This window comes from Chelonia mydas, chromosome 1 (genome assembly GCF_015237465.2).
Source record: "Chelonia mydas isolate rCheMyd1 chromosome 1, rCheMyd1.pri.v2, whole genome shotgun sequence".
In the NCBI taxonomy this organism is placed as follows: domain Eukaryota; kingdom Metazoa; phylum Chordata; order Testudines; family Cheloniidae; genus Chelonia; species Chelonia mydas.
In genome coordinates, this window is record NC_057849.1 from 226,764,207 (window position 1) to 226,908,385 (window position 144,179).

The 144,179-nt window shown below is 40.9% G+C and overlaps 1 protein-coding gene across 3 annotated transcripts; it reads right to left on the minus strand.

The window, feature by feature from the left end:
• Positions 1-2,632: 2,632 nt before the first annotated feature.
• On the minus strand, positions 2,633-76,030 carry MPPED1 (metallophosphoesterase domain containing 1). Of its 3 annotated transcripts, none has more exons than XM_027824215.3 (8): positions 75,553-76,030; positions 64,383-64,501; positions 61,570-61,834; positions 55,917-56,098; positions 41,404-41,629; positions 13,449-13,564; positions 7,451-7,564; positions 2,633-4,105 (listed from the first exon to the last, which is right to left on the minus strand). In XM_027824215.3, exons 3-8 carry the CDS (start codon positions 61,719-61,721, stop codon positions 3,987-3,989), a joined length of 909 nt encoding a protein of 302 aa, XP_027680016.1. In that variant the 5' UTR covers positions 61,722-61,834; positions 64,383-64,501; positions 75,553-76,030; the 3' UTR covers positions 2,633-3,986. The 3 variants fall into 3 exon arrangements, with proteins under 3 accessions (XP_027680016.1, XP_043393970.1, XP_037770773.1); XM_043538035.1 differs by lacking the exon at positions 75,553-76,030 and adding an exon at positions 69,615-69,710; XM_037914845.2 differs by lacking the exon at positions 75,553-76,030 and adding an exon at positions 64,814-64,924.
• Positions 76,031-144,179: the final 68,149 nt, after the last annotated feature.

A 144,179-nucleotide genomic window follows, 5' to 3' on the forward strand; every position in this document is an offset into this window, starting at 1 on the left:
CATCAAGGATAAGTGGGTGACAGAAGGAAGGTGTATTCCTAGGGAGGCTGGGGATGGGGGTAAGCAGGTCAGACTGGGCCTGGTCGCAGAGTCTCAACTAACTTTCTTTCCTGGCAGCCAAACCCTTCCTGTTCTCCCAAGTCATTAGTTGTTAAAACACTCACTCATCCCCAGGATTATGAGAGTCTTTACATCGCTTTTGTCCTTATCCATTAGCCCATAGTGATATTTTCCCCCATACCCTTTCCATGTTTGGAAAGGAACTGAAATTAACCACAGTATTTAACAACTCTGCCGACTTATGGTAAAGCATGCATTCCTTCACAAAGTACGAAGAGACATCAGCACAGCTCTGGGAGTGATGTTAGCTGATTAACTACCAGTGTAAGTTAACAAAGGGAGCACAAACCATTGCCTTGACAGAGGTGCTAAACATTCTTAACTTCTTTTTTAAAAAAAACCCTCACGCATTCTCAAAACTGGAGCTATGTAGAATCTTTCCTAAGTAACTAATACTTTGGAATGGAGTTAAAAAAAAGAGGAGCGCACCTTTCTTAATCTCCTCTTTGAGGGCTATACTGACGATACACTCAAATATCTCCAACACTCATACATTCCTCAAAAGATTTTACCCACATCCTCGTTATGGGCCCCACAATCAAAAGTTTCCAAAGCTATTTTTGCTAAATTAGCCACATTAGCTTTTCCTAAAACACCATATTGGGTCATAGAAGTATTTTATATATTCCATCCATGGGGATCTTTAATTACATGGAACAGTTATTTTTCTCTTGTTGCAACCATTGGTTCCAACTCATTCTTTATTTTTTGCCCTAAGGCAAGGAAGTCTCTATTAAACTGGAGGCAGTAAAGAGTGCATCTTTTGCTAAGCCAGCATGCACAGACATCCTTGCAATGGCAGCTTGCAAGATTGTTTGGTAGACAATTATGCACAAGGCTTAACATCTTCAAGTCCAGCTGATATCCCACCAGTAGCTTTTAGGTTTGTATGGTAACTGATCCACAGTACGGAGCGCTTTGGCACCTAAAATAAAGGGCAGATGTGTTGTATTTTACAGTAAATATTTTACTACCATGCCAAATGGAATGTCTGATAGATGTAAACAGAACTTGTTTTTTTTAAGATTTTATTTGTCTAACATGCTTGACAAAAAAATTACAACATCAAGTTATGCCAAAATGATTAAATAACCTTTAAGCTTTCATACCGCAAGTCTTTTAATGATAACTTTTAAAGTAACAGCTGCTTTCAAATAATTTTTTCACATAAAATACACAGTATTTTGAAGATACCTTAGGAAAAATTTGTTTTTAAGAGCATATTTTCTGGTTGACATAGAAATGTTGTTGCAGCTAATAAACGCTCCCCCCCCTCCCCTTAACATTCTAGTAACAAGTGCTGAGAGTGAATGTAAACATTTCAGACTTCTTTAACATACAGCCAGTTTCCTGCCACCGTTGTTTCATAAAACACTTGAATTGTGACTGGTTAAGACACTTGTAGTCTAACGACACAATATCATTTTTCTTCCCAATGATGGTGGAAATCAGTAATAGGTTATTAACTTCCAGCCTCGCTGATGTGGCCTGATCCTACAACCCTTCCACAAATAGTTCTTGCAAAAATAGTCCCATGTAAATCTACTGCAGCCCGCTCATGTGCACATAAACCATTCACATAAGACAGGGTTACAGGATGGGGCCCACTGTTTGCTTTTTAGTTTCAGCAAAGAGCAGCAAACCATTTTAGGTCCTAATTCACCAAACAGCTTACAAGAAATGAGAGATTTGTGGCATGTCATGTGTTTGGGTATACCAGTTTGGATGAAGTTACTAGGCTCAAACTTAATGCTTCCCAGCACCAGGTGGGGGAAGAGTTTTGGCACATGTGAAGCATTGGAAATGAACCTAGTGTCCCTCCCAGATTTGATTTTGAGGCGCAAGCTTTCAGAAATAGTGGCCCTAGTTGTGCATGCAAATATAGCACATACAGCTGCTACATCCAAAGCTCACATTTATGTCTTCATACTGAGCAAGTGTGTGTGCACAAGGGCACTAACATGCACAATTACATAATCTGTGTGTGAAAATGTGGGCTCTGCAAATGCACTGGGTACATGCATGGTTTTTTTTTCTCTAGCATCAGTGTCTGAATGTCTCACCCATGAGCTTTGCCTAATGTGTGTGAAGGTTATTTAACACATAGATCCTGTTAGTACCACAATTCTGAAAATCCATATCCAAAGTATCATACCTAGATAATGGCAGTTAAGGCAAGAGGTCTCCTTTTGCTTTCTTGGAAGTTGGAGAAATTGGGTTAGGGCAGGACAGAGGCACCTTTTCCTTTAGGGCATATTTTGGGGGTTAAAATACTTCATGGTTTGCTTTTTAAAGTGAATTTTCAGGCTAGTGTAAAGTGCTGGAATGAAAACTCTGCCGACTCAACTCCTCTGTGAATCCATGGATGTGGAGCATGAGCAGTGCTAGTTCTCACATCTGGATAGGCTGTATATAGGGGGTTAGAAAAGATTTCAGTCTCCTGGGCTCATTTAGTCCTTGGTCTCTACTACCACTGTCCACAAGGGGGCAAATAGCCATGATGGGGCTTGTGATGTGGACACCTGTGCTAGACGAACTGCAGTGAGCTGGCCACTCATTTCACCTATGCTGCTGAACAACTATTAGAAGGTAAAGGGCCAAGAAGTAATGGTCTCAAGTTGCAGTGGGAGAGGTTGGATATTAGGAAAAACTTTTTCACTAGAAGGGCGGTGAAGCACTGGAATGGGTTACCTAGGGAGGTGGTGGAATCTCCTCTTTCAGAGGTTTTTAAGGTCAGGCTTGACAAAGCCCTGGCTGGGATGATTTAGTTGGGGATCGGTCCTGCTTTGAGCAGGGGGTTGGACTAGATGACCTCCTGAGGTCCCTTCCAACCCTGATATTCTATAAAACTCATCCTTGGGGTAACTCCATCAAAGTCAGGGGCATTAACCCAGGGATGAATTAGCTCAGACTGTTAATCATTCCCAATCTGGGCCAGATTCAAAGCAGTGGCCTTATGATACGCTGCCCATCCCTTTATCAGTTCTTTAAACCGAACAGTCCCACTAGGCTACCTTTTAAAACCACGTCTGAACATCACAGGTTTCCTATTTTACTTTAAATCCAATCACAGATCAGCTCTCATGTTAAACCACATGGAACTTTTTAAAGAAAAAATGGGAAATGACATTTTTCAGAGCTTACAAATGCCTGAGTTTGTACTGCATTTAACACCATCTCCTTTCTAGAATGTTCAGCTGTTTCCCACACCCTGGCAGTATGCACCATTTCCCCTTCCATCTGTAATGCCAGATGTGTTGCGATTGCATTACAGAACAGTGATTAGGACCTTCTCCTGCATTGCCTTTGAAAGCATGCAAGGGCACAGACTTCAGAAGGATTTGCAACAACAACTGGCTTCTTTTAACTGGTTCAACACAGTACTTGTGTAGACTCTTTTCATATTTGCCATATTATTCAGCAAAAATATCATCATTTGATTTTTACCAAATACTCATTGGAAAATATTTTAAATGGTTAAATCCTAGTCTAAACATTCACGTTTAAACTGTAAACATTCTTCAAGAAACACGCCTTTGAAAAGACTTTATACTTTTAATAAGTTCAATATATGGTTGATAAAAAAAACAAAACCCCAACTCCCTACTCGATATATATGTGGAATGCATTCACAAGTATTTTAATGTTGAAATTTTAAATTTAATGCTTAATCAGCTTCCGGCAGATATTGGCACTAAAATGTCTTTCTTCCCATTCATTTTCATCACTCAAATTTGGTTGTGAAGAATTAAAAGAAAAAAAATAAAGGGTCTTCGCTTCTTCATTGAACAGTTCTTTATCATGTTTCTTAGTCAGCAATAGAAAACTGCTTGTGTGATGGGTACATCATTAAATTCCTATAACAATCATGTGTTCCTTGGAGTAGGTAAGTCAATAACTATAGGTGGATTGAGAGGCTGGTAATTCACAGTGCACACTGATGCATTCACATAGGTAGTAGTTCCATCAGCCATTACCCCATAGCCTACAAAGAAAACAAGTTCTAGTTACTACTATTATTCACTTATATAGTGCCACAAATGGAAGTGGTACTGAACAGTGCTACATCCATACTCTCAAGGATTTAACAGGGCCATATTCTGCTCTCTGTCATACTAGTGAAGCTTCCATGAGAGTAGTAATAATACTTGTGTAACAGAAGAATTTGAGCACCCTTTTAGATTGTAAAAGAAAGCCAAAGAGGACTCTCCAGAGTGTACACGTAGCGTGAGATTATAGCCACTGAAATGTGAGGTCTTCACAAAGAAGTTTAGTAACTTCAATATTTCTCTCTGAAAATCACTTTTAAAAAATATTCTCTCTCCAGTTTTTGAAGAGGGTGGGAGCTAGACTGTATTTCAGGCTTTTACCACACTCAGATCCCTGATTTGTTGGAAATCTCACATTCAGAACTTGTCGAAACCGTCACCTTTTGAGGCTGATATTTCCCAGGCTTGGTTTCTGCTCAAAGATTTTTTTTTTTTTTTTAAGAAATGTTGAGTGAAATCCCTTCAAACATTTTTGGACGTATGGAAAAGTGAACATAATTTTTCCATTACAAAAGAATTCTAATCACTTATGAAAAGAAAAAAAAAATCAAGTGGGCTTCAGCAAACCCAGCAGAAGCATGAAATCTGCAACTTGGCATGGATATAGGTATACCATGGCTTAGCACGAAAAAACTGGGTTTGATTTAAAGGTTTGAATATCTGAAAACTCTGTGCTCACTAGAAACTGTCTTTATGGGCGCTATCCTACTGCCAGCAAAGTTAATGGTAACATTCCAAATCGCTTCAGTGGGAACTTGATAGGATCCAATGTGTGCCGGTGTACACTTAAATCTACCAGAGAAGTTCTAGGCATGTTTATGCAGTTACTTACGTGCCTGACTGAGCTCCCATTGAAGTCAATGACAACACTCCCATGGCATGTCTAGACAGCAGCGGGGAGCGAGCCAGGTAAACAGTTGCACTAGTGGGGCTCATGTTAGTGCACTAAACAAAGCAGTGTCGCTGTTGCAGCTCAGGCAGCGGTGAGTCTGAGCTCGCTTGACGGGTTGAATGTCCACTGCAGCCACCTCATCCACGCTGCTGTTTTTAGTGTGCTAGCTCAAGCCAGGCTAGTGGGAGTCTGTCTAGTTGGGCGGGGAGGCTTGGAGGCGGGGAGGCTTCATAGACTTCAGTGGGGATTGAGTCAGACCTATGTACACTCCCTTGGTTCAGGAACGCCATGAAAGAACTGCAGATTCTTTTATTTTCTTTTAAAAGCCCACACACTTAATGCTACGAACTGTGGGTCCAACAAACCGCTCATGGGAAACCTTACAAGAAGAGGACTTTAGCAAGGATGAAAACCGTCAGCTTCCTGTCACAGAGATTTCTCCCAATCATTTGTGGTTTGCCACAGAACAGTCGTCTGTTGTGAAACATGAACCACAGAACATAAATGTGAATTGCACAGTTAACATTGCGAGGGGAAGTTTCAGAATGTTCTCTCTCCCTCTCCATGGTTTTAAAACACCCGATCACCATGGTACCCGGTTGCTAAAATGTTAATGTTTGTGCAAGATTTATAATATTGCACTTTTCATTCCTTCCCACCCTAACATGGAGACTCCTGTATGACCACCCCACCTGAGCCTTGGCAGGAGCATGGGAAGTAGGATTTTAGATGACGTTACTGTAGGGCTGCCTGTCACTGTGACTGGTGGAGCAGCAGCAAGTATGGTGACAGGTGAGGCATTTTTGGCAGTAGCAGCAGTTCAGAGGAGGAAGTGGGGAGGAACAGTCAGTTCTTTATTCCTCCTGGATATTTAGTAGATGACTGCTGTAGATGTAGCTGTGTTTAGTCAGGGGAGATATCATCTGTTCATACCATGCACTCACTTTGCAAAGAGCACATTCGTTTGCAGAGGCTGTCTGTGAGAACTTACTTGGGAATTCTTCTCTGAGGAGTTTTACCATCCCACAGCAAAACAGGCTTTGCAGTTTCCCACTTGTTTTCTCTGAATTATGATAGTTTACAAGAATTCCCTGTCTCTTAACTCTGCTACTTACTGCGACTGCAGTGGTAACTGAAATAATTTATCATTCTGTGAGTCAACGTTTTTTCTTTAATGAGCCAAATGCAGACATGGGGTAAGCAGATGCAACTCTATTTACCTCATAGGAGCTAACAACAGGTCACTTACACCAAGTTTAAACTTACTTGGCCTATAATAAACTAAAGGGATAATGTCAATTTTAGAACAGGTTTTGTCTGAAAATTGTTCACACACAGTCTTATAAGTAACCTCTAAGACTGCTGTACCTGAAAGAGGTCTAGAGAGGAGTCATTCAATTTGTTTACTCTGTGCATTTGACAGCACTTTAGAAATCACCTAGTGAGAGCCTTATCGTTGCAAGGAATAGGCGGCAGTGATTGTACCTCCAGGCCATACACCTTGCAAGATATGAGTAAACACCATAAGACGTATTCTTTCCCCTTTTCTTTGATTGTAAATATGATCCCACTACCATTGACTTGAGTGGGAGCAAGGCTGATCCCATTTAATGATTTATAAGAAGGGAATTCATTTTCCCAATTGAAAGCCAAATAGTTGACAGAACACCCTAGGTGGGTCTGTGCACTGAACATTTAACCTGGTTAAAAAAAAAAAAAATCTTACCCCCACAGAGCCAGTGAGAGGGCTCCCTAGTGCTCTGAGACACACACTCAGACAAACGCTCTGAAGAAACTACAGTGTCTCAGATTGCTGGGGAATCTTGACCTAGCTGATGAGGAGATAATTTGTGCATGTACCATGTATTAGGATGAAGAGTAGGAGGAACCTCTAGAGTTTTATGGAGCCTCATTTTAGCTTTGTATTTATTTAGACCCTTCTAACCCAGGATCTCAGTAATTAAGCCTTAGAAATCCCTACGGATTTTACAGAGAGAGAAAGGGAGATGCCAAGAGGGTTACAAGATTTCCCCAAAGTCACACAGTAATTCAGTAAGGAGCCACAAATAGAACCCAGTAATCCTAACTTGTAGTCACCTAGTAGACCTCTACCCTTGTTTTGAACCAACTGGATCAGTAGCTCATATGGAGCAGTAGTATAATCCTCATTTCACAGATATGGAAACAGATGCTGAGGCCCAAATATTCAAACTTGGATGTTAGACACTTATATGCATTTTATTCACCTAAACAAGTGGCCTGACTTTCAGAAGTGTCCATTAATTTCGGTGCCTATCTTTAGCAACTCAAATTTGAAAATGTTGGCCATACTGTGTAGTGACTTGGGTGCAGTTGGTTTTAAAAATCAGAGAGAGACAAGCTTGCTGACCTTCATGGATATGTCCGAAAACATGAAGCCTTGGCTGTATCCGTCTCTGGACTGTGTTCAGCAGCTCAACACATCCTACCCTCTGCATTTTCTTAGGAACCCAGTCTAGAAAACCTTGGAAGAAGAAGAAGAAAGATTTATAAACATAGATTTAAAAGGAGAGAGAAAGGACTCACATTATCTGTGAAACTTTATACCTGGAGTACGCAAAATCATTCCTGGATTTTAATGTGTCTTAGTTTCTTAGATTTTAATATGCCACAGAATAATCTATTAAAATGAACATCTTCATTGCTCAGTGGAGGGGGAATGAAAAATATTTGAGGAATGAAAAAATAGTTGATCCAAAGGGATGGGATTAGAGTTATTCTTGCCAATATTTCTTTTTTAAAGAAAAGATCCTTGCAAGAGATTTAAATTAAAACTAATTAAACCATATTTGTTCTATTTAAGGCAAACACTCCATCCCTGCTACAGTTTAAGAAGCTTAGAGAAGAATGTTCAAAACTAAGTGCCTAAAGCTAGGCCTCTAAACCCACATTTAGGCTTTTAAATCGAGATTCAGGTTCTAACTTTACGCACTGAATATTTTGATCTTAACTTATGTAATGACTTTGGTGTTGCTAATTATTAATCCAAAACATACTGGCGTTGAGGATTAGATATTTCCATGTTCATACATTAAAATGATTGCCTACTACAGCTGCTTGTACAAATATTTTTCTTTCCCCCTAGAAAATGTTGACTTTTTTAATAAAAAGAAAAAACAAAAATGGTATTGTTTTCAATTTTTTGGTTTTGGTTTTGCCTGTATGAAAAAAATCAAAAAATTTCAAGGAAAGCAGGCACTTTGTTAAGGTTACATTTAGTTGAAAACCCAACTTTACATGAAAAAAAAAAAAAAAAGATTTTTTTTTTTTTTTACCAGTCCTATCAGCTACTTCAGAAAGCAGAAATAACAGCAAATCCGAACAGAGCATTGAAAATACTCTTTTATTAATGGCACCAAAGTGTTAAAATGATACTAAAAACTGTACCCACATCTGCACCACCAGGAGATTGATCTAACGCCCAGTTAAGTCATTGGGACTTTCCATTGACCTGATGGGACAAGGATCTGGCTCCAGATGATGGTCTTAGTTGGGCTGGAGGCTGGAAATTTGATTAAAATTATCTTCTTTTTAAATATCCAGGACTATGGCAGCTTTGAACATGGGCCCATGTTAGGCGGGGGAACGAGCAGAGACCACACTGCAGCAGGAACCCCTGGAGGCATTGTGGCAGACCCAGTCTGAATTCCTGAAGAGCCTGTGGGAGCACATGCTAGGACAGAAACTCCAGCATTCAGCAGCTGATCTCTACTGGCCAACACAAAAGGATAGTGGGGCCATAATCCAGCCCTCGCCTTGTTGCTTTTGGAAAGTCTCATGCAACTGCCAGGATCACTGTACCTCCTCCCAAAGTCTCTGCAGGCCCCTTTGCAGAGGCAAGCATGTGTGACTGTTGCATGGGATGCAGGGTTTTTGTTAAAGTTTTTTTACAATGAAAACCTAAATGCCCAGTCTGGACATCAAACTGTATTTATAAACGAACATAATTTCAGAAGGGATGCTAATTGTTCACTAAATCATGGCATTTCCCTTCAAAGCGACTAGTGTAACCTAACCAGGATGTGACACTTGAAGTGTGACTGTTTGCAAGTGAAAACATCATCTCCCATATATCTGTGTGAAAGATGGAAGAGCAAAGAGTCCAGAGCTGTGCAGGAAAACACTGTTCTGCAGTGCAAATTGGAATAATTTAGTTAATTTCTGTTGGTTTGGAATGATCTAATTGTTTTGTGCTGCCACATCTCTGCCACTATCATAAGATGTTGCCACTCCAATTTGGGAGACCTAAAACATATACAATTTTGTACTATTCTTTAGATTTATTTATCCTTCTGTTTGCACGTACATTTGAAGGGTGTTGTGATATATTACATATATACAGGGCTGAGAGGATAGGGATTTACACGCACTGGACTCAGTTTTCAAATTATGGTACAGAGGGCCTGATCCAACATGGCTAACAAGGAGTTAAGCCATTTACTTCAGTGAGACCAGAAATGGAGCACTTGGTTGGAAGAGTGCACTGCATGCAAAATGGATATATACCAACCTAAGGGCAGACTTGGACAACCCACATGTTTGCATTTCGGTGCCTATTTTTAAAAATTGGTCTCAGTATATTTTAGGGTTTTGTGACTAAGGGTAACATTTTCTAAAATGCGTAAATGACTTAGGTTTAAAAGTCCTATTTTTAGAGTGACTAAGGCACTAAGAAGTCTGTCTCCTTGAAAGTCAATGGAATCTAGGCTTTTAAGTGCCTAAGTCCTGTTTGAGAGAGGGTACTTTTGAAAATGTTATCCCAGGTCTTTGGTGTATAGATCTTTACAGAAAATCCAGTTGCATGCAGCTTAATTACAGACACAGATGATCCTCATTAAACTCTGATATTTGACTCTGCTAGTCACTTTTGTCCTCTATGGCTGTTTAAAATTTATTCCAGGAAACAGCAGCAGTTCCTTAACACGTCAAAGTGAGTTCAGAAATTGTATCTTTCAGAATCCAGTTCAATCTCTTTTTCATACCAAACAGATTATATAACCCAGGCTTTTGTTATTTCAATGATTTGAAACAGTTAATTGTCAAAACGTCTGTGGTGAATATGAAGGCAAAGGTATTTCCACTTCAAAAACTTTACAAAACAAAAATTCATGAAATTAACTTCTCCATTAAATTAAGCATTATTTATGTTGAACATGTTTTTGTTTACATGCATTATCGCCCTTCTGAATCCTTCCCATATGTTTGCTGCTTATTATATACACCTGACTACACAAACTAAGAATAATTGATTACACCTAGCTAACAATTAGAGTTCATCTTAGGGATTTTTTTATGTTTGGTTATTTGAAACAGGTTTCTGCAACTGTCAGGAAAGTATAAATCTTTGTCACAGACAATCACGCAGACAGCTACAGATAAAGACTTAACAAAATCCACTTAAAAAAAAAAAGAAAAAGAAAGAAACGAAGAAAAGGAAAGAATTCTTGATAAGAAGCCAAAGAATCCTGAACTTAGTTCTTTACATGCTTGGAAACTGTCTTTTTAAAAAATGAAATTAATACCTATTCAAAAGAAACTTATTTTTGCTATAGTATATTTACTGTATTTCCAATATGACCTAATCAAAGGTAAGAGTCTCTCACACTGCTATATATTGTGACACAGGAATATTTGGTATATCCTCATTAACATGGCTGAGTACGACTGCAGATAAATGTAAACTCTTGGGGAATTGTCTTCTCATTATTTGCGTACGGTGCCTGGCACAAGAGGGAGCACAATTCCTGATTGTGGCATCTAGGCACTACCACGCTACAAATAATGAAGAATAGTGACTCTGAGTAGGATTTTCAGAAGTGCCTAAGTGACATAGAAGCACCAATTCTGTTCAAAGTCAATGGGACTTGTGCTCCTGAATCACTTTGGCACGTTTAAAATCCCACCAATTTATCTCTGTAATTCTGTAACGTAAGTTGATCAGGAGGGTATTTGTTCTGCTGCAGGGAGGGGATGAATAGGGAGAAGAGAAAAGTAGATGGTGGGCAGAATTAAGACCTACAGGTAAGAGAAAAAGAAGAGGGGAGAAGAAAGGAGGACATGATTTCATGAGGCACCAGCTCAAAAGAGGGATATAATCAGTAACAAGACTCAACCTGAGGGGCCTCATGGCAGCACACTCTCCTGGACCACATACAGAAGAGGGTAGTTGTCCTCTGAGTCATTAAACAGACAGACACCACCTATTACGGGAGTCTCTAAACCTAACATAACATGAGAATCACTGCTGGCACTGCAGACATGGCAATAGCAGCTCTTGCTGGGTCACTTGTCGATACCCCATGCAAACCTGACAGTGACCTAACAGAAGCTGTAAATTAAAGGGAAATACATTTAAAACCAGTAAAAGGAAATGCTCCTTTTTGCAGCATTCTAGTCATAGTGTCATAGGAAGTCATCTAAATTGTGTGGCTGAATTTGCAAGAGCATTGGATGCTTTTATGATCATGAATAACATTTGTAGTTATGCAGTCTAAGACCAGAATAACAGTAATCAACTTCCAGGTTAAAATAATTGCCTGTGAAGGTCAGAAAGAAATTCTGTTTCTAACCCATCCATGCACAGCCTAATAAAAAGCTAGGTGCAATACGCTGAGAAGGTTGTTGCTTTCCTTTGGAGTGCCACAGAGAGGCTGCTGCAGAAAAGTAAATAACATGTTAGGCGGAGCAATATTTTGATCCGATTCACAAAAGGGTTGCAGACCATTCAGCGCGGAACATGAGCTGTCCATAGATACATTAATATAGACAAGACACCAGGAAAATAAAGCAAAGTAATATGCAACATTTCTAAGAAAAGCCATGGAGGATGGTTGAAGATAAAAAACAAAATAGGATAAATACTCAGACTAGTTGATAAGTGAATTACAAACACTGGATATGTGGACATTCTTTGGAATTGACAAAGGACAGGTTTTCTTCATGACTAATCAGATGGAAGTTTGGGGGTTTAAGAATAAAAGTCAAAGTATTTCAAATGTTTTCAATTGTTTTATCTGGACTTATAAACGGGTCCACCAAAAATCCAACACTAACCATTAGGCCACCAATCCATTTGGGATTTTGGATTATCTCCTCTGCTAAATGTTTAGGACTAACAGCTCCAGCCCTGCAAGCACTGAGGGATGAATGGCTGTTACCAATTTTTAAGATCCAAGTCCATATACAGAATAAATCTGATGGCCAGAAGAGGGTTATGCAATTGATTAAACACACATTCTTATAGGGAGAACAAAGATTTACACAGAAGAAACCCCTTTTCCCAAAGCTTCAGTGAAACACTTAAAGCAAAATCATTTTGTTCCTGTGAAAACCAAAACACTTTACATACTCTAAATGAAAATTTTGAAAGAGAAGGGGAAAGAGTGGTAGGAGGGAGGATTTTAGCACTTAGTGAAATTGTGGACTGAAAGGAGTTCTAAGTAAGTTTAAAAGTCCAATTCAGCAGAGCACTTAAGCATGAATTATACTTTATCATGATTAAATGATTAAATTAATAAGTTTTGAGCATGTGTTTACAGTTAAGCATGTGTTTAAATGCTTTTCTGAATCAGGGCCAAAAAGATTTCTGTTAATACTTTATTTCCATAATCAAGGTCAGATAACTATTACCAGGAAACATAATAAGCCCTCTACTTCTATAAAGATATATTTTATCTCACATTAATATTTGTAAGATGAAAATGTAAAAATGGTTCTTGTTGGCCTACACATGTCTGCAGGTCCTCTCTAAAGAATGGGCAACATAAGTTATTTGGGTTCATGAGAAGAAAGCAGAGGTGGCAACTCATGATGAAAGAAGGGAGAAATCAATGCTGGATATTGGATGGAGGGGAATGCTACCCTAAAAAGGTGGTGGGGAAACAATATGTAAAAACTTAGGGCCTGATCCTCCATTCCTTGTCCAATCAACTCTCCTCAGTTATTTCAATGGAAGCTTTGAGTGGGCAAGGAACACAGGATCAGACCTCCAAATTGTGTAAGTATATTAGGCCTGATTCATCACTGTGTCACTCCAGTTTTGACACTGGTGTAGCTCTATTGATTTCAGTGGAGTTACATTGGCATGAAACTGGAATGCTAGATGCCTCAGTGAATCAGGGCCATTGTTTCTTTATAGTGTATATTAAGGCAAAATATTTCACATCCCTCGCTGAGTTTAGGTAATAGCGATTAGAAACCCTGTGATGAAATCTTGGCTCCAATTCAATCCAGAGGAGCTTTGCTTTTGAGTTCCCTGGGGCCAGGATTTCACCCCATGTCTGAAAACAGCACACAGTTACTATATCATTATTTGAAATATGTAACTCAAAGTGTTAATGTTTTCTTACCAAGAGGTGGTCCATGTGTTATAAGAATATCTATTCCATCTGGAATAAGGTTCCATTTCTCTAATAGTGCTTGGCCTCGTGGAAGATTAAAGCCCCAGCCATAAAACCAAGGTTGCCTGCCAAAAGAGGAGGAGAATGTCTTCAATGCTACTCATATGCACTAGTCATCTAATTAAAAAATGGAGACGGATTCTCTTCTGTTAAGGAATTTGGGGACACAAATAGCATTACTTTCCTTCCCCCTGTGTACAATGACACCATATCTGTATACAACCATCATTATTTAATATGTGTGGGAAATCAACAAGCTTATCAGTTTAAATAGACAATATCTTGTAAAATATTTATTGCATTCTTCTAATCAGATTGAGAGGCAACTGTAGAAGCTGAAGTACCCTACATAGTACTATACCTGGAGTTCCATTCTATCTATTGGACCACCACTCTGGGGTGTGTGTGTATTATATTACAGCATGGCCTTCTTCCCACTTTGGTCCTGATCTTACAATTGAATAGGCATAGGAAGAACCCTTCATACATACAGTTCCAATTACAGGGTTGTGGCTATAATCTGTATTATGTTTGGTTAACTTTGGAAGCCTCACACCAGAACAAACATGTTTATTAAATTCTTATATACTGCACATTTTTCCTCGTCATCCACCACATTAATGGTTTATAAAATTTTACATATTCAAGATTTAGTAGCCGATGAGAATTTATTTTAGGGTTGTTTTTTTTTAAAACACATTATTTATGGAACAGCTCATTAGTAAGTGGTGGGATTATAACAGAGGCAGCCAGAATATAATTCATTTGTGTATGCAATCCCATTGATTAAAAAGCTATACTTCATAGTAATATCACCGTGGCAAATTATGACTTGCTGGTGATGCTACAAGTCATGAAATGTGGGGCTAGTTTTGGGTTGGTTTTTATTTATTTATTTTTAATTGACTGACTGGTCTTCTGGCCATATCCGGACAACAACAAATGGGCTGTGATTGAATAAGGTTTATGATTATTGCAGCCTTAGTGTTTATAAATATGTACACATCAACCAGAGTTTTCCTTCAGATCTTACTTTGTTGAAGAAAGCTTTCCACTCCCTCACTGCATCAAAATGAAAAAGCGAGATTTCATTTAAACAAATTCTCTGAACTACTCTTTGCATCATGTATGGCAAAGACAAAAGAGAATGCTCATGAAGCTATTATTCTTCCTCTTCCGTTACTGATGCTTGACAACCACTTCAGAAATTAACACGTTGTCTGCAATCTTCATGATCATATATTTTTCACATCTTCTTTCGGAATGCTGTTAGACGTGTATGCTGAAAACAACTGAAAAACACTGCATGCTAAGAGAAATAAAGGGACACAGGCTATCCTAGAAGAGGAAGCAAACTGTAGTAGAAGAGTCCTCTAACAAGCAGAGCTTCCGCGGGAAGTTCCCCCTCCTTCCCACGGGTCAGAAGCCCAATTTCTCTAGAGCCAAAGTGTTGGGGCTCTGCAGTATTGATTGAGGGAGGTGTCAAGCTAAGAGTCCATATCCTGGATCTGCACGGCCTATTCTCCTGGCTAACTGTTAGGCTTCTGTGTGAAAACCTAACTGGAAGTAACTACAGTTGCAGCTGTGACCACCACTATCTCTCTCTTGGATCACTCCAGTCCCTGTGGTGGGAGACAGAGGGTGAGTGCAAGAAAGAAAACTAATGGCAGCAAGGCAGCAGGAGACACGCTGACAAGGGTAAGGGTTGGCTGGGCAGCTCTACCTACCGAAGGGAGAATCAGGCATAGAACAGTGAGTTTCGGATCAGAGTTTTCTGATGAGTTTTACCTTTCAGCGGCTTTTTCCTTATGGGGTGCTGTCCCCCCAGGAAGAGTAGCATGTGACTCTAAGGTACATGGCTCCTCACCCCCCATTTCTGGGATGGTAACTCTGCATCTATTCAGTGGCCTATTGCAGAATAAGCTAGCAGTGATCTCTGCAGCCTTATTTACAGGTAAAGATCAATTTGGCTGTCTTATGTTAAGTCACTCTCTCCCTTGCCTTGCAGACAGCCTGCATAGTTCCCCCAACTGCGAGCAGACTGGAGTCAACTGCCTCTATAAATGAAGGCTGTCTCATTTATCCAGTGAGAAAAAGGATGCTCCAGTGGTTAGGGTACTTACTGGAAGGCCAGGTTCAATTCCCTGCTCTGGCACAGAGTTCCTGTGTGAACTTGGTGAAGATGACGACGATAAGTTTCCTTACCTTACAGAAGTGTTGTGAGGATAAATATAATAAGGATTGTGAGCTGCTCATCTATTACAGTAATGGAGATGATGTAAGTACCATAGAGAGCTTACAGAGTTTTGGCTTATTTCTTTGGGGGGGGGGGGGGGAAAAAAAAAAAAAAAGGCTGCAACCCAAATCACAAATGCCAGTAGTCTTCCTTCCCTAGCGCCACAAAGGAAATCCTAAAATGGAGGCTATTCTGGTCTCACACTCCACACATTTTATTTAGTCAACAAATAACATTTAGCTGCAGGCCCAAAACTAGTTTTCCACACACATTCATATGAACAAAACTTCTCTTGCAAAAAGCGAATACGGAAAAAGGGGAAAATGTGGCAATTCACACTTCAGTTTCCAACTGACCTGAAATGTTCCTGAGACATTTTTCTCTCACCCCTCCTCACGCAGGCCCTAACCAATACCCTTTGGAGTTAGTGGGAGTTTTTCCACTGACTTCAGTGGGCACTGGATCAGGCCTCCTAGTCCCATGCTCTACAGAGATCATCAATGAGTGTGGTGCACAAACAGGAAGCAAAATGTAACACAGCTGCTGTGCTCCCTGAGAAATGAATGGAGAGGAAAAAACCACCAATATTTGCCAAAGAAAAAAGGTAAGAAATCAGTATAGAAAAAATTTTAAAGCTAAACTGGAGCATTCATAAAAACAAACAAACAAAAAAACACCTCAACTTTCAAAGAACTTGACAGCGTCTAGTTGATCCCACTGAAATCTGCAGGCTTATGGATCACATATATAAGGGTAAAATCCCAGTGGTTTGCCTGCCTCTACTAGGCCCATTATATACATACTCACTTTTTTTTAAGTGTGTTTTTCATTCTGAATAGGCACGATCTACAGTTTATTTAGACAAGGAATACTGTCCCCCTTTCCTCTCTCGCTTTGTCGCTGCAGTGCATATTTGCTTGACTTAAGGTTTGGTGAGTTATGCATGCTGGAGCTGTTCTTCTGTGACTAGGAAATGTTAGAACTTGTGTGATTTGCCATTATGCTATCTTTTATGACAATCCCAGGAATGACAGAAATGTCTGGAATATTTCTGGATAAAATATGAAAGGATTCAGTGCATAATGTTAGTATTCTTTACATTAAATAAATTCATAAACTTCAATGCTGAAACCACACAAGAGTAAAATCATTTTTATGTGCAGACGGATTTTATAAATCCTCACGTCCCTTCTTGTGAAATGTTATTACAAAACAGCCATCAAAGTTTCTGTGCAGGAAAAAAACCAAACACTACCCATATACACACCAACAACTTTCTGACCTGGAAATCATGTAAAGACAACTTTGTTTAATATTTCCATCCATCATAGAATGTGGAAGCAAAGTTATAGAGTTAAGATCTGATGCTTTTTTGGATCGCTTTTCTTAGTGTTTACTCAGTGAAAGTATAACTTCTTTATAAAACAGTTCACATGACTATCTATTTTACATTAATATACTTAAGGAGGAAAATCTGCTGGTTCTAGAAAAGAAAGGTGCAAAAAATGTATCTGGCAATTAAACACCTATACCATTAATGTACTTCATGTTAGGAACCAAGTACCCATGATTAACAGTGTACTTTGATTTAGGTTTTGCCTTCCTATAGCAAACAGCATATGTCTCTCAATATCTTATTGAAATTCAGTGCTTTTATTATTATGACAGAAAAATGACTGACTACATATAAGGCTGTAGGGAGAAAAGTATATTGCAAGTGAATATGTTTACTGCACAATTAAGCTTATGTTAAAAACACATGAACAAGTTTTACAGGTCAACTCATCTTACGTACAAAAATGTCTGGATTCTCAAAATTTGTGCTAGCAATCGGATGTTGCTTTCTATACTGAATTTCTGTGTCTGTTCTAAAGAAACCATTGGAATAATTTTCTTACAGAATGATGGTTGCTATGACAACCATAGCAAATTTTCCTTTTCTGAAACAGATGTCTCATTTAGTTGAAAATTAGAATGTGAAAAACCCATGGGAAAAATTAATTCAAACTTTAACAGAACACTGACTACAGTGTAATCTCTTATAGGTTAACCCCTTAACATCTTTCTGCACTCCTGTAGTAACCTTCAAATAAACTCTATTTAAATCATTTTAGCCTCCTATAAATGATCTTTTTAGCTATCATTGGCACTTTAGTTTTCTTTGAAGTGTGCATTTCTGTTACCATAATAGCAGAGAAAAGTGGCATTAAAAAAGTGGTCAAACACATTACTCCCTTAACTATTTATCACTGTTTGTTCTTTTACTCAACCACCATTGGAAAGAGGAACAGTGCAGTTTGAGTGTTCTATTCTGTTCTTTTGTCACTTAAATGGGGCATAACTTAGTTTTACATGTAATTTACTGTACAGGGCTGTGATGCATTACATAGATCTGACTTGTAATTTATGTGACAATTGAGGGTTTGTGTTCTTATACTGGTATACATCTCAAATTGCTTAGCAGATGTATTAATGGGTAGGGGATACACAAAGAGGGTACTGGAGTGGGCAAACCAAGCAATATATATGTATTCTCCCACCAGAAGAACTGAGAGACTGAAATGTGTTTCTTTGTGGCTTTCATTTAACTGCTTAACTAGACGGACCCATTACTACCTTCATCTACACTTACTAGCTAAACATAAAAACCACGATCACTGCAGGTCAGTTACACGTGAACATCTCCAGAATTCGTAGGCAATTAAAAAAACATTCCAATTTATCGCATGACCCCATAACTCCTGACGGGCTGGTACATTTTAAGAACTTGGGGACTGCAAATTTTACTGCAGTAGCTTAATCAAGAATGTGCAGTCAATTAAGCCCAAATCTGTGGCTGTTAGTTACACCACTGGTCTCAATGACTTCAATGGGACTACTCACACGAGTAAGGGTTTTAGGATCAGACCCAGTGTCTACAAAGATGTATGGGTGACTGTAGTGGGGTAGCTACCCCACTCCTAAAATAGAAGGGGTTAAAAGCAGCCCTGGAGAGGGCTGTGGCTGGGGATGGCTGATTGGGGAAGCAGCCGCAGCTGGGCCATGCCCCAATCAGGCCCCAGCTGCCCTGTATAAAAAGGCTGTGAGCCAGAGGCCCAAGTAGTCTCTCTCCAGGCTAGGAGAGAGCAGGGCCTGGCTGCCTGCCTGACAGGGTACTGAGGGTGGTGCAGTGCTGGGGAAGGAGCAGGCTGGCAGCTCCCCAGGCTGTAGGGCCTGGTCCAAGGCCCATAGAGGTACTGGGAGACAGAGGAAGGCAGCAGGTCTGAACCCCCTTGCCTATGATGAGTGGCCTTTACACTGGCGTCTGCCCCAGGGAGTGGGGGCTTGGTGATGACTGGCAGTAGCCCAGACTGAGGCAAGGTGGGGATAGTGGGTTGGAGATTCCCCAGGAAGAGGAGACCCAGAGGCAGAGTGTGGGGTTACTGCCAGGGGGCAGAACCCCAGAGAAAGGGGCACCGGGGTCTGTGAGGGACATGGGGGCCAGAGCTGTCTGGATCATTGGCCTGCAGAGGGCACTCCAGGCTGGAAAAGAGCTAATTCCCAATGACCAGCAGGAGGTGCCGCAGGGGTGAGTCCTGCACCCTCACAATGACACTTGTGCTTTCTACCATTGCAGAATACTATTCATCAATGAGTAGTGTCTTGAGTACACCGCACAAGCAACAACAAAATGTGCTAAAATTTCTGCTATGATGATCTCTCTTCTTGACTGACAGGCATTTCTGCGTCCCATTCAAGCAAGAGATTGTTCTAGTTTTCTCTTTGCTTATGATATATATTTAAAAGGATCACAGTGAAGTGTTACTCAGATTGATCCCCTGCGCAGAATTGGTATTTCTCTGTTGTAAATGAACAAGGAGGTATTAGCCATCTTCATACAGAAACTCATTAGGAAAACTAATTGCTCAAAGTCAGTCCACTCAGCTCCACTCCTATATATAATTATACAACTGAATATCTTGAACACTAAAAAATTGGCCCATACATGCCTCAAGCCATACTGGCAAAAAGTACAAGTCAAGGAATATGGGTGTACGATGTACAATTAACATCCTTGTTGCCAAAATTGCAGCCAACAGGCCAAGAACTGAAGATAGAGCTGGAAAAGACAGCTTCAGGCCATCAAGTCCATCCCCCGGGAACCCATGCAGGATTTTCGCAGCAGGACATTTTTTAGTATTTTGTCTAGTCTCATTGTAAATGTGCCAAGCAATGGGGCTTCCATTACTTCCCCAGGAAGCTATTCCATTTAGTTAGAAAGTATTTCCTAATGTCTAACCTAAATCTCCCTTGCTGCAGATTAAGCCCATTACTTCTTGTCCTACCTTCAGTGGACATGGAGACAACTGATCACAGTCCTCTTTATAACAGCCCTTAATGTATTTCAAGAAGTTACCAGGTCCCTCCTCAGTTGTATTTTCTCAATACTAAACATGCCTTGTTTTTTTAACCTTTCCTCTAGGTCAGGTTTTCTAAATCTTTAATCGTTTTGTTACTCTCCTCTGGACTCCGTCCACTTTGTTCATAACTTTCCTATATTGTAGTGCCCAGAACTGGACACACTACTCCAGCTGAGGACTAACCAGTGCCAAGTAAAGTAGAGCAATCACTTCCCATATGATATTCCTTTTAACATACCCCAGAATAATAATACCCCAGAATAATATTAGCCTATTTAGGAATTGCATCACAATGTTGATTCATTCAATATTTGATTCACTATCTTTTTCAGCAGTACTACCGCCTAGTCAGTTATGCCCTAGTTTGTAGTCGTGCATTTGATTTTTCCTTCCTAGATGTAGTAGATTGCACTTGTCCTTATTTAATTTTATCTTGTTGGTTTCAGATCAATTCTCTGATTTGTCAAGGTCATTTTGAATTCTAAACCTGTCCTCCAAAGTGCTTCCAACCCCTCCCAGCTTGGTTTCATGCATAAATTTTATAAGCATTCTCTCTACTACATTTCCCCAGTCATTAATGAAAATGCTGAACACCACAAGACCCAGGGCAGGCCCCTCTGGGACCCCACGAGATACACACATCTAGTCTGACAGTGAGCCATTCATAACTGCTCTCTGAATATCGTTTTCAACCAGTTGTGCACCCACCTTATAGTAATTTCATCTAGACTGCATTTCCCTACTTTGCTTATGAGAATGGCATGTAGGACTATGTCAAAAGCCCTACTAAAATCAAGATATATGACATATACTGCTTCCCCTATCCACTAGGCCAGTAACCCTGCCAAAGTAGTAAATTAGGTTAGTTTGGCACAGTTTGTTCTTGATAAATCCATGCTGTCTATTCCTTAAAACCCTATTATCCTCTACGTGCTTACAAACTGATTGTTTAATACTAGAATAAGTTATCTTTCCAGGTATTGAAGTTAAGCTGACTGGTCTATAATTCCCTGAGTCCTCTCTGTTCCCCCGTTTAAAGACAGGCACTATGTTTGCCCTTCTCTGGTCCTCTGGGACCACACCCATCATCCATGGATTCTAAAAGATAATTGCTAACAGTTCCGAGATTGCTTCAGATAGTTCCTTAATATTCCCAGGACATCAGCCCTGCCTACTTGAATACATCTAACTTATCTAAATATTCTTCAACCTGTTCTTTCCCCTATTTTGGCTTGCGTTCCTTCTCCCTTTTTGTTAATACTGTGCTGAGTAGCTGGTCATCATTGACCTTTTTAGTGAAGACTGAAACAAAATGGGTGTTAAGTACCTCAGCCTTCTTGATGTCATCAGTTATTAGCTTTTCCTTCCCTGTTAAGTAGAGGACCAACAAGTTCCTTAATCTTTCTCTTGCTCCAAAGGTATTTAAAGAGCCTCTTCTTATTGCCTTTTATGTCCCTTATTAGGTGTAACTCATTTTGTGCCTTAGCCTTCCTGATTTTGTCCCTTCACGCTTGTGTAATTATTTTTGTACTCCTCCTTAGCAATTACTCCATATTTCACTTTTACTAGGATTCCCTTTTGATTTTCAGGTCATTAAAGATCACGTAACGGAACCAAATTGGCCTCTTTTTCCTATCTTTCCTTTGCACTGGGATAGTTTGCAGTTATGCCTGTAATATTGTCTCCCTCCAAAACTGCCAGCTCTACTGAACTCTTTTTTTTCCCCTTAGATTTTCTTCCTATGAGACCTTAGGTACCAGTTCTTTGAGTTTGTTAAAGTCTGCTTTTTTAAAAATTCATTATTATTCTGCTGCTCTCACTCCTTCCTTTCCTTCTTGAACAGGGTTTAGCAAACAGAAATAAATGGGGTTCAGAGATGGGAGACGAGAATGATTGGAAACATAGAAAAATGTGCACATGAGACCAGTTGAAAAGACTGGGATTGTTTACATTTAAAAGGAGATCTATAAAAGGGGAGATGATAGGGGTATACAAAAGAGTTCATTGTATTGAGAAAGTAGATCAGTCACTTATATTCACTATCACAATTCACTACAAATTCAAGAACAGACCATTAAATGAAACTGAAAGGCAGCACATTTAAAACTAATAAGGAAATACTTTTTCTACACAATGCATGATTGGCCTGTGGAACTCACTGCCACAAGATGTCAGAGGCCCAGAGGTCAGCAATATTCAAAAAGATTGGGCATTTATATGTGTACCAAGAACATCTAGAATTACAACAGAAAGGATTAAAGCAACAAGATCATTGAAAGAGATTAAACCTTCATGCTTCAGGGCATAAACCAATCTTTAACTGGTATACTTTAGAAAGGGAATTTCTTGGGGGTAGGTTATTCCATAACTACCTCCTGCAGGGTTTCCTGTACCTTCCTCTGAAGCAGCTGGCTCTGGCCACTGTTGGATTCAAGATACTGGAACTGATGTCAATTGATGTCATCTGGTATGGCAACTCCTATACTTCTGTGTTTGCAATATATCCTCAGTGAGTAACACCCCTATGAAGTAAGAAAACACTATCATCCCCATTTTAAAAAGGGGGATCTGAAATGGAGAAAAAGTGACTTGCCCAATGCCACAAGGAAATCTGTGGTGAAGCAAAGAATTCAGGTTAGATTTCCTGAGTACCAGTCTAGTGCCTTAGCCATAGCAGTATCTTTTTCCCATTGTGGAGAAGCTTGCGATACCTCTGTTTTTGCTATACATGCTCAATGGATAAAAATCTACAGTATCCAGGGCTGTTATTTCTGCAACTTTCACTACAACTAATTTAAAAAAAAGAAAAGGAAAGCAAAGCAGTCCAAAAATTGGAATAGGGCCCTTTGTCAGTAATTATTTTTTCCATTTCTAGTTACACATGAAATCATTTATCTTTTGTTTAGTGAAGGACTTCAGACATCTCTGACTGGAAAGAAGAAAGACTGAATAGTGACTATTATGAATTGATCATTTCTAAACATGAATCTGTTATAAAACAATGAAAAATAAAATGAAAGCTATTTTATCTCCATGCCAAGAAAAAGCAGGATAACAGGCAAGGAGAAAAATTCCTGAAATGCTGATTTTCAAAACAAGCCAATACCAATGGAAGTAGATTCTTTCATTCTGCTGGAAGCCAAATGGAAATCTCCCAGCTGATGTTAAAAAAACAAAACAAAAAAACCCACTCAAACTTTAATGATGAACTGGACTAAGAAGCAAAGAAATTCAACACTAAAGATAAAATCCTATCACTACTTAATATCGGGATGTCTGCTCACACTACTAAGGGGACCGTCCTGATATTAGGGGCTTTGTCTTAGATACGCAATTATACCCCTCCGGGAAAAAAAAGCGTCCTGATTTTTCACACTTGCTATCTGGTCACCCTACTACTTAGTGACAAAACACTGTGTATTGGACTGAGCATAGGACTAAGAAGCTTATTTCCTGAAATTTTAGGAATTGTTTCCTCAGTTTCTCATCTCCAGAGGGTTAATCCCAATATAAGAGTGCAGCCAGGTCCTTGGGGCTATACACAGCGAAAGGGCAGTTTCCTATGGGATCATTTCCATAGCGGCATAGTAGCAAAGTGAAACAAAAGCATGAAAAGTGGAGCAGCACTATTTTTTGAGGTCCTATGGTCCACTGGGGAGTTATCATCTTGTTTTAAGTGTAGAGCTCCTCAGGAATGAGCCAATCAGCAAGGGAAGACCAAATCAAAGTTCATCCACGCATGGACCCTTTCAAAGATTTTTTTTCTTCACTGCTAGAAGAAATGCCCTCCTTCCCCATGTGGAGGTCTCATGGAGTAGGGTTGTGGTCTCTTTAAAGAAGTCTACTGTAGACCTCCCTGACCTTATTCTCAAGGGCTTCTCTTGTCCTTTGTGTGGCAATCGAGCTGAAGAAGAGACTCTGTTCTGGTGAAGGGCAGGCGGGGGAGACACTTAATGAGGCATCTATCACAAGGTGAAACTCAACCCTGTGCAGAGGGCCATAAAATGACGACTTAAGTCCCATTTATTTAAGTAATGCCTAGGCCTTGTGCTGGCCCGTGTCACAAGGGTGAATTTTATCCACAGAGAGGAAATGTCACCTCAAATAAAGATTAGCCTCTGTGGCTATAAAGCTCAAAGTACTTGTGAAACTTTCATGGACTTTGGAATAAGACAAAACAAGTTTAAGTGCATTCAAAATCCACAAAAAAGGCCTGAATAGGAGCCACTTTTCAGTTTAGAAAAATGTAAATCTCACCAGATTTACATTTCTTTCAAAATTCCAGGAGTAATTAGCCCATATGGACCTGCTCCCTGCCAATTTTGGTTTTTTTAGAAAAGTCAAACCCATTTTGAGTTAAATGAGCACAAAAATGCTTCCAAACCAATAAATACCTAGTCCGTCTATATATGTATAATGTATATTATTTTTAACACGTATAATTTAACAGCTGAACTTATTTCTTGATAAAAAGAAAAAGGCTCCTATGCTGACACCTTGTGTGCCAAGTTGCCACCTGAACTGAACTAAAAACAGCGCTGTTAGCAATTTCCTGGAATCTTAAATTCACCCTTAACTATGGCAGTGCAAACTCATTGCTACAGTAACTTTCTATACCTGCATCTTATGGCTTGAGATAAGATTATTATAAAGTACACAAGGATGTTCAGCTCAGCTGGCTGGGAATTCTGACATATCCTTTTGAAAAAGAAACATATGTGCAAGTCCTTCACCTGGTGTAAATCAGACAGTTCCATTCACTTTGGCGGAGCTTTGTGATACCAACCAGGTGAGGATCTGGCCCATAATGCTTTGCAACAGAACTTCAGATATTCTAGTGTCATGGCCAGGGAAGAGGCTGCTAACAATAACGGATTTAAATGTTATCAAAAATTGATTTTAAAAGCCCCACAGGATGCTGTATGATATTGTTGTCTCGTTCCTGGCCATTAGCACAAGCAGGCAGTCCCCAGAATGATGACACAGGCATGAGCTCAGTAACAGAAGAACATGTAATCGTTACTGTTCCCCTCCAGGGGCTGATGCTACTGACTCCAAAAACCTTCATCTTCTCCCCCACCCCCAGCAGAAAACACTTCTCCCCCGCCCTTCCTCTCAGGGTTACTTGCAGGGTCAGGAACCCTTCTCGGGAGGAGCCACACCTTTCAGGGACTGTCTGTGGATGTGCCCCACATAGGCAGACCCAGCCAGCACAGTCACTCTGTTACAATATAGAACTGTTGCTCTGCTTATTGGCTCCACAGGAAGGGGTGGACTAACGTTCCCCTCATGCAGAGCAAGGGGGGGCAGGGAAAGAATTGGTATATGGTGCATCAGAATTTGTTCCTTGGTGGGCTTATGCGGTGGTGCAGCTAAGTGCTGCCTTCTACTTAGGGCAGATTGTAAAATTACCATCTAGTCACCAAGTGTGTGCATCTATTGTGCCTGAATCTAAGGAGATGTATACAAGCTGTTGGGAACAAGGCAGTGGTGGTGGTGAATTAGAAGCAATCCTCAGCAAGGGTAAATCTTTATAGCTCCATCAAAGTCAATGGAGCTAAGACAATTTACACCAGCTGAGGATCTGCTCCCAGGAGTGGTGTGTCTGCAAACCAGTTCTCTGTTTGTGTTTTCCTTACTTGGAATATTGCCAGAGGGCTCCACTGTTCCCAACTAAAGACAAAGCACAGTAGATTAAGGCTGGCATTATGTGGGGGGTTTACATCTTCCTCTGAAACATCCTGCAGTAGCTGCTGTCAGAGACTGGAGACCTGACTGCAGATGGGCCATTGGTAGATGGAAGTTCTTTTGTTAATGCAAAAATAAAAACACTTAATCAGCTCTTGCTCACAAAATTAAACTTTTAAGTAAATGTGAAAAAGAAAAGAGAAAACTGCTCTTGGGTATTGCTGTTTCACTCTTGTGGTTTATGAACTGCGTGAAAGTGAAGCATTCCCTGTAGTGAAATTACAGGTCTCTTATTCTGTCGGTCTTAAATTAAAAACTAGCTGAATCCAAAGTGGACTAGTTTACTAGATCTGAAGAGTCAATTATTTCTTTTGAGGAACTGAAATTGAACTACTTTGCCCAAATACACTATACAAATAACAATTATTATCCAAGAAAGGATATTTCCCCCCTAAACTAATTAAATCAGGGTACGATATTTTCTACTATCCTCAAATTTAATTAAAACTGAAGATATTTGTACTGTAGTAACGAAATGCAAATTTCATTCATAGAAAAATCTTACAGAATATTAAAGTTACCCAATGTGGACAAAGATATTACAATAAACAAAATAATTTTAGCACCCACAAAACATGCTCTGAAAATAACTATAAATGATGTAACTATATAGAGATATACAGTATGTACACACACACACACACAATTCTCCACTGACTTGCACTTTGTGCAGTCATTTGTAGCTGTAAAGTGGGTATAAAATGCTACCATTCAGATTTGTAACAATTTCAACTCACTTTGCACATATGTAAATGACTCCACAATGTGCAGCACAGTGAAGCATCAATCCCTATCTATAATACAGATACATGTGGGTATGTAATCTGCAAGGTGGTTTAACTCACTCTTTTCACTGTTCCTGTACTGAGAATTACCCATCCTGGGCCTTGGACTAATGTAATTTTGGAGAGAAATCTTATTTGGGAGGAAATATTTTGTGGCAGGTATTCCCACATAATAAATATTTATTAAAAATAAACAGCAGGTATTCCCACAGGCTTGAACTGTTATAATAAATTCTGCGGGAAATATAATAGTAGGCAGAGTGCAGCTAAAGTGCTCAAGAGTGCATGATAAAAGTGATTTATCATATGGTTCTACAATTTATCTCCATTACATATGTGAGCTATGGTATGTACAGTATTACACATATACAATCACAGTGTATAACAAAACTATATGCCAATACCCGACTTATGTTCATTTAACATGTAATGGAAGACTAATCTTGAGTAATGGGAGTTCAGATTTTTGTTTTACTTCCTTTTTCCAGCACTATAAAAGCAATTTTTCCTACTGTACATCAGTCACTTGACTGAATACTACAGTACAAATTAAGGATCCTATCCTGAGTTCAGTGGAGCTACTCACATCAGTTAAGGAACTCATGTGCATAGTTTTTGTAGGATAGGTCCTGTATTTCCTACATTTCCAAGTTATATCATGAAAATGTTTTCCAAAAAGTTTTGCTACTCAAAATGAATTCATTTTAAGCAATATTCTGTTAGCCAAAGAAACAGATTCAAGCAAAAACTTGTTTGTTAGTTTACACAGTTATAAATACAAGCTACAAGCACTTCTCAAGTCTTGCTTTCTGCCATTTGAGAATCTTTTACATTTCAAGTGTTATTCAATATGAAAAAACCTGAACATCTGAATTTAATAGCTCATCAAAATCATTTTTGCAGGAAGTACCATTCGTATGATCTTCCAGATGTTGCAAATTAAACTATAGTGTTATGGTTTTAAGCATTTTTAGAAACAGCACTTTCCAAAAATGGAATATAGTTTCTGATAAGTACAGAATAGGGAAAAAAAAATCACTCCAGCATTCCATTAAAACAGCAGTTCTCAAACTTTAGCAACCTGAGGACCCCAATTTTGATTTAAAATTTTTCATGAACCTCCAAGCCAGCTTCTAATTTTTCCTGGGGGTGCTCAGCCCCCACTCCACCGCTTCCCCCAAGGCCCTCCCCTCCCCACCTCTTTCCACCCCACCCCTGCTCCTCCTCTTCCCCACCTATTTCCGCCCCCTCTCCCGAGCACACCCTGTCCCTGCTCCTTACACTCCCTCCCACCACTTCCCGCACACCGCTAAACAGCTGTTCAACGGTGTGCAGGAGGCACTGGGAGGGAGGGGGAGGAGTTGGCAGCCCCGGACATGACTTGTGGACCCCCTGGAGTACCCTTGCAAACCCCCAGGGGTCTGCAGAACCCAGTCTGAGAACAGCTGCAATTAAACCTGGTTTTACTTGCCCCAGACTATAATTAATATCTTTTACCAGGATGATCAATTTTGTTTTCTCTTTTCTAAAAATGTTCCTATTCTTTATGCATCTGTCACATGTTCCATTTACTGAACACCTGAAATAAAACATCTCCAGCATTCTCACCATAATGCTACAGCCGTATCAGGCTTAAGATGTCAAACCTTTCCTCAAAACACCAGTATATATGATATGCCTCAATTTTCAATAACTAGGGGAGTCTATTATTCACACTCATGATTTTCATTTTCCTGGAGAAGCATGTCAGTCTGCCTAAATTACTCATTATATTGCATACCTCCAATGGATTGGTTAAGAAACTGCTCCAATCCCATGGCTTTTAACAACACAGAACATTCATCTTTTAAAAAAAAATATTTGAGCTATCAAAACCCAGCATCCTGTAACAGGCACTGCCAGAGCTACACATTAAAACATGCAACTAGCTTAAAAACCTAATTAAACTGAGATCTGCAGGAATTTTAAATTGCAATTTTCTTTTTGCTTAAGGTAACAGTACAGAGGTAATTCTGCTCTGATTACCCCTGTTCTAAACTGCTGAAGAACTGAAGGTGGGGAAGGGAGATGTAACATAAGATGAAAATCTCCTTTTTTTGTATAGCAGCTTCTGTGCCATTCTGCCCCAGTCCACAGGATGGAGAGCCCATTTATGCATGGGTGTGGGTGGCAGAGACAGAACATAAAGAAATACAGGAAAGAGGTTTTCTCAGATCACTTTGTGTGTGTCTGTGCCTCAGCTGGGACCGTGCCTCCCAGCCAGGTAGACAGATACACCCCAGCTTCGCTCAAGCTAAATATAGCCATGTGGATAGGTGGTGGTGTGGGCTAGTCCCCCCACCCCCAAAGCTTGGACCCACGTGGTCAAGTGGGCTTGTACTCAGGTGGCTACCCCAAGCTGCAACATCCACACGGGTATTTTTAGCCCATTAGCTCAAGCAGGCTCGCATGTGTCTGTCTACCCAGGCTGGCAGGCATGCTCCAGGTGCAATGTAGACTGACCCTTTGAGGCAGAACAGCAATTTGAGTATTTTGTTTGAATTTTAGAAATAGGAGTCTGACATTTACCGTCTAATATTGCTGGTGCTGTACCTGTGAGCCATACTCCCAACAGAGGGAGGAGGAAACGACTAATATTTAACATGGTATGTTAAATGGAGTAAATCTTGGATTTTAATACAATTTCATTTTAATTGATGTGCACCTCAGTGACTGTAAAGATTTGTACAAGGCCTGGCAAAACAAACATTAGATGATTCATCACTGGCAAAATGAAAGTGCGTCCCTCTCATGAAATGAACCTATAAATCTTTGTTACACTATTTTACCGCTGGAGACCGAGCCCAGTGAGGAATGAAAAACTTTGACAACTGTGTTTGGTAAGGTGGAGAGGAAAGACAGAAGGCACCGAAATGGAGACTCAGGTTGCAGAAGGGTGTGAAGCAAAAGCAAGCTGGACTAATTTGACACTTTGCCATTTTTACCTAAACGATTACTAACTGTATAACCAAAGTTACCATTCCCCTCCCTGAATGAATGTAGCAGAATCCCACACAACAATCAGAGCTACAAACTCAGGACTACAATGGAATAAATAGTTAGCCTGAATAAGCCAAGCAGGACTTGGCTCTCAATATTACATCATAGGTAAATTGAATCAAGAGGAACAGTAACAGCTAGGACAAGAATTGCAAATTCAACATTACAAATACTGAAGTGGAGTTGCGATTTTGATCATTAGTGGCCAGATTTTCCCCTGTGTTAAGGTGTTTTTTGTGCCAGTCTGACAGCTGACATAAAGTAAGGCAGCCTGAAGACTGCTCTGTTTTATGGCAGGGATCAGTCACACCACACTCCTGGGCTTTACTAAGCACAGCAGAGGAACTTGACCTACAGGTTATTAACTTATGTGCCACTGAATGCCCATTACTAGAACAAAAACCCTTTCCCATGAACTGGTGGGAGACTGTACAAGAGCTGTGTTGCTTCCTGAAAATTGGTGCGGCCTTATCCAGGCAACGTGCATTAGAGGCTTGGGGGAGAGAGAATAAAAAATTGAAGTCCAAAATGGATAGGCATCTCTCATTGCAGATCAAATGCTTGTGAAGGACTTCCTAGGGGAAAGTAACCTTCGCCTCCCACCCTCCCCACAGGGGTAATGAAAGCTTCTGAAGTTACAGATGGCCTGGAACAAAAGGATACAGGAGGGAATGGGAACAATACACACTCGAAAAATGTAAATGCCACCAAAAGGAAAATGAGGAATCATTTCACAAGGATAGCCCCCTGCAAACAATTCCTACGCAAGCAAAAATCCAGCCTTCAGGTCACCAGTGCTGCGGAGAATCCCATGCTGAGGGCTGCTTCAGACTATCCAGAGCAATATCTCATTCCGACTAATGAAACTCTCACATTTAATAATAATAATTTCCCCCCCATTTTCCACAGGGGAATGTGTCCTGACCCAGCCATACAGAACTCTTTTCTGCCACGCTGCATGTCTGGGTTGAGGACAAAAATGTTCCTTTATGACCCATCTACAGCATTGCACAATTGATCTGGGACATTCTGAGGTTTTAGTGCTTGTGGTATTGTTGGCTGTTAGTTTATGGGTTGGTGTTGTTGTTTTTTGACATTTCTCCTCTTCTGATGGATCAAGCATTGCCAAAGGTGGGACCTCAGTGATGAATGGTCTGATAGGTGAGTCAAATCCTATGTTTTCCAAAGGAGGGAAACACGCACTTAGGCTGCACACAGTATTGTTTTAATCTAGGGGGAAGCTTTATACCACAGCGTTGTGGCAATGGCAGCGTAGTGGAAATAGTGAGGGCATGGGCATAACACTTCTCATCTATAAACGGCTTCTGATTTGAGAAAGAGCAAGAGAGACAGAGAGGGCTGGAAGAGGTCCTTTAGGATACTTAATCCTGCCTCAGCACAGAGAGGAAGGACTAGAGAACCTCCTGAGTCCCTTCCAGCCCTACATTTCTGTGAGTCTTTGATTCTATTATTACTGATTCAGGCAATCTCCAGCCTGATGCTACTCACCCACTAATTATACAATACATGAACAGAGAACGGTGTGCTCATCCATTGTGTTCTCAAGGAAAAACCACCATATAATCCACAAAAGCACCTTTAACTAAATTACAAGTATTCTGCAAGGGATAGGCACATTTTTAAGGGAAGGGATGGCACTGAAGAGAGAGGAAATCTCTTATAAAAACAAGAAACTCTGTTTATAGTTAGGGCTCTGTATCTGTCACGGAAGTCACGGATTCCATGACTTTCTGTGACCTCCGTGACTTCTGCAAGGGCCAGGGTAGCTGACCACACAGCTGCCCCAGCAGCTGGCTCTGGGGCCAGCTGCTCAGGTGGCCCCCAGGACAGCCACACCAGCCGCTGCACCAGCAGCCCACAGCAGCGGTCCAAGGGTGGCTGGAGCAGCTGCAGTCCGCAGCCCCAGGCAGTGGTCCCCAGCCAGCTGGCCGGAGCAGACCCGGGCAGTAGTCCCCAGGCCAGCCACAGCAGCTGCTGTCTATGACCCTGGTCTGCCGTCCCCGGGCACCCTGCCCCCAGCAGTGGCCCCCTCGGACCACCCCCTCTCAGCAGCAGCTCCCTGCCCCCCCATGGTCCTCCAGCGCTCCTTCGCTCCCCAAGATTTAATCAGGTATTTTTGGTATAAGTCATGGACAGGTCACGGCCGTGAATTTTTGTTTATTGCCCATGACTTGTCTATGACTTTTACTAAAAATACCCGTGACTAAATCATAGCCTTATTTATGGTCTATGTAGCTCAAGACACATGACACTCTCACACCATTGCAATCCTGTACAGTAGAGAAGCAGCTACAACAACATACAAGATCACACACGCCAGGGTAGATCAAGATTTGTTCATGTTGATATGAAAACCTGCAGTCACCAGTGGAGCTGTTTATTTTCACATGGTGCTTCTGTAGCGGAGACAAGGCAATTCATCCAAGTAAACACAGTAAGGGCAACGTTTTCCTGATATGAGACCCAGTGGAAGGCCTCCTCACCACTTAAGAATCATATCGGGTAAGAGGATGATACTGACAAAGTGGCCATGCAGGTGGAGGCCTCTGCTCCCCCTTATACCAGCCCAGCACAAACCAGTTTCCCCTTCCTGTTAAAAGGACATAGTACATACACACCAACCTCTCAAGGGTATTCTGAGGATTAATTAATGTCTGTAAAACAGCTTTGTTCATATATATATTATATATAAAAAAGGTATTCTTAACAATCAGACCCTAAGTGTCTCAAGTTGGATGCCTGATCACTGAGGCACCAGAAATTAGTGGACATTTTTGAAAAATTTGGCCTTAATTTCTCTCAAAAAATGGGGTATATATAAGGCATTGTGAAGAGAAATTAATCAACGATTCTGAAACACTCAGATGCTACAGCGACAAATGCCATAGGAACACCCAGTAAATTCTGTTTTCAATGTTGAGTTTGTTTGGTGTGTGGTAAATAAGGCAGGGGCCACAAATCTCAGGAATGATGAGGATATAAAGAAATACCAAACAGCTACTTCACTCAGTGATCATCAGCTATCCTGTGCACTGAATGAAGCTGGGGCTCTCTAGAAAAAAAAATAGTATGCGATCATCTAATTAAAGATGGCATCATAATTACTCCTGGGGGAATTCTTTGCCAAATAAAAATCACAAATTCTGCACCAAAAAATTATAAATTGTGCACACAGTATTTTTAAATTCTCCAAAATTCTGCATATTTGTCAAAATAACACAGTATAATCACGCCTGTTTCAATTATTTCGGTAATTTATTTCAAAATACCTGTCAGTAAGTATGTCTGTAACAATACAGACAACAAAAAAGAGTCAGGAACTGTTTTTTGACAAATAGCTTCCTTACTTGGCATATTAATACAGAGCTTTGAGTAATAATTCATTTAAACTACAATACCAGAAACTAGGGCTGTCGATTAATTGCAGTTAACTCACGTGATTAACTCAAAAGAATTAATTGTGATTAATCGCTCTGTTAAAGAATAGAATACCAACTGAAATTTATTAAATATTTTTGGATGTTTCTCTACATTTTCAAATATACTGATTTTTATTACAATACACAATACAAAGTGTACAGTGCTCACTTTATATTATTATTTTTGATTACAAATATTTGCACTATAAAAATAAGATAGTGTTTTTCAATTCATCTCATACAAGTACTGTAGTGCACTCTTTATCATGAAAGTGTAATTTACAAATGTAGATTTTTTGTTGTTGCATAACTGCACTCAAAACCAAAACAATGTAAAACTTCAGAGCCTACAAGTCCACTCAGTCCTACTTCTTGTTCAGCCAATTTCTAAGACAGACAAGTTTGTTTACTTTTACGGGAGATAATGCTGCCTGCTTCTTATTTACAATGTCACCTGAAAATGAGAACAGGACTTTGCCCGGCACTTTTGTAGCCGGCATTGCAAGGTATTTACATGCCAAATATGCTAAACATTCATATGGCCCTTCATACTTCAGCCACCATTCCTGAGGACATGCTTCCATGCTGATGATGCTCGTTAAAAAAAATGTGTTAATTAAATTTGTGACTGAACTCCTTGTGGGGAGAATTGTATGTCTCCTGCTCTGTTTTACCCACACTCTGCCATATATTTCATGTTATAGCAGTCTTGGATGATGACCCAGCATATGTTGTTCATTTTAAGAACACTTTCACAGCAGATATGACAAAATGCAAAGAAGGTACCAATGTGAGATTTCTAAAAATAGCTACAGCACTCAACCCAAGGTTTAAGAATCTGAAGTGCCTTCCAAAATCTGAGAGGGACGAGGTGTGGAGCATGCTTTCAGAAGTCTTAAAAGAGCAACAGTCCGATGGGGAAATGACAGAACCTGAACCACCAAAAAAACCCAACAACCTTCTGCTGGTGGCATCTGACTCCGATAATGAAAATGAACATGCATCGGTCCGCTCTGCTTTGGATTGTTATCCAGTAGAACCCATCATCAGCATGGACACATGTCCCCTGGAATGGTGGTTGAAGCATGAAGGGACATACGAATCTTTAGCACAACTGGCACGTAAATATCTTGTGACGCCAGCTACAACAGTGCCACGTGAACACCTGTTCTCACTTTCAGGTGAGCTTGTAAACAAGAAGCGGTCAGTATTATCTCCTGCAAATAGTAATTAAATTTGTTTCTCTGACCAATTGGCTGAAGTAGGACGGAGTGGACTTGTAGGTTCTAAATTTTTACATTGTTTTATTTTTGAATGCAGTTATTTTTTGTACATAATTCTACATTTGTAAGTTCAACTTTCATGATAGAGATTGCACTACATTACTTGTGTTAGGAGAATTGAAAAATACTATTTCTTTTGTTTTTTACAGTGCAAATTCTTGTTATCAAAAATAAATATAAAGTGAGCACTGTACATTTTGTATTCTGTGTTGTATTTGAAATCAATATATTTAAAAATGTAGAAAACATCCAAAAATATTTAACTAAATGGTATTCTATTATTGTTTAACAGTGCAATTAATTTTTTTAACCACTTGATAGCCCTAACAGAAACTTATTTCCCACATCCCTCAGAAGCAATGCAAAGGCTTGGGGGAGTCAGGGGTAATGGAGGAGCTGAGGGAGAGGGAAATAATTTCTGGGAAGGAGCCTGGGAGTGAACCTGGAGGGTTGTTGGGAGAAGTATGGAACACATTTTTTTGGGGGGAGGAGGGATTGTTCAGGAGTTGGGGAGCCTCCCCCGTGCAGATCCTGGATGACCCCTAGCCTCTCCCATTCAGTCAGGCACATCTGCCCCGTCCCCATGTGTCCCTGCACCCCCCACTCACCACCCCCCTACCTTCAGGCAGCCCTGCACCACCTCAATCCCCATGTATCCCTGCACCCCATTCAGCTACCTCCTGCCCCCCTATGGCCTTGCACCCTTGTTCCCATTCAGCCCCTGCACCAGTCTGTCCCCCCGACTAGCCCTTCTGAACCCCAGTCTGTGAGACCCCCAGCAGTTCCATGTGACCTGCTCTGTCTGTCCTTCCCCATCCCGTGCCTCCTAACTTGGCCCCATAGGCAGGGTGCTGTGAGTAACAGAGCTGACCGCTGGTTACTACTGCCAGTGAGCTGGCAGCCCCTGTTGGGCAAAAGGTATATAACTGCAGCATCTCTTGGGAAGAATGTATTTTCTGCAGAAAAAAAAGAATTGTGGGGGACTTGAATTCTGCGCATTTGCAGTGGGCGCAGAATTCCCCCAGGAGTACACAATGCATATACACAATGGGTTGAATACAGGTTGCTCAGGCCACCTTAATTTTGGAATTTCCTAATACTTGAGCACTTGCCTTTGCACAATTAATATTCTTTTAGTGTAAGTGTCACAGGGTGGCACCAGCCCTTTAAGAGGGAAGTGGCCAGTGCATCTAGGACTGGTCAGCTGACCCCCACATATAAGAGAAGGCACCTGGGCAGAGCATGGGTGAGTCAGGCCTGAGATGCAGTCAGGAAAGGGGCAGAGATACATGACCTGGAGCTCTTGTTGTCTGTTCCTTGACACTGTGGAGACAGGCTAGAAGCCAGGAGGCCAGGTAGTGGGAGCAGGAACAGCAGGAAATTCCCTGAGAGTGGCTGGCAGAGTGCCCTGGGAGAAGAGGCAGTAGGAACCTGCTGGGGGAAAGGGGATCCAGGGACAGAGCCCTGGGAGGGTAGGCTCATTTAACCCTGTCATGGGCCCTGAAACATGAGAAATTGAGAGAGGTAAAGGGAAAAAATCATCAGGGAGCCACAGCCCACAGTGGGCTGAGGAACTACGTTCCACAGGTTTTTGTGTATGTTTGAGAAATAAAACTGCCTGCAAAAGAGCCTCCGGCTGTGGCAGACGGTCCTTTGTGTGCTGGGGACAAGCCAGCATCTTACAGTACATTTTTTATATGTAATCTATGATCTGACACACACACACACTTTTCTAAGATAGCTCTTAATAGGATTCATTGTTTCAATGTACCCATTCAGCGATTGGGTCTGTTATATGTTTCAGTGGGCAATGCCCTCCTAGGAGTAACACTCAGGAGAACTCCAGTTTGATGATGCAAGGAAGACCTTCTGCTTTTATGCTAAACTATTTTATTGTTATCTCATCCCAGTTTCTCCAACCCATTTATCTGTGTTGTTCACCTGCTGTATCCTATCTGACACAAAAATCACAAGGTCTCTGGGGCAGGGATTTTTTCGTTAAAGATTGTATAGGGCCTTGCACAATGAGGTCTAGACCCATAATTGGGGTCCTTAAATAAAAACATAAAAATAAAACATTGAAAAAACTGCTTCATCCTTTGAAAGTTTCAGAAATCATAACTATCACCACATAGGTTTTATACTTAAACAATTTGGGTTAATTTAGCAATTAGTTTATTTCTGGCTATTTTGAGAAAGTTTAAACTATGGAACGTATACTATCTTATAACTCTGAAATTTACTGATTTGCAATACTTTCTAACTAAAGTTAGAAGCAAAATCTTTTTTCACATCTCTGATGCTAGCCTTTTAAAAGTCAACAATATCCAGCCGCATCTGACACACACTTATTACCTATTCTGAGATTATCAGTGTGTGGTAAATGTTGACTTTTTAATGGTAACTATTGTACTTTACATCATGATCTGTTTCAAGATGTTGTTTCCTGTTAAATATAATTCACAATAATCGAATATCAAAGGGTGTTAAAATTTTGGGTTAGTGATTAAGAACCCAATCTTGCACCTTGAAGTCAATGGGAGTTTTGTCACTAATTTTGAGGAGAGCAGGATAGTGTTTTACTTTCTTTGTAATTAGACAAAGTGATCGTCTTTTAGATTATATTGGAGGTCAGATGATGATAGTACACAAGTGCAACTAAAAATATTAACCACCCACAAGCGGTACCGGCTGAAAGGCTTTGGGAGACAAGCAAGATAAACAAACCAATCCACCTTTCTTGCTTTACTTTGTAACTAAAACAACTTCAACTTGTACACTGGAGGATATGTATAATGTAAACAACAACAACAAAAACTGCATTTCTCTAGCACCTTACATCTGAGGTTCTCCAAGTACTTTGCAAACATGAATTAGCCTCACCTACCTCAGAGATGTATGGTCGCTGTGATTTATACTCATTTTTAGATTAGTTCTAATGGAGGCACAGGGTCAGTGATAGAGCCAGGAACAGAAACCCAGGAGAGTACTGACACTCAGTCCCACTTCTAACCACTAGGCAATGCCTCCTTCAATTAGATTAAGTAGAATGAAAAACGAGTAATTTAGTCCATCTATATTCAGAATAACAACTGATAAAGATTTCTTGTGAGGGTTTTTCAGAATTAGACAACATATATCCCTAACCAGCACATGGGAACATTAATTGGGAGAGAGATAACCAAACCATTTTAAAAGCTAATTTATATACATAATCTCAAGAGCTGGCATTATTGAAAGAAAGTGTATTAGGAGACTCAGCAAGAAACTGCTCAGCTTTCTTGTTGAGCTCTGCGGGAAAGTTTTAGGAACTATTTTAAGGTAACAATGAGGTCTTTGGGGACTATCAGGAACATGGAGTATTGTGGTGCAAGGCAAGAAAAAAATCCACGGAAAGCTTTCACTAGCCTCCTATCATTCTTTTGAGATCATAATTCCTATTTTGTATAAAGGGATTGAGATTAATTTCCCAGAAAGTCTGTGACAAAGGTTCCAGGTCAGAATGCATAAAGTTTAAAAATAGGAATAAAATAGTTAAAAGTTAACTAACATTCATAATTATTACTCATTAAATAATTCATCACTTTTGAAATCCAGACACATGGTTCAAGTTTAACTCACACTGCTTCTCTGCTTATTGTGGGGTTGGTTTGGTTTAGTTTCTACCGAATGTGCCATTCTGGTTGCGTAATCAAGAGTGAGTTTTAACTGACTGGAATATCAGCATGGAAACTGTAATTAGCATTCCATAAAACAAACAAACAAATAAACAATGTTCAGCTGAAACAACATAAGCAAGACATTGGGTCTAATTCAGCAGTTAGTGCAGTGAGGCTTATATTACAACAGAAGAAGCACCTTGCCAGCAAAGCTCCTTGCTCCCAGGGGAGAGTCACTCCTATGGGAACGAGGCAGTGCGGGGTGTGGGAGGGCAGCTTTAATTCCCATCACAATTCCATGGACACTCTTACAGTGGGAGAGTCTCCAGCAGTGCTGCAAGTAAGCTGGTACAGTCAAGTACGCCATACCATTAAGACACATTTTCAAGACTGAATTGTATAGCCCTGTGCGGATACAAATTTATCCGTGGATGCGGATATCCATGGATAGAAATTGGTATCCGCTGAACTGTAGGGCTTTTCCAAGAACTGTAGCGGTGAAAGGAGCAGAATGTGGGGCTGCCACTCCCAGGAGTCAGCACCTCAGGCCAGCAGCTCCTCTGGCGCAGCTGTACCACCCCCAGCCCTTCTACGCAGCTGTGTCTCCTGTCTGTACAGCCCCGCCAGAGGACAGGGCTGGGGATGGTACAGCTGCGCCGGAGGAGCTGCCGGTGCAGGGCACTGGCTCCTTGCCTCAGTGGCTACTGCCAGTCATCAGCTAGCCCGCTTTCCCTGGGGCAAACTGCAGTCTGTGATGGCCACTCATCACTGGCAAGGGGGTTGGACCAGCTGCCTCTGCAGCCCCAGTGCCTCCTTAGGCCTTTAACAAGGCCTCAGCCTGGGGAGTTGCCAGGCTGGAGCTCCCCAGTTCTTCTTTCCCTTCTCCAGCACTGCTCTGCTTCAGGCAACCTGTGCTCCTAGGCAGCTAGGTCCTTCCCACTCCACGACTGGAGTGAGACTCCCTTCTCGTGGCTCACCGCCCTTTTATCAGGGCCAGCTGTGCCCTGATGGAGCTGGCCACACATGGGGACAACTAGCCAGCCAGCCTCCCTCAGCTGCTCTTAATCCCTTTTCTAATTGGGTCCCAGCCACAGCCCTCTCCAAGGGCTGCTTTTAACCCCTGCTCTCCTGGAGTGGAGCAGCCGCTACGGGGGGGTCAGGGTCGGGGGGTCGGTACTGTACCGGTAAGAGTTAAAATCTACTTGCACCACTAGTCTCCAGACAGGTATTGAATCAGAGGACTCCTAGGCACATGGACTATGCCCCATTTTGGGCAGCAACACCAATTGCTGATGCTCTGTTGCTCTGAATTTTTGTCATGTCCCCAAAAATGAGGTTGTGGTCACTTTGCCCCACTGTAACCCAGCCTCCTGGCTGAAATTCCACCACCAGGAAACTCTGACCTTTTGTATAAGGCAGCACAGATCTTCAGTTAAATTTTGCCAGCTTATCCTTTAGCTGAACCAACTCCTTGAATCTCAACACTGTCAAACAATGAGGAAGTTTTGATCCAGTTCTAACACTACAATTCAGAACTATCTTTAGAATAAATTAGTACATAAGTACTTAGAAGAGAGTAACAGAATGAATGGGAAGCACCACAGATTCGTAAAGAACAAGTCAAGCCAGACAAACCTGATAGCACACAGAAATTGAGCAAAATTACAGGTTTAGTGGACAAATGAAAACAATAGATTTAATTTAACTGTAACATTTCATGTTTGTGGGTAGGCAAAGATGTCCCTAGGAAACTTTCACAGATTTGCATAGGTACAGGAAGTTCAAATGGTTTCCTTGAGCCTCTACTTAGTTATTTCATAAATAAATTAAATTTAAATATATATGTCTTTTAATGAGACTTTTAGTACATTATTGCTGAAAAATTAATACTCACTTTGGAAATATGTGACTGATTAGGATTATTGTAGTGAAAATACTAAATTGCCAGCCACACTGAAAACAGAGCGTAGTTACTGTACTTAAACTTAAATATCAAACTGGGAAGAGGTGGCAAGTGGCATACTCCAAAATTTTACATTGTGACTGAATAATTTTATATCTTTCTGAATAATTTAGAAAACAAAGTAAATTGTACATTGATTGAATGTACAGCAGACACAGGATTAAATTAAGCTTCAACACAGCAGGTAGGTAGGTTGAAAATAAAGAAATATCTGGAAAGCTGAGAGAGATGGGCGTATTTAAGTGGGATGAGATTTTAATATAGATAAATGTAGAATAATAAGCTTGGGAAAAATTAACACCCAGCTCAAGCAACCAAATGGGAAAATGCCAATTTTCATTAAAAAAAAGTTTCCAATAGATTTCACAGTTTATTCACACTGTGAGAATCCACACTGGGTATATGCATCAGGTCTGACAACTTGTTTGCTACATTCCAGCCTGATGTGGTTTCAAAAGGAAGAAAATATATTCCCTGAAAACCTACCTTTTAAAATAGAATATTAATTTCCTTTAAATATGCATACAGTGTTCATGAAATGTACCAGATTTACAACTTCAGTAACAGAAGAGCAAACTTCATTTTACTTATCCACCAATGAGACACAGAGGGACCCCCTGTAGAGTTCAGCCTGCAACCCAATGGAGAATTTCTTCTTTAGATGAAGTGGTAAGGTCCAGTCCTTTGGAAGCCACTGGACCAGAGTTTTCTCCTTTTTATCACAAAAAAGTTCCAAGTGGCCTCAGAGGGTACAGCAGAGGGAAAACTGAAGTACTGGTTAGCCACTGATGGGTTACTATAAAAGCCAACATTATTCCAGAAACTAAACTGCATCTTGATGAAGGGTATTAATATATAAAAGAAAATAACATTCTGAGGGATAGCAACTCATAGTAAACTAAGAGAGAGAGAAAGAGAAATAATATATTTTCTCTTCACTGAATGACAATATATCTAAAATAGTGAGCTTTCAATATCAAAGGAAAAACTCAAAAGACATATTTGCAATGCACTCAAATTAAACTGTAATAATGTAAACTTGTTAAATTGTATATTCTTTCCACATACCAAGTTAAAGCTATATGGAATATTTAAATGGCTCGCTCTCGAATGAGTGTCTAAAGGATACATTATCTTATCTTTGTCTCATTGATTTAATGATCCACATACTCTTATAGTCAGATATTTTGCCAAAGGAAAGATGAGCTACAAAAAAATAAAAAAGTTTATAAAACTGAATATTACTCTTTTATTCACACACTAATCCAAATATGACTGAAGGGCATGAAATGGCTGGTGTGGTAGTAATCAATGCTATAATTTTATTTATTTATGTTAAAGAGCTGCTTACCAAGGAGAGCCATATATTCTGAACCCCCTCACCGTCACTTCAGAGTCTTGAAGATAGATGCAATTTGTTAGAAGAGACTGCACATTTTCATAGCTCTCTGGTTTCAGCTTAGACACAGAGGGAAAATAGTAAAAGTCCTGCTTGATTAAGTCTGCCATGAACTCTTGGTCAAAGGTCAATTCATGATTTCCTGCTATCACAATCTTGTATTCATATGGCAGGCTACCTAAAATAGTGAAAAACAACAACAAACCTCAGTTATATTTCAGTTTCTGAAAACTGAATAAAAGAAACAAACACACACAAAACAGTACCACACAACATTCTTACACATCTGAAACAACCAAATTCTGCCCTGAGATGTGTGAACATAGCTACCATTGACTTCAATGGTAGTGACATGCACCTTTCCAATAGCAGAATTTGACTCTTAATATACATGGAAGTAGTGTGATGACTCTGCCTTAACTATTTAATATTTTTTAAAAATTATGCACACCTATGCACGGTATTTACTTACCATTGGTTACAGCTTCCACTTGTCATGATGACAATAAAACTCTCAGACAAGTGTTTGGGTATAAAAGCCACTGATCATAATCCTTATTAAAAAAACACCACCTCTAAATTTCCTGCAACCTGCTAGTGCTTAAATATCATTTCATGGTAAACAGGCCTTACATGTCCAAAGCTTCTGCCAGACTAATAGACCACCTTTGCCACAATCCAGAAGCCAAACCTTCAACCAAGATAGGGCTCAGGCTTACCTATTGGGATCCTTTGTATCTGTGCCTGATTTGCCTTCCCCCATAGCTTTTAGCCCTACCCATTTTCAAACCTCTGTCCAAGTTTTGGGAAAGGGGTTGAAACAAACACAAGGGGGACACTTGCCCTCAAAGCTGCAACAATAAAATTGCAAAAAGCTAAGATCAATGTAACGTAGAAAACTTCTGCCTACTAGGAAAATTTTGTGAGTGCTTGCAAATGAAGAATGCTAACAAGGTATCAGTCAAAGCAATGAACTCCTCATACACAGTGAAGAGTGTTCAATATTATCCTCTGCAACTAGCTCTGAGTGTTGATCCTTACAGCATATACCACAGGACAGCAAGAACCCCTAATTCCTGTGCCCACAAACTCTCTCTCACACAAACACTCCTGAGCAGCCGCACTACAACAGAAAAATTCCTACCTGACTCCAAGTGATTATCAGCTGGACCCTGTACTTGAAAGCAAGGATCACCTCAGGGACCCTAACACAAACCTTTGGAACGTGTCTACAGAGGACAGAGAGGAGACTAAAAGATACATAAGGAAGAGGAAAACACTGAATAAGGCTGCTTCCAGCCAGAATATGGGCAGGACCTAACATTGCTTTTCTACTAGTGAAGGTAGTTTGGGGTTGGGGGGGGGGAGAATGACTTCACTGCAAATGCATGGTAGTTAACTAAATCCACAGAAACCTAGTGGTTTTTAATCCCCAAAAAAATCTGACAAGGTAACATTATATAAAACTTCACTGATAACTCTGAGCCCAGTTCAGACCAAGAGTAACGGGTGATACAAATCACCACGTCTAAATAAAGTGGCATAAAAGTTGGCTTGGGTAGGACTGAGAATAAAATGCATCCACATGGAATTTATTTCAGAGTAGCAGCCGTGTTAGTCTGTATTCGCAAAAAGAAAAGGAGTACTTGTGGCACCTTAGAGACTAACAAATTTATTTGAGCGTAAGCTTTCGTGAGCTACATGCTCAAATAAATTTGTTAGTCTCTAAGGTGCCACAAGTACTCCTTTTCTTTATGGGACTTATTATTGTCTATGTCTCTTTGAAGGTTGTGATAAGCTGTATCCGAACTGTTTAATGGATAAATTATCCTGCGCTAATTGCCATGATGTTTGGAAGAAGGAAAGTCAAGCCTACTGTATTCTAAGGCCAAAAGGCTGCTGGAAATGTATAAAAACCTTGGGACACGATCCTTCTTCATCTCAAATCTGCTTTGGGTTTCAAGAGGGGGAAACCTTAAGCCATAAGGATTGAGATCCCCAGTCACTGACTGGAGTCACCCTGAATATGGACATTAAACTGTCACCTATGGACTATTTCTAAAAGGACTTTTGGCAACTACAAGCTCATCTCTGCTATGTCTCTGAACCTCAAGAATTGAACTCAAGTCTGTATGTACATTGATCTTTTAACCAACACACACCCTCTCTTTTCTTTTTTCATAAATTTTAGTTTAGTCAATAAGAATTGACTATAAGCGTGTATTTGGGGTAAGATCTAAGTTATTATTTGACCTGGGTCTGGGGCTTGGTCCTTTGGGGTCAGGAGAATCTTTTCTTTTATATAATGAAATAAGATTTTCAGAATTTATCATCATATGTTTGACATGTGTGTCTGGATGGAGGCTTGAGGCTGGGTACTTTAAGGGAACTGTATTATTTGGACTTCTGAGTAACCAGGGAGGTGCTATAGAAGCTGTTTTGTTCTGGCTTGGTAAATCTAAGTATTGGAATTTCCACCAGCGTTTGGGATTTGTTTGCCCTGTTCTGTTTGCAATTCACCCTGACTGAGTAACCTCAGCTGGCTCCCACAGGCAGCACCATCACACCAGCAATATAAGGATGCTGGCAAAACACAGAAGAGGCGCTAGAAAATAACGCGACACTGAGTGCTCTGTAAGCACAAATGCACACGAGTACCCTGCAGAACATATCCCATATGCTTGCCCTATCTACACAGGCACTGAAGTGGGGTGGATGCACTGGGTGAAATCAAGCACTTAGCCACAAGTCCACTCCTGAACACAAAGCGTCACCTCAGAGATTAGGGATAGAAAGATTCTTCCCCTCCAGGTCATGGACTGACAGCGAAGCTGCTCCATAGCTGCAATACCAGCCTCTGAGCTATGTCAGCAGGGAGGGAGAGGGAGATGACCAGAAACAGTGCACTACCTGATGACCAATGGCAGATCCATCATCCCCTCACCTATGAGATGATACATTCTTACTTCATAGTGATATGCTGGGTGTCCCACAGAGCTATGGCATGTGCACCTTATGTGCCGACTCTTCAAGCCTGAACAGCAGAGCTGTACCAGTTCTGCAGCATAGCCTTCCATAACCACAGTACTGGGAGCAGGATTTGCTCCTTAGTGCAGGAAATAGCAGTGAAAACATACGGAGGAGGCTCACCATGTTCAAACACCCATAGCCAACACAGCTACACATCATACTGATGGCATGGTCCTATTGAACTTCTGCTCTGAGTCAATAGCCCATTACCAATAGGATTTTTATTTTATTTTTTTAAGAAAAATCAGCATTTACACTTAGTATCACCTGTTTCTTTGGGCAAATTTAAAAATAGGATACCAGGATGTTGAGTTTTGGTATATTTTGGAATGCTGAGCTAACATTAAGAATAAGTTTTGTACTCTGTTTTTATGTTAATATTATACCAATATTCAATTCTTTCCTGTGGACCATAAATGCAATTCCCCAATGGCAGATTCCTTAGCAGAAACAGTTTTCTGATTTATGATTTTCTGGTACATTTAGTTGATGAATGCTGGAGAGTCAATTAGTTATTTTAAGCATTTTTTTAAATTAAAATATTTTTATTTCCAAATCTGAAGCGCTTAACATTCTGCAGAATGTCTAACACATGTCCATATATCACATTCACACACAGGCTGATAATGTAACATAAGTATTACAGTATGTCTAGGCATTCACAAGTATGATACAGCAATACCATTGCCTTTGACAAATATTGAAGAAAATTGCATGCCATAGTTTTGTTAACAATTCCATTTCTATTCTATTTTCTAACTCTTTTCCAACTCATCTGATCCATCCATCTACTAGCCAAGAATCTGTATGAGCTGGTTATAGTTGTTGCTTCCGCTAATGTATTTATGTCATGTTGCTGTCTGTGGGTGTTACTTAGGCAAATTAGCAAATTACTCTAAACGTACAGTTACATTTATTATAGTGGCGGCCAGAATCTCTGCTGTAGTTACAGGTCTGTCAGCTTTTCAATTAACAGCTCTGTTTTTGATGAGTTTGCAGCTCAGCTTTCTTTCTTTCTTTCATTTCATACCAAGCTGGAACTTGCTAAATCTATTTCCCCTGCTTATCTCCACCCCACTGCCCCGGCACCCTTCAAACCCTCTTTTCACTTAAATTAAGAGGGCCATTGTTTAGAAAACAGCAAAAATAGCTGATTTTTGGCAGTTTTTTTCCCCACATTTTTGTTACCTTCTAACAAAATCTTTAAATCCTGATCCTGCAAAGACTTATGAACATGCTTAACTTGTCATACTGACTACTCACAGGGTGTAAATTTAAGTGCATGCATAAGTCTTTGAAAAAATCAGGGTCTTAATTTGTATCTGATCGATTAGGGTTGAATCCATAGGAACGTGGATATAATCTGCGACAAACAGAAGCACTGGACCATTCTCAGGGCTGCAGAATATGGTACTCTATTACTGTGGTTCCTTTCTGCCTTGATCTTATCATGCTCACTACACAACAGTGCTCAGTTTACTGCAGATACAGATTTCAGAGTAGCAGCCGTGTTAGTCTGTATTCGCAAAAAGAAAAGGAGTACTTGTGGCACCTTAGAGACTAACCAATTTATTTGAGCATGAGCTTTCGTGAGCTACAGCTCACTTCATCGGATGCCACAGTATGCATCCGATGAAGTGAGCTGTAGCTCACGAAAGCTCATGCTCAAATAAATTGGTTAGTCTCTAAGGTGCCACAAGTACTCCTTTTCTTTTTGCAGATACAGAGATTTTCTCACAGCCCTATGCTATTTTCGGAGCACTGTACGAATTTCTCTGCCCTGTGGGCCTGATGCTCCTACCTTCGAAGTCAATGGCAAAATGCCCATTGATTTTAGTAGGAACAGAATCAGGCAACATGAGCTCAACCCTGTGAGGTACTGAGTGCCTCTTGCAGGTCTGAGCTCTTGGCAAACATCAAAGATCACTCATGTGCAATATATTTACACATTAACCGTTACATTAAATCGGCAACTTTCTTGCCTACATATGTTTAGTACTTAGATTATCCTGAAGCAAGCCCCTAAAATCTTTGGATGGATTTTTTGTTACACGGTTATTTTCCTGGACTGTTGTTATTTTTATGTAGTTTTATATTATATATGAGGGTTATCTGAAAAACAACAAAGAAAGAATTTTTAAAAACCTGAAATGCTGATAATCAGAATAATTCTCACTTAAAGTTATGAGTACTATTTCTCATTTGATCAACAGATCATTTGGAAATTAATCTTTATCTTAAATATATTGACAATTCTGCATGGAATTTTCTGAAATTTTAAAAGCTTTGATGAATCATAGCAACGTAGGGGTGGAAGGGATTTCAAGAGGTCCTCCAGTCTATCCCCCCACGATGCGGCAGAACCTGATTCATTATGTCATTACACAGCCTTTTTACTATTTTCACCAATAACTGATGTAAATGAGTTTATATTAATGTCATAATCAGAGATGCAACATTTGAGGAAAACACGTTGAAAAGTTATTGTCATTGAATGTATTCTCTAACAGAATAACTCCACTGCAGAGAAGTAATTTAATAGGAAGAAATTATACATTCTACTTAGTGCAGTAAAAGTTTCTCGTATACCTAGCTGCTTTTAAAAACATTGGTATTAGTGTTTGGCTCTGCTAACAGGGAAGCAGCAGACCTGGGATGGAAAGGGAGCTAGCTGTGTGTGTGCAAACAAATTTGAGACCATATACTGCTCTCATGGGAATTCTGCATATGGATCCAGTACAAACTATAGCTCCCATTGAGAGTATAAGGCATATGAGAGCACATAAGAAACAGATATGCCATTCAGGAATGCCATAACGTAACATACACATGTCTGGTGTGGCTTACAGATGTATTTAATGCTAAAGGAAAAAAAGGAAGTCTGGAATTTTGGGAAATTATATATTCTTATGACTGCTTATTCTGGTCTGCAAAACTCTCAGACTCCCCCTGAAGATGCACATGTGTAGCTGCTCCCTGCTGGAAAACACAATATACTGTGCAGGGAAAATTCTAGCTAGAGCTGGTAGCAAAATTTTAGGCTATGTCTACAGTACAGCCTATGTTGGCATAATTTATGTCATTCAGGGATCTGAATAAACTACCCTCCCCCCCTCCCCGAGCAACATAAGTTACACCGGCATAAGTGCTCATGCACACAGCGCAATGCCAGCGGAAGAGCTCCTGCTGACTTAGCTTCTGCCTCTCGCGGAGGTGGTTTTTTTATGCCAGTGGGAGAGCGCTCTTCTGTCAGCACAGAGCGTCTTCACCACACGTGCTGCAGCAGCGCAGCTATATTGATTCAGCTGCCCCGCAGCAGTGCTGTATGTATAAACATGGCCTTTATCAAAACGGTTTTCCATCTGAAAATACTGTTTCAATTAAACCAACTTGTGTGTGTGAAATTATATTAATTTCTGACAAATTTCCCACGGGAAAAAAAAATGTAAGAAAAAATTCAAAATTTTGTTTTGAAATTAAATTTTTAATTTTTTCTTAAATGAAATTTTCAAAACAATATTTTTCAGAATTTTCTGTTCACTAAATATCCACAATATTTGGTTTTAATCAAATTTGGAATTAAAAGAAATTCTGAAATGTTGAAATTTTGTGTAAAATGGAAATTTTGAATTTCAAACCGTTCTAATTTCAGCTACTGGGCTCTGGAGCACCTTCTCCCCAGGCCTCTTCCAGGGCCTCCCACCCTGGAAGGTGGGGCTCAATTCTTCCTTTTCCCCCAGCCACTTGCAATGCCACTAGTTGATGGTGGGGATAAGAACTCAACAGTTCCCTATTCCCCTCCTCCCCTCTCTTTCCCTCCCTGTTTTTCTCATTTCTTCCTTCCCCCCCTACACACAAAAATATGTTGGAGGAACACTGGCCTGGACCTAAGCCAAGCAGTTTCTATAAGAGAAGAACTTTTTATAAATAGATATTAGCACAAACTTTCCTATTAGACTATGGGGACTTGGTACTTAAAAATCTGGGTGATCATATTGGATTCATGTGTAGCTGAAAAAAACTGTCGTTCCCCCCCCGCCCCCACCCCAGACCCCTCAAATGACCTTTACACATTGTCTCAAGTAAATACACTTGTTTTCCAGTTCTGACAAATGTTCATCAAAAAGTATCTTATTCTTTGTTCACTTAGTGCAAAAAATGTATCATAGCCTTGGTAATAGAATAGAACCTCAGAGTTACAAACACCTCAGGAATGGAGGTTGTTTGTAACTCTGAAATGTTCATAATTCTGAACAAAACATTGTGATTGTTCTTTCAAAAGTTTACAACTGAACATTGACTTAATACAGCTTTGAAACTTTACTATGCAGAAGAAAAATGCTGCTTTTAACCATTTCAATTTAAGTGAAACAAGCAAAGAAACAGTTTCCTTTCCTTGTCAAATCTTTTTCAAACTTTCCCTTTTTTAATAGTTTACATTTAATGCAGTACTATACTGTATTTGCTGCTTTTTTTTTTTTTGGTCTCTGCTGCTGCCTGATTATGTACTTCCAGTTCCAAATGAGGTATATGGTTGACCAGTCAGTTCATAATTTTGGTGTTCATAACTCTGAGGTTCTACTGTATGTGTGTATATATATTTGATTAACTAATAATATTTTTGTTTCTTTCTTTCATTACAGTAGATTAAGGAAATTAATTAAGGAAATCAACTGAACTTCAAATTTTTTATGTGCCAATACAAAATTATTATAGCTATTCCCAATTTTCAAACCACAGTGGGCCCCTTTTATAGGGAAGATAATTTTTAAAGAATTACCTGACGTGCTGGTTCACTGTCACTTGAAATACAGACTGCATATCAGAAAATACTAAAAAACCCTGGGACTTTCATTTTCTATTTCACTGTCTCAGAGTTATCTGTAAATGGACTTTGTATAAGTATTTAAAGGTGAATCATCCTTTGGCAATGCTTTTTGCTTCTTAAATTAGATAAAATACTGCAAATAATCCAAAAGCAAATGCATACCTTTTACACTCCAGACTTCTCTTGTACTAAAAAGTAAGGAGTCTTTACCATTTACCCACTTTATTTAACAAAACACACAGACTTACAATTGCATCCCCATGCAACTTCAACAAGATATATGCAAACTCCTAACAGCAGCTGTGCTTTGCTTGTCTCTGGGTATTGTGCTAAGCAGCATTTTTAGTATTCTCTAAAAGCAGTGACAATCATATAAATGCCCACTTAATGTTTCCCCCCTCTCATTTCAACCTTTTAGAATATAGCAGTGAGTGATATAGTAAAAAGACTGTATAACAGTCTCAGATTGCTTTTTTAGCATCTCTTTGACAGTTCTGTGTTTAAACACTTGGCTGATGTCTGGGAAATTTACATTAACATACTTTTTTGTATGGTGTATAATCTTGAATAACATTGTAAATCAACACTCCTCCTTAAGTCATTTGTAAACTGTTAGATCTAGCCATTTCTGCAACATAAAAGTCAGCAATTAAATCAAACACTAAAATAACAAATAAATACACTATTTTTCACCACTACATTTGCAAAATGGGAATTCTTTAAATACATAGATATAGATAAATAAAACTAGGAACATATGTTAGAAAAAAAATCTGCTAATATTCAAGCATATATTCCAGGATACTCTGTTACATGTTCAGTAACTGAACAAATTTATTTCTAAAGGAAAATGGACCGCCTTCCAGTCTAGGACCTTCATTTGCAGATCCTTCGTTCCTGCTTTAAACCACCTCTGGCTATGCAGAACCAATGTACTGCCCTCCTGCGTACAGGAGTCATTGTGCAGCATAGTTCAGCCCCTAAGCCTCTGGATGAATTTTAGTCTGTAAGAGTGTTCTCTTTATATTTAAGCTACAGTATGAAATTCTATTCCTGATTCTACCATTAAAAACAACCTTAAAAATTCTTAATGGGGATGCAAAAATTCTACAGGAACTTTTTTTTACCTTTTAAAATAACGTATATATCTGAGGGACAATGAAAGGACAGGACACAGAGAACTGTATAAAAAAGTAACAGTGAAAAAATCACTTCACACTTACTACAGGGATTTCATCACAACTTGATACTGACTCCAATTCAGATCCTGCAAAATAATCCTCAGTGTCCCCAACAGCTCATCTTCTCAATGGGAAGACTACAAAGGGGTTGGTACTATGTCAGTATATGCACACCATGAATAATAATGTTTTACATTTATGTATAATGCGTTATGGTATATGTTCCAAGCACTGTATAAACAGTCACTAATTAACATCTCTGTGAGGCATATGGCTAGGTATTATTGTCCCTATTTTACAGATGGGGAACAAGACAGAGCCTGTGATTTTCAAAGGTGTCTAACGGAGTTAGGTGCCCAGTTCCTATGGGATGGGATTTGGGTGCCTACCTCCCTTAGTGAAAATACTAGCCAAAGGTCACAGCCATGTCAGAATTAGATTCTGGACCTCTTGCCTCCCAATCCTGCCTTTATGTCTCCAGACCCCACTGCCTTCAAGAAAAACTCCACTAAAGCCAACAGTTAAACACTCGGGTAAAACTTATGAGGCCAGAATCAGACCCAGTTTGTAATGATAGAACTAATTTTTAGACAAAAAGGGGTGGGGGGAAGCCATGCCATTGGGGTATTATGGAAATAGGAGTCATTCTGCAGTTCCTACAACAGGAGGAATCATAATTTTAACTTTAGCAATACCACGGCTGTGGAATGGACACTGACCCACATTTCAAACTGCAGTGGTACAAATGGCCCTAAGTCGGTGCAGCCAGCCTTGGGAGGAGGACTGGTATAGCGGGGGAGATCCTCTAATATAGCAGCACCCACATCAGATGCTCCCTGCTGCCAGCACAGGAGGTGTGGGTGGAAGAAAGTGATCTAGCTCAGCTTCCTTACACTCTGGTGATCCCCAACTGCCTTGTTGGCCCTTGAGGCTACTGGCAGCTCGTGTAATTTACAGAAGTCCTCAGGCTGCCCTAAGTTAGGCCAGAGGACTGGCCCAGCACAGGCAGCCCAGACCTGTGAGAGACTATAAATTCATCTTTGCACCCTTCTCTCCTGACCTATGCTGTGTGCTCCTCAGCTGTAGCCAAGAATCTGGGACACTGTATGTTAAAGAAGTGCAATGAAAACCAACTTTTTTTTTTGGTATGCCTAGTCTTTTTAAAATGACATCTGTTCTAAATCCCTATACAGCTCAGTGTTTCTCACTGCATTTCCAAAGCCATTCTTTTGTAAATAGATAATTAGTACTTAAGCACCCCTTTCAAGGGGTTTCTACATTAACATAAAAATAGTATAATTACTGATGGTCAAAATGGCAAGAGTACACTTTGTAAATTCTAATTTCTTTTGCTGCTCAAGACGGATGAATTTCTTTCTTCTTTGCCACCATTTAAAGCTGTCTTAAATATGAATATTACTGCACCCTAAAATATACCTGTTAAAACAAGAAGGAAAATATCTACCATCACTGCAGAAGTTTCCATTTTAGAAAGGACCTGACATTAAGATTGTTTTCTTTGATGAAGATTTGTATCTTAAAACAACAGGGATACTGACTAGTGATCAAAATTAGCTGATTTTTATATAAACAGCAATGCTGTAACAATCATCAACAGTGTATAATTATAGCAATGTAGAATATTGGTATAATTCTGTTCAAATGGGCATTTTCATTCCAAAACTATTTTCAGGTAATGTCAATTTTCAGTGGGAAAAATTTGACCCTTTGTGGTGAAATTTCTTATGGGAAATCACAGCCCTGAAGTGAATTTGTGTTGAGAAGTTGGATAAAATTCTGCTTCTCCATTTTTGCGATTTGAAACTAAGAATAAAATGGTGGTTGTCACCAATTAAATGTTCCAGGTGTGTTTCATTTTTGCACTGTAACTCTAAGCTTTATTTCAAATTTGGCATGAACTTATTCCTCAAAGAAGAAGAAAGCCTTTGACATATTTAAGGTAATTTCATTCAGAAATAATGAAGCTAGGAACATTAGAAAATGTGCAGCATAATTAAGTAATCTTCTGCGTCTACACACAAGAGCACAACGCTCCACATACACACTCACACAAGTGGGTCTAGAACTGGAGCGTCAGATTGAAAATTTAGCTCAAATGTCATAAGTGTAACTCAGAGCCATGTTGTGCTCTAGAGCCTTGGAGTATATAACATTTGGAAATATTCATACAGGCTGGAGCAAACCACACAGATCTTTTCCAATACCATCATTAAAGAATGTATGGCGGGGGGGGAGAGTTGCACGTCTAATTTGATGGCTGCACTAGGACAGAGATGATGTTTTTGTGTTTGTTCTATAAAGCGCCTCATGCATTTTTGGGTGCCAGATAAAAATAAATTAATAAAATAAAAATAGTGAGAGGACTGAGTGCAGGGGATAACCACAGCACAGCGTGTCCCCAGTATTCAAGGATAAGATCCAACTTAACCATCCTGCATTATATATTGATGAATAATATCTAGGCAGAAGGGCTCTGGATTATTTTCAAATGCTAAAAGTGACATCAGTGTGTGGGGCACATTGAAAATATAGCATAATCTCAAGTTTTCTTCCAACCCATTCCTTATGATGGCATCTGAAAGCTCAATGGTCTTGTGTCCCCACGACACCATCTACGGTATTTCAAATTCGGAACCTTCTGAAATCCAAATGCACTTTGGGCTCAGAGTGTTTCAAGAAAAATGAGCTCACGGAAGAGACTGGGCAAAGAGAGGAAAATAACAGAGGTAACAGTATCAGAAAAAGAAAAAAAAACAAGCTTGAAGAGAGAGAGAAATGGCTTTAGGTCTGCCCTATTTTGCATAGCGCCTAAGCACATGTTCAACTTTAAGCATTAGCTTAAGTTCTATTAAAGTCAGCGTTTTTAAAGTAAAATATACTTGACATCAAAGACAGGGAGCCTGAATTTGATGTGGAGAAAAAGGAAAATGGAGAAGCAGCCACAGAATTTGGTCAGGTGACCTCGGAAAGATTGAGAGGAGGATATAGGCAGAAACCGAAATGCCGGGGATCCAAAAGAGTATTAGAGAAGAAGAAATGGAAGAGTGGCAGCCAGCATCGCACACAAGAAATGTGGACATGAAGAGAAGGTGGGACACGGGGCTGTAGTTTGAAAAGCAGGTGAGCAAGGGAAGGCCTTCTAAGGATAGAGGAAACTGTCATATATTTGAAGGCTGAGGGGATAGAGCCAAAATAGAGAGAATGAAGGGAAAGGGAGAGGAAAGGGAGAGCTGAGACTAGGATGAAGGAGAGAATGCAGTCTGGGAGTGAGCAGGAAAGGATGTCAGAGAGGGTAAACGCTCTTGCCAGATGGTGTCAATAATTTTTTTATATTTTTTGGGGGGAAGAAATTAGCAAGATCCCAGGCAAAGAGGGAAGAGGAGGAGAAGGAGGTGGTTGGGGAATGAAAGAAGCTCTAATGGTTCTAGATGCATTAGTCAATAAGGAAGGTAAAGTACAGCAGGTTTTCAAAGAAAACGGATGTGTTTTTACTTTATTTATTTATTTATTTAAATTAAACACATAAAAACACCCACCTATTCAAATGCTCTAGACAGCTTGACAGAGATTTAAAATATAAATCCAGAAAAAACAACACCAGTCCCTTCAACAACAAACAACTATTATAAGCATAACAAGCAAAACATTCTCATACCAGACTACACAAAAGGGCACCACTCCTTAGGAATCCAACAACCAACCCCCCCACCCTCCAAAAAAAACCTATAGCTTGAAATCCCATGCCCCACACACCTCAATCCTCTCCAAGTGACCATTCAGAGAGATCAGCCTGGCAGCAAGCCTTAAGGATCAGCAAATTCTCAGACTATTTTGGAGCAAGGAGAAAAACAATTCCATTCACGAGGCCATCATGAAGAAGGCCCCGCCAACAACTCCCTCACCTATAACCTATAAACTTAGGGGATTTCAGCTTGAGGACTTCTGCTGTTCACAGCTGGGGCAGTATCATGTAGGAGGCCAGGCAGCCTGCCAGGTAGACAGGAGCTCAGCAGCAACTCAGACATGCAGTCCCTTTCTCTGCTGACTAACAATGCTCTAATATCGCTTCCCTTCCACACTACTGGGTAAATATTGATTTTGTGTACAACAGATAACCATGGGGTTTGGAACAGTTTTTGTGCACTAATGTTTGTACATTATTGCAATATAGTGTGAAGACTCAGAGTGGAATTGAACATTGCTTAGTGTTGTAAAAGTGTCCTATTGTCCTGTAATGCCTGGGCACAGAAAGAGTGAGTGGAAGGTACTGTTACAGATTTCACTGCAAATGACAATGCTTTTGTGTATATGTTTCCACCTTACTGCATTGTTAACTTTTTTTTCTTAATTATTTTGTTAGACATATTATTGGGCTTCCAGAGTCAAATCAATATTTATTAGCATGAGCCTGCGAAAATTAGGGTACAGGTTTGCTTGTAAATATTTTGTTGAACTAGAAAGGCCTGACATTTTTCTTATTGCATCTCAGTTTCCGTGCTTCTGTCAGCTTTGTGCCTGATTCCTAGCCAATCCCACAGTGGGAAATGCCATAGTAAGTAGTTACGAAGACAGGAAAACACAGGAAAATATAAATTAAAGAAAAAAGCCCAGCCCCTTAAAATGTGTACTTCATGTACTTTTTTTAAAGCCACTCACCCGACCCAAAAATTTTTGATAAACAAATATCAGAAACAAAAATCCGTGTTTATGCTAAATCAGAGCACCAGCACAAGAGGAACACAGACCATGATTTTCTCTGGAAGCAGCGAACTCTTTCCAATTTCCACTGTAATTTTTTTTTTTTTTAAGCACATACATAACATTGTAGAAGTGCATGTAAATCACCACTTGCCTGCCCAGTGGAACAGAATTTCAGTGATCAATGCCAACAGTTGCCTACAGAAGGCATCTACATCTGGTCTGCCACATCCAAGACAGCAACCACAGACATGCGTTTTGCTTTGTTTAGAATTCATCGCTGTGGTGCAGCTGAGCCTCAGACAGAAAAACTATCAGCCTCCAGGGTTAAACAGACAAATGCTTTTCTCACCACAACTTTTTATGGGGAGGGAAAGCCATAACAATGCACGTAAGAGTTCCTATGCAAATCATAAAAGGCCCAGTGACTTAAATTGCAGCTAATGCCAAAAGTTGTTTATTGTACATTTTCCCCCGCTGAAGAGTAGAAAGGCAGAATGGATGAATGATAACATGAATCTCATTTGCTCAGCTGGAAAGAGCACAATATTTTTAAAAATCCAAATTCTAAATATTACCATTCAAACACAAAGCTAAATTAATATTCATCATTCCTGAGTGCACGATGTTTTACTAGGAGGCAGAGAGGGTTAATACATTCATTAAATCACGTTTACTTCCGAAATGGCAGCTAATCTGATACTTACCTAACCATTCATTGAATTTTTTAACTTCGCTAGGAAGTCCCAGTTCAGTGAAGTCACCAGCATGTATTAAAACATCTCCATAGGGCATTTGGATTGGATCAGTTCTTGAGTGAGTGTCAGAAATACAGACAAATCGGGTATATCCTGGAGGTTTGGGGGCATCATGGGGCACAGGATCCACCCTATGGGAAATGCATCATGAGAAGGTTATGAAATACAGTTGACTACATAACCTTTTTAGTATTTACTTTGCAATTCCAATACAGTTTTCAGTGTTACTAAAGATGACGTATTCTGGATCTGTGTGGTGAAAGTCACTTATTAGAAGAAACTCACAGAATTAATAGGAGGTGTAAGAATTTTGGAGTTCACATCATAGTGCTTTAAATATTGTCTGGGTACAGCTATTAGTTGAAAGAGATTATGGAAAAGGGATTGTTTCAATGTTATTGTCATATTTCAGACACTTACAAATAAAACAAAGGCATTTCCAATTTCAAAATAAGAATACCATCCTGTGTTCATCATTTAGATAAGATTGCACACTATATTGAGAGAAGCATTTTATCACATATATAAATACATTTAAATGCATTTTCCAAATCGTATTTTTTCTGCAGGTTATAAAATTCCAACAAATTTAATTAAAGCGTTTTTGGAGATATGGTTCAGTGTGTTAATGCACCAGCAGATAAGAACTCTACTGACAGCTGCTGCAAATGCACATTCTAACCTTACTATTGTCAGGACAATTGTGGTAACTTTCTGGGCTTAATTATACTAAGTAAATCAGATGCAGTAAGGGGTGGTGCTGCATTGTATAGTGCCCAATTTCAAGACTCAAAACTGAGGAAAAGAAATGATTTGACCCACTTTTATGAAGCTTCCTCATGATTTAGGTAAGGAAAGCAGAGAACACAAATCTGCTGCATGAAATATACTTATTTGCAACTCATTAAATTCCTTCACCCTCAACACATTTCATTACAATATATAGAAGTATGTATGTGTAACTGTACCATAGCTGCAATTTCAGTGGGGGTAATTTTGGTGGGAAAAAAACAGAAAAACAGAAATCCAAGAGCTTTATTAATATCAGTAAAATCTCAGAGAGAATTATAGTTTTATATGAACAATTTAGTTTTGTAAACATTTGTCTTAAATGACTAAGAACATTAATTTAGTTCATTGTTATGTATAATTTGGATCTTTCCCCATCTGATCTGCTTCCCTCTTGGCTCAATTTAAAAAATGTAATTAGGAAAAATTAAAGTTATAGATCTTTATTATTATAAGAACATAAGAATGGCCATACTGGGTCAGACCAAAGGTCCATCCAGCCCAGTATCCTGTCTACCGACAGTGGCCAATACCAGGTGCCCCAGGGGGAGTGAACCTAACAGGTAATGATCTAGTGATATCTCTCCTGCCATCCATCTCCACCCTCTGACAAACAGAGGCTAGGGACACCGTTCCCTACCCATCCTGGCTAATAGCCATTAATGGACTTAACCTCCATGAATTTATCCAGCTCTCTTTTAAACCCTGTTATAGTCCTAGCCTTCACAACCTCCTCAGGCAAGGAGTTCCACAGGTTGACTGTGCACTGAGTGAAGAACTTCCTTTTATTTGTTTTAAATCTGCTACCCATTAATTTCATTTGGTGGCCCCTAGTTCTTATATTATGGGAGCAAGTAAATAACTTTTCCTTATTCACTTTCACCACACCACTCATGATTTTATATACCTCTACCATACCCCCCCTAATAATGTTAGCATTATTAATGCTAACACTTTGGTGTTTATGGGAAAAGCTTTCAGAGGATCTCAAATTGTTTTACAAACATAAGTTAATCTTCACAACATGGGACAGATAAGAATTATATCCATTTTACAGATGAGCAAACTGAGGCATGGATGTTATGTGACCTGATAGGTTCATGTAGTCAGTAGTAGACATTAGTGAGACAACCAGGAATAGAGAGAGTCCTGTTCAAATTATTAAACAATACTTACAAAAATTCTCACTTTACCATTTATAAAACACATTAAAACGCTAATGTATGAGCAAATTCTCTCTGTTATACTATTTTTCTATACTTTTTTGGGGGCGGGTATGTCTTTTTAAAAATCATTAAATCTATGGGCAGGTTCTAGCAAAAGTCATAACTTTTCAAAAGTTTTTTTTTTCCACTTTACTAAATCCAGGGAGTAATAACTATTTAATTCGAGTGCTGTACAGCAGGAAGTATTAAGCCCAAGCTTCCTAAAGTTTCACACCTCTTGTCAATTTTTCAACAAAAAGTGACCGGAAGCGAGGCCAAAAGTTGGAGCATGAAACATGCACAAAAGCAGAAACTTGAGGTCTTACATCCCTGACTTCCAAACTTTTGCTCTCCCCATCCCTAACTCCCCAATAAGGGCACCTCTCCGTTATGCAGTTTTAAATTATGGATACTTCTCAACTGCAGAAGAAGGTAGCCAGAAAAATAATGTACCTTTCCCAGGGTTCTCATGCATTTGTACAAAATAAATAAAACGTGCTGATATGAATTTACATTGCTGGGTTTTCAGTGTAGGTCATAAAGTGCATCCCTTAAATATGCCTCTTCCCTCTTGCCTATCACTGGAACAAAGCCAAGGGGAACAGCAGTAACTTGTGCATCAAATCGTAACCTAAATTTCACATGGTCCTCCTCTGAAGTTGAATCAAAACACAACAGACTTAAAATGGCAAGGTATGCAGCACGCAATACGTACGCTTTTCCTTATGCACAATTTAGAACTTTATTTTGTGGGAAGCATTTTCCTGATTCACACTGGTCAGCCAAGGTATGTATTGCTTTAAAACCTTGTACAAAGGGCCAAAAAATGTATTGGATATAAATAAATATGATAAATAAATGAAATACAGATCACAGTGTCACAAAAATATGCACACATTAAGGATGTGTGAATTGCTTTTGCAGTACAACAGTGCAAAAGTATGTCAGGTTTCACATAAACACATTTAATTGTATTGTAGGACACAATTTCTTAAGGCCTGAGACTGATGTCCTTGAGCAACACCTGGCGCCCTGAGTAGCCCCACTGATGTCCAATGAACTGTTTGCACTGTGAGTAAGGGAAAGAGAAGAATGAGGCCCTTATGATCTATGTGTTTTTTTTTAAATAGCATATAAATTGAAAAGCAAAGCTAAAATTTCAGGACAACAGTTGTTGCTGGAGGTTGGTATATACACAGGGCTTCAATGGGGTTTCATACAGAAGCAGAGGTTTGCCTGCATACAGCCAGGATCAAGACCTTAAATCTTCAGGGGACGACTGTCATGATCTATGTCTTCTACAGCTCTGATTGCATTATCAGTGCTTAACAAACAGTAGATGACAATTATCATAATAATAAAATACATTTGCCAACTGTGGCAATTCAAAGCACCTCGCAACAGAGGAACAGGAAAGACAAAGATGGAGCCAGGAAAATGCTGTGAGAGGTTGGGAATACTCCTGGATGGTGTAGTTAAGGTAAGACAGGGAGTGTAAGACAGCACTGAGCACCAGAAAAACCGTGTACTAGCTGTAAGGCTGAAGTCAGAAGAGCCTTTGGAGGAGAGCCAAAAGCACTGAGGAGAAAAGCATTTATGGAAAGTATGGGGGTGAGTAAGTTTATATGGGGTTTATTCGTTATTACTTGCAACATCACTAAACTAGGGATTTTGAAGCATGTAAGTCACTAATAAGGTGAAATCCTGACCCTGCTGAAATCAATGGAACAGCTACTATTGATTTCAATGGGGCCAGGATTTCACTCATAATATTTATGGGCATAAAGGAGATGCAAGTTTACATTTCTCACCATTCTGTTAATTTGTAAAAGCCAAGAACAATATAAATACTGTAGGTATTCACAAAAATTCTTCAAGATTTCTACTGTCTAGACAAATAGAGTTGGTCAAACTACTGTTATATTTGTTACAACTTAGCACATCTTCTGGTTTGCATGAACGTTTTTCAAATGCATTAATTATTCATGAGTGTTGAACACTTTTGGGGAACAATTTTCAGAGACTGGCTTGTTTGTGAACTGCTCCCTTTAGAGTATTCACTGTGTTGTGTGGTGGATCACCAAAGTCACATGCTATTGTATTCACTCACTGGCTGGGTGACCGCAACATTAAACAAGAGAATAATGAGTAACAAATGGCTAATAATGAATAACTAATTTCCAACCCAAATTTTGTGACGAAAACTCATATATGCAATTTTTGGGATTGGCAAACGTATTCATGAATGCCCAGCGGCTGTCTGAATACACACAAATAATGAATAATATGCCCCACAAATCTCAGAGATCTGAACTTGGCACTTCTGTTTGCCAAAATATTTGTGAATCAATTTTTTTGTTTTTGTTTTCTGTTACCATTTGCCAGCTCTGCAAACAAAAGATGTTCCCTGATGCAGATATTATATTTGTTTTATTCGTTATTTGTATTGGGACACTACCTAAAAGCCCCAGCTAGGGGTCAGGACCCTATTGTAATTGGCATATATAACAAAAACCTGCTCCAGAGAGTTACATATTCTAACTCCGCCCACATGCAGGCATGTGTCCACATTAGCCTTTAGGTTTCCTTTCTATGGTGTACAATTTGTACCACAATTTGCATGTAAAATATCAATGAAAAGATACATACCATCCACTCACGTTTTTTTTTAAAATGAATCATTCCCTATGTTTAGAAATTACCAAAATGTATTAAATGTAGTGGATGAAACTAAGCCAATTTATTCAGTCCTGCTAAAGTAAAAAGTTTTTTTTAAATGAAAATCAGTTCTCTGATCAAAATATAAGATTGATTCTCTTTTTAAAGAATAGAATAAAATATGTTACATTTTTATTTCCTATAAAATATTTTGCAATGGTTATAATGCAATACTTAATTTACTTGTAATGGCTTAACAGTTTTGCTCTTCCTTCTGGCTCTAAACTTTATGGCAGGTTTCATTTTGTAATTATGATCCTACACTTGACATTAAAAGTAAATCACCATTTAGAACAGTTAACTTTACTGATGTCATCATTATATATAAAAAGTCAAAAACAAACACATTATTTTAATTACTCTTTAAGCACTCCATATCTTTCACATGCTGGTATTAAAGTAGGCTGTTGGATGGGTACCCACACTATTTTATTTGTTTCTGTTTTTTTTTTTTTTTCTTTTTGGTAGTACAAAGCGGTAATACAGCTAACCAAGCAACAGGAGAATGTTTATTCTGAATACAGTCTTGGTATTTCAACAGCTATTTACATGTGATGCAAGTTGAGAATACGAGTTCAAAAAGCTGATGAATGCTTCTAAAACTGTGGAAAATATTATCTATATGAAAACTCTTAAATTAATTACATTGCTTGTTGTTTTTTTTCTTTTTATAAAGGCCAAATTGTGCTAGCATAGTGATTCCTCTTCTATCCTTTAAAAAAGTACCTATGCTTCCCCAATGGACTGAACTGTACCAGTAATTATTATTAGAAAGACAGCAAAACATTGTTCTCTGAATTCTTTCTGACTGGTCCATCAAATACGACATTGACAAGGCAATAACAATTCTGAAGGCTGTGTTAGAGCAATAACAAAACTATAATACTTACATTTGCACATGTGGGGGCTGAAAACGTCCCTGGTTAATGTTGTAGAACGTGAACGCCTGTGTGGGGTTTGAGCTGTACTCATCCACTTCAATTATGAGTCTACTATGTTGATGCCTTCTAGCAGCCATAATGTGCGACTGGGCGAAAGCCATGCTTGCACTGTGCAGTACAGCTTTTTCAGACAATCATCTGTGCTATCTTTCTACATCGACGGAAGAAGACCATGTTGTCTCCTTACCTCATCAACGTGCTCCCCTTCTGAAACCTAAAAGCAGATTGAAGAGATGGAGCATAACCGTTTGACAGTTAATCTGTTTTGTATTTGCTTTATTTAATGTCAGATGAAGATTTAAAGGGGGTGGGGGAACATTTACAGCTCAAAGAACTCACTACAAATCTTTCCAACTCAGTAACTAGATGAATATATTTTAGTCTGAGTTTGCAGGGGAGGGACACTTGCAAAAGAACACATGGTGCAACATGTTCAAATAGTTAAGACTTTTAAACACAAATCTAGCACCATGCAGTATTGGTATGTCAATTTTAAGGTTGTGTCAACACAATTATTTACTCCCCCCGTCATTGTATTAGTGAATATTTATATCATAGCCCCCTTCAAAAATGTTCAATTGACTTTCTCTGAATGACTAAAATGCAACACATTTTTAAGTTAATTAAAAGTCACCAGTTTAAGGCCTCTTTTTCAGTGGTGCTGTGGCATTCATGAAAGGTATGTGTGGTCAAGCTCCCTTGAGATAAGAAATGGGTATCAAAATGGGTTTCCCATTCACATTTCATTATATTATGCCTGGCTTTGTAATAATTTCTAAAGGGTCTCCTAGTGCAGATATGAAAGCTTAAAGTGCTACTGCTCCACTATCACACCTCATATCCTACTGTGAGGTAGTTTAGGTCCCAAATAGAGGATTCATTGGAAAATGGGGTGTTTCACAGCCTTATACCTATAAAAATGTTTTCATTAAGTTTTAAAAAGAAAATCAATTGAAACCATTTTGGATACTCCTCACAATGTATCCAACCCTAGAACAACAGCAATGATTGTTTGGGAAGTGAAACTGACTGAAATGCTAAAAGTAACCACTGAAAATAGCAGAAAGTAAATTAAATTAGCTTTTTATCTATCCCGTCCCCTTCCCCCCCTACTCCCAGTTTTAATAAACTATTTCATGACTGGCAATAAAAGTAAGGCTCTTTTATGAGATTGTTAGTTTTTGTTTACTTATTGAAAAAATACTTTGCTTCAAAGGAACTAATTTTACAAATATTCACATTATAAAATAGTTATCATTGAATATATACAGTCTCTGGGCAGTGGTTCTACAAGTATCTCACAGACATGGTCAATGTATCTCAGTTCCACTCTAATGGAACCACCTCCAAACATGACAGGAAGGCAGTTCATGGTCGGTAATCACTCAGTCCTTTGCCTAGCTATTAAGACTGCCTACCTGGGTGCCAAATCTGGAATTAGTTTTTGTAAGGTGGAAGTTTGTCTTCTGTGAAACTGGGATGAGACCTCTAGTTCATTTCATTACATGGCTGTAAAATGATGATAACTTGCTGTCATTACCAACCTACAGGGACATAGCCTGAGAATTTAAGAAAAAGAGCATATTTCTTCTTGACTCCATTAGAAATGAGTGGTAAGGAAATAGTAGAAAAACAGCCAAGGAAATTTTGGATTTTAAACACTCTCAGATGCTGTGTGCATGTTATGGAGCAGGCAGCAGAATGGAAGTGCTTGAAAGCAGGAGGAGGGAAGAGAAGAATGATCCTTGTAAGAATAATAGAGTACACATTTTTGGACTTAAGAAATAAGGCCTGACCTACACTTAAAATTTAGGTTGACTTAGCTACGTTGCCCAAGAAAGGGAAAAATCCACACGCCTGAGCGCCATAGCTATGCTGACCTAACTCCTAGCGTAGATGCAACTAGATCAATGGAAGAATGCTACCTGTCACTGTAGGCTGTGTCTACACTATGGGGTTATGGCAGCATAGCTTGCCAGTAGAGTCCCAGTAGTATAAAGCCCTAAAAGATTAAAATGGCAGATATGAGGTCTTGTCCTAGAAGCACTGTATGCAAAATGGTGCATTTTCAAAGAAGTTCATATGGACCATGCATGTCAAAGTCAGAGATTTTACATTGGACCAGCTGCTCTGAATAAACAGACATCTGTTTGAAGTAAACTAATATAAATGGTGATTTTTAGAATTAAATTCAGCACAGTTAGTAATTTGAAATTCCAAAGTGTCTACAAAAGGGTCTTGCAATATTTTATAAAGCATTAAGTTTCAACCAGACCCTGGTGAGGTGTGTAAAAATTTCCCCCATTTTACAAATGGCTAACCCAAGGTTACAGTGAGGCTGAGACAAATATTTTCAAAATTAGGAGCCTAAAGTTGGGCTCCTAAATCAATATTTAAGTACCTGCCTGATCCTGAAAATTGCTGAGCATCCAAAAGCTCCACTGACCTTAGTGAGAGCTGCTGGGTGCTCAGAACTTTTGAAAATACGGCTAAATATGCTTAACTTTAGGCTCCTATTTTTGAAAATCCTGGCCTGAATGATTTACCTAAGGTCACATAGAGAATCATTGGCAGAACCAGTCCTAGACACCAGGAATCCTCATTCTGAGTTAGATACATTAACTACTTCCTCCTCGCTGGACAAGGTGGACAATAGCACTTGCTAATTCCACTAACATTAGCTGCTTTTGGTAGAATTCATTATACTTTGTTCCCAAACACTGAGAAAAGTGTACCAAATATACTGCTCTGATAGCACTTACTGTAGAAGGGTTTTCATAAGTGAGGATCCAGTGTCTTCACACATGGGAGAGCCTGTGAATCACAGCACTAAGCCAGCCTGCATGGATGCTAGCCAGAGACACTCAGCATGATGGTCACCCTGTAAACAGGCAGAAAATGAGAAGCCAGTATGTCTCACTTGAGAGGAAAAAATTGTGTTCTCATAGCACTACTGAGCTCTCTACTAAGTGACAGCCATACATTGTCCACCCTGGAGACATACAAATTGTCCAGGATAGGAAAGGGAACCAAAAAGCTGGATCTTACCCTAAAAAAGAAATAGCTAGCAATTACATGAACAACTAGTCCTAAACAGAAATCAGAACAATATAACCACAGTACATAACTAACAATATTAATTCAACAGATGAAGCTACTCTCAGCAACATACACAAATGTCTTTGATCCTTACCTTTCACTCTCTTGATGCCTTGCTGAATAAGTGGCTGGCTGGCTGGCTGCTAACATTCTTGGTGACTGATAGAACAAGCTGTCTCCCTCCAGCCTGACTGCTATCCAAACTGACACTAGTCACTCCCCTTTATTTTCCTTTACAACATTTCTTAAGATTTTTTAAAAATAATTTGAAATTTCCCCCATAACCCAGAACAGGGTGTGACATGCAGTAGGAAAATAATTACCTGCAGCTGTACCATGTAAGTTTTAAAATCACATGCCCAACACTACTAACATACAGCACTAAGACTCAAATCCCCACAGCAACACATGCTAACCACTCTCTTCCCCCAGACTTATGGAGCTATGGGATGGCTGCCAGGGAGATACAGAGAAATGTAAAAAAGGTTTCATGAATATGAATATTAAAATAAAAATCACAATCCTGGATGTTAGTTCTTTTTCAATCTCCAACATTTATGATTCTATTAAATAATCTATCCATCTTCTTACCAGTGTAGGAATGTTCTCTGCATAATTATTTTTCTAGGACTTTATCCAGTTTACTTTTAAATGTCCCCAAAGGTCTGATCCAAAACCACTGTACTAAATGGATGTCTTCCCACTGCCTTCAATAGGAATTCCACCACTTCCACTTGGAGATTATTCTGCAATGGGACTACTCATCTACTTGAAATTAGGCACGTTCTTAAATCCCCTGCTGAACTGGGGCCTTACAGAACTCATTGTATGGAGTTTTCCTGATTTTGTTTTTTCAGCCCTAAAATTTTCCTTTCTTAATGTCATCCCAATATTCTCTTGTATAGGTACCAAACAAAATAATTCCAGTCCATCTTTTGCATGAGTTATCTTTTCCTTTGTTTAATTTAACCTCTTTCTCCTTCACTTTTTCCATTGCAAACCAACATTTCACTTTAATCTCCCTTCCCCCATCCCCACTCTGATTCTTGTTCTGCCTTTTGTTCTTCCTCCAATTCCTATCTTTCCCTGTCCATTGTTCCTCAACTAACTTACTCCGTTCTCTGTGCTACAGTCCCCACTACCACCTATTTTTTTGTCAGTCCCATGACAAACATCTGTTTTGAGGCATTCTCATAACCTTCCCAGCTACTGGACAAGAGCCTGGATCCAAATCCACCATGGCTCAAGTACAGTAGTTGTCATCTTAAATAATACTTACTGGTGGGTTGTTAAAATAAAATAATATAAGCAGAAGATAGAAATTAAGAAGTAAAAAGTGTGAAGAAGAGATGTATTGTGAGATGAGCTTTGCAAATACATGAAAAGTCCATGAGGCAGAGAAACATATGATGGCTATTCCAGATCATAAGAACTGCAGTGGAACAGTTGCAGCTCTTGCACCAACAGTAGTGAGGTAAGGTGAAGAGCAAGAGAGACAAGGCCAGAGGTAGATGAGTGGGAACAGTATAGACAGAGAGAAGATATGTGAGGTAGGCTAGAGTTTGTTCATGGAGAGTCTGAAGAACTGGGATTCGGGGATGCAATTGAGAAAGAAAGTGCAGTAGCAAACGGAGAGGAGATTAAGGCATTTCCATTCAGCTTTAAAATAGTGAAGCCCACATATTTCAGGGAAAGAGGTGCTTAGAAACACAATACATTCTCTTAAAGAAGTGTATGAGAGTTCATGATAGATAGTACAGTAATACAGTGTGGCTGCTTATGGTGCAAATACATCTTTGATGGAGTAAATAAACTCAATAGTGCTTGGTGGAGAGTTCAAATCTTCCTCTGCACTGCAGGCAAAACTGCTCTCATTGAGTTTGTCTCAGGAATAGAAGCAAGTTACTTTAGATAAGAAAGCAAAAACCTTATTTTTAGAAAAATCCAGTGCCACAGAGTGTTCTACAGTAAGAGTGCCAACTATCACAGTAACACTACTGTAAGATGTAGCATTTGAATCCATTATTCTAAAATACTCTATGTTTTTGTTTTAAACAAGGGATGGGTTGATGGAGATAGCCCAGCATTAAAGGAATCTAGTGTTATCAGTAAAGAAACAATTATTTCATTTAATGTGGGAAACAGACTGGATGCTCTAATAGGTTTTCCCTCTAACTTATAATGTTTACATAATCCTGACATAAACTAGTAAATAGGATCATTTTGCTGCTCTCAGTTCTGCCACCAGGAACTGGATAGATGTTCTTCTACAGGAAAGTTTGCAATTAAAAACTGCTTCAAAGGAATATGTTCTTTTTTTGTTTGTTTGTTTGCTAAGACAAATAATGACAAAAATGCTGGCAAATCACGACTACTGAACAGTCTCTTCTGGTTGGTTTGAATTTACCTTAAAATAAGAGATCAAATGTTCTCAGCCTATTTATGGACTTTAAAACAAAGGTAGCTTGATTAAATGGCCATTAGAGGCTGGTAGCTGTTGAGGCTGATCATGTACTGTACAAATGTACTTCTGGAACCATTAGGCCTCAAGTACTCCCTGTGAGCCAGTAGTTTGTTGTATAAATGCATATTTAGGGAACTTTTTAAAATGTATATTTTCTGAACTAAGACTATAATGTGTAGCACTGAAATACGCACTTAAAAGTCTACTTTTCCCAATGTGAATGCGTTATGTACCTGCCATTAGTGTCAATGACAGTTAAGAAAGAATGCTGAAAGGAGAATAGATTCCTTGGGGATATTTAAGTTATAATCTGCAGTGTCATTTAAGGTGTTTTCCTCCCCCTGCAAGCTCCCCAAAGATTTCTATGTTATGAATTAGTGATCTAAAAGTTCTATTTAGAAACCTAACCCCATTTTAGGTACAGAAGCACTACATTAAATGGCACCATTAACTTTTCAAGATGTCAGCTTAGTGCTGCTGAAAGGTGCCAGGGTGACAGCTTTGCACACTGAAGTCCTCTGCAAGCTTCCCTGAACCCCCTTTGTGTCTCAAGCCTGCCTGGAGAGACCCCTTCTTGAGGGTAAGAAGGGTAGTTCAGACACCATTCCCATTCATTCTATGACCTCTTTGGTGTAACTGCTAAGAAGGGTGCTAATTATGGTGATTTTTTGTAACAAGGATATCTCTCCACTGGGAATGCCACTGAGAAGTCATGAGATGGCACAAAAATTGTATAGTGTAAAAATTTAGAAATTGCTCTCATCACAGGTTTCACAATCCTCAACTGTCAATCAGAGCATATACTTCTATGCTCTGATCCCTTAGGATATAACTGTAGCTATGCTGGCTTAATCCTGTGGTATAGATGCAGTGTACACCAACAGAAGGGGTGCAGGTACACCATCTCCCCAACCTATGGTAGCTAGGTTGACAAAAGCATACTTCCATTGACCTAACTCTATCTACACTGGCGGGTAGGTTGGCATAGCTACATTGCTCAGGGTGTGGATTTTTTACTCCCCTGAGCATCACAGCTACGTCAACCTAAATTTTAAGTGTAGGCCAGGCCTTAGACTCAAAGTCCTTTGATTCAGGAGCATGTCTAACTGAAATAGATCTCTAGCACCCCTCTTTTTAAACGTCACTTCTCAATGGTGGATTTTGATCGTTTATTGGCGTGATGTCATCCTCATGATCTAACAGGATTTACCATCTCATCAAGCCTATAATTTGTTTCCACAGATCTGAACTGCTTTGAGTAATGTCTGATTTATAATGTGGAAAAATGTGCTTTGGTGACTCAATGAGACCTCTTATTTCACTTTAACTGAAACTACCTCAGCCATTTTTTAAAAATTCAAATTCTTTTCCCCTTACTTACAAAACAAAAAAAACCTTAACATTATGTCTTGCAGCTTATAACTACCTGTCATATACTGGGTAAAAAAAATCCTTTACTGAAATTAATTTTCTTCAAATTAGTTTTCCTCCACTGATCACACATACAAGTAAGTTATTGTCATTATTTTAGTTTTAAAGAGCACTGAAGCAATTGTTGGGTGAAACTGTCACAAAAAAGATTATATGCATATTGTAAATAGATATAAAAGGAGGAAATAAGATACATTAAAGTCTGTCTCCTTTTTAAACTATGCCTCCTTGCCTATTTCTACTGAATTTCATCAATAGAAATGTTTTACTTATTGTATGCCACAATTCTGGACAGTCCTGTGGACAGACAGGCAGACAAGGAAGGAAGATGAATGCAGTCAGAATACACTGAATATTAAAATATTTCACCTAAGTAATCTAATAGCTGTACTGATTTAATACGTTTACCGCTCAGAAGCCTTTCAGTATATATCATTTTGAATTATGACTACATGATCGCACTTTCTTATTCTCTTATTCCAACGCCCACAAAATTGTAGTTGCTTGTTCTTCATTTTACAAAAATTTGTTTCATTTTTAAATTATTAACAGTACAACTTACTGGATCATGTCCTGGGGTACACAAGTACTTGCTCACTTATTCTTTTCATTCTAAAATACAAATGCAGCACAATAATACTTCTGTTTCCACTTCATGATATATTGTAAAATAGAGCCTTTTCAGGGTCTGAACACCCAGTACATCTTGGAGATAAGAATATTACAGTGTTTGCATACACAAATGTACTGAGCAAAGAGAAGACATTTATTGAGACTAAATAAATTATTATAATCCTACATTAGCTCTTGACTAAATTTATCCAGCATATCATACTTGAGTAAAGTATTAAAGTGGCCACATTTTCTTACAGGATAAACCAAGTCCTCTTTCAGAAAAATAAACAGTTTTGGTTTAAGGTTATTTATATTAATCCCAAAATAAATTAGTGGTAGCTAATCTATGTAAGTAAGTCAGGTCAAGAAAATTTTATATACATACATAAAAGCTGCAAAGCTCTTCCATTACTCTTAAGAATCTCTTTTTCCTCTCCTAATATTCATCAAACTTCAGGATATTATTACTGGAAGTTAAGGATATGAATTAAAGAAAAATGATAAACCAAGTCAATACTCAGTTTAAAGAAAAAATAACTGTAAATGTATAAAAGCCATGAAAGCATCAGCAATTTAGTACTGTGATTATTTAATTCTACACTTCACTCTGAAATTTGGTTTGTCATTTTATCCAGCAATTAAGGTATGTTTAAAAAACAAAATATTTTATATTTGAGAAATTTACAAGTAAGTATTAAAACATACATGCAACAAACTAGTACTTGGGATGTCTGGTTTAAACTCACAGTTGAAAAGCTCTGTTCTCAGGCATCCTTTGATAGTCTTCATCCAGACACTGCATCATGTGGGTTATATGATGCACAGTTGGTCAAGTCCTGGCCTCTGAACATACATATATACAATTCCCAATGGGTCAAACCCTGTTTGCCTTATTCACACAAGTAACACAACTGACTTCAGTGGGACTACTTACAAAGTAAAGCAAGCAGAACTTGTTCCACTAAGTTGTGCACACATATCTGAGGGTAGAATATGGCACCCATAAGCCATTGAAGAAACTTTATCTGGTAGTTTCACCTATCTCCCTCACACCAAAATTAAGGTAGGAATGTTACAAAGCCTACTATTAATAGAAATGCTATAATTTTTAAGTGTTCAGTTAAATTTGTTTGTATTTAAGCATTCAAATTCAGTGTTGACAACTCAAACACTGCAGCATTGTGTTCGTGCAAGAGAATTAGAAAGTAAAACTGACCAGTCTATTTCTATTGCTCAAAGTGAGTGAAATGCAAAAAGATAAGAACAGAGTTTAAACGGGGAAAAGTGAAGTAGAATTTTAAAATTCTCAGGTTAATAACCTAAGGTGCTGGTAGTATTTTTTTTAAAATGATCTAAAATTAAACAATGCTTTTTAAAAACATAGCATTTCTCTGTACTGATAGGTAAATGATAAGACCTGTACTGAAGATAAAGCGCACTGCCCTATCAACCACTGAGCCAGGTCATCCCCTCCAGTGGTAAACCTTTGGAAGGAGGAAATCTCCACAGAAATCCCTTCATATCATCCCTATTAGGGGTGAAAGGAATGGGGTATCAGGATTTTCCTATAGAAAAAGCCATGGGATCAGCCCCAAACTTGCCAGATCCCCAGGGATCTGCTGGAAGCCACAGCCATCCGTACAAAGACCCTGTGTTTACACAGGAGCTGCACTACAGGACTTCTACCAGGGAAAATATATTACGGGCTCAGACCATATTATCTTCTCCAGAAAGCCTCCTTGGGCTGGACAAAATGTGTATCAGCTTCTGGGCTCCTCCCAATCCTCCCCCTTTCCCTCTGAACAAACTCCAGATTCACATGGTGCCCTCCATAAGGCCCACAGGAGAGGGGAGGATGCAGATGCAGCTGAGCCCTCTTGCCTTCCATGTCAGAGAGGAGAGAGCTATGCCTGGAGGAAACCCTCAGTGAATGCATCTAAGGAAGTTGAGCTGGGCACTGATTTCTAATACTAATACACAAGTGTAACAAAATGAAGCTGAAATTTAGGTGGCTGTTTTGTATATTCCTTATGTGTACCAGCATGGCTGAGTAGCAATCCAATCCCGCAACTCCTTCCTCAAGTGAGGAATGACAAGTCCCACTGACGTTAATGGGGCTACTCATGTAAGAAAGGACTCTCAAGACCAGGCGCTATATATAATTCTGAGAAAAGAATTTATTAGTTTATGACTGTAGAACCAGTAAGTAGAACTTGTGTGTTTGGGCATCCACTGAAGTCACTGGTATTATTAATTATTAATAATAATTATGTTTATTATAGCACTACCTAGGAACCAACCCAGATCAGGGCCACATTGTGCTAGGCACTGTACAAACATAGAGCAGTCAACAGTCCCTTCCCCAAAAAGCTTAGTCAGCAATGCCACAATAGTTCTTTTACATGGGTCGGGGGAAAGGGGAGTGGATAGGAAGGGATTAGCTGTTACAGAGAAGGCATGGGAAGGGAGAGAGGTTACAGGGACAGAGCAGGTGAGAAGAAGGAAGGGATGGAAGGTAAGATGGGCAAGCATGGAGTAACACTGAGGTGAAGAAACTGGAGGGGGTTGGAGCAAACAGCCAATCAGCACAGGCCAGAGAAAATCCTGTCAAAACTGTAGAAAATATCGGTGTCCGTTGACCACTGCTTCTGCAGCTGCTCTGCTAGATTCAGTCTCTGGCTGAATAGTAAGACTTTCATTGGCTTTAAGAGGAGTTGGACTAGGCCTACAGAGAAGGAATTGGGGTAGGAGGTCAGGAAGAAAAGATTCTGCAGAAAAAGTAGCTTTTAAAAATATATTTGCCATTAACAGTAACCTTATTAATAATAATTCATAAGCTAAAAAAATACAAGACAAGTTTCAATCAGAGCAAATATTTACAGTTGAAATATACAGACCAATACTCCTAAAAATAGGCATTTTAATGGATATCCTGACCCATCCTTACCATATTGATTCTAATAAGTACCTATGTAATTAAATACAATAGAGTATGTTGAAAGAACATTAAGGGCCCAATCCTGCTCCCAGTGAAATCACTGAATTCAGTGACTGAACGGGGAAATTAAGCATTTTACATGTAGTCAGTGCAATGAATCCATTCCAGATTAGCTGTTACTGGAAGTTACATAGTGAGGGTTAGTTGGTAGTACTAACATAACTTCTGGTAACACATCACATCTGGCACATTTGTTGACAATTTCAACAAGGAGGTCAAGGAGTGAATAGACATAAAGAATAAACTCCTTTACCCCTCTAAAGTGGTCCCTGCAGCACCAGTTGGATATTCATTAGCAGAACAGTTCTGCTACTGTCCATACGGTATCTGTTCTACACAGAAACAGTTGCAGGACTCCATTTCCACTCTTATCACCTTTCACAAGCAGTAAATTCACAACTATTTTACCTAGAAGAACATTAGATCCAAAGCATGGGCTTTTGACAGGGAATAAAGAGGAGAAAATGAACTTTGAGAACTCCCGCTCCTGCATGCACAAAAAAATGCTTGGTTTCAGAGTAGCAGCCATGTTAGTCTGTATCCGCAAAGGAAAAGGAGTACTTGTGGCACCTTAGAGACTAAAAAATTTATTTGAGCATAAGCTTTTGTGAGCTACAGCTCACTTCATCGGATGCATGCTTAACATTTCTGATAGACATAATCCAGAATATTGAGGGTTAACATAAAAAATCCATATCATATTCAGAGATAATGTGTAGAGTGGTGCAAGATCACCTTGTACTCAGTCAGACATCCTTACACCCAACTCTATTCATGTGCGCACTCCATTCAGAGTCTAACAGTATAAGGTCCAGAACATGCAAGTAGCCCTCACCTTACTTTAACATAATCAAGTTCTGTCTCTTCCAGTTCTGACACCAGTGTCAGTACAATATGTGTAAGGGAGTCTCATTTACGCTACCTTACGTATCGCCTCTGAATGCGGCCCTTCATCCTTAGCTTCTGTCAAAGCAAGGTCTGAAAAATGACCTTTATGATTTTTTTTATTATTATTGCTAATAATTTGGATGAACATTGTTATTAATGTTCTCAGTATTAAAATTCTTACTATACATTTCTTTGTTCACTAATTGTTATTGTTTTGTTTGTCTGGAAACAGGACCTGTTTTGATAAATGGATTAAACAGTAATCTGGTATCACAGGGTTTAATCTTTTTCCCGTATAATTCAATGGCTAAACTCCTATTGACTTCAGTGTTGCAGAACTGTGCCCATAGTGACTTCTTCACATAACTCCGTATCTTCTACTGAAATACAAGGGCCAAAACCAGTGGAACTACTCGGGTGAGTCCAATTTGGAACACAGAGCCCAATTCTGTTCCCAATGATTTCCACAGGAGTAGGAGCAGACAATTATTTTGTGACTTTTGAGAGAAACTCCTCAGCATATCACAACAGATATTCCTTCAAAACCACACTGTTAGGGGAACTATTTCTCTCAAGAGGCTGAAGCGTCCAAAAAGATTGTGTGCTTTCAGACCTCTAGCCCTTTTTACACTGATACCAATAGCTCCCACACTGAACATGCAGAGTTAAATAAAAAAGCACAACCTGTGTAAATAAGACTAGCGTGTCAACTCTATAAACATATTTGCATTTTCATATGTTTATAACACCATTTCAAATATTTTTAAAATCGCATCTTAATGGAAGGTTCTAAAACATGTATTATAGATTTGCTCTAATCTATCAAGCACATTTGTATATCTTGAAAATGGGCATTTTTCTATGTGTGAACTCCTGTAGGCATTTTTTAAAATGGTTATTCTACTTCTAATAAAACCTAACGAGGGAATGGTGTATGTATATATAATGTACACTCACAGAAAGATAAAAATTACAAGGGTGCTCAATCAAGATTTTTTGCCCTCTGAGACAAATGAAATAAATCACAACAGCAAAGCCAGATAATACCCAATAAATCCATGGCTGAATTACAGCATAACTAATATGTGTCCATCAATTAATGCATTTATAATACATATAAGAATGCCAAGAAAATCCATAGGTAAAATAACAATTCAAAAAGTATTATGCATGCAACACACTGCCAGTGTGTCTGGCACCATGAAACACAGTTTATTATTCATGGATCTTATTACAAGCTAGTACTCCACTGCAGGATATAATGGCCCCTTAAATACTTTTCTCAAAAGATATATTCTTCTCACAGGGGTCAAAAGCCTATTTTGGGTACATAAATTTAGGATGCAAACTTGTATTTAAAATACATAATAAAATCCTTTGGAAATAATGTTAGTACATGTCAGCAGTAGTCCCTTTCATAGTTTAATAATCTTGATTAGTTATTGATTTATCCACAATACCAAAAACTGTTTTAGACCATATTATAAATTAATCACTTGTTACATTTATTTAACTTTTACCGAAGTTGGAAAAGAATATTAATGGTATAATCATTACTAGACCCTTTTTAACTATGGCGTAGTGAAGACAGGATTGTGTATAGCAAGTGCATCCTCAACTATTGATCTTCTTGCCAAGCAGTGATGGAATGTTTTAAATCTTAGGAGACAGTATAATTTATTTAAACCAATTTTTTATTTTCCTGATTTAATTTTATATATAATGTACACATACACCGTGTCCTATAGTGACTATGCTATATTCAGTCAATAAAGTTATGTACAATTGCAACATATAAAATACAGTTATTAATAAAGCCACAAGTTAAAAGTAGCTAAACAACATCCAAATGTCCATTTTTTCTGTCTCCCCCCTCCCCCCCCCAAAAAAAGAATATAGCGTGTAAGATTGTATACCAAACCACAACCATCTAACATAACAGATGATGCCAGAAACAGCCTAATTTCTGAAAAACTTATAGAACGGTTTCCTGCTGGAACAAAACTTTGGAAGGTCACTAAAGCCTCTCCCACCACAAAGGAAACAATTCAACCTCCCCCACCCCTTCGTTTTGCCACTCAAAGGTGAGGGCACAAACAAACTGAGCAGTGCCATGAAATCTGGGGAGTTCTGCAGCGGGCGGCTGGTGGTATTTGAAAATGGGGTGAAGAAAATGACCCTGAAAGGCCCCCCTAAAGCGCCACTCCCCAGCGAAGTCCAGCCCCACCCCAGTGTCTCTGGCTCCAGAGGAGAGGTGGTGCAATGCCCAGGCTGCCCTGAGGAGCCTCCACGGGAACTCTGCAAACAAAAAGTAACTTCCAAGGTGACATTAGGAGACTGGAGCACAGGTGGGAAGGGCTCCTCGCAACCCCTTTGGATCCAGGGCAACCCAGAGAGCGAGCGAGCCCTTCCCAGCGCGCAGAGTGCCAGTCCTTACCTTCAGCCAGCCCTTTCCACCAGCCCAGCAGCAGCCAAGCATCAGCAGAGCCGCGCTGAGGCAGGGGAAGGGGAGCCGAGAGGATTGCAGCTGCTTTCCCTCCTCTTCGTCCTCCTCCTCTTCCTCTCCCGGGCCGGGAAGCGCCGAGCAGCCCTTTCCCCCCGGCCGGCTGCCTCCTCCCGCGCTAGCTCTGGGGCAATTGTTTGTTTGTTTGAAGGGAGCCCGGAGCAGCCCACGGGGCAGCCTGGTTGGGAGAAGCCAGCCCCTGACGCGCTTGGGGGGGGAGTTTCCAGACGCTCGCGCGGCGGCGCACCGAGCCCCCCACCCCAGCCCGGCTCCCCACCCCGGGAGGGAGCCGGAGCCTTGGCGCCTGGCTGCCCCTGGCCACCCGCCTTGCACCAGGGGGAATAGCGCTGCGGCGAAGCCCTCCCCCCCCCCAGCGCCGCACGCGTAGAGGGGGCTGCAAGGATCCGCCCCTGTCCCTGGGGGGGGGAGGCCCTCCCCCCGAGACTTACCCTTCCCACCAGGGCTGCTGTGAAGAGGCAGCATTTATTATTATTATTTTATTTTATTATTTTGCAAGCCACCGTCTCCTTCTCCGGCAGCCCAGCCTCCCCTCCCCCTCTTCCTTTGGGGGGGCCGGGGATTCCCCCCTCCCTTCCCGCGCCGCCTCCCCGGCTGCTGGCTGCCCCCCGCGCCAGCCCGCCTCTCCCCGCTGCAGCGCCGGAGACTGGGGGGTGGCCACTGCTCGGCCCGTGTGCTCCGGATGGAGGGAGAGTCAGAGCCCCCTCCCTTCCCACCTGGTGTGGTGATGGGATGGTTTGGGGCTCTCAGGGCCCCCCCACCCCGGCCTCCTCCTGCATGAGGGGCCCCACCCTTGGGCTGCTTTTCGTGATCACAGGAGCTGGGGGGCTCCCACTCCCAGCTCCGTGGTGCCACTGGTTTAGGGGTGGGAAGAGGAACCCTCTGTGTCCCAGTGCCCCTCTCTCTGGCTGGGTTTGGGGGCCATAGGGAGTGGAAATCCCCTGACGCCCTCTATGTTGTTGGGGATTTTCTCAGCAGTTCTGTCCCAGGCTGGGACTGTCTGAGCCCTGCTTCTCCCCGCAACCCTGCGCTGGGTGGTCCCTGGGCATTGACTAGGGCCAGGATTCCCACCCGCTCCCATAAGAACGTCCATACTGGGTGAGACCAATGGTCCATCTCGCCCAGAATCCTCTTCGGACACTGGCCAGTCCATTCAGAGGGAATGACACTTATTCAAGACTAAAAAGGACCTGCTGTCAGCTCCGGCAAGTGCAAAAATATCCAGTGCTCCTTTCATGACATTTTAAAAAAGTAAGAGGCATATGAACACTGGGATTTCCCCTGGTATCTTTGGCCAAAATTTCCCTCCTTTGCTGGGGTGAGCCAAGAGGCATATGAACACTGGGATTTCCCCTGGTATCTTTGGCCAAAATTTCCCTCCTTTGCTGGGGTGAGCCAAGTAGAATAGTTGCTATCTTGCCACCTTAGGGGGGACTATGTTCCTGAGAGGCACTTAGCAGTTCTTGGGGGGGAAAGACGCTATACAAAATGTAAAATATGTATACAGCACCACTGAACAAGATGAGACAAGGTCTCTGCCCCAGACTGCTAGTGTCGTGGCTTTCAAAGATACTGAACATGCACAGCTCCTGCTAGTTTCAAAATCAGGCCAGGAACACACTATGATATATTAATGATCCTATCATATGATATTATAGCTAGAGAGCATGAAAGTTAAATTAATACATAGAGGAGAGACTAATTATTATAAACATATGAAGGGCTGTGATATACAATCTTCTAGTACAGGGGTTCTCAAATGGGGTTGGGACCCTTCAGGGGGTCACGAGGTTATTACATGGGGGTCGTGAGCTGTCAGCCTCCACCCCAATCCCCACTTTGCCTCCTGCATTTATAATGGTGTTAAATATGTAAAGAAGTGTTTTTAATTTAAAAGGGAGAGGGTAGCACACAGAGGCTTGCTATGTGAAAGGGGTCACCAGTACAACAGTTTGAGAACTACTGTTCTAGTACAATAAAACCTCGGAGTTATGAATTGACCAGTCAATCACACACCTCATTTGGAACCAGAAGTATGCAATCAGGCAGCAGCAGAGACAAAAACAAACACGCAAACAAAACAAAAAAAAACCCTCAAATACAGTACAGTACTGTGTTAAATGTAAACTATTAAAAAAATAAAGGGAAAGGTAAAAAAAATTGACAAGGTAAGGAAACTGTCAGTGCTTGTTTCATTTAAATTAAGATGGTTAAAAGCAGCATTTTTCTTCTGCATAGTAAAGTTTCAAAGTTGTATTAAGTCAATGTTCAGTTTTAAGTTTTTGAAAGAACAACTATAACATATTTCAGAGTTATGAACAACCTCCATTCCTGAGGTGTTCGTAACTCTTAAATTCTACTGTAATTCTAAGCTGAAATAATTCAAACCCCTCCAAGGATACATTGGATACCTGTGCACTGGTTCAGATGTGGCCTACTGGACAATGATGTGTGGTAGCTATGTGGGAATAATTAGTAAATATTGGTGCTAAAATTTTTAAAATAGTTCCTTCCTAAGTAAAGAAGTGGGCTGATTTTCAAGAGTGCTGAGCGCGTCCTGGGAACTGCTGGGTGCTCAGTTCTTGACAGTCAGGCCACCTGTTTAGATCGCTAAACATGAACTTCAGAGACTTACTTTACACATCCATTTTTGAAAATCTTTGGGTATTTGGTTGCTCCATTTCCACATCTGTAAAATATGAGTAATGTGTACCTTTTTGAAAGACACTAAGATATTCAGAAAAAGTTCTATACAAGTTCTAAGTATCATTATCTATTATTAATATCCTAATAGAAAATTATGGTCAAAAGCTCTAGAAATATTCTAGAATCATCTGTTACCCAATAAGTCATTTACGTATACATTTGCTGTATGATTTTAATTTAATTCATGAGGCTACAAAGCTTTTTAAAAAATGAGCTGCAATTGCCCTTGGTTATGCTAAGAGATTGATCCTTGAAGGTGGAGAAGCTTTTATATCCTATTTTTAAATAATTATTATTGACAGCAGAAATTGCAACATATGGACATGTTATTTATGCAGCAAAAGACAAAAACTGAAGAATTTCATGTGATACAGAAAGATGTACTTATCTAAAGGAAAACGGTTGTGCAAAACAAGAAGTTAATAAGATCAGCAGGGATGGAGAGAGAAGTGGTGGAGCAGTGCATCACTTTATTTTTGTAAAGTTGTTTTTTCTGGCTGGGTTGTCTATTTTGTTAATTGACAGTATTTTATGTATAGTTTTATTTAGTTCATTGCATTATAATCAGTAAGGATATTTATGAAGTAAACAAAGAGTGCAGGCTTCTGTCACCAAAGTGCCATTGCAGAATGGGATACAGGAGTATTAGTACAGTGATGAATGACAGTCTGTAGTCAAATGTGGGTAGCCAGCGGTGCTTCTGGGATCTGGAACCCACCACTGTTCTGCTACCCTCCCTCCCTCCACCCACTTCCACATCCCTAAATCCTTCACCGACTGCACATCTCTTTTCCTTCCTCAGCCAGATAATCCCCTTCTGCCAACCAGCTCCCTCCCTGTAAAGTTGCTGTCATATCCAGTTTCAGATTTGGTATCTGCCAGATATTGACACTTAATGGATCAAAACCAAACAAAAAGCTATATTTGTTGCTGTGATGTTATTGACATGATCTGTGACCATATAGATCATTGTTGCAACCACTGTCATATATTTGTAGCAAATATTGTACAAAGGTTGTTGTGTGAGGTGCCTATGAAGAGGTTATGATTTGATGGTTATAATTATGCTATCTGTATGTGTGTATTATTTTTGTAGTTGAAGTTATGAATATTGGCTATGTATTTGTATCTCAGTGTGTTTGTGAATAGCATTAGTGAAGCATTTGGGCAGCTTCTTGAGAAAGGAATTTTCAAATTGAGTACCCAATCAAGAAACACTTAACTGACAGTGGACCTTGGGAGACTCCAATCCACATAAGAAGTCTTCCTGGGAATGTTCAAGATACTATGTGAGCAATGGCTGCTGCCTGCAAACTGAGTCATGCATGGACATGTGACTTGACCATGTGACTCCAAACTCCATCTTGCTGCTGGGATTTTCCACAGTAAGAACAAAGGGGTGTCCTTCCACCGGGCAAAGAATATAAAATACCCTGGAAACCCCTCCATTTTGTCTTCAATCCTGTTTCTTACTTCTGGAGGAAACTTGCTGCAAACTGAAGCTCTAAGCAAAGACCTGAATGACCCATCCCAGTTGTGGATGTATTCCAGAGACTTGATATGAACCTGCAGTTTATTCCATCACTGCTACAAGCCTGAACCAAGAACTTTGCCATTACTGTATGTAATTGATTCCATTTAACCAATTTTAACTCTCATTTATATTTCTTTCTTTCTCTAAATAAACCTTTAGATTTTAGATTCTAAAGGATTGGCAACAGCGTGATTTGTGGGTAAGATCTCACTTGTATATTGACGTGGGTCTGGGGCTTGGTCCTTTGGGATTGAGAGAACCTTTTTTCTTTTACTGGGGTATTGGTTTTCATAACCATTCATCCCCATAATGAGTGGCACTGGTGGTGATACTGGAAAACTGGCGTGTCTAAGGGAATTGCTTGTATGACTTATGGTTAGCCAGTGGGGTGAGACCGAAGTCCTCTCTGTTTGGCTGGTTTGGTGTGCCTTAGAGATGGAGAACCACCAGCCTGGGGCTGTGACTGCCCTGCTCTAAGCAATTTGTCCTGAATTGGTACTCTCAGTTGTGTCCCACCAAAAGCAGCATTCTTATAGTTGCATCCTTTGTTTAAGAGTGTATGGGATCATTCTTTCGTGTCAACAAAACCATAGTCAAGCTTGAAAGTATTTTGATAAAATAAAATAAGATATGATGGGAGTTAACAAGTCTGCATTTTCTAACACTAATTTTTAACTGTAGATCAAAATGTTCTGGCTGCCTTTCAGTTGTCCCCACACTGAGTGGAACATCCGGTGTCAGAGCAATTTTTCTGTCTTTGTCCAGTCGTGCTGCTGGATTCTCTTGCAATTTAAAGACTGGTGATACTGAACTGAAGACGCTGTAGTCGTCTCTCTGTCTGAGCTCACTGGTGGTGGCTTATGTGCAGACCCCTCCCTCTTGGCGCTGTCGAATGCCATGGTGATTAGCCAGAGTAGGGATCAAATCTAATCAGATGGCTGGAGTGGCATATTCTGGAGAAGAGCCAGCAGAAAGAGGACTTAGCTTCTTGAGGACACAGTGTGGAGAAAGGGAGACGCAACTGAAACAGACAACAAACATGAGAGTTCCCTGTTGTGCCAGGTGTGATGTCTGGGGTCTCCCGGTATAACTCCTGTCCAAACTACTACTTATGTAATAATGAAGGCCTACCCATATTGCACAGGAAGGCAAATGGAGGGAGATTAAGATGAGGTAATGTTTGCAGGAAATGATGGGACCATAGGGAATAATCCTAACATCATTTTATATTTGATTAAATACCTTTTCTTTGTTTTTGTATTGGCCTTTAGATTTTAATAGAGAATCACAAATTGCTATAGAATTCTATTGGACAGCTAAGAAATATTTAGAAATTGTAATTCTGAATATATTTTATGTTGTTTTTTGAAAATAAATTCTATAGAACCCTATTCACTTCATCCCCATTACATTCTATAGGGATTTTCCATAAGAGGATGTTTGGAAAGCACTAAATGGAGAATGAAAAAATCATGACTTTTGAGATCTGTAGAGTCACATTTGGGGAGCAGTGGAGAGGCAGAATGAGGAAACAGTTGTCCCTTTGAGCAGGTTTGTGCCCACGTTGTGAGATAGGGAGACTGACAGGTATGCAATACAGACTTTCTTTGCTTAGTATTTTACCTGTCTTGCAATGAAAACTCCAAGCAGATCATTAAGTAAATTGATTGGAAAGGTTGCCTAGTTTCACTGAAGAAGAATGTAAGTACTAGAGAACAGGTCAGAAAATGTCAATGAAAAAGAGATTTTGATGGAAAATGGACACAAACATTTTTCCAAAATATTTTCCTTGTCTGATGATCTCAAACATCTACGTATTCACTGCTAAACTGGTATTCCCCAGTCCTGCAAGCTGAACCTTGCAGACAGGCTCAGTGCAGGCACCAGGACCCATCTGTGTGCATCAACTTCGAGAACTGGGGCTGTATTTTGTAACTTTTTATCACATTAACCTTCAGTGAATCATAATGAATATCCCTCGTCATCTTATAGTAATTAAGGGAGTGTTTTCTAGGCAGCGGGAGAATACCACTGTCACAAAAATATGCAAGATTACCCTGGATTTTTTTTTTATACTGGTAGATTTATAAAAAGGTTTGCAGAGTGGCTAAAATATTCCACAAGAATTTCTAAGGAGATCTCTTATATATAATATTTGGAAAGTGTTATAATAAATATATAGTCAATACCATACACTAAATTTGGAAGTCGCCTCATTCTCATTATTGTAGGCTGCTCCACTGAAAACTTGGACTGCCTTTTTCAACTAATGGGACTTCTGTTCCATCTGTCCTAGTACTTATACTCCATGTAGTATGAAGACCCAGATAGACTGGATTCTAAATAGATATCCATGAACTGTAGATAGTAGTATTATATCCCTTCCATTGTATGATATAGAATTTCCGTTTACAAAGTCTGGAACAACCAACATTATCCACTCATAAACATCAAATTGACCTCAGCTGCTAATCGTTACAATTGAAAACCTGTGTGTTATTTCTGCTCCAGTTCTGTCTCTGGCATTGTACAAGACACAACAGGTGACATGCTACCTGAGTAGCATATGATCTACATAAAACAATTATACATAATCAGGCACTTATTTCTAAGTAACAGTGGTACAGTAATTGTGAGTATTGTAAGGCCTCCTGCCTAACCAAGCACAAGAAAAAATAATCTGTGCTACAAATTGAATGGCATGCATCTAGGATCCCACAGAACAATTATATAAAGTTGTCTGGAATACTCAGTATCCGTAGTAACTACATGACAGCACCTCCAACAAGCAAGCATGATTTTTATCATGGAGGTGTGTCATAGGATGGCTGTCCTCTTACCGGGAGATGGGCTTCAGTCCACCTATGAAAAGCTTAACTCGCTGCTCCAGGTAGGGAGAATGAAGGTCAGGGGACCCAGTCAGGCCTATCATAGATAACGAAAAGCCTTGGAAGGACAAGGCACTACAAATGTGTAGTGATAGTTCCTGCAGATACTTAAGAGAGTAAGGAAGCTCTTTCTAGGGCCTTGGGTCAGCTAGGGGAAGATAGCAGCAGAGACTTGTGGAGAAGGTGGAACTCCAGTCTAACAAGTGCTGGGTAAGAAGGAAGGCAGGCTTTCAGGGAGGAGGGACTGTGCCCAGCTTGGAGTTGGAGTGGAAGATAACATAAAATAAACTCAAACATAAAGTAAGAAATGAGATCCCAAGAAACAGTGGTGTTATTGGACATAAACCTTTGTGGAGTGTTTCAGAAGCTTGCGTGGAGGAGAAACTGAGGAAGGGTGGCACAAAGACAACCCAGGCCAAGAAATGGCACGTGAGAGGTGGCTGACACTTTTACAAGGTGCAGTAAAAGGGGATGGCCAAGTCTTATTACACTTAGATTTTGACAAATGAAGCAGAAAAATCCCAAATCCTCCACTGTACCTGATAAGCCACAACCACAATGGAATCTATTCTCCTCCTCATTTACCCAGAGAAACCCCATTAACACAGGGTTTGATGAGGGTGATTATTAATCAGGCACAGACTTTTGGTGGACAAAATCCTCTCCAGGGGGTTTTGTAGGAGGTTATGTCTTGCTGGAGTTTTTCTTGAGCTTTGCTGTGGGCTTTTTGTATTATTTAAAATAATGTCGGAGGTACCCAGAGCAGCAGATGGTTGCCTATTTTGTGTCATTATTAATGAAAGGAAATAACAGTATTCATTCTCATCTCAGAAAACCAGGAGCTATATTTTTGAAAGGCTCTATAGATTCCTCTGCTAATGCAATGAAAAATAAAAATGAGGCAAGACCATCCGTATTATTGGCAAGTTGTATTTTTCATCAATAAGATATATTCTTCAGTTAGAAAAAATGTATATTTCTAAATTACTTTTAGCAACCATCAACTGTAAATATTTGTACTTGTATTTTTAGGAATGTGGATCCTACATTAGCTATAGTTTCTAATGGAATTTTTCACTGAATACTACAACTATTTTGTGGAGTGTCTTTCATGTAAAGTGTACACAAAGGGCTTAGTGTTGGATTTGGGTCCCTCCTCCTCCTTTGTTCTTTTGTTTTTTTTCTTTGGAGAACTTCCCCCAGCCCCTTTTTGGATAGTTCACATAATCTTTTCCATTCGTCATCAGCCAGGTTGCTGATTACGAGAGTAACTGCCAAGCTTTCAACTCCTTGTCATCAATGGGCTGTGAATGACAGACAGCATTAATGCTGGCAAGCTCCCACTCTCCTCTTCGCCTTTCCCAAATGTAATTAAACTGCACTAATATGGCAAAAGAAAAGCTGCAGCTTTATTTTACTTACCCTAATAACATAACAATTAAACCACAGAAGCACACAATATAGTCATATTAACCCATCATGACCAGGAAACTCACAGATAAGGGAATGCCTGTCTTGAGATTAGAGCAAAAGGCTGAGTTAAGACTACTCTCTTCTGTTCATGGCTCTGCTACTAATTTATTGTGTGACTTTTTGGGCAAATTATTAAAGACAAAATTTCCAAGAATAGCCACCCATTTTTGACCTTAACATCTCTACCTTTCCCCCCACCATCTGTAAAATGGGTATAATTATAATACCCTACTTCACTGGTGTTGTGAATCAATCAGTGATTGTAAAGGCCTTTTGAGATCCTCCTATAAAAGGCACTGTATAAGTGGGAAGGGTTGCTAACTGAGTAGTTGGAGACTTTTTGAAATAATAATAAACAGATACCTCATCATCAGGCTTCAAAAATATCTTAAATACCTCTTATCCTTGTGCCTTTTGTTTTTCACAAGATATCATTTAATATACATGTCACAAAGTTTCCCAGTGGCTCAAGTCAAGTGATTGATTGCAGCCCTAAGTTGACACTTCCTATAAAAAGGAGCCTCCATGGGTGGAGAAGAGGCCCAGGGTCAGGCTATGGAGGACCCCATTGTCCTACCCAGGTGGAACTCCTAGTAGGTGCATGCAGGGAGCAAGAGTAGAAGTCTCTGCTGGGAAAGACCATAGGAAAGAAAGAGTCTTAGAAAGAAAGTGTGGCATTTGTGGAAGAGGGCTGGGAGATTTGAATGATGTTTTGTTAATATTCCGGAAGGGGAATGTTGCATGTGCTGTGTGATTCTGTGTATTTCTGGGGAACCCAAGAAAGGTATGCAGACCATAGTATGTGAGCCTTGCTTTACGCATTCACTTTAAAAAAAAAAATCTTGTTTTAAGAATTCTGGAGTAGGCTACATATAGACAGAAGAATGGCTGCTTGAGGACTGATAGGTTCTTCATCAGTTTGACAAAAGGAGCTTTCTATGGCACCTGCTGTTCATAGATTCATAGATATTTAGGTCAGAAGGGACCATTATGATCATCTAGTCTGACCTCCTGCACAACGCAGGCCACAGAATTTCACCCACCACTCCTACAAAAAAACCTCACACCTATATCTGTGCTACTGAAGTCCTCAAATTGTAGTTTAAAGACCTCAAGGAGCAGAGAATCCTCCAGCAAGTGACCCGTGCCCCATGCTACAGAGGAAGGCGAAAAACCTCCAGGGCCTTCCAATCTGCCCTGGAGGAAAATTCCTTCCCGACCCCAAATATGGCGATCAGCTAAACCCTGAGCATATGGGCAAGATTCATCAGCCAGATACTACAGAAAATTCTTTCCCGGGTAACTTGGATCTTACCCCATCTAAAACCCATCACAGGCCATTGGGCCTATTTACCATGAATATTTAATTACCAAAACCATGTTATCCCATCATACCATCTCCTCCATAAACTTATCGAGTTTAATCTTAAAGCAAGATAGATCTTTTGCCCCCACTACTTCCCTCGGAAGGCTATTCCAAAACTTCACTCCTCTGATGGTTAGAAACCTTCGTCTAATTTCTAATCTAAATTTCCTAGTGGCCAGTTTATATCCATTTGTTCTTGTGTCCACATTGGTACTGAGTTTAAATAATTCCTCTCCCTCTCTGATATTTATCCCTCTGATATATTTATAGAGAGCAATCATATCTCCCCTCAACCTTCTTTTAGTTAGGCTAAACAAGCCAAGCTCCCTGAGTCTCCTTTCATAAGACAAGTTTTCCATTCCTCGGATCATCCTAGTAGCCCTTCTCTGTACCTGTTCCAGTTTGAATTCATCCTTCTTAAACATGGGAGACCAGAACTGCACACAGTACTCCAGGTGAGGTCTCACCAGTGCCTTATATAACGGTACTAAAACCTCCTTATCCCTACTGGAAATACCTCTCCTGATGCATCCCAAGACGACATTAGCTTTTTTCACAGCCATATCACATTGGCGGCTCATAGTCATCCTATGATCAACCAATACTCCAAGGTCCTTTTCCTCCTCCGTTACTTCTAGTTGATGCGTCCCTAGCTTATAACTAAAATTCTTGTTATTAATCCCTAAATGCATGACCTTACACTTCTCACTATTAAATTTCATCCTATTCCTATTACTCCAGTTTACAAGGTCATCCAGATCCTCCTGTAGGGTATCCCTGTCCTTCTCTAAATTAGCAATACCTCCCAGCTTTGTATCATCTGCAAACTTTATTAGCACACTCCCACTTTTTGTGCCCAGGTCAGTAATAAAAAGATTAAATAAGATTGGTCCCAAAACCGATCCCTGAGGAACTCCACTGGTAACCTCCCTCCAACTTGACAGTTCACCTTTCAGTAGGACCCGTTGTAGTCTCCCCTTTAACCAATTCCCTATCCACCTTTCAATTTTCCTATTGATGCCCATCTTATCCAATTTAACTAATAATTCCCCATGTGGCACCGTATCAAACGCCTTACTAAAATCTAAGTAAATTAGATCCACTGCGTTTCCTTTATCTAAAAAATCTGTTACTTTCTCAAAGAAGGAGATCAGGTTGGTTTGGCACGATCTACCTTTTGTAAAACCATGTTGTATTTTGTCCCATTTACCATTGACTTCAATGTCCTTAACTACCTTCTCCTTCAAAATTTTTTTCCAAGATCTTGCATACTACAGATGTCAAACTAACAGGCCTATAATTACTTGGATCACTTTTTTTCCCTTTCTTAAAAATAGGAACTATGTTAGCAATTCTCCAATCATACGGTACAACCCCTGAGTTTACAGATTCATTAAAAATTCTTGCTAATGGGCTTGCAATTTCTTGTGCCAATTCTTTTAATATTCTTGGATGAAGATTATCTGGGCCCCCCGATTTAGTCCCATTAAGCTGTTTGAGTTTCGCTTCTACCTCAGATATGGTGATGTCTACCTCCATATCCTCATTCCCATTTATCATGCTACCATTATCCCTAAGATCCTCTTTAGTCTTATTAAAGACTGAGGCAAAGTATTTGTTTAGATATTGGGCCATGCCTAGATTATCCTTGACCTCCACTCCATCCTCAGTTTTTAGCGGTCCCACTTCTTCTTTCTTTGTTTTCTTCCTATTTATATGACTATAGAACCTTTTACTATTGGTTTTAATTCCCTTTGCAAGGTCCAACTCTACTTGACTTTTAGCCTGTCTCACTTTATCCCTACATATTCTGACCTCAATAAGGTAGCTTGCCTTACTGATCCCTCCCTTCTTCCACTCCCTATATGCTTTCTGCTTTTTCTTAATTACCTCTCTAAGATGCTTGCTCATCCAGCTTGGTCTACAACTCCTGCCTATGAATTTTTTCCCCTTTCTTGGGATGCAGGCTTCCGATAGCTTCTGCAGCTTTAATTTAAAATAATCCCAGGCCTCCTCTACCTTTAAACCCATAAATTCTTCAGTCCAATCCACTTCCCTAACTAATTTCCTTAATTTTTGAAAGTCAGCCCTTTTGAAATCAAAAACCCTACTTGCAGATTTATTTTTGTTAATCCTTCCATTCAGTTTGAACTGAATTAGCTCATGATCACTTGAGCCAAGATTATCCCCTACAACCATTTCCTCTATGAGGTCCTCATTACTCACCAAGACCAAATCTAAAATGGCATCCCCTCTAGTCGGTTCAGCAACTACTTGCTGAAGGAATCCATCAGCTATCGCATCTAGGAAAATCTGAGCCCTATTATTATTACTAGCACTCGTCCTCCAGTCTATATCTGGGAAGTTAAAGTCTCCCATGATCACACAGTTTCCATTAGTATTTACTTTATTAAAAACATTAAAAAGGGCTCTATCCATATCCAAATTAGATCCCGGCGGTCTATAGCACACCCCAAGCACTATCCCAGGGGAGGCTCTAATAGTTTTCTTCCCCAATTTAATTTTTGCCCAGACAGACTCAGTCATATCCATTTCATCGCTTCTTATTTCTTTACATTCTATCTCATCATTGATATACAGTGCTACTCCACCACCTTTACCTTTATTTCGGTCTTTCCGAAACAGCACATACCCTTCAATACCTGTAGCCCAGTCATGACTACTATTCCACCAGGTCTCTGTTATACCTATAATATCTGGTTTCACTTCCTGCACCAGTAACTCTAGTTCCTCCATTTTGTTACCTAGGCTCCTTGCATTAGTGTACAAACATCTTAATTTTTGCTGTTTAGCCTCACTCACATTCTGTACCCTATTAGGCACGGTTATTTTACTACCAGTATAACCTATTAGACTTGTATCTACACTGCCCTTCCTCCTACCTACAGCTGTATCCACTCTTACTTCATTTTCTTTCCACTCTATGCTGAATTCTGTTGACTTAGAACAACGCTTCCTTAGCTCTCGTCCCCTAACGCCCCTACTCTACGTGCATTACATTGATGACATCTTCATCATCTGGACCCATGGAAAAGAAGCCCTTGAGGAATTCCACCCTGATTTCAACAATTTCCATCCCACCATCAACCTCAGCCTAGACCAATCCACACCTCAGCCTAGACCAATCCACACAAGCGGTCCATTTCCTGGACACTACTGTGCTAATAAGCAATGGTCACATAAACACCACCCTATACCAGAAACCTACTGACCGCTATACTTACCTACATGCCTCCAGCTTCTATCCAGGACACACCACACTATCCATTGTCTACAGCCAAGCTCTATGATACAGCCGCATTTGCTCCAATCCCTCAGACAGAGACAAACATCTACAAGATCTCTATCAAGCATTCTTAAAACTACAATACCCACCTGCTGAAGTGAAAAAACAGATTGACAGAGCCAGAAGAGTACCCAGAAGTCACCTAATACAGGACAGGCCCAACAAAGAAAATAACAGAACGCCACTAGCTATCACCTTCAGCCCCCAACTAAAACCTCTCCAGCGCATCATCAAAGGTTTACAACCTATCCTAAAAAATGATCCCTCACAGATCTTGGGAGACAGGCCAGTCCTCGCTTACAGACAGCCCCCCAAACTGAAGCAAATACTTTCCAGCAACCACACAACAAAAACACTAACCCAGGAACCTATCCTTGCAACAAAGCGTGATGCCAACTCTGTCCACATATTTATTCAAGTGACACCATCACAGGACCTAATCACATTAGCCACACCATCAGGGGCTCATTCACCTGCACATCTACCAATGTGATATATGCCATCATGTGCCAGCAATGCCCCTCTGCCATGTACATTGGCCAAACCGGACAGTCTCTATGCAAAAGAATAAATGGACACAAATCTGATATCAGGAATCATAACATTCAAAAACTGGTAGGAGAACACTCCAACCTCTCTGGCCACTCAGTAAAAGACTTAAGGGTGGCAATTTTGCAACAGAAAAGCTTCAGAAACAGATTCCAAGGAGAGAAACTGCTGAACTTGAATTAATATGCAAACTAGATTCCATTAACTTGGGTTTGAATAGAGACTGGGAGTGGCTGGGTCATTACCCATATTGAATCTATTTCCCCGTGTTAAGTATCCTCACACCTTCTTGTCAACTGTCTCAATGGGCCATCTTGATTATCACTACAAAAGTTTTTTTCTCCTGCTGATAATAGCTCATCTTAACTAATTAGCCTCTCACAGTTTGAATGGCAACTTCCAATTTATCTGTATGTGTATATATTTCTTCTTACTATATGTTCCATTCTATGCATCCGATGAAGTGGGCTGTAGCCCACGAAAGCTTATGCTCTAATAAATTTGTTAGTCTCTAAGGTGCCACAAGTATTCCTGTTCTTTTTGCGGATACAGACTAACACGGCTGCTATTCTGAAACCTGCCGTTGCTTTGTGAACCAGTCTGAGAATCACTGACCTAAGAATCTCGTGCTTTAACCACCGGTACCCAGGCAGAGGAGCTTAGCTACCACAAGTAGAAACATGACATACAATAAGATAAGTAGAGAGGGATAGCAGCTGAGTAGGACTAGGAGCCATCATAGTGCTAGCATGATTCAGGTAACATGTTTAGTCGCACTCTTACTATTGCTCCAAAAAGGAGCAACTTGTGGTCCTCTAAATCCCCTAGAGGCTGCTGCTAAAGGCAGCTGCTGACTGCTTCTTCCTTTCCCCCTCCCCACCTGCTCCCATTACAACTGTGGAACACCACCAGCTGAGATAGCCAGCTTCCCCCTTCCAGTAATCAGGGTAATGCTGTGTTGGATGCCTGCACTGTGAGTGGGGTGCAGTGGGAGAGAAAGGGAAGAGAATCCTTCCTTTGAACCTCTCCCAACACACCAGCAGGATTTTACCCTATATGTAAAAAAAAAAAAAAAATCCTGTCTGGGAATAAATAAGCTTTCTACAAAACTCAGGGGCAAATTTTCCCAGACAGTGCAGATCTTTCATATTCCTGGTAGAGGATATCAGCTCACAGCCATTATCTATAGTAAGTGCAGATACGTTATGGGCACAGGATATATTTTAAGAAGACCTAGATAAATGAGCAGGCATGTCTTTTAGACATTTAAAAAAAATAATGTATATTAGAAGCACCAGATATTGTCCCTGTTCACATTCACAACTCATAGTCTAGAAGAGGAAACTGGCCACTCAATCCCACTGCATTCTGGCAGTTGCAGAAGTCGTTGTGCCAAGCTACATGTATCATATGGTTGCATTTAATCCCTATCAAGTGATTATCTCAGCTCATTGCCCCAACTCAAACTCTGAAATCCTGGCCCCATTGAGCTCAATAGCAAAGCTCCCATTGACAGCCAGGGTTTTAATCAAGAACTTTAAAATCTTTGTACTGCTTTTCTTCCAGCTTTTTCTATGGCTTTCATTCTGTCTGCATAGTGTTTCCACACACGTGAAGGCTAAAGGCTTAACTATAGTTTACACTATTGACACAGGCAGAGACTTAAAATAGGAGCCTAAAATCAGGGCCCTAAATTCCTATTGAGGCAACTGCCTGACCTTGAAAAGTGCTGAGCGTTCAGTAGCTCCCTTTGACTTACACAGGATGTCCTTTCCTCACACAGGTATGTAGTTATATGGGAGGCCCACAATAAAACCCTATGCCAAGCCACTTTGTGTTCCCTGAACTTCTGTTTGTAAGGTAGGGAGAAAGACGGAGCAGCTGTCCTTTTATGAACAGGTTGGAACAGGAGAAGGATTGAAGTTGCTCCACCTGAACCCTCTCAAAATACTTCAAAGGTAAGAGGTGGGAGTTCTGGGGCCTGCTAGAAGAAAAGTGAATAGCTGAGGATTGAAAAAGCAATTGTGGCAAAACTCACCAGTTGCATGTATCTGGGGTTCATATGGGTTGATCCTATAATTTTGGTTCTATGTGAATCTGAAATGCCAAGCAAACCCAACAGAGCTAAGATGGGTACAAAAAAATCCACTGGTTTAAGATTGCAAAACCCACTCACACTGAATTAAATGGGTTTTACACAGCTCTACATACAAGCTTACTAGACCACTTTTGTGGCTTATTAAAATAAACAAGGGCATTAGTATTATTATTAGTTGTATTGTGGTACCGCTTAGGAGACTCAGTCATGGATCAGGATCCATTGCTCTAAGTGCTGGGCAAATACAGAACAAAAACATGCCCCAATGAGCTTAAAAAGTAAGTAGAAGATGGGGCAGCAGGTAGATACAGATAGGGGAGTACCAAGAAACAAGGCAACAATGATCAGCATGAGAGTCAACGGTTTCATCATACCAACTCCCTAGCTGTTTTCAGGTTTTTTGTAGACATTATGGCAAAGGAAAGTTTTAAGGAGGACAATAAGGTAGCTTTGTGGATGTTCATGAGGGAAGCTCCTCCCAAGTATGACGGGCAGTATTAGTGAGTGATTGTCCTTCATAAAGTGGAAGATCCCGTTTTCAGACCAAGGCTAGTGTTATGTATTTATGTGTAACTTGCCTGCAAGACTACTCTGGGGATGAAAATATTTATTCATTTTTTGGACACAAAAAGAATGGCTTTTGTCATCTTAAAGTAGGCAGGGGAAAAACATAGGTACAGGCAGAACTGGACCCCACACACTAAGGTTGTGTAATTGGGATAGACAACATAGAAAAGTCCAAAACAGGAACATTTTTGTTTACATTGTAAGAAAAAACATGGAAGAGTATACTATTAAGCTTGAAAAATAGGAATCTCATGCCAGTGATGTTAGAATCACAGAACTAATGTGTCAAAGATGTTGGAACATTTCGAAATATAATCTTTTATGGTTTCAATGTCATCAACATGTTGTTCTCACTATTTTCCATGACAAGAGAATTTATTTAATCAATTTGTCTTCAACACATGTTAAATGTACTGCATGTGGGTGGGTAAGCTATTGTTATTTATATTGTACTACAAGAGAAAATGCTTACAACACATACTGAATGCCCCTAACAGTCTCAAAATTGTATGTCTTTTAACAGCAAACCCAGTGCATCAGTTTTTAACCGTTACACTTTTCTCATACCTGACCTTGTATAGTTTCACAAATGAATAATTACTTCAAGGGAGAGGGCAAGGGGGAAATATGATTTGTGCCATTGAAGTAAAACTGAAAAATGTTGATTTGGCTTTTATTTTTTTTTGAAGAATTTCTCTACAGACGAATGTTGCTCTTACATTGCTGCAAATTATACCTAAAAATGAGCCCTTATTATTCTGACGTGTTCCCCATTCTAATCTAGGTTTTGCATCAACCTTGTCACTTCCCACCTTTTTTCACTCTTATTTTTCATTCCCTCTGCAGTCCCAAGTGTCTTGAACATGCAGTCTGCTCTTCCTGCCTCAGTTTTCACTGCTCTAGTTCAGATATCCTATGCAATATGGCTTCCATCCCCTCCACTCTGCTGAGACCTACTAATGTCCTGCTTCTGGTCAAGAGCAAGGAGCTCGCTCTCTGTGCTAATTCTCCCTGATCTTGCTGCAGTCTTCAGAAGAGCCAGCATTTTACTCCTCTTTGACCCTCTCCTCCCTGGACTTTCTTGGTATTGGGTTTGATTGATTATCGTCCCTTCTTCCTGAATGCTCTTTTATCTTCTTACTCCGTGGTTCCTCTCCATCCGAGGTGTCACTCTGGGTCCTTGGTCTCTCTCCTGTTTTTCCTATACGCTCTTTTACTGGATTACCTCGTTCACTCCCATGGCTTTAATTGCCACCTCTTTGCCAATGGCTCCCATATCTACCTCACATTCCGCTGACCTTTCCCCCTGCTATCAGTCTAGCATCTATAACTGTTTGTTTGAACTTCCGTCCTGGATGTCTAGTTACCAGCTCATACCAAACTGAGCTAAAATGGAACTCCGTATCTTCAACTTTTCCCCAGAAGCCTCTGTCTCCCTTTGTTGTCAAAGCTGATAGTTCCACCACTCTCATCTTTTTGTTTGCATATTGATTTCTGTCGAATTTTATTGCACCAAATTTCATACCCCTTAAATAGCAGCAATAAGTACAGAAATTCAGGTTACTGGAGTCAATACACAAATTCAAGCAGATGGCCATCTTCCTACATCTAAACCCCTCAAATCAACCCTTCCCCAACCCCAAGTGACCATGAACAAAGGTGGGGTTTGTCATGCCTAAAAGAAGATTAACAAATCTTTATGACAAATGCACCCTTAAGTCAAAGAGAACACTCTACGAACTACTTCCTCCCATTTAACCTGAGGTGGCACAGATGCCTCTGCTGATCATGATTAGGATATGAACCCACAGACAGAGAGACTCTCAGATAAACAGATACCAAACTAGCCATACAGGCTCACAACTTGAATGTCATGCCTGAACTGCCTTTTCTTTTCCCCACCACATCCAGGCTGCTGCTAGATCTTTGTTTATTTCTTTAGAAGGTCTCCACAATAAGTCCTTTCTTCTTCATCTCTGTTGCTAAAATACTGGTTCTTACCCAGCTCACCTCTTGCTTTAACTGTGACAACCTGCTCCTCTTTGACCTTCAGGATTCTTACATCTTTCCTCTCCAATCTATCCACAGCGATTCAGCAAATGTCGTTTTTCTTGCTTATCACTCCAGTGGTGTTACTCCTCCAATCACCCACACCTCACCTTTGAATCTCTGCATTGGCTTCTTATCTCATTCCACATCAGATTTAAACTCTTCATTCTTACCTTCAGAGCAATACCAGCTCTGTGCCTTCCTATATATCATCTCCGTGTTAGTCCCCAGCTCACACCCTGTGTTCTGCCAGAGCAGTATGGCTTGTCACTCCTCTGCTGGTCTCTGCAACTTTTCTTAAACCATGCCTGTGCCTAGAATATTCTCCTTGATCCCATGCCATACCTTATTTGCCTTCAAATCCTTCCTCAAGACACTTCTTTCCGTTAGCCTTCCAACAACCTCTCCTAATATTCACTCCGCTTCTTCTGTTCTGTAGCTGGACTTTGCTCCTTTAAAGTAGAGTACTTCCAAAAGGAAAAAAGGAATTAACAATATGTATATATATTCTTCCACAGTTGCAATGCTTGCAGTTTCCCAACCCCCACCATCTTCCTTTGTTTGCCATCCTTGGCTGTGCTGTGTCTTCACTACTATAAATCTACTAGGCATAGTGCTTGCTTCAATGAAGTTACTCATGGAAGTAAGCCTACGTTTGCTAATAAATATTTACAGGATCAAGTCCTCAGACTGCAAGATCCTTAGAGCAGGAACCTGTCTTTTTATTTGTCTAGAACACCACCTACAGAAAGAATAAATAATAGAAATGCAAAGGAATTGGTATTTCTTATTAGCATGCGTAAAATTTTGTATGCAAAATGCTCTCAAGAATCTCCAACATTGGTACAATAAAGGGTTTCAGCAACTCGGTGCTATATAATTGAAAGTATAGTTGCATATATTTAGAAAGAAACTTGAATTTTAGAACAAAAGTTTCTTATGGCGGAATTCATCTCTGCCTCTGTTTTGTACAAAGTGAAGCATACTGTCAATGCTCAAAAAATACTAATTGATACATGAGAGTCCAATTTAGAAATGCGGGTGCCTTAATAGCATGTCTAAATGCAGGAATTGGACACTCTGTTAAGGTTCTCGTGGGCTCATGTGGTTTGAATCAAATTGCCAATAATTTTGGGCACTTTATAAACAAAGACTGAACAAAAAGAAAAGAGAAACATGAGACTCACTTCAGATGTGGAAACTTGGGCATTATTCAAACCACAAAGCAAAAGGGGTACAAGGGTAATGTATCTGGAAATAGGAAGAATCATTAAGTATCTCTGATGTAAATCATTTCAAAGTCAGGAACTGGGGGCTCAGCGACAGAAGGAAAAAAAACCCATAAGTAACAGCATTTCTTCGGAAGGGAAAAAGACTTGAGTAGTTTCCGTCATTTGCATGAAATGATAATTACATTATAAAACCTTCCATTTTCTAATTATGAGCTTGAGTTAAAATGTAAGTACATCAAAATTCACAGCTAGTAATAGGATCCAATGTAAGACACAACAAAGGTCTACTCATATACTGTAACCTTCATGTTGTTTGGATTTAACTGCAAGTGGCTGTAATTAATTCCAGATCTAGCTTTGGCCAAATATGGAAAATAAAGAGATTAGCATTTCCAATATTGGGTTTAAGAAGGAGGCAAGTTTGTGGGAGGGAGAGGGTGTAAGCTCTCTGGGGCAAGGACTGTCTCTTCCTGCGCATTTCTGAAGTGCCCAACACAGTGGGGAGATGGTCCTGACTGTGACCTTTGAGAGACTACAATAATAGTAAGTCTAGGAGAAGAGGTGACAAAATAAACCTTTAAAGAACACACATTCACAGAACAAATTTTGTTTGCCAGAAAATAGTTCACACTATGAATTAAAATTCTCTAAAGTGTTGCTTTAACAGAGAATTTTTTATAGACACAATTCATATTGAACTCTGTGTAACAGGAGATAATTGATAGCTTCCTTAATTTGTTTAATTATTTACATTTTTCTTTATGCCTATGCTTAATTTTGTTTCATTACTTCCCAGAGCTCTCCACTGTCACGTGAAAAAACAATAGCACTTATCCTTACCCTGATTTTTTTAAATTCTATAAACCTGCTAAGGGAGCCAGTGTTATGCAAGGGGTTGTGAGTCAGGACTCCAGAGTTCTATGCCCACCTCTACCAATGATGCATTCTTAAATCAGTGTTAATACTCCCAGTGATTTGTTAAAAGTCATATAACCATTCTGTGCCTCAGCTTACCTACATGAAAAATAAAGACAGTAATGCTAATCTACTACTTACAGCTGTGATGCTAAATTAATAAATGTGTGGTAAGTGCTTTGAGATCTTTGGATGAAAGGTACCATAGGAGTTCCAAGGTACTATTAGGTTTATTTACTGTAGCTTTTTAAAAAGGAAATTAATGTGATTGGGGAAATAACCAGTATTTTAAACGTACATGAAATATGTTTGGAATATATAGTCTGTTGGAAAGGAATGAATGGTTTATTTTATTAGCTGGAAAGAAAAGTGTGTGTATATATATAATCCATTGTTTGTGGTTGCCATCAAAGTTCTACTAGGAATGTAAAGCTAAAAGCTATTTTTACCTTTATTTTTGCTTTGTTTGTGGTTTTGGCAGAACAAAAAAGGAATGGGTAAAGAGTTGTTTTGCATTCTCGTACAGTGGTTTTTGAGATATTCTCCTTGGGTTGGGTGCAGAATAAGCTTTTTATTATTTATTTGTATTGTAGTAGTGCTTAGAGGCCTCAAAGAAGATTGGGGCTCCATTGCTCTAGGCACTGTGCATACACATAGTGAGAGCTCACATTCTAGTTAGGCAAAGGGGTGGGAGGAGAGAAACAGAGGCACAGAAGGGTAAAATGTCTGATTACATGTCAGAGCCAGGAATTGAACCCAGGTCTCCTGACACCCAGTCCAGTGTTTTATCCTCTGGATCATGCTACTTCTCCAGAAAATATTCCCCGTCTCCGCCCCCAACAAACTCGCCCTAGGTCAAAGCACAACCTTTGAAGTCTTCATCTGGAGAGAGGCATACATGACAGTACATTACATTTGATATGTTTGATACTTGTGTTATGAAAAGGTGCATACAGAGATACCTTTGTTGTTTTTAATTTTGTTATGGTAGGATTTTTTTAAAGAAGCCTTTTTTTCCAGAACATGACCTGGCAAGAATATTCTTTAAAGAGCCAGTGATAAAGCCAAACAAGAGATTAATCAAAGTCTTAAATCCATGCCATTTGTAAAGAAAACTGGGATGGTATAAGTCTAGTCTTATTTTATCTCAGTATTTTAACAACAGAAGCAATACTGTCTTTGTTATTATCCTTTGTTCTTCACACAGTATTTTTTTTCCTAATTATTACTTGTCTTCTATGGTAAGATTGAGGAATAGTATTCTTTTAGCTCAGGTAAACATCAAAGCAGTCTTTCTTGTAATGGCATGGCTGCATTCACTGGAGAGAGAAATATAGTGAATTAAAAAAGAACTTAGTACTGTTTCCAAATCAAAAAAACTATTAATTACTTCTGAATAATGGTTACGCAGTTCACCCAGCAACACTGGTCCTTTTGATCATTTGCTAAGTTACTGGGCAATTTATGAAATGAGTTAACTGGAAAAGGATTTGGGGCTAGATTGTTTACTAGTGGTCAGTGGGGTGGAGCAAAGATGCCCATTATATCCCTCTGGCCCAATTGAGGGAACCTCCAACTACCACGTAAGTCCACCTGGTAAATAAAATCACGCCTGAGAGGTGTGAAAATTGACACAAGCTACCAACAGCCCCAACTGGATGTTCTAGCAGCCAGAGATTGCCAGGGTACGGGAAGGACACTCTATCCGTGTCCTGTCCTATCCCCCAGCCATGCCTCCTACACCAGTGGCTTGGAAGGAAGGTGACATGAGAGCTTTGATGGTAGCTCTACACCACCTGAGGAACTGCCCACATAGGTAGAATCCTCAGTTTTGCTAAATCTCGTAATGGTATCTCAAATTTCATGACATCTTGCACTTTTTTTAAAAGCCTCAGCTCTTGGAAGCGTGATTACATGATAATCTCAATTTTCATTTTTAAAATGATAAGTTTCTAGCCTTCTTGCTTTGTGGAGAGAAACTTAAAAATGTCAACTCTAACAGCTCAAAATAGATTCATAGATACTAAGGTCAGAAGGGACCATTATGATCATCTAGTCCGACCTCCTGCACAACGCAGGCCACAGAATCTCACCCACCCACTCCTGCGAAAAACCTATGTCTGAGCTATTGAAGTCCTCAAATCGTGGTTTAAAGACTTCAAGGAGCAGAGAATCCTCCAGCAAGTGACCCGTGACCCATGCTACACAGGAAGGCGAAAAACCTCCAGGGCCTCTTCCAATCTGCCCTGGAGGAAATTCCTTCCCGACCCCAAATATGGCGATCAGCTAAACCCTGAGCATATGGGCAAGATTCACCAGCCAGATACCCAGGAAAGAATTTTCTGTAGTAACTCAGATCCCACCCATCTAACAGACCATTAGGCCTATTTACCATGAATATTTAAAGATCAATTAATTACCAAAATCATGTTATCGCATCACACCATCTCCTCCATAAACTTACCGAGTTTAATCTTAAAGCCAGATAAGTCTTTTGCCCCCACTGCTTCCCTTGGAAGGCTATTCCAAAACTTCACTCCTCTGATGGTTAGAAACCTTCATCTAAACCAAGTCTAAACTTCCCAATGACCAGTTTATATCCATTTGTTCTTGTGTCCACATTGGTACTGAGCTTAAATAATTCCTCTCCCTCTCTGGTATTTATCCCTCTGATATATTTATAGAGAGCAATCCTATCTCCCCTCAACCTTCTTTTAGTTAGGCTAAACAAGCCAAGCTCCTTGAGTTTCCTTTCATAAGACAGGTTTTCCATTCCTTGGATCATCCTAGTAGCCCTTCTCTGTACCTGTTCCAGTTTGAATTCATCCTTCTTAAACATGGGAGACCAGAACTGCACACAGTATTCCAGGTGAGGTCTCACCAGTGCCTTGTATAACGGTACTAAAACCTCCTTATCTCTACTGGAAATACCTCTCCTGATGCATCCCAAGACCGCATTAGCTTTTTTCACGGCCATATCACATTGGTGGCTCATAGTCATCCTCTGATCAACCAACAAGGACAAGGAGTAATGGTCTCAAGTTGCAGTGGGGGAGATTTAGGTTGGATATTAGGAAAAACTTTTTCACGACGACGGTGGTGAAACACTGGAATGCGTTACCTAGGGAGGTGGTGGAATCTCCTTCCCTAGAAGTTTTTAAGGTCAGGCTTGACAAAGCTCTGGCTGGGATGATTTAGTTGGGGATCGGTCCTGCTTTGAGCAGGGGGTTGGACTAGATGACCTACTGAGGTCCCTTCCAACCCTGATATTCTATGATTCTATGAACTCCGAGGTCCTTCTCCTCCTCTGTTACTTCTAATTGATGCGTCCCCAGCTTATAACTAAAATTCTTATTAATCCCTAAATGCATAACCTTACACTTCTCACTATTAAATTTCATCCTATTACTATTACTCTATGAAGAAGGTAAATAAAAAGAATCCAAAACTTATTTTTAAAAATCTCATGATTTTTAAGCCAATCTCGTTTATGAACACTTTGAACTGGCAATACTGAATTTTTTGTGGGGGGAAAAACATTTTGGGGAAAAAAAATTCTTTCAACATTTTTCTATATGAAAAATGGTAATTTTTCATCGAAAACAATATTGAACAAAAATGTCAGCCAGCATTAGTTGTCTGGATTTAGTAATAAATGTGTGTAAAGTTCTTTGAGGTCTTTGGTGCAAAGTATTATAAATAAGTAATAAAAGGATGCCACTCTAACTTATTCTTCATTTTCTTACAAAAACATCCTTCTGCCATAACATGGGCTACATATTTATGTATAAGTGAGAATCTTGATACCTTGTTTCTGATTTTACCTGACCTTTTTATATTCTTTGGAGGAATTTTCTCAATGTGGCTGAAAACTCATACTTTATCTAGTGGTTAGCCCCCTTTATATATTCCTTAGTAATTTTACTATCCTTGTTTTTTGGTTGCATACCGAAACAGTTTTCTTTATCATTATTTTTTGTGCTAATGTGATGGCTGCCACCTTGGCCAAAACATTGAGGATTGAACCTGAGGCCACCAGAGCTAAAAGCATGAGTTGTTACAGCTTATGCTAGAGAGACAAAGTGGGGCTGGAATGGCCTCAGATCCTCTGTGGGTAGGGCTCTGAGGGGAACCTGTGACACGCCACTAATGGGTTACACGATGGGTATAGCTACACTTTGAGCTGGGGGTGTGATTCTCAGTTTGAGGAAACCTTCTCATTGAGCTAGTACACTTAAAAAGAGAATGTAGCCACAACATCATGAGCAGCACGAGGAGCTAGCTGCTTGCGTATGTATTTAGTGTCTGATGGGCACAGCACTTGGGGCAGCTAGCCCCTCCCACCATTCATACTGCCACAGCTACATTCTGTTTTAGCATGTGTTTTAGCATGTGTAGACGTATCCAAACAGATGGATGAAATAGGAGTCATGACCTTTTGAACCTCCAATCAGGCTGAGAGAATTCTACCCTCAAGTGGTATGAAAATAGAGAAAAGTGAGGAAGTTTGTATATTTAATCACTGCAGCTGAGAATAAACATTTCCATAAACAAAGACACTATTATTTAATTAAAGAGAGAAACAGACTTTTAAAGGTATCACGAAATAAAAGAAGACTCACTGGAACCGTGAGTTTGGCAGAGCATGAAGGAGAGTGCGACTAATTGTGTTAAAAGCTTTACAAAATATAGTTTTGTAAATTGTTTGTACGCTTTTGGTAGGAGGATGGGGCTTTGATTTGTTCTGCTCATTGAAGTTAGATACAGACACAATAGTTCTCTAGAGCAAACAAACCTATCACAATACTGATTTGGGGAGGGAGAGTTGCCTAGAGAGTCTGGCAGGGGGCTGGAAGTCAGGCTTTTGGAGACCTGCCTCAACTCTGGCACTCACTGCATGACCTTGAGCAAATCACTTGGGTACAGAGAGGCTGTCTCTCAAGATGCTGTGATGTTTAATTAACATCCTTGCTTATCTTTGGAAGTAAGGTGCTATGGAGGAGCCTAATTCTGCTCCCGTTGAAATCCATGAACCTCGGCAGGAGTAGGATCAGGCCCGAAATGGAAATTATTATAAATAATAGAATAGTAAGGGGTGCATTAAAAGCACCTAAGATAGTTCATTTTATTTTGAGTTAAGAATTAATATATTCCACAAAAATAGTATAAAATCATGTGAATAATTATTTTAAAAATCATATGAAACACTCCTACTATAAGCTGTGATATATTACTTCTAATGCAACTCTGACTTTAGAGCTGCATATCACTGTATTGTTTGGATCTGTGCTTGAGTGCAGACCTTAATACTCACATTGTTTTCTGCCTTGGTTGTAGTTTACTTTGTATTGTTTCATATATTCATGTGTGGAAAATATTTCTAGTTCACTTCACATGTTACTGCCATTTACTATTAACTACAATCCCAATCTCAGGCAAAACTGGTAGATTTAAGTCAAGTGCTACCAGGACTCAGAAGCTTTTATTATTTTATTGTTTTATAATTGACACACCCATGCACACAAAAGAATAGGATCCATATTTTCAAACAGGCATTTTCACAAGTGCCCAGTGTAGACACACAAATTCCCGCATACACACATACAAGGTGGGGTTGTCAGTGTGCATACCTTATATACATGCGCATAATTTTATCTTGCATATTTACAGATGGAGAAGTGTGCATCTAAATTGTACACATTTGAAAATTTGAACATCAGTATCTAGCCTCCTTCCCTGAGCTGAACAAAGAGCAAATTAGGAATAAGGTGCATTTTTGCTTTTGAATTCCTAAAGCTACAATGATTGAACAGAGTTCTGTAAAATATATAGGCTTCTTCAATCAATCTTAAACCATTTCTTTTTAGACTGATGGAATTCTAGGCAGATTTATACATTGTTCATGCAGTCTCTTCATTTTTTCTTTTAGTCAACATAAATTAAAATAACACACAAAATTAAAATTAAAAAGCATAATTATCTCTTTATCTTCCTCTTCCTATTCTAAAACAATGACAGTGGCTGTATTTAGCTACTTTAATGCAGAAGGAACAGACAGATTGAATTCAAATTGCCACTTCGGAGCTGAACTATCATTTCTGGGATGCTTGAATATCAAGACATTTTAAAAATACTATTATCTGTGAAGCACCTAGCACACTTTGGGGTACTATGAAATAACAAGTAATACATAACTAAAAGAAATATGGGTAAATTTAGAAATGGATCTCTCATTTAAGTTACATTAGATAAAATCCTGCAGCCTTTACTCATATGTGTATAGGTCCTTTATTTGTTACAAAACAATTGATTGAAGTGAAAAATCTTCAGGTAGGCTAAACATACTGGTTGTTTTTAATGATAAACAAATATAACGAATGCCTTGAAAGGCTTCTTAAAGCTGTAGGCAAACAGTAATAATGCATTTATTGACATTACACATTCAGGATTGTATTCTTCGGTCTCCTGCATATACGTTTTAATGTGTATACCCTAAATGTACTTTATAGTACCACGAATGAATTAAAATTGGCATATATTTATATTAGCTGAAGGATATGATACATTTGCAAGAAAGTCTGTTAGAAGCCACAATGTCTTTATGTGACATCTTTGTATTGTTGAAGTTGGCCTAGCAGTCCCCTGTTGTTAAAATAAGGCTGTCTGCTAGATCTGCTGTGTGTGTTGTGGAAAACTGCACCACCTAGTGACAGGTTCTGCAGTCTGCATATAGGCCTCGTTAATATTCCTGGGCTTGATCCTGGAATCCACCCTCAGGTTAGATGTTCACATCAGCGAGAACTTTTCCAAGTAAAGTATGCAGGATCAGCCTTTAACAGATCACGCCCCCAGATATTTGTTACATTAAAGTAGTTTACAATAATCAACATAAGCACTTGAGAGTTGTATTCAACTAGTCACACCTATGGCTTGCTGTGAAAGTGGCTCTTGCATTCCTACCCAAGAGGCTGCCACTCTGCCTTTGCTATACTGGCACAGTTGAGATCAGCAGGGCAATTGAGGTGAATTCCACCCAGCATAAATGAAAGGGGGCTACTGGCAGTTCATTCTGTGTGGGTGTCCCTTCGGAATGTGCTTCCGCCAAGACCTCAAATCTGTTTATCTTCAGGAAACTGCAAAAAATATCATCTTGGGGTTCCTGATGAAGCAAATATAATTGGAGGTGATATTTAGAGGAAGTGAGGTTTATTTTTGTGCAGCCTGGTTATTATTGCTGTTACTTAAAATACAGTAACTGCAAAAAAAGTATTTGTCAGAAGAACCTAAATTGTTTGGATAAGCACCTCTTTTTACTGTAGAAAGCAAAATAAATATTGCAAGCTAAACTGTACAGCAGCAAGTGCAGTTGGGTAATGGAAGCCATTTTATTAAGATACCCTGCTCTGGGCATGGAGGGGAGAGCTGTCTATATATTATGTCTCTTTGTGGATTTTTATGTCCAGGAGCATTCTGATCAGTATGCAGATCGGAGGACTATATCCACGCTTTCATTTCAGTTGGCTGGAATACATGCACACTTTTTGGGAGCCCTGAATTCTGCCAAAGAGGGACAATACGGTTCTAATCAGAGGCATACAAAACTCAACTGTTCAGCTTTGCCAGCATTTCTGCAAATGTTTTCTTCAGTTTCAGTTTACACAGTTTTCCCGCCACTCCCATTTTCCCCTTCCAAATTTCACTATAAGTTTCAGGTTCACACAGATCCAGAAAGCTCAAAGTGTAACTCAGCAAGAACTGCCAGGTTACTCACAGCTTTGTTGCAAAACCCCTAAGTCTCTGTCAGGCTTCACTTTGAGAGGGTCACAGACTTTTCAGTAAGCCTAGGCTCACGTTCAAGCTTGTAACAGGATCTAGCGCTCAGCAAGTTTCTCATGGTTTTGTGTCTTGTTGCAAAAATGTTGCACAGCTCTGGTTCTAATCCTCCATTTACCACAACTGTCTTTGAGGTTCAGTAGAACTAAGATTATCTGAACTCTGATTAACCAGAAGTCTTGGCCAGATGTCTTCCAAAGTTTACTGCACAGCTAGCTGAAGAAGGAAACTGAGCCATTAGCTTCCCTTAGGCTAGAGGAAAGGAAAGGGGAGAAATGAACATCATTATACCTTTAAAGGCTTCTGTGCAAGTGTCTTTCCTCTCTTTTCTTCAGCTGACTGCCTCAGATAGCTCCGCTCCCCCCTTCAGCCGACCTGTTCCCTCAATTAGCATAAATCTTGACTATATTAACTTTAAATTAAGCAAATTAATTTCTGATCCATGTAAACAGAAGTGAACCATGTAAACAGAAGTAGACTCTCTGCTTGCTTTTTTGCTCATTCATTGACAGAAAGGAAGTGTCACTCTTTCAAGGAGTCTTTAACTTCTGTTTGGATTTTGGTGAATGAATTGATTACCTGGAATATATTATACCTATATGTAGGTCTAATGGTTTCATAAAAAGCTTAGATTAGTCCACGTGTGCACGATGAAATAGTCTTCAATTCATGTTGTAATTATTCAGACCCTTGCCAGAAGGAAGTTGGATGATAGAGGGAAGTGCCAGAATTTCTTCAAAATCCCTGCTAGTCCTTCTTTAAATTTCCACAGGGAGTTCCTGAAAAACCTATGTCACTGCTGTGAAGGAGGCAACTCTTGGTACAAGAAGCTATAATTTCACAAAGTAGGTTGCCTGCGTCCAGGATGACATCATGGGAAACACAGAGGGCTCAAAACAAAATGCCCTCCTTCCAAGAATACGGACCATTTACACAAGAAATAATCTCAGAAACACCAGCATTTAAAGCTACTACCCATGTCTCTGGCCTCTGCCTTTCCTTGGGGGTAAGAAAAACAGAGAACACTAAGAATTCACGTGGACACAATGGCAAAATGAGGACAGAAGCCTTACCAGATAACCCATAGCTCTCCTCAGCCTACCACCCAGGATTCATTTCTCTCTGAGTCCTAATATCCTCCCCTCCTCGCCCCCCCCATGAGGGGGACAAAGGTACACCGGGGTGGGGGACTTCAGTCCTCAAAGCCCAAAAGGTCTCACCCATGAGTCCAAGGCCCGTCACCAAAATCCCAGGTCTTTTTCCTTTAGGAACAGTTCATGTTGTCTTTTTAACCCCCCCTGGAAACCAGCCACAAGTTACAACAAATGAACAACTCCACCCCAGTAGCTCAGTTAGGTACTAAGCACATTCCTACTTAACCCACTGTGGCTTGAATTATCACAATCATGGCATCGAGGCTATTAACCCTATACTAAACTTGCCTTTTAATTAACATAAAGCCATTCTGTGGTTACATTTCAGTCTTAAAACATGTAGAATATAGTTAAGTTAATTCAAAATACCTTACTACTTACCTTAGAACAGCTGTTATATTCGTTTCTTTCTGGGAGGGAGTTTGGGTGCAGGAAGGGGCTCCAGGCTGGGGCAAAGTGTTGGGGTGCAGGAAAGAGTGAGGGATGTGGGCTCTGGGAGGAAGTTTGGTGCAGGAGGGGGTTTTGACCTGAGGCAGGGGGTTGGGGTACAGGAGGGGGTGTGAGGTGGAGTCTCCGGCCAGGAGGCGCTTACCACAGGCGGCTCCCAGATAGCAGCGCAGCAGGGCTCAGGCAGGCTGCCTGCCATAGCCTTATGCTGCTCCCAGAAGCGGCCGGCTGCTGGCACGTCTCTGTACGCCCCTGCGGGGAGGGGGACAGCATGTCTCCATGTGCTGCCCGTGCCCTCAAGTGCCACCACCGCAGCTCCTATTGGCTGGGAACCGGCCAATGGGAGCTGCGGGCAGCATGCAGAGCCACCTCCCCCACCCCCTGCTAGCAGCTGCAGAGACGTGCCAGCAGCCAGCCACTTCCAGGAGCAGCGTGGGGCCACGGCATGCAGGCAGCCTGCCTGGGCCCTGCTGCGCCGGAGCCCCTCTTAGCCCAAGCCCCTGGGCTGCAGCCCCTAAAGCCTTTGGGCGGCAGCCCCTAAAGCCCCTGGGCTAGTCCAGCCCTGACAATGCCAGCTTTCCAGTTTTATGGGCTCAGGGTCATCCCAGATATTCTATTTTTTTGTACTTTTTAGAGGTGGCAACCATCGCTTCAGGCCAGGGCATGGTACAGAGACATTGTTGCTCTGGTGGCTGACCTCCACCAAACTTGTCTTGCGGGATCTCTCTCTGGTATTTGCACTGCTGATCACAAAATACTCTTGTTCTATATCCAACAGGCTGCAGGGATGAATAGAAATGCCTATAAATAGTTCAAGTCCTTTCTCAGAAGCCCCAGTTCAGCTGTCCATCAGTGGACGTAAGCTCATGCTCAAGTGCTTGCTGAATAGAACCAGACCAAACTCAGAGAATTGTTATCGTTAAGTGTTGTTCCACCTTTAAAACCCGCATCTGCAAAGGCTGACCAGTCTTAGTCCTCTTTCCCATTATATTCAACGTCTGTGTGAAGCCCAGACAGTACAACAGCAGACAGGAAAGCCAGCAGTATGCAGAGGACACCTGGCTCTACATCTCCATGATGTCAAACATAAGCAGCACCATCTACCAGCTTACTCAGTTAGGCCCTGAATGAAGATGAGCTACTGTAAACCTAGGCAAGAAAGAAGTGATTGTAACTTGAGGAGGAAAGTGCTTTGGAGAACTTCTCTATCATTCCCCACCATTGGGAGCCTCTGCCCTCAAATAACTAAGGCCTGGTCTACACTAAGAAAATTAGGTCAGTTTAACTACATCACTTTGGTATAAAAAATCCATATCCTGAGCGTTGTAGTTTAGCCAACCTAAGTCACCGTGTTGACAGCACTAGGTCTATGAAGAACTGAAACGTTTTTCAATTAAAAGTCAAAAATTTCTGCAAAAGACCGATGAAAATGAAATTTTGTTTTCTTCAAAGCTTTATGTGGGGGGGGAAAAAAAATCCAACCAGCTCCAATAGGTACATCACCATGAGCACACCCATTAAAATGGACTAGAAAAGAATGGCACTACATACACAGTGGTCTCCAAATGGTGTGATACAATCCATTAGTGATTTGGGAGTGTTTTCTATTGAGTTGCTGCCCTAAAATACACTCATATTGTGTACATTTGGTACCCAGCTGTTTATACCTAATTTTTCAGTTGTTTTTTTTGAAGAGGTGATCCATGGTGAGGTTGATTTTATAGGTAGTGAAATTTCTGTATTATTGGGTGGAATTGACTCTAATTACAGACTTGCAGATAAGAGACTAAAGCATTAGGAGAATGATCTATCTTCCCATACATAGGAAAGAGAAAACTAGGGGAGGTAAAGGGAGCATAACAGGAGGTAATACTTACCAGCTGAAATAAAGGAATTTGTGGCAATCAGACAGTTACAAAATGGCTACTTTAAGGCTTCATCTGTTTGCCTCTGCAATGTCTAAAAGGCCATCCCAGAAAGGTATGCTGGAAAATAGTTTCTATAAAAAAGACAACCCTGTGCTACTGACTTTTAGTGGATGTAGTCATCTCTGGCTGTTGTTGCCCTTATTCCAGTGACACAATAGGGGGCCAAGTATTTACAAAGGAAGATGCTTCTGAAGGAGTGGTTACTTCTATGTTTTGTGCTACTCTGTGTTGTACTCCTACCAACTGGGGTTTTTTAAACTTTATTTGGGGACAGGTTTCTGAGGACTTCACAAACCTGGGTGGCTTTTCTTTCATAAGAAATATTTGGAACTTGTCCCTTCTCAGGATTTTTTTCTTATACTGTTAGATCCCCTTTTCTTTCTTTTACTCCTGAAGTCATCCAGAATGAAACGTATCTCATACTCATTTGTTTCTCGCTCTGGCAGTGTGAAGCAATATACAGCCTCTCCTGAATGACCTCTGGAATGGAGGTGCAGTTAGCCCATGAAGGTCATACTCCAAAGCTTTGGGTCATTGCCCCTTTAATGCTTTTCCATCTGTAAAGCAGGGAAGAACTTAACTTGGTATCAGATTATGTTGGGGTTTCTTGGTTATGCTTAGTGGCATTACGTTATGTTGGTTGACCTATGCTGTTTATCTACGGGCCAGATTGTGCCCTCTTGTGGGAGCTCTGTGGAAATCTCCATAAGGAATTCCTTATGGAAATTCTTCCACATCAGCTTGGGGGTGGAAGTTCCACTGCCTGCAATAATGGCTTTGGGGCCTGCTCCCAAACCTGGTACATCAGAGGGATCTGTGGAAGGTCAGAACCTCTCTGTAGAGGCCCTGTGCCCTGCACTGGCTTTTGCCTGTGGTGGACACCCTGTGACATAGCAGGGTACAATCCAGAATAATAAGTAGCGATGTCACCTCTGCCCTGCAACCTAAGTGCCTTGCTGAAGTAGTTCCCACCTGGGCCACTCACAAACTGCCTTCTATCATGCAAGCCACACTCTGAGGGTCTGACTGCAGCCTGCCAGCCACACTTGAGTTATGCTCCGGCTCTCACCAGCCTGGGTTATTCTGCAGGATGACCCCAACGTACCCTCAGTGCCAGATTTCCCCCAGAAATGTATGTCCTGTACCGCCAGCCCTCTCCTAGACAGTACAAATATTTTAAGTCCATTATTCCTTAAAGGGAATAATATGACATCGACTTATCTCCAATAGATATTTAAACACTTCAGTTTAAACACACTGGATTAGATAAAACAGTAAAAACAAGTTTATTAATTACAAAGAGAGAGATTTTAAATGAGTACCAGTAATGAGGCATAAAGGTCAGAAATGGTTACAAGGAAAATAAAGATAACTTAACAGACTATATTAGATTCAAGCAAAGTTTCTCATCACATGCTTTAAGCAGTCTTACTGGCCAAACTGTGTAGGTCTGGACCGGTCCCCCAGAGTCCAACAAATGCTTCCTTTATCTCTTCAGGTACAATTAATGTGATAGGCAGGAAGATGGGGGAGTACTCTGGGGTGTTTGTCCCTCCTTTTTCTATTTTCAGTTCCCGTTTGAAAAATATTTACAGCTGGGCTGTAGGAGACATTGTGCCTATCTAGAAGGATGTTCCCTGCTGGCTTTTTCTCACCTGTTTGAGCTTTCTTTGTATCCCTCCCAGCTTGATGATGCTGTTTACTGCTTAAATGCAAATTAAGGCAGGCACACATTCCTTTGTCTAGGACAGACCTGTTTGCTGACTTCTGTTTGGGCAGAGCTGTGGGATTTGGAACATGTGTTAATAGCATCATACAGGGAAATCTTATAACTTAACATACAATGTTGCCACACACATTTTATCAGGACAATACTGACCAGCAAATTATGAGTTTTCAAATGATATTTATAAGGTATGACTCGTACAAAAAATATTACAATAGTGTGTAGGGTGAGAACATGGGCATTTTCTGTCACACACTCCTAGCCCAACCCCAGTTCCCTGGCAGCATAGCTTCGCTGGGTCTGTATTATTATGGACTGACCTGCATATAAGGATTGCTGGGTGAGCTCCACAGGAAAGGTGATACTGCCTGATATTGTATTATTTTTCCTGGGTATGTTTGTGAGACCAGAGAACTGGTGACGTACTCCTGTCCCTTGCTCACCTAGACTCCACCCTATTCCCCAGTGTAGACCCCAGTTGAATGGGGAGGAAATGGTGTCATACATGCAGTCAAGCCTCCCATTCCTTGCAGAGTGGTGGAGACCTAGGCATGGGGAATATGGATTTAGAAGGCTGTGATGTGTCCCTTTGGTATTTATAAAGCACTAATCAGCATATTGTCCTGAAAATAGAGAGGCTGGCAGTGTGTAATTCTTAATGGGAAGCTGAATAGTCACATGAACAACAAGAATATTTTATAATTCTTCACCAGTGTGGAATCAGTTCAAGCTTCCAATGGAGGCCTCAGGTATGAAAAATGAACCCATCCTTAGTAATACAGTTAAATAATGTGCTGCAGGGAGTGTAGCGGTACTTTCTCTAGCAATATTTTCAGTCCACTTCAGCCTTAGACATTGCAGCGTGTCCTGATTGACCGACTTAAATCTTTTGTTATTAGTAATCTACAAAAAGACAGTATTATTTGATTTGAGAGAAAAAACTTTTTCTTAAAGTCCTGTTTATATGGCAAGTTCTCTGGAAATTACTTTGGAACTGTGAATTTGTTTAGTGCAACCCATTAGCTCTATAAAAAGAATACTTTCTTCTGCAATTTTTGATGGATTATAACTACATATGTATCAGTTTTATCCCAGCACTGATGGAGATTAGTAAATCCTACCTGGTCATGGGGGGGCGCTCTGAAATTTAGGTTCTGATATCACAATTGATAGCAGGTGGGCTCAGGATTGGAGCTTAACAGATTTTTTTTTCTTGCCGATTGCTAATGCATCTAAGTTTGTGTCTATTACACTTCAGCTTGTCTGTTGTGGTGCATTGTTCCTATTTTTAATTGAACAGAAGACATGAATATTTTTAAATAGAGTTTGACTAGAACATGCTGATGCATTTCAATTCTGGGTATAGAGGAAATTCCAGATGGACATTTACAGAATTCCACAAGGAGGCAGCAGCATACTTCAATTCTCTTGCTTGCTAAAAATTCATAGCTTATATTTTAAGAATATTTTCAGCCAGCATGTATATTGTTTGGATAAGAGATTTTAAAATTGTTTAGTTCAGAAAAAAGCTCCTTCCTCTGCTCCCCTTTCCTCCCCTGCTAAGAGAAAGCTCAACATTAGCCTCATATTTCCTAGTGAGCTGTCACCCAAATGATTTACAAGTTACATAAGAGCAGAATTTTAAAGAAATATACATTTGATTGGAAACTAAAAATCACAGTGTTTCGTTTTAGACAATATATGAAACTTCTGTCAGCTTTTCCATTGTGAAACCTTGTTTTCTGGGCTTTATCACCCATGAGAGGAAAACAATTCTAATTTCCTGAAACTTGCATTTGAAGGCCTGAATGCTACTAATATGTGCGAGCAGTTCAGTGTTAAAAGTTTCCGAAGACTTTCTTCTTACGTCTGCATGACCCCAGCTCCGTTCAATATTTCATGGGATCCCCTAAATTGTAAAAGCAGCACACTAAAAACCAAGGTGAGAGCTGCCTTAAATATGCCATAAGATATACAGACTGAAGAATTTAAGCTTTGTGATTCACTTAAGTCAATCAGATTTTAACTTAAATGTATCTTCAAAGGATAAATTTAACCAGATGGGTGACAAATTTCCATTTTTTTATTCTTAAAAAATGTAAGAGGATTTAGTGCTTATAAAAGCTGCTAGATTTATCTATAGAACAAGAATATCGTGGCCAGAAGCAGCGCAAGCTTCTTCCATGTAGGTCTTCAGTTGGTCTGTCTGACCTTGAAGTTCACCTCTAAGAAAGAAAAATGTGAATTCCATTCTCATTTTCTTCATGGCCTCTGTACTGAGGCTGCTCTCCCTAGCTATAGTACTGGTTTTGTTACTTGTCTACCACGTATAGCTGATCAGGAATTCTTCTTTTTCCTGTAAAATTTTGGTAAAAACAAACTTTTCTTTAAAAAAAAAAAAGTTTTGGGCTTTTATCAAAAAACCAAAATACTTTTACTTTTCAACAACCAAACCACCAAATTTGTCTCTTTTTAAACAAAAAAGGTTTCAGTATTTTTTATGAAAGCACAATTTTTTTTGACAGAAATGTATTTAATCAAAAGGACATTTCCTCCTCCCACCCCCCCAAAAAAAAGAAAGAAAGAAAAAAGAAATGTTGACCAGTTTTAGTACTAACAACTGGCTGAAACCACCACATTCATTTCCCCCAGGCCAGTGAACAGCCTTAAGTAACTTTCAGTCTTAATTGACCAGGGCAAAAAAGTACTGGTGATCCAGAGGGGAAAGATACTAGATCCCACTCCCAAAGCATTAGTCAGCCACTCTCCCAAAACATATTTTAAATTGAGCAGGACCAGAATCAAGCAGCTTATTTTCTAGGGGGAACTGCTAACTTGGCTGTCCTCCCCCCACACCACCTGGGAGCCACACCAGCGTGGCGCTAGCCCCTTTAAAGGGGTTTCTGTAATAACTCTGCCCCTGGCACTAGCACCTGCTGCAGTTTTGACCAAGAGGTGTAACGTTAGGTGTAATGGGAAGCAGCAGCGTAGAATGCTGTTTGGGGGTGGGGGAGGAGGGCGGCGAGAAAGCCAATGAGAGGGCAGCTTGAGTGGGGAAGGGGCTCAGAATCCCACCGAAGGGGGCTTGGCAGTTAGAGAAGAATGTGAAAAAAGACAGTGCTGGGATAAAAAGGGGATTTGCTGGGGAGAGGAAGCTGGGCCTTGAAGGGCAGTGTGCAAGGACTGGCTGCGAGAGGCATAGAGCCTATGACCCATGAGCTGGACCACTGGGACACTGAGAGAGGGAATACAGTTTGGGTTCCCGGGAATGGTTGGGTCCCTCTGGCTGAGGACTGGTGTTCGCGGGTGGAGCTATTGGAAAGAGGTGCGGTCATTGCAACACCGGAGCTCCATAAAGCCATGTTGGGTGAAGCTGGACTTCGCAGCCAGGGAGAGGAGGGGTTGATTCCCTCTTGGGGTGGCACAGTATGTTGTTGAAAAACGTCTTGTATTGTGATGGTAATTTACAGTTTATTATTTTCCTGAGCAAGTATTTGATGTTACTTTGTATTATTTATATTATATAAACAATAGAATAATAGAATATAAGTAATAGAATCATAATATTATATTATTGTTCCTGCCAAATTTCTGGGTTTTTCCTTTATAAAGCTTAAAATTTAAGGTATCTCCACTGTTTTGGTTTGCCACTGCCTCTCCTCACGGGAGGCATAACCTAGCCAAGGCCTGGATCACTGCATTTCCTCCATTCCCGAAGTGAGAAGCTGCTTTGAACTACAGGGACAGTAAAACTCAAGCCTGGCCATGGCACCAGCACAGCTTTTGGGAGAGGGTGTCCTGCCATTCTGGGCCATTTCCCATGCCAGCAGGCAGCAGAAACCCGAAGCAGCTCCACCAAGTTCCAGTCAATTGTCACCTCCTGACCCCAATCCACCATTGTGATAGCTGAAAGCAGAGTACCTGGGGCACCAAAATCTTTAGTACTGGCCTTGAAGATAAACTGCTGGGTACATAGTGAACATTAGTCTCTCTCTGTCTCAGTTTCCCATCTGTAAAGTGGGGGTAACTCCTACCTTAAAGGGGAGTTGTGAAAATAAATGCATTAAAGGTTGTGAGGTGCTCAGATATTATGGTGAGAGGGACCATATTGGTACCTGAGATAGATAATAAATTACCACACTTATTTTTTGCTACTGTGCTCTTTGTCATTTATTAGGCATTGGTGTCATCATTAAAAGTCCTTCTCCTGACAGTTAAGTGAAATGCTATTGCAATTAAAGGTGAGGAAAGGTGACTGTTTCAGAGGTAAGACGTGGAACCAAAGTCCTGACAATTTGTAGTTATTAAAGTTTCCATGGCGCTTTCTGCAAGAGTAAGAGGGGCTGCAGGGGGCCAGGGTTCCAACTTGGGTAATTACATTCTGTCCGTCTTTCAGTTAGCTGAGATATATTTCACATCTTCGGCCTTCATTTCGCTTCAGATGACACCACATTTCAGTGGCAGGTGAAGTGATTTCTATATACAGTCTGTACAGCACTTTGGGATCTTTCCAGATGACAGGAATGATATATATGTTTATGTCATTTATTAGTGCAGTGCTTACAGAATCTGGTAAAGAATGGGATTTGGGGGGCAGTTTCTGGCACTCTGCACTTTTAATCAACCCCACTTGGGCCAATAGTGATGTCTGAATGTGAGACCTTCAGGGAGAGAAGGCCATTTTGCCCAATTCCATCATGTGGCATCAGGCTCCGGGTACTGAATTAATTGCAGTTTGTGAGAGAGCTTTCAGCTTTGTTTCTTCTATTGGTACAAAAGGAAATAACAACTAGGCTAGTCAGCAAGACTAGCCTAAAAACCCCCAAACTTTCCTGGAATGCAGAATTTACCATACTGGATCAATTCAATGACCCATCACGTCAAATATCCTGTATCTAGCAGATTCCACTACATGATGCTTCCAAGGAGGTTGAGTAAATTTAGCTCGCCAATACCTAACTAATGTTGCAAATGAGTGAAGGAAATACTCCTCTCAGGCCTGTAGAACTCAGCTGGCAGCCTCAAGCATGAGATCTGATTACCTCTTTCTTACTAAGGGCAGGTTTACACGACCACTTAAGTTGATCTAATTTACATCGCGAAGGGACGTGAAAAAGACACCCTCCCCCCCGAGCAACACAAGTTACAGTGACGTAAGCACTGTCCACACAGGCGCTATGTTGGCAGGAGAGCTTCTGCCTCTTGCAGAGGTGGAGTAATTATGCTGATGGGAGAGCGCTCTCCAGTCGGCATAGAGCTGCGCTGATGTAGTGCTTCTAGTGTAGACCCGCCCTAAGTTGTATAACTATAATGGTATCAGGGATCATAAAATTATCCAGGCCTTCAAGCTCCAATATTTGACTCTGTGACCCTTTCATGACAATGAACTCCACTGGGTGTAAATTTCCTTTTATGTGTCCTCATTTAGCTGCCATTAATTTAATCAAATGACCCTTTCTCATATTATTAGACAGAATAAAAAAAAGAGAAGCAATCAAATCCCTTCTAATTCTTCTTTTCATGCTTCTCTCTCTTTAGGAGAGAAAGTGTGGGGGGCGGAGAAAGTTTAAGAACATATGAAATGAGTTATTAACTGTTCCATTTACTTGCTTACTAAATGTTTCCACAGATCCCTTTTTCTTTGGAGATAAATGTGGTTAGACTATCAAATCAATTTAAAGTCAGTCCATTTTCAGAAAGATGCAAAGAAGCAGCTGCAATATATGAAAACATAAGTGTGTGATTTAGCTGGTGAAAACAGGATCTCTTGATTTTTCAAAGGCGCTTACAAAGCTCTTAAGTCCAATTGCTCTGGGTAGTGAATTTAGTCACTGAAGTTTTCTTGCACATTTTTAAAACCGGAAATGGATGGAAGAAGGTGATTGGACAAAATGTTACAAATCTTCTGTACGTTACAAGAGACTAAGGGTATGTCTACACTACGGAATAAGGTCGAATTTATAGAAGTCGGTTTTTTAGAAATCGGTTTTATATATTCGAGTGTGTGTGTCCCCACAGAAAATGCTCTAAGTGCATTATTCGGCGCAGTGCTTCCACAGTACCGAGGCTAGCGTCGACTTCCGGAGTGTTGCACTGTGGGTAGCTATCCCACAGTTCCCGCAGTCTCCGCTGCCCATTGGAATTCTGGGTTGAGATCCCAATGCCTGATGGGGCTAAAACATTGTCGCGGGTGGTTCTGGGTACATATCGTCAGGCCCCCCTTCCCTCCCTCCCTCCGTGAAGGCAAGGGCAGACAATCGTTTCGTGCCTTTTTTCCTGAGTTACCTGTGCAGACGCCATACCACCGCAAGCATGGAGCCCGCTCAGGTAACCGTCACCGTATGTCTCCTGGGTGCTGGCAGACGCGGTACGGCATTGCTACACAGTAGCAGCAACCCATTGCCTTCTGGCAGCAGACGGTACAGTACGACTGGTAGCCGTCCTCGTCATGTCCGAGGTGCTCCTGGCCACGTCGGCTGGGAGCGCCTGGGCAGACATGGGCGCAGGGACTAAATTTGGAGTGACTTGACCAGGTCATTCTCTTTAGTCCTGCAGTCAGTCCTATTGAACTGTCTTATGGTGAGCAGGCAGGCAATATGGATTGCTAGCAGTCGTACTGTACCATCTTCTGCCGAGCAGCCATGAGATGTGGATGGCATGCAGTCCTTCTGCACCGTCTGCTGCCAGCCAAAGATGTAAAAGATAGATGGAGTGGATCAAAACAAGAAATAGACCAGATTTCTTTTGTACTCATTTGCCTCCTCCCCTGTCTAGGGGACTCATTCCTCTAGGTCACACTGCAGTCACTCACAGAGAAGGTGCAGCGAGGTAAATCTAGCCATGTATCAATCAGAGGCCAGGCTAACCTCCTTGTTCCAATAAGAACAATAACTTAGGTGCACCATTTCTTATTGGACCTCTCCGTGAAGTCCTGCCTGAAATACTCCTTGATGTAAAGCCACCCCCTTTGTTGATTTTAGCTCCCTGAAGCCAACCCTGTAAGCCGTGTCCTCAGTCGCCCCTCCCTGCGTCAGAGCAACGGCAAACAATCGTGCATCTGAGTTGAGAGTGCTGTCCAGAGCAGTCACAATGGAGCACTCTGATGGGGCTAAAACATTGTCGCGGGTGGTTCTGGGTACATATTGTCAGGCCCCGGTTCCCTCCCTCCCTCCGTGAAGGCAAGGGCAGACAATCGTTTCGTGCCTTTTTTCCTGAGTTACCTGTGCAGACGCCATACCACTGCAAGCATGGAGCCCGCTCAGGTAACCGTCACCGTATGTCTCCTGGGTGCTGGCAGACGCGGTACGGCATTGCTATACAGTAGCAGCAACCCATTGCCTTCTGGCAGCAGACGGTGCAGTATGACTGGTAGCCGTCCTCGTCATGTCCGAGGTGCTCCTGGCCACGTCGGCTGGGAGCGCCTGGGCAGACATGGGCGCAGGGACTAAATTTGGAGTGACTTTACCAGGTCATTCTCTTTAGTCTTGCAGTCAGTCCTATTGAACCGTCTTATGGTGAGCAGGCAGGCAATATGGATTGCTAGCAGTCGTACTGTACCATCTTCTGCCGGGCAGGCAAGAGATGACGATGGCTAGCAGTCGTATTGTACCATCTTCTGCCGGGCAGGCAAGAGATGACGATGGCTAGCAGTCGTATTGTACCATCTTCTGCCGGGCAGGCAACAGATGACGATGGCTAGCAGTCATATTGCACCAACTTCTGCCAGGCAGGCAAGAGATGAGGATGGTTAGCATTCGTACTGTACCGTCTTCTGCCGAGCAGCCATGAGATGTGGATGGCATGCAGTCCTTCTGCACCGTCTGCTGCCAGCCAAAGATGTAAAAGATAGATGGAGTGGATCAAAACAAGAAATAGACCAGATTTCTTTTGTACTCATTTGCCTCCTCCCCCGTCTAGGGGACTCATTTCTCTAGGTCACACTGCAGTCACTCACAGAGAAGGTGCAGCGAGGTAAATCTAGCCATGTATCAATCAGAGGCCAGGCTAACCTCCTTGTTCCAATAAGAACAATAACTTAGGTGCACCATTTCTTATTGGAACCCTCTGTGAAGTCCTGCCTGAAATACTCCTTGATGTAAAGCCACCCCCTTTGTTGATTTTAGCTCCCTGAAGCCAACCCTGTAAGCCGTGTCGTCAGTCGCCCCTCCCTCCGTCAGAGCAACGGCAGACAATCATTCCGTGCCTTTTTTCTGTGCGGACGCCATGCCAAGGCAAGCATGGAGGCCGCTCAGCTCACTTTGGCAATTAGGAGCGCATTAAACACCACACGCATTATCCAGCAGTATATGCAGCACCAGAAACTGGCAAAGCGATACCGGGCGAGGAGGCGACGTCAGCGCGGTCACGTGAGTGATCAGGACATGGACACAGATTTCTCTGAAAGCATGGGCCCTGCCAATGTAGGCATCATGGTGCTAATGGGGCAGGTTCATGCTGTGGAACGCCGATTCTGGGCTCGGGAAACAAGCACAGACTGGTGGGACCGCCTAGTGTTGCAGGTCTGGGACGATTCCCAGTGGCTGCGAAACTTTCGCATGCATAAGGGCACTTTCATGGAACTTTGTGACTTGCTTTCCCCTGCCTTGAAGCGCATGAATACCAAGATGAGAGCAGCCCTCACAGTTGAGAAGCGAGTGGCGATAGCCCTGTGGAAGCTTGCAACGCCAGACAGCTACCGGTCAGTTGGGAATCAATTTGGAGTGGGCAAATCTACTGTTGGGGCTGCTGTGATGCAAGTAGCCCACGCAATCAAAGATCTGCTGATATCAAGGGTAGTGACCCTGGGAAATGTGCAGGTCATAGTGGATGGCTTTGCTGCAATGGGATTCCCTAACTGTGGTGGGGCCATAGACGGAACCCATATCCCTATCTTGGCACCGGAGCACCAAGCCGGCGAGTACATAAACTGCAAGGGGTACTTTTCAATAGTGCTGCAAGCTCTGGTGGATCACAAGGGACGTTTCACCAACATCAACGTGGGATGGCCAGGAAAGGTACATGACGCTCGCATCTTCAGGAACTCTGGTCTGTTTCAAAAGCTGCAAGAAGGGACTTTATTCCCAGACCAGAAAATAACTGTTGGGGATGTTGAAATGCCTATATGTATCCTTGGGGACCCAGCCTACCCCTTAATGCCATGGCTCATGAAGCCGTACGCAGGCAGCCTGGACAGTAGTCAGGAGCTGTTCAACTACAGGCTGAGCAAGTGCAGAATGGTGGTAGAATGTGCATTTGGACGTTTAAAGGCGCGCTGGCGCAGTTTACTGACTCGCTTAGACCTCAGCGAAACCAATATTCCCACTGTTATTACTGCTTGCTGTGTGCTCCACAATATCTGTGAGAGTAAGGGGGAGACGTTTATGGCGGGGTGGGAGGTTGAGGCAAATCGCCTGGCTGCTGGTTATGCGCAGCCAGACACCAGGGCGGTTAGAAGAGCACAGGAGGGCGCGGTACGCATCAGAGAGGCTTTGAAAACCAGTTTCATGACTGGCCAGGCTACGGTGTGAAAGTTCTGTTTGTTTCTCCTTGATGAAACCCCCCGCCCCTTGGTTCACTCTACTTCCCTGTAAGCCAACCACCCTCCCCTCCCCCCTTTGATCACCGCTTGCAGAGGCAATAAAGTCATTGTTGCTTCACATTCATGCATTCTTTATTCATTCATCACACAAATAGGGGGATGACTACCAAGGCAGCCCAGGAGGGGTGGTGGAGGAGGGAAGGAAAATGCCACACAGCACTTTAAAAGTTTACAACTTTAAAATTTATTGAATGACAGCCTTCTTTTTTTGGGGGCAATCCTCTGTGGCGGAGTGGCTGGTTGGCCGGTGGCCCCCCCACCGCGTTCTTGGGCGTCTGGGTGTGAAGGCTATGGAACTTGGGGAGGAGGGCGGTTGGTTACACAGGGGCTGTAGTGGCAGTCTGTGCTCCAGCTGCCTTTGCTGCAGCTCAACCATACACTGGAGCATACTGGTTTGGTCCTCCAGCAGCCTCAGCATTGAATCCTGTCTCCTCTCATCACGCTGCCGCCACATTCGAGCTTCAGCCCTCTCTTCAGCCCGCCACTTACTCTCTTCAGCCCGCCACCTCTCCTCCCGGTCATTTTGTGCTTTCCTGCACTCTGACATTATTTGCCTCCACGCATTCGTCTGTGCTCTGTCAGTGTGGGAGGACAGCATGAGCTCGGAGAACATTTCATCTCGAGTGCGTTTTTTTTTCTTTCTAATCTTCACTAGCCTCTGGGAAGGAGAAGATCCTGTGATCATTGAAACACATGCAGCTGGTGGAGAGAAAAAAAGGGACAGTGGTATTTAAAAAGACACATTTTATAAAACACTGGCTACACTCTTTCAGGGTAAACCTTGCTGTTAACATTACATACATAGCACATGTGCTTTTGTTACAAGGTCGCATTTTGCCTCCCCCCACCGCGTGGCTACCCCCTCAACCCTCCCCCCTCCCTGTGGCTAACAGCGGGGAACATTTCTGTTCAGCCGCAGGCAAACAGCCCAGCAGGAATGGGCTCCTCTGAGTGTCCCCTGAAGAAAAGCACCCTATTTCAACCAGGTGACCATGGATTATATCTCACTCTCCTGAGGATAACACAGAGAGATAAAGAACGGATGTTGTTTGAATGCCAGCAAACATACACTGCAATGCTTTGTTGTACAATGATTCCCGAGTACGTGTTACTGGCCTGGAGTGGTAAAGTGTCCTACCATGAAGGACGCAATAAGTCTGCCCTCCCCAGAAACCTTTTGCAAAGGCTTTGGGAGTATATCCAGAAGAGCCGCGAATGCCAGGGCAAAGTAATCCTTTCACATGCTTGCTTTTAAACCATGTATAGTATTTTAAAAGGTACACTCACTGGAGGTCTCTTCTCCGCCTGCTGGGTCCAGGAGGCAGCCTTGGGTGGGTTCGGGGGGTACTGGCTCCAGGCCCAGGGTGAGAAACAGTTCCTGGCTGTCGGGAAAACCGGTTTCTCCACTTGCTTGCTGTGAGCTATCTACAACCTCATCATCATCCTCATCTTCTTCGTCCCCAAAACCTGCTTCCGTATTGCCTCCATCTCCATTGAAGGAGTCAAACAACACGGCTGGGGTAGTGGTGGCTGAACCCCCTAAAATGGCATGCAGCTCATCATAGAAGCGGCATGTTTGGGGCTCTGACCCGGAGTGGCCGTTCGCCTCTCTGGTTTTCTGGTAGGCTTGCCTCAGCTCCTTCAGTTTCACGCGGCACTGCTTCGGGTCCCTGTTATGGCCTCTGTCCTTCATGCCCTGGGAGATTTTGACAAAGGTTTTGGCATTTCGAAAACTGGAACGGAGTTCTGATAGCACGGATTCCTCTCCCCATACAGCGATCAGATCCCGTACCTCCCGTTTGGTCCATGCTGGAGCTCTTTTGCGATTCTGAGACTCCATCATGGTCACCTCTGCTGATGAGCTCTGCATGGTCACCTGCAGCTTGCCACGCTGACCAAACAGGAAATGAGATTCAAAAGTTCGCGGTTCTTTTCCTGTCTACCTGGCCAGTGCATCTGAGTTGAGAGTGCTGTCCAGAGCGGTCAAAATGGAGCACTCTGGGATAGCTCCCGGAGGCCAGTACCGTCGAATTGTGTCCACAGTACCCCAAATTCGACCCGGCAAGGCCGATTTAAGCGCTAATCCACTTGTCAGGGGTGGAGTAAGGAAATCGATTTTAAGAGCCCTTTAAGTTGAAATAAAGGGCTTCATCGTGTGGATGGGTGCAGGTTTACATCGATTTAATGCTGCTAAATTCGACCTAAAGTCCTAGTGTAGACCAGGGCTAAGTGTAAGACTCTGACGTAGCCTGATTCAGGAGTCTGGGCGCCTCAGGCTCTCAAGTCAATAAGAATTTTGTCACTGAAATCAACAGCAGCATAATCAGGGCCTCTAGCTTGGTGTATATACTAAAATGAGGTAGTAAATAAGGCCCTGATTTGGCAATTTACAATGCATGGGAGGACTGCAGGGAAGTCACCCATCAGAATTTTTTACCAAATTCAAGTTACTGGACCAAATTCTGCCACCTTTGACACCTCCACAGCTTCGCTGAAAGCAGCAAGGTAGCTGCAAAGGTGTCACTGAGGGAAGAACTTGGCTTGTATATTCTATTATGTTCTAGTTCTTAACTCTACCAGAAGATATTGTTGTAAGGTTAGCCATGGTCAAAGTTTTTAAAGTTTTAATGCCTGCTGATATGGCTGTAAATGGGAGACCGCCATTTGAGAAATGATCATTCCTTATGTTATTTAAGATCTGGTGCCCAACTACACTCAACCTTAGTGAATGTAATTACAATCTATGAGATGCTTAAGAAAAAGCCTCCCAAAGAGCTCTTGCCTGTTTTTTTCTGGTTTATAGGCTTCCTGGATCACTAGGGATGTTTCACCAATATCAATGTGGGCTGGTCGGGGAAGGTTCACAATGCTCACATCTTCAAGAACACAGGACTGTTCAGAAAGCTGTAAGCAGGGACATTCTTTTCCAACTGGCAGATTACCACTGGTGAGATTGAAAAGCCAGTAGTGATCCTGGGGGCCCAGCCTATCCCTTGCTCCCCTGGCTCATGAAGCCATACACTGGCCAACTTGACAGCACCAAGGAAAGATTCAGCTACCAGCTCAGCAGGTGCAGAATGACAGTCAAATGTGCTTTCGGTAGATTGAAGGGATGGTGGTGGTGTTTAATCACAAGGTTGTAGATTAGCAGTGTTTACTCACAAGATTGGATCTCAGTGAGAAAAGTATCCCAATGGTTATAGCTGCCTGCTGTGTTCTGCATAATATCTGTGAAGCAAAGGCGGGCGGGGGAGGGGGAGAGAGAGAGGGCAGCAGCTGTCTGCTGATTTTGAATAGCCAGACACAAGGGCCATTACAAGAGCTCAGCATGGAGCTCTGTGGCTCTGGGAATCTTTGAAAGAGCACTCAAATGATCAGTCATATTATTGTGCTGTGCTTGACTGTGCTCTGGCCCGTAGGGTTTTGTGAGCTGTTAGAAATTGTGTATTGCTCAGTGTACATTGAGAAATATGACACGGTCTTTTAATGAACATAGGAATTATGCGATACAATTATAATTACTACAGTGTGTGTCAGAACCTATGACTTATGTGGTGCTTGCTGTACATTTACACATATGACTGGGTACTTTGTTGAACCTTTAAGTTCTGTAGTGCTTACAAGTACTAAGTGCTTTGAGTACCACTATGCCTTTCTGCAGTATATGGAGTGAACTAATAAAGATGTCTTTATTTTAAAAAAATAGAATTTTATTGAGTGGAATAAAACCGTGCAAAAAATTAAAAAGAACAATGCAATACAAATGTCTAACCTAAATTAACTAAAGGGAACTTCAAAATTAGAAAGGCAGCTAACATTTCTGTCCATTTAATGCACAAATGCAGTTCATTTTGGCTACGCATACACTGACCTGTGAGAGGCACAGTCGGTGTTTGTGAAGTTGTGATTGTTTTAACTGTTCTCCAGAGTGGAGTGGTTGTGGTAGGGATGTGATCTATGATGCCTCGTAAAACGTTGAGGAGTAGAGGGAGCAGCCACTATTGAGTTTTCCAGGGACTGCAAAGGGTGGCAAGTCTGGTGATTGCCAGACCTGTAGGTCAAGTAGAATCTGTAGCATTTGTGTGTGCTGGCTGTCCTGGTGTGCCCACTATGTCCTGGTGCATTTCTCTCTTCAGTTTCTCCTGTCCTCTCTGTCTCTCTCCATCCTGTCTGCCATGTCAACCCCCCAGGTCCTTTGTTTGTGGTCTGGTGCAGCACTGGTTTTGCAGGATCTCACTAAACATATCCTCTTCATCTGCGTCCAGTGTTCTGCGGGTGTGGAGAGGCACCCCTCAAGACTGCAACAGCTACAGACAAAACAGACAGATGTATCATTGAATTTACAGCCACAACGGAAAGTGAAGGATAAGTTTCAGAACTCCCTTCCCTTATTCCCGTAAAGTTTTAAATAAGCCATGCTTATTAACACTTCAGCTTTGGAGAGCCTCTGCATAGCACCGATCTACAATCTCACCCATGGTGAATATGGCCTGCCAGGCGCAGCAGGGTGGGTTAGGAGGAGGGCATTAAGATTGTTGGTTGTATGAAACAATAAAATTTCAGTCTTATTCCAAGGGTACATATATAGGGCAATGGCACTGAATATTGGCACTGAAGGTAACAATACTAATGGAAACTGCGTGATCATGAGAGACTTTAACTTCCTAGATATAGACTGGAGGACGAGTGCTAGCAATAATAATAGGGCTCAGATTTTCCTAGATGCGATAGCTGATGGATTCCTTCATCAAGTAGTTCCTGAACTGACTAGAGGGGATGCCATTTTAGATTTGGTTTTGGTGAGTAGTGAGGACCTCATAGAAGAAATGGTTGTAGGGGATAATCTTGGTTCGAGTGATCATGAGCTAATTCAGTTCAAACTGAACGGAAGGATTAACAAAAATAAATCTAGGGTAGGCAAGTAGGGTTTTTGATTTCAAAAGGGCTGACTTTCAAAAATTAAGGAAATTAGTTAGGGAAGTGGATTGGACTGAAGAACTTATGGCTCTAAAGGTAGAGGAGGTCTGGGATTACTTTAAATCAAAGCTGCAGACGCTGTCGGAAGCCTGCATCCCAAGAAAGGGGAAAAAATTCATAGGCAGGAGTTGTAGACCAAGATGGATGAGCAAGCATCTCAGAGAGGTGATTCAGAAAAAAGCAGAAAGCATACAGGGAGTGGAAGATGGGAAGGATCAGCAAGGAAAGCTACTTATTGAGGTCAGAACATGTAGGGATAAAGTGAGACGGGCTAAAAGTCAAGTAGAGTTGGACCTTGCAAAGGGAATTAAAACCAATAGTAAAAGGTTCTATATAAATAAGAAGAAAACAAAGAAAGAAGAAGTGGGACCGCTAAACACTGAGGATGGAGTGGAGGTCAAGAATAATCTAGGCATGGCCCAATAGCTAAACAAATACTTTGCCTCAGTCTTTAATAAGGCTAAAGAGGATCTTAGGGATAATGGTAGCATGACAAATGGGAATGAGGATATGGAGGTAGATATTACCATATCTGAGGTAGAAGCGAAACTCAAGCAGCTTAATGGGACTAAATTGGGGAGCCCAGATAATCTTCATCCAAGAATATTAAAGGAATTGGCACCTGAAATTGCAAGCCCATTAGCAAGAATTTTTAATGAATCTGTAAACTCAGGGGTTATACCATATGATTGGAGAATTGCTAACATATTTCCTATTTTTAAGAAAGGGAAAAAAAAGTGATCCGGGTAACTACAGGCCTGTTAGTTTGACATCTGTAGTATGCAAGGTCTTGAAAAAAATTTTGAAGGAGAAAGTAGTTAAGGACATTGAGGTAAATGGGACAAAATACAACATAGTTTTACAAAAGGTAGATCGTGCCAAACCAACCTGATCTCCTTCTTTGAGAAAGTAACAGATTTTTTTAGACAAAGGAAACGCAGTGGATCTAATTTACCTAGATTTCAGTAAGGCGTTTGATACCATGCCACATGGGGAATTATTAGTTAAATTGGAAAAGATGGGGATCAATATGAAAATTGAAAGGTGGATAAGGAATTGGTTAAAGGGGAGACTACAAGGGGTCCTACTGAAAGGTGAACTGTTAGGCTGGAGGGAGGTTACCAGTGGAGTTCCTCAAGGATCAGTTTTGGGACCAATCTTATTTAATCTTTTTATTACTGACCTCGGCACAAAAAGTGGGAGTGTGCTAATAAACTTTGCGGATGATACAAAGCTGGGAGGTATTGCCAATTTAGAGAAGGACCGGGATATCATACAGGAGGATCTGGATTACCTCGTAAACTGGAGTAATAGTAAGAGGATGAAATTTAATAGTGAAAAGTGTAAGGTTATATATTTAGGGATTAATAACAAGAATTTTAGTTATAAGCTGGGGACACATCAATTAGAAGTAAAGGAGGAGGAGAAGGACCTTGGAGTATCGGTTGATCAGAGGATGACTGTGAGCTGCCAATGTGATATGGCTGTGAAAAAAGCTAATGCGGTCTTGGGATGCATCGGTTGAGGTATTTCCAGGAGAGATAAGGAGGTTTTAGTACCGTTATACAAGGCACTGGTGAGACCTCACCTGGCATACTGTGTGCAGTTCTGGTCTCCCATGTTTAAGAAGGATGAATTCAAACTGGAACAGGTACAGAGAAGGGCTACTAGGATGATCCGAGGAATGGAAAACTTGTCTTATGAAAGGAGTCTCAAGGAGCTTGGCTTGTTTAGCCTAACTAAAAGAAGGTTGAGGGGAGCGATGATTGCTCTCTATAAATATATCAGAGAGATAAATACCGGAGAGGGAGAGGAATTAGTTAAGCTCAGTACCAACGTGGACACAAGAACAAATGGATATAAACTGGTCATTGGGAAGTTTAGACTTGAAATTAGATGAAGGTTTCTAACCATCAGAGGAGTGAAGTTTTGGAATAGCCTTCCAAGGGAAGTAGTGGGGGCAAAAGACCTATCTGGCTTTAAGATTAAACTCGATAAGTTTATGGAGGAGATGGTATGATGCGATAACATGATTTTGGTAATTAATTGATCTTTAAATATTCATGGTAAATAGGCCTAATGGCCTGTGATGGGATGTTAGATGGGGTGGGATCTGAGTTACCCAGGAAAGAATTTTCTGTAGTATCTGGCTGGTGAATCTTGCCCATATGCTCAGGGTTTAGCTGATCGCCATATTTGGGGTCGGGAAGGAATTTTCCTCCAGGGCAGATTGGAAGAGGCCCTGGAGGTTTTTCGCATTCCTCTGTAGCATGGGTCACGGGTCACTTGCTGGAGGATTCTCTGCTCCTTGAAGTCTTTAAACCACGATTTGAGGACTTCAATAGCTCAGACATAGGTGAGAGGTTTTTCGCAGGGGTGGGTGGGTGAGATTCTGTGGCCTGCATTGTGCAGGAGGTCGGACTAGATGATCATAATGGTCCCTTCTGACCTTAGTGTCTATGAATCTATATCTATTCCTGTATCTGTAATTTTCACTCCATGCATCTGAAGAAGTGGGTTTTTTACTCACGAAAGCTTATGCTCAGATAAATCTGTTAGTCTTTAAGGTGCACCGGACTCCTCTTTGTTTTTGTGGATACAGACTAACGTGGCTACCCCTCTGATGGTGATATTACAGTTGTACCTAGATGTCCCAATCAGGATTGGGACCACTTGTGCTAAGCCTCATACAAACATACATGAGTAGTCCCTGCCCTGAAGAGTTTGAAGTCTCACTAGACAAGGCTGGCAAAGAGTGCAGGGGAAAGACATACAACATACAAACACAGTGATCAAATTGGAGAAGCGCAGAATAGAAGGGATTTGGTGGCAGATTATGTCACAGCACAGTCTCTTCTGGATAGTTCCTTTCTCCTAAGATTATTCAGTTTTCTCTATTTTTTTGTTAATGGCTCATCTTCTATCCCTTTCTGATAAGGAGGCAGTTGACTGTATCAAACAATTTAGGTTTCCAAAAATCCTTAATAAATTATGTCTGAAATGTGGCATTGTTGCCCTGCTGATACAAATGAACCAGTGCAAAGGATATATGTGCAAGAGCAAACATGCTTCAAGGCCATATGTAGAGCTGGTCAGAAATGTCGTCCTGACCCTCCCCCCTGTAGAATGTTGGTTTTTATATTGAAAAACCTCAAAACTATTGAACACCTCAACAGTTTCACATTTTGTTCAAAAAAATTCATTGGGGGCTGGGGTTGATGAAAAACTGAAAAATTTTGAAGCAAACAGTTTCCACAACATTATTTTGTTGAAAACCCAGTTTTCTGTTGGAGGGGGAAAATATTTCAATGGAAAATAATCAGCCAGCCCCAACTGCATGAAACTGCTTTGTAGCATGCTCTAAAATGTGCCAAGATTCATCAGTACCAGCTGGTTGCAAAAAAAATTGCATTCACCCCTTTCCAGAAAAGAGACATTATCTGAATACAAAACATTTTGCACCTACACAGGAAAAGAGAGAGAGCCCTTTAGTGGAATTTCTCCTTGTTTTTACTGTAAGAACTCCAACTGGTGGCTTTGAATTCTCCCTAAAATTACTGGGTGGAATCAAGTAGAATTGTTGTAAGTACTGCAGCAAAGTGACAAAAAGAATGAGGACTGCAGTCAGTATAGAATTTCCTACACTCACTAAAAAATTTCTGATCCAGGTTAAAGCATAGACCATTATTATTATTTTATTTTATTATGTAGATGTAGGGCCAGATCCTCAGCAAGTGTAAATCAGCATGGCTCTATTGACTAGAGCAATGGTTCCCAAACTTGTTCTGCCGCTTGTGCAGGGAAAGCCCGTGCCGGGCTGGGCTGGTTTGTTTACCTGCCACGTCCGCAGGTTCGGCCGATCGCGGTTCCCAGTGGCCGCGGTTCGCTGCTCCAGGCCAATGGGAGCTGCTGGCACGGGCCAAGAGATGTACTGGCTGCCGCTTCCAGCAGCTCCCATTTGCCTGGAGCCGCAAACCGCGGCCACTGGGAGCCGCGAACCGCGGCCACTGGGAGCCGCGATTGGCCGAACCTGCGGACGCGGCAGGTAAAGAAACCGGCCCGGCAGGGGCTTTCCCTGCACAAGCGTGGAACAAGTTTGGGATCCACTGGACTAGAGCAATTCTAGATTACATACATGTGTTATAACCTGGCCCAGGAGCTCTCTGTATAGTCACTGGTCTGTTTTGATTGGACCCTGTAGCTGGGTCCCACATGCTTCCAACCCCACTGGGTCTCGGTTGGGTAGAGTCAGAGTCTAATCACTGATTCTGGCTCTGGGACCTTAGGGTATGCGCCCGGGCTCTGACCTCTTATCTGATGCCCTTCCTTGAGACATGGGATATTGCTGTCTAGCTGTCTTAGCCCCTGAAACCAGTGTCTCAGATGTCCTGAGCCCCGCAGTCATTTACACATGCTCCCTCAGAGTTCCACCTAGGCTGTGGGAAGTCTGGGCTTCTAGTTTAACGTATTCTGAGACAACATATTGCAAGGAACCGAGGCTCAGCAAATAAGTCTCATGACCACAGAAACTTTACTCTTAAAGCACTCAAGTCATACTGTTTTTTTTAAAAAAACATCGAAGTTGTGAGATGCACTCTCCCTTAGTCTGAGCTCACCCCTCCTGTGAGCCTGTGGTTCAGAAGCATTCCAGGCTGGGCAGAATTTCTTCAGCCCTTTCTCTCCTGCATGTCCAATGTGTGACAATGGTTGGCCCCTTGCAAGGGCCCCTCCCTGAAATGGAGACCCTGTTTCTTTGCCATGTGCTCCACTGGGACACTCCAATTCTCAACCCTACCCGACCCAGTGGGGTTGGAAGCATGTGGGACCCAGCAATTGGTCCAATCACAACAGACTGGTGACTGTACAGAGGGGTGTTGGGCCAAGTTATAACAGATGTATGTAACCGAGCATTGCTCTAGTCAATAGAGCTATGCTGATTTACACCTGCTGAGGATCAGGCCCTACATCTATATAAAAATAGTAATAATAAAGGTCTATGTTTTAACCTCGATCAGAAATTCTTTAGCAAGTGCACAAAATTCTATACTGACTGCAGTCCTTCCTCCTTCCTTCCTCCCGAGTCATGCATATAGCACCTGCAAGCCCCTGTGTAGGAAAAAATGTGATTGGCCAGCAGGTGGAAGACAAAGTTGATGGCCCCAGATTACAGTCTTGATGGTTTCTCTGTGACAGTGCTTCAGTGAGGTGGCAAATGCTGGGTCTGGGCAACTCTCTGGAATGCCGCACAATAGGCTGCACTGGGGCACAGTTAGCCCTGTGTTCAATAGCTAGTACAAAATGCAATTCATAATCTGATATAGACATATCCTGCTCTGTCTCAACACCAACTGAGGATCTGTCCCATTATATTGTAGAGAGTTATTCTGCAAGCTCCCTAAACATGATGTGGCTAATAATAAGTATTATGGAACACAGTTGGTGTTTAATTGTAAAAATCAATTTAAAAACACCACTGGCACAAACATTTCCAATGGAATTTTATGTAGTAAGGTTTATGGAGTTGGTACGTGCACCTTTCTGTCAATACAAAGCATTATTACCAAGGCCTGCTGTGGCCAAGTTCTTAGTAGAATCTGGGGTACAAAATGTCCCATTAATTTCAAAGATACTTAAATTTTTTTAAATAGGTAGCAATTGCTCTAGGTAACTAAATTCTGCCACTCTTATATAGTTAAATGAATATATATATACTTTACTCTGTGAGTACTGTAATTGAAATCAGTGCAAAATATGGCTCTAATGAACCACACCTTTTTGTTTGATGAAATGTTACAAGCCAAAAGAAAAGAAGCAAACCAAGTTTTACACCACTGCATTTTAAAATAGTCAAGAGAAGAGAGCAGGAGAAATGGTACTTCAAGTAACATGATTTATTGCACAGTTTATTACACGAGATTTACTACACAGTTACTAGTAGGTGATTACATGGCATTGATTCAGAGAGAGAATACATTCTGAAAAGGAATTGGTTTTCAGATTTGAATATGTAGTATCAAATTTTAACTTTTACAATACAACATCTTTCATCTGAGGACTTCAAAGCATTCCTAGAACACTTAATTTATTAAGCCTCACAACTCCGCTGTGAGCTATTTAAATATTATTTTCCTCTTTGTAGAAGACGGAATAATGGAGAAAACAATAAGTGAAGTGATTTGCCCAAGAACACACAGTACGTTAGTGGCAGAATCAGGAATAAGGTTCCTGAAGTCCTAACTTCCTCTCTCCTATTCCAACCACTGGGTCACAGTGCTTCCCGTGACATATTTCAAAATGCTCCCATCAATGAGATCAAATAACTTTCTAAAAGATATGTGCCAATTCAGCCTAGAAGTTAGGGGGCTTTAAATGTTAATTATTATTTTTCTAAGGCCTGTGTTATTCAGGAAGTCAGACTCAGTGATCATAAAGATCACCTACCACAGAAAGCCCACTGGCCCTGCTTCCCCCCCTTAAAAATTAGCAATTAGTCTTCTTTAAAAGCTTGCTGTGAAATTATGTTCTTCAAAACTGTCTTTTTATGTAAGAAGTTACAAAAAAGAGTTTCAGAAACCCTGAAAAATTGACAGGTTGAATTAATCAAATCCATTTTTAATTTAATTTTGACAAAAATTCACACTGGGGCTGGCAGCTCCTTGTAAAAACAATATAGCTAGCTGCAGTTTGAAATATGTGTGATATAAAATCTTGAGAGCAGGTTTTATCAGAGAAACCTGGTAGACGCATAACCCTAGCAGCATTATCAGTGTGTGTGACAATAATATAATGGCACCATGCTTCAGAGCTTCTTCATTAAATTCTGACATAAGAAGGGGAAAGGAGATGCTAAAAGTTATAGGGAAATGGAGAATTTTGCCTCAGCTGTGCTTATTTAGCACCTAAATCAAGTGAAGACTATTTATTGACTTATTGATTCCAATAAGATCGTAATTAAAAGTTTTGTTCATTACTGCAAAATTGCTTGGCTGCAGGTGCCCAGACTGCTTGTTTAATCAAGTATTCTATTGGTATCAGTTGCCGTAAATCAGACTTCAGAGGTACAATGCCAGTTAATATCAGCTGGGATTCTGGCCTATTTGTTTTCTACAAAGCAGACAAATTATTATTTTGTTTGGAAGTAAAGGAGCTATAATGTATTGTTGCCCTTTGCTGAGCAGTAGCAGATATTGGGGTCTTGCAGGTTGACCTCCCATTGAAGGAGAAATATGTGATGCAAAGTACAGGTTTATTCTTACTGCTACTTGTTTATTTTACACTATTTATACCAGTCCTTGAACAGAGGTGGTCACAAACAGCCAAAGGAATGTCAGCTAAAACACTAATGCCTGGTTCCAGGGAGCAATTCTGCCTCAAATATTTACTCTAGTTAGAGAGGCTAAAGCAGAGAGCAAACTCCCTTGCTGCTTGCTAGAGCTATTCCCAAACAAAAGTACAGCATGACACTAACAATACAGCATTTCTTCAAAGGGCTTATATACTAAAAAGAATAACTTGCAAAACTGTATGTAACAGTGCCATCTGGTTACTCCCACCATAACAGTATGAACAGTATTAATCTTCCCAGCACCTATGTTTAGCTAGCACCTTCCATCACAAAGGATTCTAAAAAACTAAAAAAAGATTTTCAAAAGTTTGCATTGGTGACCGTTTCTGTATGTGCTAATATTTTCAGGTATAAGCGGCAGATTGGTGAATATAGGGCCTCCAAAAGGAGCGTACAGAGTGGGCATGCTGAAGAATGGGTGAATGCAAAGAGGCTGCGTTGTGATGGGCCTGCCTTCAGAAGCTGATATGCCACATCTATTTTCCGGTTTGCAAGGGGTGTATTTAGAGTGACTTAGACAAGCGATTCAGTGATGAGCAAAGCAGCAGGCATAGATGCAGGCAGTCTCCAATCAGCCCTCCACTACCTTCAGGGCTTTCCATTTCAGTTCAAAACAAGCAGCGGATAGCAGGGCACGGGGGGATATGTGGGAACGGGAGCAGCAAGGCTATACCTGTATGGTTTGAGGTGAATGAAGGAGACGTACAGAAAACCATGAGGGGAAACCACTGGAGTCAGCCAGCCAGCCAGCTGCATTCACGTACCTTTTGCCTGGCACATTTTGTTCTGCATGCTTGTAGGAGCACTTGCCATATTTTAAGTGTATCAGCACATGCTAATGAACCATTAGGATGTGTTAGTGTGACTGGTGGGGATGGGGCTACACAGCTGGACATGTGGAACCTAAATGACACAGAGTTCTTGAAAATTGGCCTAAGGCGACTATATAAAAGAATCAATAGGGAGAACAGGCATTTTAATAGCAGCGTAGCAGGTGCACCTGCTACACTTCTATGTTAGTCCAAATAGTATTTTCCAGTTATTGATTCTCCTTTGCTGAGTACATGTCTGAGGGGACTGAGAGATGCTGAACCTGCAGAGAGGCTATGCCCTAACAATGCCAGATGACCGTGGCAGCTGCTCGCCATCATTGCCTTGACTACCTCTGGGCCTAGAGGCCAGACATGTGCAATGATGACCTCTACCATGTCGTGTGGGGGAAGTGCTCCAAGTGGTGAGCACCTTGTTTTTAACTGTTACAATATTTATTAATATGTTCTTTTTCTAGCAGTTGTGTACCACAGTGTGAATTCAGGCTATAATTACAGCTGATTTCTTTTTCTTCCCTCCTCTCTGGTGCCTTCTTCTAGAATCTAGAGATGGGTCCAATGAGGGCCAAGATCCATAAGAAGCAGGTGCCTCCCTGCAGTCAAGCCATTCCCCATGTGGCAATGGTACCAGGTTCACAGGAGGGATGGGGAAAGTTGAGTGGGCCTTAGAGCCATGCAGTGCAAATTGTAGTTTTGGTTGTGGCGTTTCTTCATTTTCACTTGTCTGCAGTGCGTACATCTGTGTGTTTTCTGTGTAATTTATAAAACCCCTAATATTTTCTCTTGCAGATCTCTGGTATCTAGGATATAAGGATCTGGAATCTGCTGGATCCCACCAGAGCAAATATAATAGTTCAGTGGTTTAGGCGGGCTAGCAGAACTATTAATAGTATTATAAGTAACAGAAGTGCTAAAAGACAACAGAGCACAAACCAGGGGAGTGGTGCCTCACCGGTTCTCAGGCCTATAGAGACTGGAATGAGGGGGTGGAAGAGGCAGTGCTAAGGAGGGCAAGACAGCTTAGCTAGCATTCTGAAGCCCTTTTTCAGAATCTCTGTGCTGTGCAGTCATCCAAACTGTGTGTGAAGCCACACCTTGGACACATGCTTGTAAGGCCTAATTTTCAGCTGGTTGGTGCCAACTCATTTTTCCAAATAACTACAAAGGATGTAGAAAAATACACAGCTACAGGAGCCATTGTGCATGCAATGCAAGTCCTTTGGAAACAATAAATAGTGGGCTACTTGCTATCACTACTCAAAAAGAACAAAGGATGAAAGTGGTAACAAATGTTCATGCAAGCTGCAGTGGAGGACGGGATTGATCTTGCTCCCACTGAAGTCAGTGGAAAAACTCCCATTTATTTTAATGGAGCAGGCTCAAGCCCAGCATGAGGTTTGCCAAAAAGCATTTAGCCAGGATACACTAGAGGGAACTGGTGGTTATGGCAGCCTACCACCCCAGGGAACATGCAACTATTAAAGCAGATGTGGTTTGCAGAAGAATCGTGGCTGTTTCACAGTCCAGCTAGCACAAAGGCTGCCATCCATATTACATGCTCGTCAGTATGGTTTACTGTTAGTATGTATCTCCAGCAGAGGAGACCTTCAGCACAGGGTACTGGATTGGGCTCTGATCCAGAAAACACACTTGTGCTTACCTTTACTACTCTGAGGAGTCCTGCTGATTTCAATGGGGTTATTCATAGTAAAATTAATTATGCACGTAAGTGTTTACTGGATCAGGGCCTTCATGGTGTGGATTCTGCCCTATGCCAGAAGAAATTTGCTTATATTAGACATGCCTTACACCATAACAGGGTAAGTGTTATCACCCTGTTCAGCCTTTCGTTTGCACCTATCTATCTGTTGATTCTTTGCATTCATACATGGTGGTGATTTTCAACCAAGAATCTCTAAGCACTTTAAAAAGATGGGTCTTATCCCACATTTTACATATGGCGAAACTAAGGCTCAAAGAGGTTAACTGACTTACTTAAACACACAGAGCAACTCATCTGAAGAGATGTGAACAAGATCAGACTCACAGTCTTCCACTCCAACTATTGCTCTCTGTTGCCTCTGCAGAATATGGGACAATTTTACACCCCACTAAAATGCAGACGTGTTGGGTAGAAAGTTGCATCTTCTTTATGGGATGATTACTGAAAGACGCTAAGTGTCTCCTATAAGGTGCCTTGAACTTTTTTCACGCCATTCCTAAGTATTTTGATGTTATTTTTAGGAAAAAAAATTTCAAGCCAACAGATGTCTTTTATTCAAGCAGACAGATGTATATTTTCACCAGTAACCTTAATCTTGACATTTTGATTAAAAAATAGACCCATATAAAATTAATATGATGCACATTAATTAAAAACTGGGCTAACTGATAGGTCTCAAAATGTAATGGTAAATGGGGAATAATCAGTGAGTGAGTGTGTTTCTAGTGGGAATCCTGCAAGGATTAGTTTTTGGCCCTATGCTATTCAAGGTTTATCAATGACTTGGAAGAAAACATAAAATCATCACCGATCTAGTTTGCAAATGACACAAAAACTGGAGGAGTGTTAAATAATGAAGAGGACATGTTACTGATACAGAGCGATCTGGATTGTATCGTAAACTGGGTGCAAGCAAACTATATGTTTACATATACATATATACATTAAGGAACAAAAAAATGTAGGCCATATGGTATGGGGGACCCTATCCTGGGACGCAGTGACTCTGAAAAAGAGTTGAGGTTGTAGTGAGTAATCAATCAGATGAACATGAGGTCCCAGCATCATGCTGTGGCCAAAAGGGTAATGCAATCCTTGGATGCATAAGTAGCGGAATCTCAAGTAGGAGTAAAGAGATTTTTTACCTCTGAATTTAGCACTGATGTGATGGCAGCTGGAATAATGTGTCTAGGTCTAGTGTCCACAATTCAAGAAGGATGTTGATAAATCCAAGAGGGTTCAGCGAAGAGCCAGGAGAATGATTAAAGAATTAGATAATATGCTTTGTAGTGATCGACTCAAGGAGCTTAACGTATGTAGCTCAACAAAGAGAAGGTTAAGAAATGATTTGATCACAATTCATAAAGTACCTAGATGGGGAACAGATATTTGATAATTGGCTCTTCAGTCTAGCAGACAAAAGAATAACACAATCCAATGGCTGGAAGTTGAAGCTAGACACATTCACACTGCAAATAAGGTTTAAAGTTTTAAATTAATCATTGGAACAATTTGCTAGGGATGTGGTGGATTCTCCATCACTGGCAATTTTTTAATCAAAATTAGATGTTTTTCTAAAGATCTGTTCTAGGAATTATTTTGTGGAAGTTCTATGGCTTGTGTTACGAAGAAAGTCAGACTAGATGATCACAATGCCCCTTTCTGTCCTTGGAAATCATTAATCTATGAATCAGCAGTGCTGGACTTGTCAAACTAAATATTTTTTCAATGGAATAGTCTTACTCTAGTATGATTAAATAATTAGTTTTACTTTTAAGATTAACAGCAAAGCTGGCTGAGAATTTTCAATAGTTTTTGCAAAAATGTTTTGTTGTTTTTCAATCAGCTTGTAGAGTGGTCAAAATTTTGACTTTTTTGCAGATTTTTTTTTTTTTACTAGTTCTTTCTAATTTTCTTAGAACGTTGAATTTGTTCCCAGTAAATTTTGTCCTTTTCCATTTGGGGGAAAACACTGTGTCAGATTCATCCCTGCATAAACTCCAGTTTGACACCATTGGAATTCCCTTCCAAACAATACAGCATCTCGGTGAATCAGGCCCATTGATTTTTATCTTCTGTTCTGAATGGAGATGATATTCCAATTCCATGGCTGTTTTTACACAATGACAGTGGTCTTAATGCACATAGGGTCTCATCATGCAAACCATCTTTGTACCTCTACATCATAAGTGATTATCTGTCAGCAGCTAAAATGATAGTAACAGGAACACAAAATGTGTTTTGCAATTTGTACAAAAAATAATCTGTCAGTTTGATGGGGAGATACTGTTAACTGTCTAAAGTGAAGCTGTACTTAAAAAAAAAAAAGATATTTAACATCATGCCTATTTGCAATTCTTTTCCCAGTCATTTTGAACATAGGTTAAAATTTGGGCTTGTAATATAGTTGACATTTTCCAATCAGTGTACCTTAAGAGCTTAAGTGAACAGTATGGGCTTTGAAAGTTTCAATAAGAACTGCTGCTAACGCTTTTTGCAAGGGTTTAAATGTTGTTGTTTGTCCTGCTATCTAAATAAAGTGTCGCAAAGTTCTGTCAACACAGGAGACATTTAGAGTTAATAAAAGGAAAAATCTAAAGCTTTGATCGACGCAAAGTTTGAGGGTGTTTTGGTCCAGGAATTAACAGTTTACTGGCATTAGATTAAGGCAGCAAATTGTAAGTGAATAATTACAGCGTTTTATAAATCCACTATGAAATCAACTTCTCCCACCCCCCCCCCTTTTTTTTTTAACCTTTCATCTCGGTTTTGTTTTTATCTGCCAACCTCCATCACCCCCCCCCCCCCCCCGAAAAAGAAGCAGAAAACAGTTGCCTTCGCACACGACTCAGTTTTATCCACCCCCAGAGCTATGTGAGTAAATGAATCTACATTTCTCAATAGTTGTAGAGCATTTGGTTAATGCAGGCTAAAGTCTCCAATAACTAGCAGAAGATTATACACTCCAATCTAATTTTCTGGCTAACTTGGGCCTCTCTTGGGAACCTTGGTGGCTGCCTGTATGGACTTTCCTTGAATCAGCAGTATCGCTAAGAACTCCTTATGTTGCTAAAAATATATAATGTTAAAAAAAAAACCCTAAAAAAGTGGAAGAAGATTTAGAAACTAGGAAGGGATGGAAAAGGGAAGTACTATAAAGAGAGGGGCATATATAAAGACAGAGGGGTCTAAGCCTTTTACAATAGAGGCAGTCTGAAATAACCATGGTTTCTTCTTTGAATCGTGAGAATAGCTATTTTCTTGTTTAAAAGCTTAAAGAGCTATTAAGTTGGGCAAATCACTGGTAAAACAGCTGGAAATGTAAATAGCAATTTAAACAGTCCATTGCCCCTCAATCCAAATGTGGAATGTGCAGATCTACTTCAAAAACGTCCCTCCGGTCTTATTATATTGTCAATGGTAAGAGGATTGAGTGGGGACCCTTTCTCAGTGGGTTGAATGGAGACGGTGTGCTTTATTTAGCAAATCCACAATTTTTTTTTATTTGCAAGTGAGCAGACGGGTCTCTAATTTTCACGCCATTCTCCCTTAGAGACCTCCTTCAATTGCACCATTCTTTCATTATGTGGAACTAATGAAGTGCTCTGCAGCCCTTAGGTCTCCAAAGAATCCATTGCTCTAGGAATATAGTCCTTAAATAAAACATGTTTCGTTGGCCGACTTCAAAAATCTGTTCTTATGGGGGAGAGGAGAGAGCCAAATAAATAACTGGCCTGGAATCTCTGTGTGTGTTGGCGGGGGGTGGGGGGGGGGGGGAGGGTGGAAGTATGCCTTTAAATTACAGTTACAGTCAAAGGATACATTTGACAATGTCATTTTTGTCTCTTTGATCATTATCTCAGTCTAGAAACTTACCAAAATAAAAAAGTCTGGAAAAAAGTTCCAATATATTTCTTTTGTAAATACTGCATTTTCAGGGACTGCATCATATTGAGAGACTACTGGGTTTGCTGTTTCTTAAAAATAATGTAGTGCTAGATCAATAGGACTAATAATCCAGCAGCTCAGTCTGAAGGGCGGCTGCCTTGGGTATCTTAATAATAACACATAGCAGTGCTTTTCATCTTCAAAGTGCTCTACAAACACTAACTCATTAATCTTGCTTGTTTATTCAGCCTACTGAAAGCTTAGTTCAGTATTATCCATGCTGCATCAGTTTTCCTATTTTCCCAAGACTATGTTGATATTAATACAACTTATTTTCATCCTCCACTCCGGGCCTTGTAGAACATGGTTATTCCCTGTAGTTCAGATTTGTCAAAACCTCTTCTCCACAACACGCCCCGCCCCCCACCCCAACAAGCAGTCCCTTCCCTCTGGCATTTTTAATTGATTCTCCTTTCTTTCCTAAAACTTTTAATTGGTCAGAGCCCCATTTTCCTTCACCCTCCCTACAATCTGCATCCTTGCATCAGAAATGTTCTTTCCCACAATATCTTTGTCTGCAAAGTCCCATTTCTGAAGTAATAAAAAAAAGGGAAGAAACTATAGCTAAACATACAATTTCTTATTTACCCCCAGCTTATATATGAACCCAAGAAAGAAATGTAAACATTACATTTTTATTAGTATTCATTTCCTTTAGCATTATTTGTCTTTTGTTCAATTTTATATAATGCTTGGTTCTAAGTTGTAGCACATTGGAGTTTGGCTTTCACAAACTGAAATAATACTATCATCATGATTATTGTATTGCTGGCATGAGAAATTGGCTGGCTTAATTTCAGTGTAAACTAGAACAGACTGTAATGTCTGTCTTTGTCTGTAAAACAATTTATATTTATAGAAACTGTTGTAATTACTGTACATTGAGCAAAAGGATTTCTTGGAGCATAACTGTTCTTCAAACACAGGATTTATCCAAACTCCTTGCCTGAAAAATAATGTATTTAAGGTCAGCTGAACAGATTAAAAAACAAAACAGTGTTTAAAGAACATTAAGGATGCATTTTTAGATTTCTGGTGATTGGGACTGAAACACTGCCTTTAATTAGCTTCCATTGTGCTTGGCAGAAGAGCACACATGTTTGGCAATATCACCCATGTGGGACTGGAAATCAGAAAATCTGGACCAAGATTTCCAAAGGTGACCAGTGATTCTGGGTGTCCAATTGGAGACATTTCAGAAGGGTCTGTTTTTCAACCATGCTTTGAGCACTCACTCTGAGTTATGCCCATTTATGGTGTTTCATGAAGGCATCCAAAATCACTGGAAACATTGGCCCTGGGTTCTGTTTCCAGCTGTATCAGAGACTTCCTCTGTGACATTGGGAAATCATGTAATTTCTCGGCACCTCACTTTCACTATCTTTAAATGGGAACAATAATCCATATTCACTGTAATGGAGCCTAATTCATTAATTTTAATCACTGGGTAGAAAAAGCTACAGTATTCTGATTTCCAAAGTATGGGCACCCACAAATTGCACTGATGTTAAAATGGGAGCTGAAGATGCCCAGGCCGACTACAACTGCAAACCATTATTACCATTACTACTACTGGAAAGTAAACACAATGTAAGTTAAAAACTAAGCTGCAGCAAGTTAAAGATGAAGATTCAATCTTTATTTTTCTCTTTGACGAGTCAGTCTTTGTCACTTCAGCATACATGCAATTGTCATCGTTTTTAAAAATTGATTTTATTTACATCTCGTCCCCTTCTTTTCTCTACCTATCCAGAAATAATTGTAAAAGTTGCAAGTGATGGACCCTTTGAAGTCATCATAGTCTTCTGTGTAAATCAATATTTAGCAACACCATGTCAGTTCCCAGTCTGGATTATGATTATTATTATTTATGTAGTGTTTGTACCTAGAAGGCAGAGCTCTATTGTGCTAGGCACTGTACAAACATAGCAAAAAGATACTCCCTGCCCAAAAGCATAGGTGCTGGAACTAGAGGTACTGCTGCACCCCCTGGCTTCAAGTGGTTTCCATTATATACAGGGTTTACAGTTTGGTCAAATGGCTCTCAGCACCTCCACTATACAAATTGTTCCAGTACCCCGCCCAAAAAAGCATATACATTCTAGGTTTAGCACAAGAGACAACTGGTGGATATGACGGGCAGATGGCAGGAGCACAAGGTAACAGGGAGACGATTGTGATCAGCCAGATAAGCAGGGGTCACAGCACACTAGCTGCTTGCCCACAGCCTAGCGGTTCCCAAACTTTTGAGGGTCATGCCCCCCTTACCCCTGTTTGCATGCCCCTGCCCCCTCCTCCCCGGAGCCAGGGCCAGGAACGGGGCTGCGGCTTCGAGGGGGTGTGGAATGCAGATAGGGGTAAGGGAATTGAGGCTGAGACCGCAGCTGGGGGTGGGTCTGGGGCCAGGAGCGGGACCAGGGATGGAGCCGTGGCCAAGGGCCGAGGCTGCGGGAAGGGGCGGGAGAAGAACTGCAGCCAGGCCACAATGGGGTCAGCAGCCAGGCCTCCGGCCAGGTGCGGAACCATGCCGAGGCTGGGGATGGGGCCAGGAGTGGGGCTGGGAGCTGGGGCCGCAGCTGGGGTTGAGGCTGGAGCAAAGCTGGGGGTGGGGCAGGGCTGGGTGGCACTCCCTGCCCACCCTCTGTGCTGGCTGGCCCAGGCTGGCTGCGCCACCCTGAATGTTCCTCTGCACCCCACTAGGGGGCGCGCCACACAGTTTGTGAACCTCTGTCATAGCCATGTTTCAGAGTAACAGCCGTGTTAGTCTGTATTCGCAAAAAGAAAAGAAGGACTTGTGGCACCTTAGAGACTATCCAATTTATCTGAGCATAAGCTTTCGTGAGCTACAGCTAACAATGTGTACATATTGGCAATGTGTCCTCACAAATCTAAACTGTATTGAATATTGTACTAGAATAGGCAGGAGCAAGATTTCCAAGCCAATACAATGAGCCTCACACTCTCTTATCCTGTGCCCTGAATAGTCATTTATAAAGAAAACAAAACAAAATATTACCATATGGATTTGACAGTGTTTTACACTTTTAGTACACATGTTTGAGAGCATGATCCAAATCTTTATATCAACTTAAATCTATTTTGGCCCGAGCCTGTTTGCTATACAGAGAGTACAAAGTAGTGGAAAATTTTGGTTCTATATGAACATTCATGTTTGTCGTCTAAGACTAAACTGAGAGAGATGTGCACGGAGGGTGGGATATCACCATGTATTCTGTAAAATTGGCAAATATTTAGGGTTGTGCGCTAAAGGCAATGTTGACCAGTTTCTATCTGCTTCACAGAAAGATGTATGTGAAAGGGTCTATCTGGCTTTTTCTGCTGGAGGCTTAAGGAAAACCTGTTCAAGCTGGGCTACCAACAAAACTTAGTCCACCAGAGGCATAGAAAGGCCAGGAAGGAGACATCAACCAATTCAGAGCCAGCTGGCCAGTTAAGAAGGCTTGCCAGCAGCCACTCCGGGGAAGTGTTAGGTGAGGCTGGGGTAGGAGAGCAGTGCCCCAGGACTAACTCAGAACCCCAGGGCCTTGGCTTAAAATCACAGTGACTAGCAGTTGTGTTTTATGTGTATTAATTTAAAGGAGCAGACACACAAATTCTGAGTTTGTTAATATTTGAAGACGGTTGCTGAGCTCATGGCATGGGCTACTCTGCTCCAAACAGGCGGCCACACCTTGAAAACTGAGGCAGGGAGCTCCTGCAGTGCCATGTTTCATCAGAAGAGAATGTGATGGGGTGACCATGGGTTTCTCATGCCAATGAGAGATAAACCCATGATACAAAGTTCAAGGCAGAGTCTGAATGTCCAGCAAATCCATGTGTGTGTTGTTGTAGTGGGGTGGATTGGCCGCCCACAGACCTGGAGTGGGAGGAGTCCCTCACTGAACCCTGGTGGGCAGAGCCACGCCACACTCAGCCCTCCCGCCAGAAGTCAGTGGGCGGGACCGGAAGTACAAAAGGCAGGCCGGCGACCTCAGTTGGGAGGCAGCCGCCGGAGGAGCCAGGCACCTCCTGTGAGCTCTCGAGCTGTGAAGCCACTGCAGACCCCGAGGGAGCTGAGGACTGGCCAGGACCGCCAGGGCCATTTACAGACACAGAGGAGCCTGACAGAGGCCTTCTTCCCTGACAACCAGGACGACCCTCTGCAGAGCCAGGTGCACCCTGAGGAGGAGTTGGGAAGTGGCCTGGGGTAGCCAATCCTGGTCTGGCTGCAACGCTGACAGTGAGCGAGTCAGCTGTGAGTGAGTGACTCCGTGGCAGAGCGCTCCGCCACTGCTAGGGCCCTGGGCCGGGACGCAGTGGAGTGGGTGGGCCGGCGTCCCCCCGTGAGGTGGGGCTGGCAGTCTGGGGGTGGCAGTCTCCCCCTCTCTTAGGCAAGAAGCCTGCTCTTGTTGGCCCTCCGCCAGAGCTCGGAGGCCCGACTGTTTGCTGCCCCGCCTGAGTACAGGCCTGAGTGTGAGACTCTTTGCTGCCCCGCCCCGACCAGGGGCTGGGGCTCCATAACTGTGTTTATTGTTCAGCCCTGACCACAGGCTCAAGCTCATGTCTCCCATCGCCCCGCTGATTCCCCCATGTCAGGCAACCCCTGGAGACGTAGTGGGGCGGATTGGCTGCCCACACACCTGGAGGGGGAGGAGCTACTCCCCCCAACGGACTACAGTTACCATCTGCAGTTCTGGTGCTTATCTTTCTACAAATGTGATTTTTCACTTAAGGCCTGATCCAACTTCTCTGAAATCAATGGGATTCTTTCCATTGTCTTGAATAGAAGTTGGATGGGATCCATGTTGCCCTTGTGAATCTATACTATAATTATGCCTTTGGAATATATTAAAATTTATTTTAACTGATCTTTAGATAAGTCATTCAAGTATGGTCAGAATTTGGCAGTGGCGGATTTTCAGGGCTGCCAAGATAGGCTTTACTTACCATATTTTAAAAGCAGATCTAGTCTGCTGTTTTCCTGATGCATGAAGCTTGGTCTGAACACACTTCTGTGAATAAGTTTTGTCTACCCACTTTCATAGGTCAACAATCTTCAATAATATAATATAGTATAATACGTATATTAACAAAATCAAGCCCTAACACTATACAAATCTTATGCTAATAGAACTTTATAAATGGAAGGGACCTTGAGAGGCCATCTAATCTATCCCCCCATGCTGAGGCAGGGCCAAGGCTACCTAGCCCATCCATGAGTGGAGTTTGTATAAATTGTTCTTAAAAATCTCTAAAAATGGGGATTACACAGGCTTTTCCTAATATCTAATCTAAATTTCTTTTGCTGTAGATTAAGCTGAGTACTACTTGTCCTACCTTCAGTGGATATGGAGAACAATTGATCACAGTCCTCTTTATAACAGCCCTTAACATATTTCAAGACTGTTATCAGATTCCCCCTCAGTTATCTTTTCTTAAGACTAAACGTGCCCAGTTCTTTTAACCTTTTCCTTATAAGTCAGGTTTTCTAAACCTTTTATCATTTTTGAAGTTCTCCTCTGAACTTTCTCCAATTCATCCACATCTTTCCTGAAGCGTGTCATCCAGAATTGGACATAATACTCCAGCGAAGGCCTCACCAGTGCTGAGTAGAGTGGGACAATTACCTCTTGTGTCTTACATATGACACGTTGGTTAATACATCCCAGAATAATATTAGCTTGCTTTTTTTTTTTGCAGCTGCATCAGATTGTTGGCTCATATTCAATTTGTGATCCACTACAACCCCCATATCCTTTTCTGCAGTACTACTTCCTAAATAATTATTCCCCATTTTGTAGCTGTGCATTTGACTTTTTCTTCTGAAGTCCAGTACTTTGCTCTTGTCTTTAATGAATTTTATCCTGTTGATTTTTAGACCAGGAGTCTCAAACACGCGGCCTGTGGGGTTATTTCCTGCGGCCTACCAAGCTTCCCCCCCCCCCCCCGGAATTATTTCCTGCGGTCGCCAAGCTCCCCTCACCCACCACCCCAACCCTCAGCACACCGCGTCCCTGCTCCTTTGCCTACCTCCAGGCGCTTCCCACTTCCAAACAGCTGTTTGGCAGTGCTTAGCACTTTCTGGGAAGGAGCAGGGAGCTGCACGCTCAGGGGAGGAGGTGGAGAAGAGGCGGGGATTTGGGGAAGGGGTTGGAATAGGGGCAGGGAGGGGGTGGAGTTGGGGACTTTGGGGAAGGGGTTGGAATTGGGGTGGGGCAGGGGCGGGACCTCATGGAAGGGGTGGAGTGTGGGGCCAAGGGCGGGGGGGGGGGGGGCAGGCTTTTGTACCTTCATATTAAAAGGTGTCAGTGATGCAGCCCTCAGGCCAATGTACTAGTCCTCATGTGACC

Excerpts from the sequence above, each read along its gene's own strand:
- MPPED1 (XM_027824215.3), bottom strand. The coding sequence starts at position 61,721 with ATGGCTTTCGCCCAGTCGCACATTATGGCTGCTAGAAGGCATCAACAT. Across the intron at positions 56,099-61,569 it reads CAGCCCCCACATGTGCAAAT|GGTGGATCCTGTGCCCCATG; the intron begins GTAAGTATTATA and ends CATTTCCCATAG. Across the intron at positions 41,630-55,916 it reads AAAATTCAATGAATGGTTAG|GTAGCCTGCCATATGAATAC; the intron begins GTAAGTATCAGA and ends TCACTATTTTAG.